Here is a 144,179-nt window from a genome sequence, read left to right on the forward strand (position 1 = left end):
TGCAAATACAGTACTGTTTGTGATACAAAAATAGTCCAGAAAAGGGAGTATATACATTTGACGTAAAAACTGTACATTGGAGGAGGTTGGTGGGGTTGGGTGGGTAGGGGAAACACTGTACAACTGTACAAGCAAAACTGTACATTGGAATATTGACAACCATACTAGGTAATTTACTGTACATTGGAGGGGGTTGGGGGGGGGGACACTGTACAAACAAGCAAAACTGTACATTGGAATATTGACAACTTTATTAACAGATTGCAGAATGGGTACAGTACAGTTCAATACATACAATTGTTAATGGGATGCAGACCAGAGAAAGACTTTTGTCTTGTTTACATCAGGGCCCCCCATTTTCAATTCATCATATCATGACATACACGACATACAGATAGACAGTACTGCTACATCTATACATTTATGACATACCAGATTTGCAAATACAGTACTGTTTGTGATACAAAAAGAGTCCAGAAAAGAGAGTATACATTTCAGATGCTAGGCTATAGCCTTGTCAGGCATGGATACAGATTATTTGCGCTAAACAAACAAAAAATGCGCTGTATATTTTACAAAGACAAAACATAACGGTATATAAACATGGGTTAACTAAACACACAATAACAGCAGAATCCCCCGTCTGACTGACAGCCCGAAGCACCCAGAAGTGAACAAAGCGACCCGGAAGCGCTGGACGGATTGGAACTAGCAGGCAGAAAGAACCTTTTATAATATAGCTATACTCGCAAGACAATATCTGCAATCGGGACATAAGGTATTTCTGCACGTCTTTCCATGTCTTTATACTAGTGCAATACTGTAATAAGCAATAGCCTCAAAATGCGTGCATTATGCACAAAATGCAATAGCTGTCCCTTGATTCGTCAAAAAGTTGCAGAATGTAAAAAAAAAAAAATACCAAAAGTGGAATTTTGGTAAAGATGGCACAACGTCTTTCAGGGGACCTGGCGGTGTCCGCTGGCTACGTTATGACCTTTACGCGTCGATTATGTTGTTTTATCAAAATATTTATCTCGCGTCTGCATCTCTTACCTATCGCCGTGCTATCCTTGCAAGGCATGGTTGTAGGAAGTGTCAGTTTTTTTAAGAGGTGGGGAGGCCGGGCTATTCAAACCTGCAATTCGCCGTAAACAATCGTTCATGCCTTGACATGATAAACACACCTTTGTGTTCGCGTCGCCCCCTCACTTCCTCACGATATCATGTTCATGTTCCTAATTTTGGCGTGTGCAGAATATGGCGTCCCGCCTTATAAAAATAAGGCTGCCATTTTTGTTTCTCTTTTGTCTGGAAATGTTTTAACTAAACTGTCTGAGAATGTCTGAGGCGCAGAGCGAGGCCGCAGCGCACAATAGTCATCATGACTACTGACCACCAGATGGTCAGACGCGGTCAAGATGCCGAAGTCAAAAGATGAAAAGTTTTCTAACGCCTTTTTTTGCAGCAGCAGCAGGGCGACCTGTTCTTATTTGGAATAATTCGTATCCACATAATAGATGGCTTAGTAGCATTAGTTATTTATATAGAGAATGTCTAGCTGTGCTAAATAGTTTAGATGACTATATAGATACATCTTCTTTATGAGTAGGATAACCAAAAATACAGTTAATCTATTCACTTCGATGAGGGTGACAGTTTGAACATGTGTGGTGGACTGGAAAGGTGCTGATGGCATCAATGAATGATGAAATGCAATTAATCAGACACTGCATGATTATCTGTAAACTCGCTGTAAACCTAGGCACTGGACATAATGATCCCACAAACGGCAAGGTACCCCAGGCAAAATGTTTTGATTTTGGTTGTCAATTCAGATTTTGTTTGTATATTAAGGTACATGGTTTCATGAAATTAATAATTTAAAAAGTTAATTTAAATGATTAGTACTGTCATCTTATATGTGTTTATATAGCAAATAGCATGATGTCAGTGGTAATTTCCTCCAAATTAGTTGATATGTTATTATACACTTTAAACCTTTTATAATTGGTCCTGGAGGCATCCACTAGATTTCACATACTGTTATATATTGAAAAAGAAGTATGCATGTACAAAATACAGGAACACAGTCTAACTCTGGGACAGGCTCATTATAAATAACTGGTTATCTTGTCATGTGTGACCAGAGATGGGTCTGACACTCATCACGCAGCATGGGAACTGCATAATGAACGATATGGTGAGCCTTTTGTAATTGCCAATGATACTTGGTATTTAATTGACTCACAGGTATGTTTTCAATAGTGGTAGTAATGTAATACAACATACTACATGGTGGCGAACAGATAATGGAAAGGGCTAGGGTTTTCTATTTTATACCACATAATTTGATTGGAGTAGGCTATCCTAGAACGCGGAAGGCCAGTAGGCCATCATCAATCTGGTATTTAGAATAAATCAATACAGATCAGAGGCCGGTCATCGGAGTGCTCCCTATTTCTATCGCTGCGCTGCCTTGAAATATCAGTAAAAAGCATATTACAGATCGTCTTACATGATACATCTGATTTTCTAGGTAATTTAGGCTAAATGAAGTTGTTGTGTTAAACGTGTTGCTAGATGAAGTTGTTGTGTTAAACGTGTTGCTAGATGAAGTTGTTGTGTTAAACATGTTGCTAGATGAAGTTGTTGTGTTAAACGTGTTGCTAGATGAAGTTGTTGTGTTAAACATGTTGCTACTAGATGAAGTTGTTGTGTTAAACATGTTGCTACTAGATGAAGTTGTTGTGTTAAACGTGTTGCTAGATGAAGTTGTTGTGTTAAAAGTGTTGCTAGATGATGTTGTTGTGTTAAACGTGTTGCTAGATGAAGTTGTTGTGTTAAACGTGTTGCTAGATGAAGTTGTTGTGTTAAACGTGTTGCTAGATGAAGTTGTTGTGTTAAACGTGTTCTAGATGAAGTTGTTGTGTTAAACGTGTTGCTGTTGTGTTAAACGTGTTGCTAGATGAAGTTGTTGTGTTAAACGTGTTGCTAGATGAAGTTGTTGTGTTAAACGTGTTGCTAGATGAAGTTGTTGTGTTAAACGTGTTGCTAGATGAAGTTGTTGTGTTAAACGTGTTGCTGTTGTGTTAAACGTGTTGCTAGATGAAGTTGTTGTGTTAAACGTGTTGCTAGATGAAGTTGTTGTGTTAAACGTGTTGCTACTGAAGTTGTTGTGTTAAACATGTTGCTAGATTAAGTTGTAGTGTTAAACATGTTGCTAGATGAAGTTGTTGTGTTAAACATGTTGCTAGATGAAGTTGTTGTGTTAAACATGTTGCTAGATGAAGTTGTTTGTGTTAAACGTGTTGCTAGATGAAGTTGTTGTGTTAAACGTGTTGCTACTAGATGAAGTTGTTGCGTTAAATGTGTTGCTAGATGAAGTTGTTGTGTTAAATGTGTTGCTAGATGAAGTTGGTGTGTTAAATGTGTTGCTACTAGATGAAGTTGTTGTGCTAAACATGTTGCTAGATTAAGTTGTTTGTGTTAAACATGTTGCTAGATGAAGTTGTGTTAAACGTGTTTCTAGATGAAGTTGTTGTGTTAAACATGTTGCTAGATGAAGTTGTTGTGTTAAAAGTGTTGCTACTAGATGAAGTTGTTGTGTTAAACATGTTGCTAGATTAAGTTGTTTGTGTTAAACATGTTGCTAGATGAAGTTGTTGTGTTAAACGTGTTGCTAGATGAAGTTGTTGTGTTAAAAGTGTTGCTACTAGATGAAGTTGTTGTGTTAAACATGTTGCTAGATGAAGTTGTTTGTGTTAAACATGTTGCTAGATGAAGTTGTTGCGTTAAATGTGTTGCTAGATGAAGTTGTTGTGTTAAACGTGTTGCTAGATGAAGTTGTGTTAAAAGTGTTGCTACTAGATGAAGTTGTTGTGTTAAACATGTTACTAGATGAAGTTGTTGTGTTAAACGTGTTGCTAGATGAAGTTGTTGTGTTAAAAGTGTTGCTACTAGATGAAGTTGTTGTGTTAAACATGTTGCTAGATGAAGTTGTTGTGTTAAACGTGTTGCTAGATGAAGTTGTTGTGTTAAAAGTGTTGCTACTAGATGAAGTTGTTGTGTTAAACATGTTGCTAGATTAAGTTGTTTGTGTTAAACATGTTGCTAGATGAAGTTGTTGTGTTAAACGTGTTGCTAGATGAAGTTGTTGTGTTAAACGTGTTGCTAGATGAAGTTGTTGTGTTAAACATGTTGCTAGATGAAGTTGTTGTGTTAAAAGTGTTGCTAGATGAAGTTGTTGTTAAACGTGTTGCTAGATGAAGTTGTTGTGTTAAAAGTGTTGCTAGATGAAGTTGTTGTGTTAAACGTGTTGCTACTAGATGAAGTTGTTGTGTTAAACATGTTACTAGATGAAGTTGTTGTGTTAAACGTGTTGCTAGATGAAGTTGTTTGTGTTAAACGTGTTGCTAGATGAAGTTGTGTTAAAAGTGTTGCTACTAGATGAAGTTGTTGTGTTAAACATGTTACTAGATGAAGTTGTTGTGTTAAACGTGTTGCTAGATGAAGTTGTTTGTGTTAAACGTGTAGCTAGATGAAGTTGTTTGTGTTAAATGTGTAGCTAGATGAAGTTGTTGTGTTAAACATGTTGCTAGATTAAGTTGTTGTGTTAAACGTGTAGCTAGATGAAGTTGTTGTGTTAAACGTGTAGCTAGATGAAGTTGTTTGTGTTAAACGTCTAGATGAAGTTGTTGTGTTAAAAGTGTTGCTAGATGAAGTTGTTTGTGTTAAACGTGTAGCTAGATGAAGTTGTTTGTGTTAAACGTCTAGATGAAGTTGTTGTGTTAAAAGTGTTGCTAGATGAAGTTGTTTGTGTTAAACGTGTTGCTAGATGAAGTTGTTTGTGTTAAACGTCTAGATGAAGTTGTTGTGTTAAAAGTGTTGCTAGATGAAGTTGTTTGTGTTAAAAGTGTTGCTAGATGAAGTTGTTTGTGTTAAAAGTGTTGCTAGATGAAGTTGTTTGTGTTAAACGTGTAGCTAGATGAAGTTGTTGTGTTAAAAGTGTTGCTAGATGAAGTTGTTTGTGTTAAAAGTGTTGCTAGATGAAGTTGTTTGTGTTAAAAGTGTTGCTAGATGAAGTTGTTTGTGTTAAAAGTGTTGCTAGATGAAGTTGTTTGTGTTAAACGTGTAGCTAGATGAAGTTGTTGTGTTAAAAGTGTTGCTAGATGAAGTTGTTTGTGTTAAAAGTGTTGCTAGATGAAGTTGTTTGTGTTAAACGTGTAGCTAGATGAAGTTGTTGTGTTAAACGTGTTGCATCAGGAGTTGCTGCTCGCTCAGTTGAACATGGATAGATACTGGTATGGAACCTCCAGTACGGTTCTAGTTTCATTGGACAATTATTTTGTTCGTGCGTAAAGTAAATCTTTTGTTTGTGTTGCACAGGCATATTTTTAGACATTGCACACCAACACCTTTTGGTGCTGCACAGGTGGGGCTCACGCTAAAAAGCAGTAAGCACACACAGATGATGCATGAAGATGTGACTAATTATGTAATTTGATCATCATTTTTTATTGTGTTTTTGTGGAGTTTTGTTTCTCTCAAGTGGAAAAATCATAATCTCATTTCCTCACGATTATGGTATGCGAATGCGAGGTATGTTTTACTTTTATTTGCGTCATATAGCAATGCATATTAGTGTTCCACTGTCTACAGGTGTACTTGTATTATTTATGTAGGCCTATGTGTTACATTGTGTATATACTTTTTGTACAATTCACCGGTATCTGAAGAACCATGGAGTTGTGTGTTACCTGGAGGGAGTGATAACTTGTATCTAATACTATGTATACGGCTATATGTAGTATCAGAGAATTTCCCCATACCAAGTGTTTCTTGTCAGAAATCAAAGTGAATTTGTGGCTCATAGAAGCATGTTAGATCTATCCCATAATATGTGTCCAACGAGTGGCTATTGGCCAATTGGTATTGGCGGATCAGGGCTTACAATTCTTTTTTCCCACAAACATCCCAGAATCGCCCCAAACTACAGATCTGAAGAACTGTCATAAATCCAAACATGTGTCTGTATATACTGTATGCATTAAGCCTTTTTATCTACTGTCCCAGGGTTATTCCTAAATCTGTTGTGTACTGTCCCAGACACAATTGTATCGTCCACAGTAGGGACGTAACGGTGTACCATTTTGAGGTATATAGCGGTATCAAGCAACCACGGTTCTGAACCATAAGTGACAGCGTAATTTGTGGCAGTGGCTCGGGAGGTAGAGCAGTTGTCTGGTAATCCAGAGGTTCCCGGTTCGATTCCCGCTCCTCCCGGGCACCGTGTTGAAGTGTCCTTGAGCAAGACACTTAACCCCTAATTGCTCCTGATAAGCAGGTTGGGATCTTGCATGGTTGCCTCCGCCGTCGGTGTGTGAATGTGTGAGTGAATGGGTCAAATGTGAGGAACAAATTGTAAAGCGCTTTGGATAAAAGCGCTATATAAATGCAGCCATTTACCATAAGCCTTTCCCATACATTTATGTTGCACGATGTGCATGCATGGCTACGCACGCCACTACATTCAAGGGTTACATTATGGTGACAGCCAGGGGAAGAAATTAAACATCACATTTCAAGTTGCTAACAATATTGAATTGCAATTTAACATACTGTATATATTTTGGTAGATAGATACCATACCATACTGTGACATTTCATACCGTTACATCCCCAGTCCACATGACATTGGGGAGGCCTTCATTTCAAGCATTGTTATCGGCAGTGAAGAAGTGGCATTAGTGCATCCCTAGTTACTTCATTATGTTAACATTTGAATATCACTAAAAAGAAAGGGTTTTGTTTGGTTTGTTTTTCTCTCAGGATGGCAGAGCCTCGATTCAACAACCCCTATTTCTGGCCTCCACCTCCCTCAATGCCAGGCCAGGTAAGACTGTGTTACTCGCAACACTTAAGCATGGAAACATTTCATCTTCCATTGCCATTTGTGTCCACGTGTGAATGTCTTTTCAGTCATTTGGTATCAATCCCTGGCGTGAATAGGGAATTCATATTATTTCCACAATTATTTTCATTAATGAAGAATTTGTTTTGACTTGTAGTTCTTTCTCATGGATGAAACCCTGAGACCTGTAATCTGTATCGATTAAGAGCTCATCATAACAGCTGTTGAACCACATTGGAGTTGCACTCAGTGCTCCTGACTTTGGATGCGTCTCGCGTCAGATGACATTCACACACGGCAACTGTTGAGCATGAACACATTAACCCTTTCAGCTGGATAACCTGGTGCTCATTAACAAGATCAAGGAGCAGCTGATGGCCGAGAAGATCCGACCCTTGCACCTGCCTCCCACTTCTGCCCCTTCCCAGCAGTCCCTGCTAATGCCATCTTCGCCCTCGGATGGCATCACGCAGCATGGCATGCCGATGCTCAAGCCCCAGCAGTTGCCCGGACACCACCCCCAGTCCCAGGGCTCTGGTCAGCCTGACATAGCCCTGCACGCCCGGCCTCCCTCCACCTCTGGGCCAGGTACCGGCTTGTCTGATGCCCACTCTTCTTACTATAAAGATAGACAAGGCTATGAAGGTTCTCACTATAAAAATAGACAAGGCTATGAAGGTTCTTACTATAAAAGATAGACAAGGCTATGAAGATTTCTCACTAGTACCCAGAAGTACCCAGATCTTTTAGTTAAGTAAAAATATCATTACAACAGTACTCCAGTAAAAGTATTTACTACTTCATAGTAAATGTTAGTGGTCGACCAACATTGTTCAGTGGCCAACTCTGATATTTAGAGAGCAGGGGGTTCAATGGCTGATACTATATTATGATTATTTTATGATTTTGCATCTCATAAAATACAACAATTGAATGATAACAAATCAGACACAAAATTTCTGAACTTAAATGAACATAAATATTATAAATTATAATATTCACTCGAAACACAGAAAGATGGAAACAAATATTTGGAAAAAACATGCACTGCATGCGTTTTCTTTAGTATATCTGCACATATTACTTTAAATCACTATAAAATGTACTCGAGTATCAAAAGTTATTATTGTATAGTTGCACTAGTTTTGTACCACTTTAAGTCTTGTATGCAAAACACCTTTTATTAGAAGTAACTAGATACATTTAGTGGTGTAAAAAACACCATTGTTTGGTGTAAAGAATTCAGCCACTAGATGTCACACGAGAGCACCAGCACATTATTCATCCAATCAGATGCATCCATTTCCATGTGGAGGAAATGGAAAGTAGGGAGGGGATACATGCACACAACACGTAAACAACAACATTAATTTTGGACCCGCCAAACTTTAAAAACAATTATAAATTCATTAATCAATAGTTTTTTGGGGGAAAAGCAATACTTTTATTCAACACATTTATAAAAGCTCTGTGGATGTATTATTATTATTATTATTATTATTATTATTATTATTATTATTATTATTATTATTATTATTATTATTATTATTATTATTATTATTATTATTATTATTATTATTATTATTATTTATATATTTCTTTTAATAAATTATTACATAAACTTGTAGAATTCTATAGCACCTTTTTTTTTGCCCTCACTTTATTTAGTACAGTACTTGAGAAAGTTACTTTCCACTCCTGATTTTAACTGCCATTACCTGATATATTTCCCAGAGTCAAATATGGACGACAAGTCAGCAGTCAAGGCCAAAGGACTGTGGGAAGACTGGCACATGAGACAGCTGGGAGAGCAACAAGGCAGAGTCAACCATCGCTCAGGTACAGCAGCTTATTCCTCTCTGCCTTCTGGGGGGAAATGGGAGACGATGGCCTTAGTCAAACTGTATAGTGAATCGTTTTTTAACATGCCAATGAAATGGAAAGTGGTATCACTCCACCGCAGAGACCTGGGTTCAATTCCTCGTCCTATGGAGCCTCTATACAGAACATATATATGGAGCCTCTATACAGAACCTATATACAGAACCTATATACGGAGCCTCTATACAGAACCTCTATATGGAGCCTCTATACAGAACCTATATGGAGCCTCTATACAGAACCTATATACAGAACCTATATATGGAGCCTCTATACAGAGAATTATACGCCTTCAGCGTGGCGTCCCCTACCCTCTGGAACACTCTCCCCCCTGAAATCCGCAACGCCCCAACCCTGTACACTTTCAAAACTGCTCTCAAAACACACCTCTTCACCAAGGCTTTTCCACATTAGTTCGTTTAGATTAGATTAGGTTCATTATCCCTTACCTGCCCTCATCCTCCCCTTTTTATTTATTTTTTCTATTGCCCCCTTTCCCCAGCCCTCTTGATTGTAAAGCGACCTTGGGTTTCATGAAAGGCGCTATAGAAATTTGATTTATTATTATTATTAATTATTATTATTATATATGGAGCCTCTATATGGAGCCTCTATACAGAACCTATATACAGAGCCTCTATACCAGGGGTGGCCAACCCGCGGCTCGCGAGCCGCATGCAGCTCTTTGCCCGCCAATGTTTTGTCATTCATTCCATAAGACGTAGAATAAACATTTACAGACTTCTTTTTTTAAATGGTTAATTTGCATGTTCTTGGTATCTGATTCTAGGGACATCTATGGATCTCAGGGAATGTATTCCCAGTGTCAGAAATATTGTGTATGTTACTAGGCTTGAGTAAATCTTTATGAACCAAAGGAGAATATCAATTCAATTATATATATTTTTTTTTTTATCTTTGACTGAATAACACAATGCTAAAATTGACCAGACCTGAAAAATCTAAGCAAATTAATAAAGGGAAGATGATTAAACAGAAGGTTTTGTAGATACAGTACTGAATTCTGCCATCCGGACACATGCAATTTGAAATATGATTATAGAATATCAGGCCTATAAATTACCTTATTATGGCCAAGTCACACATCTATGGATCGGGCCAAATCTCCCCTTTCCAATGGCAGAATTCAATCTGGATTTAGTATCACCAGGCGTGATTCACAAGTACAGTTACTTTTTTTATAATGTACATTTCTCAAATCTTTTATCAGATTGCAACGCCGTTTTTTGCTAGACGTTCACAAAAAGGTAGACAAACTAATTGTGTTCTGTATTATGGCAATCACGTTCAGGTTTGTGGGAGATAATCCCGAAAAATAAGAGAAATAAAAAAGTTAATCCAGAAGTCAGATGATTGACAGGGGCTGGCGTGAGCTGGGTAGGGTAGTTTTTCATTAAAAAATTCATCAAAAGCCCTGGGTCTCTTCCTTCAAAAGACTACACTCACTTTTGGCTGCGCCACTTCGTCCTGTCAATATGCGCCGGTTTCCGACTCAATGCCCTGAGATTTCTATAATCATATATTTCATTAATAACAGTTACAATCATTGGTAAACAAACGTAATGCTGAAAATATACACTTTGACTGCTGTTTTGACAGGGTTAGGGTCTTTACTCTTGGCTACATTTGAAAAGAAAACGCAACATTAATTCATACATTCTGTAGAGATGGATTTATGGCCTGATGTCATTTGCGGTCCAGTACCGGACCACTCGGGCCGCTCGGGCTTAAGAGGTGAGGCCCAAATAAAAAAGACATTAGCAACATCAGAGGCCAGAGGGTGGGACCTATAAACACATAAAGGGTGCCGTGACTGAAAAAAAGGTTGAGAAACGCTGGTATATGGTGTGGCTCTTTGTGGTACCAGTCATTTTTGTAGCTCTTAGTCTCTGACTGATTGGCCACCCCTGCTCTATACAGAGCATCTGCAAGCCACCAGATTCTTCACAATTACACCTGATCAGCTTACAGCCTCCAAACCGCCTGCCGGACTTAGCAACTTGGCTTTCACACCAAAAGCTGTTAGCTTTCCATTTCAAAATGAACCCCAGGTGTTATTTTAGTAATTTCGGGTGGATTAGGAATGTTTTCCATTTCAAAATGAACCTCAGGTGTGATTTCAGTCATTTCAGCTTGATTAGGAATGTTTTCCATTTCAAAATGAACCTCAGGTGTGATTTCAGTCATTTCAGTTTGATTAGGAATCTTTTCCAGGGACGCCATTCTTCATTCCCAACACTGCAGGTTTGACCCCAACATCCCGACCCGAGGGCCACATCACATCAGAGGCCCTGACCCCCACCACCCTGACCTCCAGTAGTCAGAACCGCCTAGGTGGAGCGCCTTGCCTCAACATCATCTCTGGGCTGGCCAGTGGCCCTGGCATGGAGCACATGAAAGCTGGGGGCCTGGCAGGACTCCTGGGACCCCCACCCAAGGCCCCCCGGGGCCGCAAGAAGATCAAGGCTGAGAACTCTGGTCCTCTGCTGGTGGTGCCATACCCCATCTTAGCTGACCAAGGCTGTATCACTATTGCCCCCAAAGAGGGCAAAACCTACAGGTCGGGACCCATGATGTTTTAACGACTTCTTTGTTCTTTGAGAAATTCTAGTAAATATCTGGTTAGCAGTCATTTAGACAGCAGAATTGCATACTTCGATATCACAATTTCATAATGATATGATCCCACTGAAAGACGATTAACAACACTATTTTGGTATTGAATCTTGAATCTTTGGCAATAGTTTTAAATAACACTCTGCTCTGGTACTGTGGCATTGTATGTATAGTACTGGTATAGAGACACTGAGTGAGGCATTTACAGAACTTGTCGACATATTGGCTTAAAGGAAAACTCCAACATTTTGGGAAATTAGCTTATTTGCCATCTACCCTGGAGTTAGACAAGAAGATACATACCTTTTTTCTTCTCTGTGCATGCAGTAGGAGTAGGAAGACGGGCACCGTTAGCCTAGCTTAGCATCAGTCACTGGAAGTAGGGTCCTCCATTAGCCTAGTTCCCAACGTCTTCCTACTCCTACTGCATGCACAGAGAAGAAAAAGGCATGTATCTTCTTGTCTAACTCCAGGGTAGATGGCAAATAAGCTAATTTCCCAAAATGTTGGTGTTTTCCTTTAACAGCACATCATTAAAGTGACAGTGTTTTGTTTTGCCACTAGATGTCGCACTACTGGATGCTTACATAGGGATTGAACTATGTTCAGATGAAATTGTCAAACTAGGCGTTGCAGGTCAAATATGACTTGAGATCCAGCAATTGCATGTTTTATTTCATGTGTAAAATCGCGTCAGAAACACATTTTACTGTAGGTTCAGCTTTAGGTAGAAAAAGAGAAGGTTTTACGAGGGAGCGAGCAGACATTTTCTTTTTGAAAACAGCAGAGAACCAGGGACTGTCCAACTAGCAGCATGCATTCCACTTGGGGGACATGGGAAGTAGGGAGGGGATACATGCACAGAACATACACATAATGTGCATACTGTGTCTCACCAGACCATTTGAGGCAAGAGAGTAACGTGTTGAAGCACCGATGGTCTTGGTTGTCAATGTTCCGTCTCTCCATCCATGCCCCAGATGTAAAGTGTGCCCGCTCACCTTCTTCACCAAGTCAGACATGCAGATGCACTCCAAGACCCACACAGAGGCCAAGCCACACAAGTGTCCCCACTGTTCCAAGTCGTTTGCCAATGCCTCCTACCTGGCCCAGCACCTGCGCATCCACCTGGGAATCAAACCCTACCACTGCTCCTACTGCGAGAACTCGTTCCGCCAGCTCTCACATCTGCAGCAGCACACCAGGTCAGTGTAGTCATGTAACAAGACACAAGGAGAACACGTTTCCCCATTTAGACCTAAAACGCCTGCTAATAATGCATTATATAGGCTGCATATACACACAAATGTGTTTCCCGGTTTCAATGGGTTAAGGGGAATGCCGCCCAGCCAGCAGTCTCGCATGTACTTCAAAAGTGACGGACAAAAGCAAAACGGTTCTCTTTACTGAAACAGACGATGACCGCAGCAATGATTGGTCGCATTTGGCACCTTTTTACTTAATTAATTTCCTTTTTTGTCGGACTGGTGTGATTTGCAAATGAAAAAAACTTCTTTCAAGATTTGTGTACATTGTCCGTCCCAGTATCTCAAGTCTCTAATTTAATCTGCTGCACAAGTTAAACTAAGTGTTCAAGTGTCTCTCTCCTCTGTCTCCAGCACGCAGTACAGACTACAGTAGATGACGACGCGTTTTTGAAACGGTCATATTTTAAGAAAAATAGGCCTCTACCCCTGTGTACAGTGCTTCAGCACATCAAGCAGTTTCAGAAGTACATGAAACTGAAAGATGGAATTCAGATCCTGAACCAGAACGAGCTAGTGAAGATACAGGGACAGCCAGTGAAACAAAAAAAGGTTTTATTACGATTATATATATTTTTCTAGCGGATAAATGTTTCCATGGATAAAGTACAACTAGACAATTAAATATACTGTACATATTGTAAGCAGTGCGGTGCAGACATGTGTTGGAGCTGAGGGCCTGTCCCCATGGTCGCAGGACAGAAGGACAGCTGAGGGACTGTCCCCTGGTTGCAGGACAGAAGGAACAGAGCTGAGGGACTGTCCCCTGGTGGCAGGACAGAAGGAACAGAGCTGAGGGACTGTCCCCTGGTTGCAGGACAGAGCTGAGGGACTGTCCCCTGGTTGCAGGACAGAAGGACAGAGCTGAGGGCCTGTCCCCCTGGTGGCAGGACAGAAGAACAGAGCTGAGGGACTGTCCCCTGGTGGCAGGACAGAAGGAACAGAGCTGAGGGACTGTCCCCTGGTTGCAGGACAGAAGGAACAGAGCTGAGGGACTGTCCCCTGGTTGCAGGACAGAGCTGAGGGACTGTCCCCTGGTGGCAGGACAGAAGGAACAGAGCTGAGGGACTGTCCCCTGGTTGCAGGACAGAGCTGAGGGACTGTCCCCTGGTTGCAGGACAGAGCTGAGGGACTGTCCCCTGGTTGCAGGACAGAAGGACAGAGCTGAGGGACTGTCCCCCTGGTTGCAGGACAGAGCTGAGGGACTGTCCCCCTGGTCGCAGGACAGAAGGACAGAGCTGAGGGACTGTCCCCTGGTTGCAGGACAGAAGGACAGAGCTGAGGGACTGTCCCCTGGTTGCAGGACAGAAGGACAGAGCTGAGGGACTGTCCCCTGGTTGCAGGACAGAATGACAGAGCTGAGGGACTGTCCCCTGGTTGCAGGACAGAAGGACAGAGCTGAGGGACTGTCCCCTGGTTGCAGGACAGAAGGAACAGAGCTGAGGGACTGTCCCCTGGTTGCAGGACAGAAGGACAGAGCTGAGGGACTGTCCCCCTGGTTGCAGGACAGAAGGAACAGAGCTGAGGGACTGTCCCCTGGTTGCAGGACAGAAGGACAGAGCTGAGGGACTGTCCCCTGGTTGCAGGACAGAAGGAACAGAGCTGAGGGACTGTCCCCTGGTTGCAGGACAGAAGGACAGAGCTGAGGGACTGTCCCCTGGTTGCAGGACAGAAGGAACAGAGCTGAGGGACTGTCCCCTGGTTGCAGGACAGAAGGAACAGCTGAGGGACTGTCCCCTGGTTGCAGGACAGAAGGAACAGCTGAGGGACTGTCCCCTGGTTGCAGGACAGAAGGACAGAGCTGAGGGACTGTCCCCTGGTTGCAGGACAGAAGGACAGAGCTGAGGGACTGTCCCCTGGTTGCAGGACAGAAGGACAGAGCTGAGGGACTGTCCCCTGGTTGCAGGACAGAAGGAACAGCTGAGGGACTGTCCCCTGGTTGCAGGACAGAAGGACAGAGCTGAGGGACTGTCCCCTGGTTGCAGGCTTTCAGAGGCAGGACAGAAGGAACTGAGCGAGCGAGTGAGTTACACATGTAATTTACGGGTTACAGTATATGATACAAGATGCATTCCATTTTTGAAACAAGCAAGTTAAAGTATAGATTTTAGAACCAGGAACCAGCATCGTTTTGAAGTATCCATTTTGGCATCTGGATGAATAAAAAAATAAAACGATACCCAACCTAAAGCCATAAAACCCAAATTAGGTATTAATTCTGGTTCAGATTTCGATCAATGCTAGAATATAAACCTAATTTGGGTGTAAGAGCTCACACAAACATTTTATGGCCTCATAAAGTCAGAGCTCCATTGTCTATGGAGCAGCCCCAGATTTTACATCCCAGTTGCCAATTGGAGGGTTCTCTCTCCGATTTCTAGCTTTAGAAGAGAGTGGTGCATGTTCACAAATACTGCCTGACACTGTCCTGGGGCAGAGGAAGAACATATGAATTCTTAAAATGGGTGGCATTCCCCTTTAACATCTGTTGATTTCAACTGCAATATTTTCCCCCGTCACTTCCAAGAGTCCAAAAATATTTAATTTATTCTTCCTTGAATGTTTCCACCCTACATTCTACCACAGAATCCACACTGGTGACAGGCCGTACAAGTGTGCCCATCCTGGATGTGAAAAGGCCTTCACCCAGCTCTCTAACCTCCAGGTTTGTGTCTCATAATTACTCTGGTTCAGTGTTCATCGCAACATCAAGTACTTAGGTTCTGTCCCAGACTAAAGCCATTCTTAGATGACTAATACAGGGTTCCCACTCTTCCTGAAAAAACCTGGAAATTCAGAGACTAGATTTCCAGTACCGATGTTGTACTGAAATGTTTATATTGTATTAGATTGTCTACTGTATGTAAACCTAGATGTATATTTAGTTTGAAACTCGACTGTTGGTAGGATAGCAGCACCGCCCAATTTGGGGCCTGTAGGCCAAGTTTGGCCCACACCTAATTAACTTAAAATAATACACTTAAATAAATAAATAAAAATAAACAAAAACATACCAGTGCTAAAGAGGCCAGATTACCCTATTGTTACCGTTAGCAGTGATGGGCGTAGCAGTCACCTGTAATGAACGGTCTTCATCATGAACCTTGCATCATTAACTCAATGGACGCCAAACCCGAGAAAAGTTGGGTTTCATCGTTATTTTTTTTATTCGATATTTCCATTCATTATCCATCCAGGGAGCTTGGTGTTATCATAGGGAATGAGTCTGAGATCCCAAAAGTGCAATACCGGCCGCATCCTACCAGGCGGCGGTATCGAGCACCCTTTGAAACTCTGTCTTGGGCTGTGCGTCGATTATATAGGTCCGGGTGGACTTTTGCATGTCGGGCAAGGGGAGCGGTTGTCCCGATCGGCTTGAGGAGCGTCAAATGCTCCAGATGGATGATGTATGGCGGATTATGTTTGCTACACGATCGACACCAATACTGGGACTCGCGATCAGATAATTGGAATATTCTTTTTGGGACAGATCCTAGTCAAGGTAAGGGCTATATGATATCAATCTTGCGTTGATCAAAGCATGCCTTCATTGCGATCCGAGCGTATGTGTGTAACCAGGGCAGTACAGTGCGACATATATATCGCACGTGCTACAGCAACAGCGGTCTGTGCGATGGATGGATTTACTTCAATAGCACTGGTGCGATAGGGATTCGGTTCATATAGATACTCTTATTTTGAAAATCCTGTAGCGGGTCTCATTTCTGCCCACGCGCAGCTCCAGCTAGGCTCCGAAAGCTAGCAACGTTCAGGTGCATATGATACTCTTATTTTGAAAAAACTCTTGTGACAACTCGACGAGTCATATCCGCCCTATCCGTGCTTCTGCAAGGAGCAGCGCGTTGGTCGGTTGGTGCGCACTGCTGCGTTAACACAGCAGTGCGCCTACACGTCCCGAAATAAGTCCGTGGTGTTTTTTTTTTCTCGCAACGGGTCAAATGCATCTACATGCTTTGCACCGTCGCCATTCCTTTATGCGCACATCGCCTGAAATTAACGTTTATGTACCATTACAATCACTACAACGTTAGCAAGCTAACAAGCTAATCCTGATCAGAGGCAGAGGTGCAGAGCCAGCAGACACAGTGTGGACTGGGGAAAGGGAAATGGGGGGGCACTCTCTCCCCTTCCCTGTGTGTGTGCGTGCATGCGTTTGGAAAGACGATGAAGTCACTAGTCAGGACTCAGGACAGGAGTATATTATAGTAAACTGAGGATGGACAGATAATGTTGATATTCAAATATAAACAAGTTTCGAGAGGAGTGGAAGTTTGAAGACAGACTAGACTACAATATGATGCGGGGGTGGTGAGTTGAAACAGTGTGTGTGAATGAATGAATGAAAACTTTATTTAACAGATTGCAGAATGGGTACAGTACAGTACGGCTCAATACACACAATTGTTAAGGGGATGCAGACCAGAGAAAGACGTTTGTCTTGTTTACATCAGGGTCCCCCATTGTGTGTGTGTGTCCCAACCGACCCCACTTCTATGTTTCAATAAATTATTTGCATTTAAAACTATTAACGCTGACTCATTCCTTCAGTCCACTCAAAATTATGCTAATATTCCTTATGTTGTTTATGATATTAATTGAAAATAGCATATGAGAGTATCATAGTAATAATAACACATGGCGATATACTAAATGACAGCCAAACATGGCACTGCAACTAAATAACACAAATACAATAGGCACATTTGTGACTGTTACAAATATAACACGTTTTATACTTGTGCTACAAGATTTTGGCCTGTGCTACAAAACTATCAACCTCTGTAGCACCAGTGCTATGTGCAAAAAAAGTTAACGTACAGCCCTGGTGTAACGCTAGTCCATAACGTATTCCGTTGGTGACGATCAAAGCATCGAAAAACTACCCCCCACCCTTTCATGCATTCATGATGGAACATAATACCTATCATATGCATTTGATTTTCTAATTGTAGCGTGTGTAGGGACGGAACGCCAATGCATTTAGTATAATACACGTTGGGGGCTATTACCAGCCTCCCATGAATTACCCTAAAACCATACTTATATTCACCACGGTATAAAACGGGAATGTATGGATGACATTTTTTCTTATTTTTCACATATTGAACGATAGATACTCGATGTCAAATGGGCAATAGTATTGTATCCATAGCTATAATATAGTTATAGCCCTGCAAACACTGCCACGTATTCCTATACTTTAGAACGCTGGCCTTTTAGCCACACATTACACAGCGCCCTCTGGCGCTGATCGAGTTAAAAGAGGAGGACTAAAACTGTGGTTGTGTTGATACTAGTGCTGTCCTGGATTGTCAAGAAAAATACCTGTAAAAGTCCTGGAAATATTTCTCAAAAAGAGTGGGAACCCTGTAATAGTCAGAGGAATTAGTCGACTCGTCGATTTGTTGATTTAATTATCTGTGAAATTGTGTTTCCCCACATGCAATCATGCAGAAGGACATCTTTAAATCAGCAGTTTTACCTCCATCTATAGTCATCTACAAAAAAACAACAATATTACTGTTTAACTCTTTCTCTGCCATGCATTAGCCTCATCCTGTAGCAGCTACCACCAGCGCTGTAAACGGTGGGAGTCGCTCACCTTGTTTGCAGGGCTATAACTATTTAAATAATATAGCTATATATGCAATACTATGGCCCATTTGACATCGAGTATCTATCGTTCAAGATGTGAAAAAGGAATATTTTTCCATCCATACATTGTCGTTTTATACCGTGGTGAATAAAAAAAGTATAGTTTTAGAGTGGTCTAGGCGGGTAATTCCTGGAAGGCTAGTATTAGGCCGTGACCAGTGATGCCACAGATTACTTGTAAAAGTAATCCGATTACTGATTACTGATTACTCATTTAAAAAGTAATCCAAGTTACTTTACTGATTACTTGATTATCAGAGTAACTTAGTTACTTTGAAAGTAACTAGGTTACGAAGTCGTCGTCGTTCCCCCAACAGTTTTTTTTAAACGCTTTATTGAAAGTGCATAAATTGTTTTTAACTTGTTTCTCTGCACATAACGTAAATTGTTAAACTAGTGCTTCAGCTTCTGTACCATCAAGTATGGTAAAGCAACAGTCTATGATGCTCACAGCATTAGAGCAGCCAGCCAGTGGTTTTACAAAACCAGTGTATCCATTCACATCTAACAAATGCAGGCTGAACTATTCAATTATATCAACTGTAACTATTAAATTGTTTTTATAAATGTCTCTCTATAAACATACAATCAGTCTCTCTTTAACATGTAAATTAACTGTAAATCTGGCAAATAAGAGCTTTTGCTCTGCCACCATCAAATATACATTAATCAATAGGGAAAGAAACAATCTCTCTCTTTTGCTGTTTGGCTGGCCTCCGAGTCCTCCTGTACCTAGTCGAAGCGTCGGCTAGTGTTGTGATTCCAGATGCTTTCAATGCAATTGGATGTGCTGTTTTTAGCGGTAGACAGTATTTTGACTGAGGCTACGTTTAGACGAGCGTTTTGGGGTGGAAGTCTGAACAGAAACCGCAAAAGTCTTCCTACGGTTTCACTTCGTTTAGACAAGCGTTTTGGGGTGGAAGTCTCAGACGAATGCAGACGAGCCCTGCTGTCACACGATTGGCGCATATGTCACATGACGTGCTGTGAAGACCCGCCCTACTCTGCCTCTGATTCGCAGACTGTGGATGGGGAATGTGATTGGGCCAAAGCAGAGTCACTCACAGACAGAGAGTCCAGTCACGCCGCGGGACACATTCTTGTGTAACCCTTTCACTGCCACACCACGTCACTCCCAAATAAGAAAAACAGCTCAACATGTATTTTTGACTGTCGAAAACGAAATAAAATACTGCATTCCGCCTGCATTATGAATTTATGATGAGATAGTAACGAAATAGTAACGCACAGCCACTTGGACAAGTAACTGCAATCAGATTACTGGCTTTTAAAGATTAACGCGTTAGATTACTATTTTCGGGGGAAGTAATCAGATTACAATAACGCGTTACTTAGTAACGCGTTACCGGCATCACTGGCCGTGACGCATATTATACTTAATCCATTGGCATTTCGTCCCTATACATGCTACAATTAAAAATTCAAATGCATATGATCGGTATATTATGTTCCATCATGCATGCATGAAAGGGGGGGAGGGGTCGTCTCTGATTAATTGATTGTCAATAACTGCATTCATTAGTACAACAGCATACGCGGATCAGGGCGTTGGCTATGAAAACAATGGACAACCAAGCTGGAATTGACATTAAATTGCTCTTACCTGTGGCCGATGAGACTCCAAAAAGAATATTCCAATTATTTGATTGCCATCTGCTAGATCGTATGTCCATTTGGCCCACATCATAACCCCCAAAAGCATAATGATTCTGGCGTCCCGAAGGCGATTCAATGCGATCGGGTGTATATCTTGATCCACGTTACAAGAATACTCCGCCCGGATGACTTTCAATGACGCACAGCCCCACACACAGAGACACAAAGGGAGTGCAACATCGGCCGCATACCACCAAGCGGCGGTATCGGACCTTTGCGATCTCAGACACATTGCCACACAGTCCCACAGCATACCTGGATTATTTATGAATGGAAATAGCGAATAAAAGAAATAACAATCATAATAACGAGTATACTCGTTGTTGGCGTCCAACGATTGGCGGGCTATAACGAGTATACTCGTCGATGGCGGGGAATGAGTTAATATTGCTGTATTATTTGTTTATATATCATACTGATATTTAGACTAGGTCCCCAAACTGAATTGAAGTGAATGAGGAGCCTGACACCTGGGAGGCAACCGGGACAGCAGTGGTCGCTAGTGGGACTGCTGCATTTTGACAAGTTCTACTAAAGTGAAATATCCCTTTTTAAATCTAGTGCGTACCAGATATGGGCTTATCATTTTTCAGGGAATACCGCATACAGCATGGGAAAAATAATTGACACAACATCACACAGACACACACTGCCCCTTTACTGCCATTATTTTATTTTACTGCCATTATTTATATTCACTAGGTTACCACTGCTGCTAGAAGTTCTCTTTTACCTCTATATTTATTTCACTCATTCATAAATTTTTTAGCGGTTTATATTGTATATACCGGTAGTCCTGTATAGTGTGTTTACATTGTGTCCTATGTTACTTTGTTTATAGTGTCCTATAGGTTACTTTGTTTATATTGTCGATCTTTTTATATACACCATGGGAATGGTCTGTATCTTGCACATTATGGGAAATGACAATAAAGTTGACTTTGATAATTAAACACTCATTGTTGTGAAGGGCCAGATTAAACTGAGAATTTACCTTTATTGTTTGATATACTTTGTATATTATTTATATATATACACGGAATATCCCTTTACCTGCGTTCAGACCAGAGTAATATTCGCTCTCCTATTGGACAGCGCCCCCAGGCGCCAGCGCGCAAGCCCCCAACGGCAAGTTCAAAGACAACTGCAGGCATGTCGGAACATGCCCGGAGTCAGCGTAGTAATACCAGACAAGGACTGAGGTTGGGACTAGATATTCACTTAAGTATAAATACGGCGCAGGTGTGAACAGCAGCAGTTCGGTAAAACAGTGAAGTGAGCAACCTTGCGTCTAAACAGAGCATTGAGAACCGCGTGCGAATAGAATGGTAAAAGTGTCAGAGTTTAATGAAGTAACGTTGAGTTCGACTTAATCTAATGTGAAGTAAATAGTCGTTCATTTATTGTATATCGTGCGGCTACAGTTCTTTCGTGTGTAGTATTACCCAGCGGTTCGTCGTGTCTTTAGCTAGTGTACTTAACCAGGCTGTGTGGCCTAAATACGTCGCCCACACCCGAGGAGTCCTAGGCGGAGAACCGTTGGACATGTACACAGGAGAATCGGCGTCGGCGATTGCAGAACCATTACTGGTTGGATTATATTGATTTGGAACGTGGTACCCGGAGAAGAGCATCGTTGATTTCCACTATCGTTTGGGATTCAACCTCGTGAGGATTACAACTCGGGTCGGCCTCGTGGACGGGGCTGGCTAGCTGTCATCAATGCTGTCGAGCATCTGGATTACAATTATTACTTTGCTGCTGATCAAGGGAGTTTACAAGGACCGACTCGTCTCTTTATTCCTCATTGAATCAGACGGAGTACCCGAACATTCCTCTACCCTCCAGGCCTTACACCCCCGGAGGGAACCCATTGTCTCCAGTCGGTACCAGTGTTGCCCTATATAGTTGCTACTATACGACAGGTGGTGTCAACTTAGACCCATCGTAGGATTCCTGCTATTCTTAGTGACTCATGCTATTGACTGACTTTACGTATATTCTTCGCCATACAAGCGCGACCCTAATTCTCATTCTGTAACCTAACGTTGCCTAATAATAATAAATTACCCTCAAATACTATTTCTTTGTCAATGCCGTATTCTTGTGGGTGTTCACCATCTATATTTGATGTACTGTCTGGCCAGTAATTAAAGTACATAACTAGCAGTGGTTTAATCTATCACAATCTTTAATACAGTCAGGGTTTTGTAACCCCTCAGTTACACTCATCGTCTAATATAGACCAAACCAACAGATGAATCGTCTGAAAGGAGGTAGCACTAACTATGCTAAGGGTTGTAATTGTACTGTTAGACAATAACAGGTGAAGGGCTTCTATGATACCAGGCATAAGTCATATATCTGAAATGTGTGTGAACTGCTCTTAACATCTCTTGTTTGTCTTGGTGCGTTTCTTTCCCGCCAGTCTCACCAGAGGCAGCACAATAAAGACAAGCCGTACAAATGTCCCAACTGCTACCGCGCCTACTCGGATTCAGCGTCACTGCAGATCCACTTGTCGGCGCACGCCATCAAAAACGCTAAAGCCTACTGCTGTAGTATGTGTGGCCGGGCATACACCTCAGTGAGTATAATAAAGCCTTTAGACAAATGACCATACACCTCAGTGAGTATAATAAAGCCTTTAGACAAATGACCATACACCTCAGTGAGTATAATAAAGCCTTTTGACAAATGACCATACACCTCAGTGAGTATAATAAAGCCTTTAGACAAATGACCATTCACCTCAGTGAGTATAATAAAGCCTTTAGACAAATGACAATACGCCTCAGTGACTATACTAAAAATCAAGCCTTTTAGACAAATTACCATATGTTTGTTTTGAAGAGATCGGAGTCAGAATTTATTAGGAATTTGTCTTGGTGACAAATGGCACAGACATGTCAACAACATATCTCAGTGTATGACAGACAAATGGTACAATTGTAGTCCCCTCTACATACTGTGCTGAGGGACAGCCCCATATACAGTGGATGGGGACAATATGCTTATTTCACGATTCGATCCAACAATATGGTCTAGCTTAATAAAAGTTAAATGACAACAAAGTATGACTGCAGAATTGTGTTTTTCTTTCTAGCAGTGGCTTGATTGAATACTTCACCAAAATAAAGTGCTCATTTATTTTTGCACATAATCTCACACACATCCAAAAACATTAGATTTGCACACATTAATTTAATTCGATTTTTTAAGTTTGAATATGGCCACCAGTGATGTAATCAACGACATTAAATCCTTGTTAGGTTAATTATAGCTCAGTGAAACAATAAAGTAGTAGTCCCTATAAGACATTAATCTTAATCTACATTATTTCATTGAACTATAACAACACAAAAGGATTTAATAAATGTTTATTTGTATTTTCTTATGTAAACTTTATTAAAAAATGTATAGAAAATGAAATATAAACACCCCCCTCCCCACTGCCCCAGCTCAACCACCTTCCCCACCCAAGACCCCGCCCTCAATCCCAGGACACCGACCTCCGCCACATCCCTAGGATAATAAAAAAGAAAGCATGAAATAAATCACAAATTAACAAAAATTATGTCGGTCATTGTCCTGTGATTTATCATAGATTTCTACTATAAATGTATTGTTTGTCTAGTTTTATGTTAAAAAAGGGAAAATAAAAAACATTTGTTCAAAAAAAAACAAATTAACAAACACTAAACACTACAGTATGAACAAACAAAGCAAAAACAAATAAGAAAAGAAACAACATTTTAAAAGGGAAGGTAGCTACAGCTCAGGCCCACATCACATCAGGGTATGTGCCTGGGTGATAAAGGGTCTCAAGTTTGCTCAAATTTGGCAAGAGATCTTACTTAATCCAACTGCTGTGTGTAGGTGGGGAGACATGCTTCCACTTATTATTCCAATATAATGTCTAGCTGAGTGTGAGGAGAAGACCACTACAGTTAGAAACTCCCAGGCAGAAGCCCAAAGACAGCTGTAATAGGATCCGGGTCAACGATTCTATCAAATATTTATTTGAATGTATTAGAAATGTGTGTCCAGAGAGCCGGACAGGACCGTCTGCTCACATCAGTTACAGGACTAATAGGGGTCTGCTTACATCAGTTACAGGACTAACAGGGGTCTGCTTACATCAGTTACAGGCAGTACTAACAGGGGTCTGCTTACATCAGTTACAGGACTAACAGGGGTCTGCTTACATCAGTTACAGGCAGGACTAACAGGGATCTGCTTACATCAGTTACAGGCAGTACTAACAGGGGTCTGCTTACATCAGTTACAGGACTAACAGGGGTCTGCTTACATCAGTTACAGGCAGTACTAACAGGGGTCTGCTTACATCAGTTACAGGACTAACAGGGATCTGCTTACATCAGTTACAGGACTAACAGGGGTCTGCTTACATCAGTTACAGGCAGGACTAACAGGGATCTGCTTACATCAGTTACAGGCAGTACTAACAGGGGTCTGCTTACATCAGTTACAGGACTAACAGGGGTCTGCTTACATCAGTTACAGGCAGTACTAACAGGGGTCTGCTTACATCAGTTACAGGACTAACAGGGGTCTGCTTACATCAGTTACAGGACTAACAGGGATCTGCTTACATCAGTTACAGGACTAACAGGGGTCTGCTTACATCAGTTACAGGACTAACAGGGGTCTGCTTACATCAGTTACAGGCAGGACTAACAGGGGTCTGCTTACATCAGTTACAGGCAGGACTAACAGGGGTCTGCTTACATCAGTTACAGGACTAACAGGGGTCTGCTTACATCAGTTACAGGACTAACAGGGGTCTGCTTACATCAGTTACAGGACTAACAGGGGTCTGCTTACATCAGTTACAGGACTAACGGGGGTCTGCTTACATCAGTTACAGGCAGGACTAACAGGGATCTGCTTACATCAGTTACAGGACTAACAGGGGTCTGTTTACATCAGTTACAGGCAGGACTAACAGGGGTCTGCTTACATCAGTTACAAGACCCCCCACATTTCATTGTATACTTGTATGCTGTGACAAATAAAACTCTTGTGACTTGACTTGACTACAGGCAGGACTAACAGGGGTCTGCTTACATCAGTTACAGGACTAACAGGGGTCTGCTTACATCAGTTACAGGACTAACAGGGGTCTGCTTACATCAGTTACAGGACTAACAGGGGTCTGCTTACATCAGTTACAGGACTAACAGGGGTCTGCTTACATCAGTTACAGGACTAACAGGGGTCTGCTTACATCAGTTACAGGCAGGACTAACAGGGATCTGCTTACATCAGTTACAGGCAGGACTAACGGGTCTGCTTACATCAGTTACAGGCAGGACTAACAGGGGTCTGCTTACATCAGTTACAGGACTAACAGGGGTCTGCTTACATCAGTTACAGGACTAACAGGGGTCTGCTTACATCAGTTACAGGACTAACAGGGGTCTGCTTACATCAGTTACAGGACTAACAGGGGTCTGCTTACATCCGTTACAGGCAGGACTAACAGGGGTCTGCTTACATCAGTTACAGGACTAACAGGGGTCTGCTTACATCAGTTACAGGACTAACAGGGGTCTGCTTACATCAGTTACAGGACTAACAGGGGTCTGCTTACATCAGTTACAGGCAGGACTAACGGCAGGAAAGAAAACTGACAATCTTGCATTTGTGTAGTCTGTGCAATGTAAATTTTTTTATTGAATGAGTGCATGGCTAGCGCATATCGATGAGGGTTGAACAACGTCTAATATTGCCTCCCACTGCTCATCTGAAAGGTCCCCTTCCAGATCAATTCTTAATTTCTTTGAAGATCCTGGTTGATGATGTTCAATATGATTTATTCTGAAAGTGACTAGGCAATATGACCGTCAAGGCCATGTCACTCAGTCTAATTGCCAAAGACAATTCTTCACAATAACAGATATCACAATCTGTGAAATGATGGTGGGGTTAAAACTGTCAAAATATTTAACACACACTATTCCAGATTTTTTTTGCAATTCCTTAAAGGAAAACTCCAACATTTTGGGAAATTAGCTTATTTGCCATCTACCCTGGAGTTAGACAAGAAGATACATACCTTTTTCTTCTCTGTGCATGCAGTAGGAGTAGGAAGACACGCACCATTAGCCTAGCTTAGCGTCAGTCACTGGAAGTAGGTTCCTCCATTAGCCTAGTTCCCAACGTCTTCCTACTCCTACTGCATGCACAGAGAAGAAGAAGGTATGTATCTTCTTGTCTAACTCCAGGGTAGATGGCAAATAAGCTAATTTCCCAAAATGTTGGAGTTTTCCTTTAACATTTAAAAACATGGGAATGATCAAACATGTTCTATAATATGCTTTCCCAGAAACCCTGTAGAACTTTGAAACCATTTTGTTGTGTTCCGTTTGCTCTCTTTCCAGGAAACCTACCTTATGAAGCACATGTCCAAACACACGGTGGTGGAGCACCTGGTGAGCCACCAGTCACCTCAGAGGACAGAGTCGCCCAGTATTCCCATACGCATCTCCCTCATCTGAGGTCCCCGGCCACACGGCACCAGGTTGGATACACAGCCAGGCTGGAGCTCAGGAGCCCCTCTGCACACGCGGCCATCTAGGCCTACATTAGCAAATGACACCTGACATAAGCATTCAGTGCTAGACACGGTATACAGAACCCCCCCCCCCTTGTTCCTGTTTTGACACGGGCGGTCTGTCGAAATGAGCACAGCGCATTTTTCTTTTGTGTGTGAATGTAATATTACAGCTAGATGATGTCCAGAGGATCAAATAGCTAAGAATGTCTTACGTCAGATTTAATAAGCACTTTGGTAGGCGTCATGTAAACTGCTGGATGCATTAGCCCTGAAATTCAATAGTGATCTTTTTCCTTCTTCTTCTTCTTTTTCTACTACTTCTTCCATGAAATGGGTTTCCAAAATGTGCCAGATGATATTTGCCCTTAAAAGGAATTGAGAAAGAAAGAAAAAACAACATGTTTTGTGGGTGTGTTCTGGAGACATCCAAAGATAATCTTAAAGCACTTTTAGGCCTTTCGTGGTTTTGGCTCAAATTAAATCCTGTTGGATGGAAATGCAGAGAGGCAGTAGTTGAGGCAGCTAAAGAGTATAGACTGTGTCGAAATTAAAGTTTTGTTTTTGTTCACTTTTTTTATTTTATTTGTAGATTTTTGCATAAGTATACGTTTACAGGGTCATAAAAAAACTAGATTTGGAGAAAGGCAATCGGAGCTTTGTGGATGACAATTCAATGTTATGATTGTATTAAAAGTAGGTTATTAATAATTACGTTGAGACGAACAATAAAGCAACGCTAAATGTAAAGATATAAATAAATGTTTTATTTCCCAAATGTTGGATAATGACCCCATTTTATATTCACCTCTAAGGCGTCTTTATGATAATGTTTCAATCTTGTCCGATGCAAAAAGGCATTATCGTCAGATGACATTCAGCATTTATCTTTTAAGCTGTTAATCTCACGCCCAGGTAACTAGTGCCATATGAACCTTATTCTGGTTTTTATTTTTTTTTAAATGTATTGTAATGTTTTAAGCTTTCACACTGTATTATAAAGCATAATGTTTATTTTATGTCCGTGTATTAGAAAAGGATTGCATTGCATTAAATACGTCCTCGTACATGAGTCGACTTCAACTCAAACTTTGCATCACGCTACAATTTCTGAAATAACTCAAATTGAAGATAATTCTTAAATCAAGTGAAAAGGTAAATCATTGGACCAAACATTTTAAATGTTAAAGCTACAGTAGGTAAGATTTAAAATGTGTTAGAATTTTGCTCCAGTACATATCTTAAACATACTGTACACTGACTCAGTGTACTGTAGCCAGCAGTGCAGATATATTCCATTCTAAAGTTTCACAGCCAGGCTCGCCCCTTCTAACCAATCAGAGGAGCTCAAAAGGATGACATTACATAAGAACAGAATGTAATGATCGAGTCTAAACGGTCCTCACTTTGTCGGGCCAGCAGAAGTGAATGTTAATTGAACGTAATAATGTGTGTGGTTGTGTCTACATGGTCCCCATTCCTTTTAGTCGTTCTCGTATAACTATTCCGACCCAATATATAGGTTTTTTTGTTTTCGTTTTACTCCATATAAAACCTATTAGCTAGCTTTACCCATTTGAAATTAATTGCAGTATGAGTCATATTCCATGGGCCTATATGACGAGTTAATGTGGAGGAGATGCTTCTGCTTCGATAAGTGTTTCTTTTGTATTATTATTCTTTTCATTGTACACAGTATTGTTTTTTGTATTTTTACTGTAACTTTAGCCTCTGGTTACTTGGGACGGTACTAGCAGGTGACCCTGTATTGTCCAGGGTACTCATGAAAGGTGCTAAGGCTAGACACGTATTTGAGATGGAAGTGAGAATAATGTAAAATACATATACAGTATATAGTATTGTTTTCAAAAAGAAAAAAAAGTCAGAAAAAAGAAACCTAGTACTCAAGCCACTGGCCTGAAAACAGACATTATATGCCAACAACAGACCCTGCCTCTTCGACTTTACTATGGGGAAATGTACATTGCTGTACTGTGACATGTTACTCATTTATAGTACAGTAGTACCTATTTTAATTTTTCATCAACTTTCTATTTGGGTTTTGTAAAGGTATGTTTATGTATGAACCTTACTGTAATGATTTTAGCCGACCCATATGTTATTAATATTAGTTATTTTTTTGTTTTTGTTTTGTTATTTACGTATAAGCCTTAACTGTTTAATCATTTGACAACCATTCTATTTCCATACTCTGTATTGTGTTCTGCAGTATTCAGTCTTGTAAAACTTTTTTTTCCTTCCGCATGGAGCATCCCAGCTGTAACCTGTATGATAACTGTTTAACCCATGTTCTCTATAAAAAAAAAAGTTATTGCGTAGATTTATTACACTTTTCCCTGTCTTGCATTGTGGTTTCATATGATGTTTCTAGACAACTAAATATGCACAGCCAAGACTGAGAAGTAAAACTAAGAATATCAATGTTTAAAGAAAAAAAACAATTTGTATCTTTACCTTGTTTAATAAACAGACTGTTATAAACTTACCATTGAGTGTCAGTATTTGACTTGTTTTCATTATGTAGACCTATAGGTATTTCAGCTTTCAGAGAATTTGATAAATGAACCTGACAAAGAAAAAAACAGAACATTTTGATTGTGACCTTTTATTTATGAAAATAACTGTTTACAAAACACGTATTTACAGAGTACATCAAGAATCAAGGGTCATTTTTCATGACGACATTTCAATTTTATGTGTACACAAATACAGGCTATTGTTGGATGGTATTCTCTCAGTATAGCAGCAAGACAAAGTTGAAATACTTAGTTTCAGGCACGTAGAAGACAAAATGGCCAATCGTTTCCACAGTGTACCACTGGATAAAAAAATTTGTCAGTTCTTAGTGAAAAAAAAAAAATCTCTTCTGATATTCTCTGTTCTGACTTCCACTAGGATACAATTCTTACTGCAAAAAACATAAGCAGTGTGTTAGGGCCCATGACATGCTTTGGAACTATACATTCATAGTATTCTATCTCAGACATCTTGGTCACAAACCGCAGGTGACTCTAATGATATAGCAGGTGATTGTCATTAAATCACAACTGTGGCCAATGAGCTGTGGCATTGGGCCATATTGTATGGCAAAAAAACACGAGAATACTATGATTGACTTACTAGAAAAGTTCCTTTCCTGGGCTTTCCTCTGTATTACCTGACATCCTGATCTAAAGAGTTCCTTACCTGGGCTTTCCTCTGTATTACCCAACATCCTGAGCTAAAGAGTTCCTTACCTGGGCTTTCCTCTGTATTACCTGACATCCTGATCTAGCTAAGCCACAAACAAGAGGTTTCACACTATATTTAGATGTGGCTGTAGCTGGGAAGTGATAAGGTGAAGCAAAGCCCCCTAAGCTACAGAATATCAAACCCATAGTCCAGTCGTATTACAATACATAATGTGGACCTGTAATATTACATCACTTGTACCACTTGGTATCAACATAATTTGTCAACGTAAACCTGAAGTTCTAACAACTTGATATAATTTAAAATGTAATTTGCCAACAAAAGCATAAACATATAATCTTTTCACAGAAAACAATTGAATTGCCAATTTTGGATTTAAGTGGGCCAAAATTAAGTTTAAGTGCTCATTTTATATCAGTCTATTTATCATTCAATTATCTATTTAAATGTCTATTTGACATTAGATACATTAAGATTTGTGTCCTCATCATGTGCCATTAGATCAGAAGTTTCTCAGAGTTCTCACTTGCTTTGTTCTTTAAACTGTGATATCTGGACAAATCCCAGGCAAGAACACAGATCAGTGCATTCACAAAAGATTGTACCACAACACAACTTGTGTTTCCTATCAAGCTCCCACTACAAAGGTCCTAGAAAATATTATATTGAAACTCAGGCTTTTCAGCAAATCCCATAATGTGTTCACTCTAATGCCTTTGGCGTCCCTTAGTGTTCACAGAGAAGGCAGCAGCTACAAGCCAGACCAGGGAGTGGCAGCATCCTATATTCCACTATCATCTACGTCTAGATATAAAACACAACAACAGTGTTGTTGCAGTGAAAATCCCCTTTTGAACAAGGGCTAATTCCATCATCATGTACTTGTTAACTTTCTTTCATCTGGGTCTTGTGTCCCAGACACCACTTCACAACTTAGCCACTTTAACGTGATCTGGGGCTTCTTGTTGCCAGATGTGAAACTCGACTATCTGAAACTATTTGCCAAATGGCTGAGTGGTCCAACTCAGTGGTCCCTTCTTACCAAGTCAGCGTTGGACAGCCACTTAGCACTGTGTAACCTAGTAACACCACTCAGAGAGCACAAGTTTATGTTGTCTGGCAAGAGTCACGTGTGGTTTTGGAATGTCTCAAATCTCATTTAAGCTAAATCCAATGGCAACAAATTACCACTTCCAAACATTCAAGTGTGGAGTGTCCACACTGGAGTGGCCCAGTATATGGTTCGAGATTGGACCTCACGCTTGATGCTAGCTGGACATTAAAAAAAACGTTTCAGTGGAAGTCGCAGCTGTCATCCTGTGGCAAACTCGAGCCCTGCCACACACACACACACACACACATACACACCATCACCTAGCCCTGTCCTACCTTGTCACTCCCCACACTGGGGCTCTCCTCTGGGTCTTTAGTGTCTAAGGAAACTACAGGAGAGGTGAGGTTCAGGTAACCCAGCTCTGAGAGCTGAGACTGGGGATTGGAGAAAGAAGCCTGAGTGCACTCCCCCGCATGCTGGCCCACCTTCACCCGAGTGCACTCCCCCGCACGCTGGCCCACCTTCACCCGACAGATGGCGTCCAGGAAGCCAAGCGGGTCACACACACCTGACGTCAGGCTGGTGGCAGACAAGAGAAGACATGCAGCAATCGGTGAGTAACGGCAGACAAAAGGCAATTCAGCAGTGGCCTGGCCCGCCCACTGCTGGAAGACTGCCACATTGCTACAAAACTTATAAAGCACATATAAAATGAATAAGCTCACTGCTTAGCCCAAAACAATAAAGTACAGGTCAGTCATCATATAATTAGTCCATATATTATGATAAAAGTATCTGAAACGGTGTGCATGGCACTCACTACCATGCAGTCCATTCCACTCAATGTTCTACGATAAAAAATACTATGCCTACTAAGAATGACATTAAGGGTTTGACAAAGGAGTCAAAATTGTGTGGAGGCAGTTTAACAACACACAAGGTCTATATCAACTACTAGGGAATCATTTCAGACAAAAGAAATGAGACCCTTTTAGAAATCCAAGCCGTCCTCCTACCTCAGGGTAGACGTATGCAGGATGCTGTCCCCGGGGACACTTTCAGACGGAAACATTTTCTTCACATCCTGCTGGGAAAACCAACAAGCCCCTTTTTATTAACAACAAACATCGAAAAAACTTTTCTCCTACTAAACTTAAAGGTATAAATCCAAATTAAATTTGTCTTGGTGGGTTGGGGGGCATACACTCCTTCCACAATTAATATAAAATAAAACTCGTTTACACAGTATTCAAATGAAATATATACAAAATAATTGCTATTTACTAGTAAGTAGTGAGAACGATGAGCATATATTGTTTGATAAGGTGAATTGAGTTTATTATTATTGTAACTGAGGGGTACAATTCCCTGACTGTATTGATAAGTATGGTATCATTAAACCACTACCGCTTTATGTACTTTAATTACTGGCCATACAGTACATGATATATAAATATGATGAACACTTCCCACAATGAATCGGTTCCACACAAAGGTGTAATCAAGTATTTATTGCAGCAAAAGGTACATAATATACTTCTCTGTATTTTACTTTGGATGCGCTTATAAGGCAAAGGAATGTGCGTAGGCAAATCAATAATGAATGTCCATTCTCTGGTTACGCAGGAGGTAATTATACAACCTGAATCTTAGGGAATTATATCTATGGTACACTAGTAATATATAGCGGGAGATACTGGAAGGGTCCCCCCGGTTGTAAGCCAGCAGGGGTAGAGGATCTGTCGGTAGTAGAGAGTCTGGTCAACGATGACTAAGGAGACTCCAAGTACAGGAGACGGTGCAATAGTCTCTTGATCCACAGACGAATACAGCTGTTCTCCGTAGACTGTAGCTCCACAGTGAAGAAAGCTAGCCGGCCTCAGGCTCTCTGAGGCGCAGACTCGACTGGTCTCCTCACAGGGTAAATCCAACACGTGTAGGCGTCGGCGATTCTCCGCTCCATAAATCACAGGACCAAAACAAATATAATCCAGCCGCAAAGGGCTATGTAGTCGTCGGGTAGATTAATCCAGTGTACATGTCCACACGGTTCTCGTCTAGGTCTCCTCGGGTGAAAGCGCCATGAAAGCAGCCCAGCCTGGATAAGCACTCTAGCTGGTACGAGGAAGCGTTGGTGATGCTGGTCACTGTAGAACTTTAGCCGCACGATACACTATACACAAATAGACTATTACTGACTTAATAGAAATATGTCGCACTCGACGGTATAGCGCCAAACTCTGACAATTCAGTTATTAATTCGCACGCGGTCTCAATGCTCTATTTGGGGCCAAACAGGCCATACTTCACCGCACGGAGTATCGTGGGTGAGGCTTCAACTTATTGGGTAACTCTACTTCTGTATTCACCTGCGCCATATTTATATGCACGGCGAACAATCTAGTGCCAACCTCATTTCTGTCTCGTATCCCTGGGCAAGGCCGGGCATGTACAGACATGTCTTGACGGTGGCTTTGAACCCGACTCTGGAGGCACGGCCCCGGCGCCTGTGGACCGCTGTCCAATAGGAGAATGAAATATTATGGTCTGTAATAGGCTAAAGGGATATTCCGTGTATATGTACAAGGAATATACAAGGGATATCAAACGATATACAAATACTATGCAATATATATCAATCAATAAATATATATATTCGGTTTAATCTGATCCTTTGTAACAGCCGCCTCCTAATTAGTCCCACCTAATTAGCTAAGCAGAGACAGATTAACCGCACTGTCCACTACTCAATGTCTGTTGTGAGGGGGTCGGGCAGTTCACAAAGTCATGGGGTCATGGTCGTCATCGATAGTATCGGGGAGCCTTGGCAGTTCTATTAGCCTCGCCACGGGTGTAGATCCGTCCTTGGACGAGCACTTCGGCTGCTCGGACCTTTCCGTCGGCACCGGTGATCACTTTGCTTACGCGGCCAGCCGGCCACACAGCTCGGGGTAGTGACTGGTCGATAATCATGACGACTGTTCCTTCTGTCAAATTGTCTCTCTCTTTCACCCATTTCTGGCGGGTCTGTAGAGACGGTAGATAGTGGAGTAGGAAGCTGTTCCAAAACTTGTCAGCCAATACTTGACTGTACCTCCACATTCTTCGGCCGTTCGCTTCTTCAGGCCTGTACATTGTCTGTGGTAGCGCGGGGTCCAGCCGCACCATCAAGAGTGTGTTGGGGGTGACTGGGTCGACATCTGCTACATCACTTGAGACGTAACCGAGGGGCTTTGAGTTCAATACTCCCTCGATCTCCGTGAGGACTGTCATTAGGACTTCTTCCGCCACGGTCTGGGCCCCAAGCACGGCGTACAGGGCTGTCTTTATTGAACGTACTTCTCGTTCCCAAGTTCCACCGAAGTGAGGTGCGTTCGGGGGATTAAACTGGAAGTCAATCTGGGATGGAGCGAGGTGGGTCTTAAGTTCTGGGCCCATAGCTTGGAAGCTCTCTCTCAGCTCTCTTTCTCCGCCTTTGAAGTTTGTCCCGTGATCAGACAATAATATAGACGGTTTGCCTTTCCGCGATGTGAATCTTCGGAAGGCCATAAGGAATGAGTCTGTGCTCATGGTTGGAAGGAGTTCTATATGCATCGCTCGGGTGGTCATGCATTTGAATACAATACCCCACCGCTTCTCGGTTCCTCTTCCTTTCTTTATATACAGCGGGCCGAAACAGTCCATACCGGTGGAGTGAAAAGGCTTGTCGCCGAGTCGGAGGCGACAGGGAGGTAGGTCAGCCATCCGGGGTATACTGGGCTGCCCTCGCCACTTACGACAGTCTAGACAGGTTCGCTGGAAGCGCCGCACTGCTTCTCTCCCTTGCAGTATCCAATAACGACGTCTGATCTCCGCGAAGACTCTCTCTGCCCCGGCGTGATGCACATCCTCGTCGTATTTCTTTATGATCAGCTCTGTGACCTTGTGTCGGCTGTTTAAGACTATCGGGTACTTGACGTCATCCGGTAAGTCTGGAGCTCTCCGCAGACGACCACCCACTCTGATGAGACCATGGGCGTCGCTCTCGGGGGCTAGGTGGAGCAGTCTGCTGTCTGATGGGACGGGCTTTGCTCCCTGTAGACAGTCTAGCTCATCGGGGAACGAGTCTCTCTGGGCTCGTTGTAGTAGAAGAAGTTCTGCTTCTTCGTAGTCAGCTGCTGTAATGTCAGTAGTGAGCTGAACCTCTGGGTGGTGCCACAGGAATGTCTTTAGCTGCGCACTCTCTAGGGTGAGGCAATCGTCTATGTCGGGGTCTGTGGAGACGAGTGTGTTCAATCCACAGAACATAGATTTCTTGTTTTCGGCCTCCTCTTTACTCGCTTCCCGTGGGGTGGGTGTAGGCCACTCTTCTTCCGGGAGCTTGAGGAACTCTGGCCCGTCACTGTATAGGTTGTGACGGGTGAGGTCATCCAGGGACATTCCCCGGGTGATGACGTCAGCTGGGTTGTGTTTTGTGTCCACATACCTCCAGCTTGCTACTTCTGTTAAATCTTGAATCTCTGTGACTCTGACTCCCACGAAGACCTTGTATCTGCACGAATCAGACCGGATCCATGTGAGTACTGTCGTGGAGTCTGACTACAAGATTGTTCTTTGCACCGGAATGGTGAGTTCACGTTGGATTAACGTGGCGAGTTGCGCTCCTGCTAGGGCTGCGCAGAGCTCTAGACGCGGGATAGATTGTTGCTTTCGTGGGGCTATTCTTGAGCGAGCCAGGATGAAAGCAGTATGTATTTCTCCTCCCTCCTCTCGGGCACGCAAGTAGGCCACCGAACCGTAGGCTACTTCGGAGGCGTCGCTGAAGACGTGCAGGTCCATCTGGCACGTCTCCGGCCTCACTGTGGGTGGGAAGTAGCTGCGGCGTATGTTGACACCTGGGAGTGAGCTGAGTTCCGTCTCCCACTCTCTCCATGTGGATGCAAGGTGTTCGGGTATGGGGTCGTCCCAGCCCTGGTCCTTGTCCCATAACGCTCTTACAATCATCTTTGCCCTGGTGGTGTAAGGTAGAATACATCCCAACGGGTCATATTGTCTGGCGAGTGTTCTGTATACACTCCGTCTGGTGGTCGGTAGTGCAGTCGACCTTCCCTGCTCCTTGGTCAGGGGTGTGTGTTTATAATGGAGCGAGTCTGTTTTGAAGCGCCAGACTAGTCCTAATGTCATTTCTTGGGCTTCTCCTGGGATGGTCGCCATCCAGGTCTCGCTGCTTGCTGCCTTGTCCTCGGGGGAGAGGCTGCGCAATACTTGCGGGTCGCTGCTGGCCCACTGCCTGAGATCAAAGCCGCCTTTGATCAGGGAGGCGCGGAGCTTGAGTAGAAGGGCCTCGGCTTCTTCTGGCGTCGAGACGCTTTGCAGACAGTTGTCCACGTAGAAACTATTTCCTACACTTTGTCGGACCTCTTCATCAGCTGCTGGGTCCTCTGCGACGTGTTTTTGCAGTGCAAACGTAGCACAGCATGGGCTGCATGTGGTTCCGAAAGGGAGGACTTCCCATTGATAGATGGCTGGTTGCTCATCCCCGATCCTCTCTCTTCATAGGAACCGCAGCAGGGGCTTGTCCTCCTCCACTAGTCTCACCTGCAGGAACATCCCTTTGATGTCGCCGCTGATGGCCACCTTGTCTTGGCGGAAACGTAGTAACACGCCTAGTAGAGAGGGGCCGAGTGTTGGGCCGGGCAAGAGCTCTTTATTCAGATTTTGTGATCCGATCTGGTAGCTGCAGTTGAACACAATACGATCCTTGCCGTTGTGGTGGACTTTGTGGTGCGGCACGTACCATGATTCGGTCGTCTGATCGGCCTCTTTAATGTCAATTTTCTTTATGTGTCCCGCTGTGATTAGCTTGTTAATCTCAGCGCGGTACACCGTCTCTTGAGCGGGGTCTCTGGCTAGGCGCCGCTCTGTGTTCAATAGATACCGCTCCGTCGCTTCTTTTGGGGCGTGGAAGGTAGGCATACCCTCTCGCCTCAGGAGTGGAGTTGCGTATCTCATCACTCCGTTGACTTTGACTCTCTTTTTCCCCTGCTCGAGGAGGGCTATAGCGTAAATGTCTTCCTTGGAACGAATGTCTTTCTTTTCGTTCTTAAAGGGCATTGTCTCTAGTGTCCATAGCCTCTCGACATGCTGTAGGAGGGTGGTGTCTTCTTCTATCACTCTGGAGTGGAGGCAGTTAGTGGCTGCTGTTCGGTTAAGAGACTTAGCGAGGGGGCCTTGTAGTGTCCATCCTAGGCGGGTCTCGACTGCTGCAGGACAGCCTCTGGGCCCTGTGTGGACCCGGTCAATCGGGACGATGAGGTCTGCATGGTCGGAGCCTATCAGCAGGGTCGGGGTGGCACCGTCTATGAGCGGTATAGGTAGTTGACGCAGGTGCACATATTTATCCATCAGCTTGGCGATGGGGTAGGTGTACTGCGACAGGCCTATTTCTTGGCTGGTGAAAACATTAGTAATCCTATACCGTCTCTCTGGCTGCCCGCTTGCTGCGATAGTGAAGGAGACATTCTCGCCCTTTATCGTCTTTAGATCTCTTCTTATTGTCCGAATCGTCATCTGGTTTTCGCTCCCCCGCAGCCCCAGCTGGGCCGCAGCGGACGCGAGGAGGAGGGTCTTCTCTGACCCGTCGTCAAGGACGGCGTAAGTGTCCATGACCTTATCTTGGTAACTCAGTGTTACGCGGACCACCTTTAAGAGCACCCGGGCGCCCCCGCTGCTGGCGGGGTCAATGTACATAACACTTGCCTTTGTGCTGCTTGAGGGTGCAGGCTTTCTTCTGTTACTGTCGTGTAGGACATCTAGGTGGGCTCCGTCACACCGACTACACCTCTTCTTTAAGCGGCAATCGGCTGCCATGTGACTGCGCGCACATCGGTAACAGCGTCGGTTGGACTTTATCCATTGACTCACCTCGTCGGCGGTCATCTTCTTGAACGTGTCACATTGTGACAACCAGTGTTCCTTTTCGCAGTACGGGCACACCATCTTCCACTTCTCTTTCATCGAGGGGGTACTGTGGTTCTTGCTGCTCGGTACTGATTCTGATTGGTGCATGACGGTCCAATCTTCGGCCATCATTTGCTCTCCTAGGTCCCTCTCTGGAGCTTGGGGTGCTCCGCATGAACGTATCCAACCGTAGGCTGTTGACTTCTCTCGCCAGGAAGTCGGCTAGGTCTAGGAGGGATGGCTCGGGACCGTTAGGATCACGGTGGTCTCTTTGCCGCCTGAAGCGCTCTTGTCGGGCGGGCGGAAGCTTCTCTAAAATCCTCTCGACATTAGAGTTTGCGTACAGTTCGTGCATACCCTTTTCTCTTTGCGCTCCCAGCATCCCTACCAGGGATTGTACCTTGATAGACAGGTCATCTAGTGAGCGATTGTCTGTGGCTGGGGGTAGGCGGTCAATATGCCTTATCTCTTGTATTACGTAGTCCCATATGCGTCCATATCTTTGGTCGAGTGCTGCTAGAGCCGCTGTGTATGGGGTAGTAGAGGTGGCATAGGCCAGCGCTATATTGTGCGCTCGGGGCACCTTGAGGTGCTTCAGTAGGATAGCATACTTGTACGGTTCATCAGCTACATCGGACATCATTGTCTCTAAGCACATTCGTAGCTCCGTGTACTGTGCTCTGTTCTCGTGGGTGAAGTCCGGAAACGTCGGTGTGCCAATGTATGATGCCATGGATGGCTGGCACATCGGTGAGCGTTGGAAGAGAGGCCTCCTAGGCGAGTCTCCTCTTACGCCTCTTGGTGGGCTGGTACCTGCTGGGTACCATGGCCCGCGTATCCAGGTGCTGTTCCTCGGGGCTGGTCGTGCGTCAAGCTCACCCGTGAATTGAGTCGGGGGTCTGTAGCGCAGAGCCGCGGGGGTAGAGCCTGGGCTGTACTGGACCTCCTGGTCCTGTGGAGTACTGTGCTGCTGTCGGGCTTGACTCTCCTCCTCTCCCTCTTCTTCTTCCTCTGGCAGGTCCTCTAGATCCTGTAGTCGTCTATTTAGCCTCTCCGCGGTGTAGACCGTTTCTTCCTTGTAGCTGGGTCTCACTTGGACCGGTCGGGGAAGGGGTTCGGAGGGGGGTATAGGCTCTCTCTGGTGGTCGGGCTCAGGGTCGCTTGATCGGGTAGGGGAGGGTGCCCTTGACCCTTGTCTTGACGAGGCCCTGGAACCCCGTGCGGAGGGAGGGGGTGTTGCCCTGGTGATCAGCTGCTCCATTATCTGCGCTTGTAATCGGTCGCGCTCGGCTTCGCGCTTGGTGAGAGCGAGGTCGCGCTCTGCTTCTCTTTGGGCACCGGCAGCGGCGCGCTGGGCTTCGGCGGCGGCGTGCTGGGCTTCGGCCCGGTCCCTTACCATATTCTCTTCCGTCTGAAGGCGTCTAATCTCTAGACGTATACGATCTTCGTCGCTCCGTTGCTGCGCTTGAAGGCGTTCTCTTTCCATGGAAGAATGTTCGCGCTCACTAAGCGTCTGTGCTTGGAGTCGATCGCGCTCTGTTGAGGCTGCTAGGCTGGCGAGGAATGCCTGTGCCAGCATCTTGTCCGCCTCGCTGGGGGAAGACACTGGTTGAGGTGATCCGCTCCTGGCAGTACTCGTTGGAGATCTGTTCTCCTGTGGCGAGTCCTGGAGATCCATCTCCGGGGTGCTCTCCTCTTCTTGTAGCGGGTAGAGTTCCATCCCTGGAGGGCTGTCTTTATCCTGGAGCTCTCCGGGGACTACTTGTTCGGTCTTGGCGGGGGGTAAAGTCATGTCGGGTCCCTCCTGGTCCCTACCGTGAGCTTGGTCAGTTACGTTAGAACCCACTAGGGCCTCTATTGGCGGGGTAGCCTGGTCGATAGGGTCGGACATAATTTTACTAACTACTTTTTCCGCGTTTACCGTCTGTAGAAAGCTAGGTAGTATATTGGCAACGTAATCCTCTAAGTACTGAGGTGTCTGCCGTCTACGCTGCGGGCGATCTACTTTAGGAGAACCGTTTTGTGGAGTGTTCATCATAGGCCATGTCAATATTAATACCACTATATTAATATTACGCTAGTTACCCTCCGGCTCGAATGACCAATTGTAACTGAGGGGTACAATTCCCTGACTGTATTGATAAGTATGGTATCATTAAACCACTACCGCTTTATGTACTTTAATTACTGGCCATACAGTACATGATATATAAATATGATGAACACTTCCCACAATGAATCGGTTCCACACAAAGGTGTAATCAAGTATTTATTGCAGCAAAAGGTACATAATATACTTCTCTGTATTTTACTTTGGATGCGCTTATAAGGCAAAGGAATGTGCGTAGGCAAATCAATAATGAATGTCCATTCTCTGGTTACGCAGGAGGTAATTATACAACCTGAATCTTAGGGAATTATATCTATGGTACACTAGTAATATATAGCGGGAGATACTGGAAGGGTCCCCCCGGTTGTAAGCCAGCAGGGGTAGAGGATCTGTCGGTAGTAGAGAGTCTGGTCAACGATGACTAAGGAGACTCCAAGTACAGGAGACGGTGCAATAGTCTCTTGATCCACAGACGAATACAGCTGTTCTCCGTAGACTGTAGCTCCACAGTGAAGAAAGCTAGCCGGCCTCAGGCTCTCTGAGGCGCAGACTCGACTGGTCTCCTCACAGGGTAAATCCAACACGTGTAGGCGTCTGCGATTCTCCGCTCCATAAATCACAGGACCAAAACAAATATAATCCAGCCGCAAAGGGCTATGTAGTCGTCGGGTAGATTAATCCAGTGTACATGTCCACACGGTTCTCGTCTAGGTCTCCTCGGGTGAAAGCGCCATGAAAGCAGCCCAGCCTGGATAAGCACTCTAGCTGGTACGAGGAAGCGTTGGTGATGCTGGTCACTGTAGAACTTTAGCCGCACGATACACTATACACAAATAGACTATTACTGACTTAATAGAAATATGTCGCACTCGACGGTATAGCGCCAAACTCTGACAATTCAGTTATTAATTCGCACGCGGTCTCAATGCTCTATTTGGGGCCAAACAGGCCATACTTCACCGCACGGAGTATCGTGGGTGAAGCTTCAACTTATTGGGTAACTCTACTTCTGTATTCACCTGCGCCATATTTATATGCACGGCGAACAATCTAGTGCCAACCTCATTTATGTCTCGTATCCCTGGGCAAGGCCGGGCATGTACAGACATGTCTTGACGGTGGCTTTGAACCTGACTCTGGAGGCACGGCCCCGGCGCCTGTGGACCGCTGTCCAATAGGAGAATGAAATATTATGGTCTGTAATAGGCTAAAGCAGGGATCGGCAATAGGCGGCCCGCGGGCCGAAATTGGCCCGCCAGCAATAATTTCTGGCCCGTCAGTTTATTTTGAGAATATGATATTTATTTTATTTTAATCTTTTTTTTTATTATTATTATATTTATATTATATTATATTAATATTATATATATATATATTCTTTTTATTATATGCATACTTTATGTTTTATCCATGTTGAGAGTGAATAACAGGTGAGTGCAATGTACTGTGCTATAGGCTTGCTCAAAGTGAGGTGGACAGCGCTGGTGCTGAAATGGGAAACACGCAAGTCCATGAAATAAAAACACCAGTTCAGTAAATCATTCAAGCTTTATCTTTACTCGAGTCATGACTGACGGCACCACACATGCATGTGAACAGTAATGCAATAAAAAACAATGGAAAAACAATGCAATTAACTTTAAAGAAAAAGAGTGCTTGAAGAAGCTCCTGAAATGACGGCGCCGCGCTATAGGTATTTGAATTAAATGAAAAATACAATTTGGCATTAAACAGTAATGCAATTAAACATCTTTAGGTAGCTTCTTGCAAAGAGGAAATACCAACTCAGGCGCCAGAAGAGGAAACTACGACTTCCAAGACACAAACAAAACGAGGAGTCATATTTAAAATACGGGTTTATCGCAAAACGTGTCTCTTGCGTGTTCACATGGCAACACGAGGCTGATTGATTGATTGATTGAAAACTTTATTAACCGATTGCAGAATGGGTTCAATGAAGCAAGCAACTGTGATCAAGTTGGGTGGACATGGGTGGGCATTCAACGCGAGTGGACATTTGACATATTTCAAACATTAGCATGGATTGAGGAGGAAGCAGAAACAATAATAAGCCCAGGTCTGCCTGCATTATGGTGAGTTGTACATTCGATGTATAATACACCCGCTGTGGTGCTTCAAATCAAATGCACCCTACTGATCTGTTGATGTGTTATAATAATAATAATAATAATAATAATAATAATAATAATAATAATAATAATAATAATAATAATAATAATAATAATAATAATACATTCGATGTATAATACACCCGCCGTCGGTGCTTCAAATCAAATGCACCCTTACTGATCTGTTCATGTGTTATACTAATAATAATACATTCGATTTATAATGCAAGCACCTGCATTAAAATCAAATGACTGATCTGTTCATGTGTTATGCACTGTGTGAGAGGCACTTTATAATAGAAAAAAGACAGTGCAAACATGTATATGTCGTTTATTTTGACAGAGTTAAACATTTTTCATTATCATTGGCCCGCCACACAATGGCTTGGGGAAAATTTGGCCCGTGGGCAAACCTAATTGCCGACCCCTGGGCTAAAGGGATATTCCGTGTATATGTACAAGGAATATACAAGGGATATCAAACGATATACAAATACTATGCAATATATATCAATCAATAAATATATATATTCGGTTTAATCTGATCCTTTGTAACAATTATTATTTATCTTTTTATAAAGGGGGGTGGGGCATGCCACTACCTCTAGGCTGTAGAAGGACTGGACGTTCCTCAGGGCACGCTCCAGGGAGCCGACTTGATTGGACAGCTTCAGGGTTCTTTCCTGTAGTTGCCTGTTCTCCACCTCTAAGAAGTTGACCCTGGAACACACGTAAAGAATATTACTTCAGATTTCTGGTGTTTTCCCCTTCAAGTAAAAAAAAATTAATACATCGAAATGATGTTGCAGCCCAATATGTGATGTCAGTAACTTTTTCCCTGTCAGATTTCTCCATTGACTTCCACAGTAAAATTAGGCAACATAATTTTTGCATCATGTTTTGTAAATCGCGACAGTGGCCTCAATTTTGCCTGTGCCCTCGCTCATAAAATAAAATGAATGGAATTCGACATTTCTATCTCAACTTATGGGCATTTGTTTCATTTGTCACGCTCCACATACACACGAACTGACCCTCCACTCTAGCTGAAATCTGTGATTTCAGTTATTCCATAAAAATTTTTTTATCGCTACAAAGGCCACAATTGTCGACTACATACTCGCCTACCATTCCTAATAATACATCAGATTTATATAGCGCTTTTCCTAATGCTCACTTTACAAAACAAACAATACAGTTTTATTAGATACAATAAAAAAATATAGATAAAAAGGTGAGAGAGGAAGGAGTTCATGGGTTGAAAGCAAATCATTGGTCAATTGCCCCCAAATATGACTTTATAAACCCAGAACTTTTCAATAATAATAATAATTATATGCGTGCGTTCTTCTTCTGAAATGGATTATATATTGCTGTTAGAACAGTTAGATGCTGGCTGCCCAGGTGTACGCATAGAATGCATATATCTCCTCTCCTCTCTTCTCTGCTCGTACAAGTTCTGAGCGCATTCGGGGTTTTAGCCACAGGGACCTTTCAGAGAGAGATGACAGGTGACAGATCCAGTATTTCCCAACCTACTGCGCGATTGGTTCTTGACAAGCGTCGTCAAGTCGTTCAGTATTGACAAAGCCTACTTTGCTGGAACGATTTATTACGCGGTATAAGTATAAGTATAAGTCTTTATTTGTCATCAGATTAACACACACACATGGGATGAGCGACCCACAGGAACACACACACACATGCACTGAGTCGCGAGATGTGTGTGTGTGTCATTTTGAGATTAGTCGCAAATCGATTCCTGTTGAATGGATCAGGACCAGCGATCAGATGCCGAAACTCTGCTGTTTTACTCATTCGCCTTATAAGGAGATGGCGGGCGTGTCTGTATGCAAATGCTTTTAGCGCGAACGCGCATTTGAATTTAAGAATGAGTGGGATTCATCATTCAACCGACCTGGGTAAGAACCAATTTCAACGTTAAGAACGGCTTGATGAATGTGGCAGTGGCTTTTCTTATTGTTCTCTTAACAGACAGGTAAGCAAGAATATAAGAAAAATAATAAGAGAGTATTGTTGAATGAGGCCCAATGTATGTTTCCATAGTTACGCAGATGACACACAATTGTACATCTCCGCTGAACCAAATAATCACAGCTATAAACTCCATTTCCGCCTGTCTCTTAGCAATAAACAAATGGATGACGAACAACTTCCTAAAATTAGATGAGGGCAAAACTGAAATCCTACTAGTCGGTCCTATAATAAAAAGAGAAATGTTACAGAGCAATATGGGGCAACTTACTCCTTGGATCAAACCCGAAGTTACAAGTCTTGGTGTTATAATAGACTCAGACCTAAGCTTTAAATCACCCATCAACAAGGTGACAAAAACATAATTTTTCCACCTTAGAAACATAGCTAAATCAAAAAGACGCTGAAAAACTGATCCATGCCTTTATCTCAAGCCGACTTGACTACTGTAATGCACTGGCCTCCCAAAACAAAACACAGAATAACGACTCCAACTCATTCAAAACTCGGCAGCTAGGCTACTAACTAGAACCAAGAGGAGAGACCACATCAGTCCAGTATTAGCTAACCTACACTGGCTTCCGGTAACATTTAGAATTGATTTCAAGGTCCTCCTCCTTATATGCAAAGCACTAAATGGAACAGGACCAAGCTACATTGCAAATTCTCTAGTCAACTATGTGCCTCCTAGAACATTGCGATCATCTACTACTGATCTATTGAAGGTTCCAAGCCACAGTCTAAGGAAAATCAGGGATGCAGCCTTTGCAAACTATGCACCAAAGTTATGGAACACACTACCTATGGACATTAGGGAAGCTAGATCTCTTAATGTTTTCAAAATAAGCTTAAACAAACTTACCTCTTCACCATAGCCATTTAATACACTCCGCTGTTGATTGTACTGTAGCACTATTTTACTCTGTCCATTCTATTGCATAATTTTACTATCTATTCTACTATTCTATTATTGCACTGTATTATTTTACTCTGTCTATTGCTTTTTATTACAGGTTCAAAACTGTCAGGTATTAAACTGTGTGGGTATCAAACAAGAGACTGTCAGGCTTTAAAACTGTGTAGGACCCAGGCCTAGAACTGCACCCTGAGAGAGGGAACTGCGCCCTGAGAGGGAGGTTTGCCCTGGGTGGGAGGTTCAAAGGGTCAAAGTGGGTATAAAACAGGAGGGATAACTGTCAAGTTTTAAACTGTGGATACCAAACAGAGAAGGTAAAGACGACTTTGAACTGTTGAACAGTAATCCAGATTTCTTTTTATTGCACTGTAAAATATATATTTTTTTTTATCTATTCTATTCTACAATTTTATTGCACTGCACTATTGCACTATTTTACTCTGTCTATTTTATCTTACTCTTTTTATTATTGTCTATTTAAAACTGAATCAAACCATAAACTGGTTTGGGAATAGCACTGCACAAGACCGTAGCAGACTACAAAGAGTGACACGTTCAGCCGAACGCACAATTGGAGGGGGGCTTCCCACCCTCCAGAACATTTACAACAAGCGGTGCAAGGGGAAGGCTAAGATAATTATTAAGGACTCGAGCCACCCGAACAACTGCCTCTTTGAACTGCTGCGGTCAGATACCGGAGTCTTAAGGCGAGCACAGAAAGACTCAGAAGAAGCTTCTATCCCCAGGCCATCAGGCTGCTAAACGAACAATAATCGCTAAACGAACAATAATCACTATGCAACAACCATCAAATGCACACAGCACACACACCCACACGCACACACTCACTCAAACAAACAACACACTGCAGCACCCACTCTCCACACTTTAGATCACACAAACACACTTACACTTTATATTTATTGATAAAGGATTTGCACTACAACTCGTACACCTACTGTGAATTGTACCTAAATTGCACCTCGTCCCATTTCTCCATTTCTGCCTTGCACTATATAGTATTGTATATTAGTACACTGCACAGTATTGTATATTGTATGGTAACTACGTCTATTCTGCATCGAACATTGTACATATGTCTAAACTGAACACTGTGACCTCTTTTTTTTTACTTCTAATTTTACTATGTTTTTATTTCATACTTATCTTGTCTTGCACAGTCTCTGGAGCGCAACAGTAAGAAGCATTTTGTACAAAAGTATTCTGTACTTCTGTATGACAACTATTAAAGAAACTTGAACTTGAAACTTGAAACTAAACACGGTGGCCTGTTGGGATGTTTGATCCTAATGTGAAAAACTGTGATTTTATATGTCTGCCCTTTATGTGCTCATTTTATGCCTGTCTTTTTTCTGTTGTGAAGCACTTTGAGCTGCAGTTTCTGTATGAAAGGTGCTATACAAATAAAGTTTATTATTATTATTATTATTATTACTTGGTTATGTGTATGATTCTTAACCCATTCAGCGCCGTTCACGCATATATACGTGTTTTTCCGCCAATCGAATAACACCAACCACGTATATATACGCCATATATATATCGAATAACGCCAACCACGAAATAGCGAATAAAAGAAATAACGTATATATACGTTATTGGATCGTTATTTCTTTTATTCGCTATTTCCATTCATAAATCACCCAGCAAGGCTGTGGTACTGTGTGGCAATGTGTCTGAGATCGCAAAGGTCCAATACTGCCGCCTGGTGGTATGCGGCCGAGGTATACCCGATTGCATAGAATCGCTTTCGGGATGCCAAAAGCGTCCCGAAATGATGCTGTGGGGGGTTATGGCGTGGGCCAAATGGACATACGACCTACCAGATGGCAATCAAATAATTGGAATATTCTTTTTGGAATCTCATCTCAAGAGCAATTTAACGTACATTTCAGCTTGGTTGTGCATTGTTTTCATAGCCATCGCCCTGATCAGCGTATGCTGTTGTACTAACGAATGCCGTTATTGACAATCAATTAATCAGAAACGACCCCCCCCCCCCTTTCATGCATGCATGATGGAACATAATATACCGATCATATGCATTTGAATTTTTTATTGTAGCGTGTATAGGGACGAAATACCAATGGATTAAGTATATTCCTTTTTCACATCCTTTTTTTTTATTATCTTTTTCCCCCTCCTTTTTCCGATTTTTCTCCCATCCCACCCTTCCTGGTTGTTGCATACTTTCCCCTACTGTTGGTCCGAGAGGCCGGAGACTGTCGCATGCTTTCCTCCGACGCATGTGCAGCCTGCCGGCAGCCAGCCTGGCCGCGCAGATTCTCACTGGGAGAGTGTAACGTGTGGGAGGCCGCACTACCTCTCTCCAGATCCTACCCTCGCTGAGCAGGCGCCCTGACCGAACTGTAGGGGTCGCTGTCCACAACGCCCAGGACCCATCCGCCAGCTTTCCCACCCTCTAATACTGCCAATTGTATTAGTGTGAACGGCCAGCCAAGCTGGTGACAACACCGGGAGCTGGATTCGAACACGTGAACCCAGCATCTCCGGAGTTGGTGACGAACGCAATCTCCGCTACGCCACCTGACCGCCCCCTTTTTCACATCTTGAACGATTTTATTATTATTATTCTTTTTTTTGTATTTCTGTTGGGGCCTCTTGGACCAGATCGACATTGCAAATAAGAAACCTGTTCTAAATGGTTTATCTGGCTAAATAAAGGAAAGAAAGAACCACACCTCTTTCTTAAGCCATGCCCCCATGTGCAGGCCACACCCCTTTTATATCTCAAGAAGCGCTTGTCATAGAGACTTATGGGAGGTGTCAATCAACTCAGTAGACTTCTACATGCATTGGTCTAGATCAGCGGTTCTCAAACTACGGGTCGCGAAACAAAGTGGGGTCGTGGGTAGGTGACAGTGCAATGGCAAAAAAAAAAGTATAATAATAATGTTCTGGCAAAATTTTTTGGCTAAATATGCCTCGTTTTATAAATGTGTATTGATAACATAGTGCTGTAATAAAAATGTCTAATAAATATGCATGATCAAGTTCAACAACGTGTGCTTTTATTTTGATATTCCTTAATTCCACATTGAAATTATGCGTTACATTAACTCTCTTTGAACTGGGGATATCAGTTGTCTTCCAGTGCTGAGTTAACTCCCGCTGCTTCCGCCTCGGAGTGGATCAGGACATAGCAATCGGGAGGAGATTTTATGCCTCAGACCTATTCTTTCCCGTATGGTAGCCATGCCCAATATACACAAGTAATTGTGATTGCAATGGGACGACTGGGATTTATTCATTTTAGAGTACCTTCTGACTGAGGTAAGGTCTATCTTAGGTAACCTGCTGGTATTTTTTTTTACCTAAAACATGCTTCTGTACCGATCACAGTGTCGTATTTTACTGGACCTAAAACATGCTTTTGGTAACGATCGCAGTTTCGAGTTAAAACGACCCCCCCCCCTCCCTTGATGATTTTGTGAAGACACATATGTATATGGTATATACCTTTGATTTGGAAGTATTTGGAGTTTCAGGCGAGCAACCCGAACGATTTGGGCATAATACATATAACGCGCCATATCTCGCAATCTATGTAAAAAGACTGGATTATTTTGGAAAGGGGCGATGTTTAGCATGGAATAGCGCACAAACTACAGTATGTGGAAATGAACTGGTTAGTCAGTGTTGAACTATGAACAATGCCTGTCAAATGAGCCATACTATTGTCTCCATAGCTATAATACAGAACACATGATGGGTCCGCAAACATCGCTAAAATGGTCAATAACGCTGGCACCATTGAGTAGAGATGGGAAAACAGGGTGGCGGTCAATGAGTTAAGTATGGGGTCGCCAAAAAAATTCCAAAATAAAATGGGGTCAAAAAGTTTATTAACCATGTCCCTATTCTGAAGCCAGACCCCACACACCCCCTTTCATATCTCATGAACCGTTTGTCGTAGAGACTTGTGGGTGGCGCCGTTGGACTCAGTTGGGATATCCTCCTTCATTGGTCAATATTTGCCTCGCTCCTTATGCTTAAGTCCAGTGGTGCAGTCCTAATATGGGAACTGGTAACACGCCACGCCACGCGCACGCGCGGGTACGTGCATGCGCACATAACTGATTTATACACACACACACGCACGCACACACACACGCACACACACACAAGCGCATATACGCAAGTGCAATCTTTCTATCATACAAGCTCTTCTTGCTCTCTATTTGTGTGAATGTGCGCGTGGAAAGCTGGCGCGCAGCACAGACGCTTGATTCAATATCATAAGCAGGTAGACCCCCATCACGAATTCCGAGCCACATTAGTATTCACCTCCACTGCCTGTGTCACACAGAATGAAGGGGGAGATGCATTCAGATAGCCAACACCGAGACACTTAGTCTACCTGCGCTTTTTGTTATGTAAAACGGTGGCCGGGTACTAGTCACAACGAATGGATACAGCGCATTTTTGTGTGCGCGTACACGCGAGTACACATCCGTGCGCGATCGCGCGTACTTCTGCCTCAGTGATCTGGTAACACGGCGTGTAACCGGGTGTGACCGCGACTGCACCACTGCTTAAGTCCCACCCACTTTTTGTTATCTTTTGAACCGTTTGTCCTAGATACTGGACCCTGCAGGGAGATCCGCTCCCATTGGTCGGTGGTGCACAGTGTTAGATATCGTGATTCAGCCTTTATCAGCCTTCATCTGCTCTTCCGTGAAGTCTCTGCGTTGTGTTTATTTGTTGGTTGTGAGGCAATCGTTCGGTGGAATTCTGTCCTCCCACCAGGGCTTGACATTAACTTTTCGGCTCACTAGCCACTGTGGCTAGTGGTTTTCCAAAGTCACTAGCCACTCAGCATTTTCACCAGCCAAAACTCCCAGAGTCACGCCCCCAACCAAAATGGGTTAGTAGTGTGGTGTGTGATAAGATAACATCTAATCCAATAACATCTGTCCCCACTCGAACATCCCACCCACCCAGACAGTCACACTTTACATTCTCTGTTCCTGTGTAGCTATTTGTGTAATGACAGTATAACAAGTATTGTACTTAGTCATTGTTGCAATGTACTTACTGCAGTGAATTGACTCATAGGAATAAGACCAGGGTTAGGATTAGGAATATAGTTAGGGTTATTGTTAATGTTAAGGAAGTGTAATGCGGTAAGTACACTGTGTAACAATGAGCATCTATTCAGTGTGTGTGTGGGGAGGGGGAGAGAGAGAGAGGGAGAGAGAAAGAGGGAGAGAGAGAGGGAGACAGAGAGAGAGAGAGACAGAGACAGAGACAGGCATCTGGGGCAGCTGTCCATGGTGCTGATCAACTAAGCGACGAACACGAGACCGCGCTGATAATGTGCAGCATATTGCAGTGCTCTCTTGACTGAAGAGGGTGGCCAGTACAGTACCGCGGGAATTTGTATAGTGTCCCGTGCCACTGACAACTAAGATACATACAGTCGGCTCAATTGACATCTCCGCTTGCGTCCCGGACTTCCGGGGAGGATTTCTGTTCGTCCCAAATACATATCGTCCCTCGAGCCCTTATGCTTCGTTCTTAGTTAAATGAATGTGGCTAGCTAGCTAACAGACACCGTAATATATTAGTTTAATAATACACGTTACATAATACATGTTAGTTTGTTTAATACTTACTCGCACATCCACAAATAGTCGGTGAAGGAAGGGTCTGCCTTTCTTCCCGATTGCGTGAACGTTGCGGAACATTGTAATGTTAGCTAACTGTTTTGCTAGTGTAAACTATGGATGAGTCGGTCGCACTAACCAGTTGAGCTAACAGGTCCTCCTAGTCTAATGTGAGCTATTAACGTTAACAGCATTCAGCTGTCAGCTGAGGCAACACGACGCACGCGACAGGGCGAAGTGCATGGGCCAATGGAATGAGCACACCGTGCCCACCCAGTCCTCGTGGGAGTTGTAGTATTATGTAGTACCACCTGGATTGACCTAATTATTGCAGATGCCTTTTGTAGACTACAATGTTTTTTTTTTCCATAGAAAACGGAGTTACACGCCACTGCCGAATTCTACCCGCATTTGGCGGGTGGCGGATGTTAATGTCAAGACCGTTAATGCATCCGGACAAATTTTACTGGAGTCGTCGTCTCTTTATCAGAAAGGATGTTTATTTCCATAAACATAGCATCTCATACAGAATGAAAGATTCTATTCTAGATTCTATCTCTGTCGATCGCTTTGGTGGTTCTGCGGCCTGTCCTGTTAGCCGAAGCCTGTCTGTTAGCTGCTAGCTATCTCTCTACCTTGTGGTCTTTCCCCTCCCACTCCAGCCCTCATTCAGAGGGCTGGAGCTCAGCTGCTTCGATGTGGTCCGTCTCACTATCCAAACTCTTCTGCTCCCTAACGGAAGAACTAACAGCTATAAAGTCTCCGTCTATTGCGTTGTTGTGGCTATCTCATCCCCCTAGCAACGGCTTCTGACCCATATATACGCTGCTACTGCCCTCCCGGCTATCTGACCTGGGCTCCTATCTTGTCACTATAGCAACCGCTCTTGCCCGTATCTCCCTGCTACAGAGAAATGTCTCTTAGAGTTTAACACACACACAGGTATCTCTATATAGATATTTACATACATGCATGTTATAACCATATGAAAACCAGTGACATCCTTAAACAGGCATCACCCACACTTACGGAATTGTCTTTGAACCCTCAGGGACTGAACAACTGTGTTTGAGTATTCTGATGGAGAGTCCACTGTACACCTAAAATCCCATTAAGTCTCAAATGTATTGAGGAGCATTGATCTAAAATGGCGCCACAACGACCGGCTGCCTATCTGTGCGCTCCGTCGAGACTGTGCTTACTTTTGTTAATATTTATAGTTTTAAGAGTTTTGTTTGTACTAACTGTAGGTGCATTTAATGTGTATGACCGTCAGTCACTCATAGACATTGGATTACGGGAAATTTACCAACTGGATTACTCTTTGGATCAGCTCTCCGAACCACAACAATGGCCTGTTGAGATCTTATGAACATCAGGACCATACCTCGACCCACGGAACAAAGGATCCAGGCGACGCGGACGGAGAGCGGGTGTCCGTAACAGACTGAGAGCCAGGCGACACCGAACGCCACTACCCAGTATATTGCTAGCCAATGTACAATCAATAGACAATAAACTGGACGACATCAGAGCAAGGATTCAATTCCAAAGAGACGTTAGAGATTGTAATGTTCTCTGCTTCATCGAGACGTGGTTGATGCCGGACGTTCCAGACCACGCCATCCAACCGGCCGAACACTTCTTCATCCACCGCAAGGATCGTACAGCAGAATCCGGCAAGCAGCGGGGAGGTGGAATAGCCTTCATGTTGAACAACAATTGGAGACATTGCTGGACTTTGTTCGTACTTTGGTGGAAGAAACAATCCCCACTACCACAATTAGAGTTTACCCAAATCAAAAGCCCTGGGTAGACAAATCATTCCGTGAAGCTCTGAAAGCGCGCACCACAGCATACAACGCCGGGCTCGTGGCAGGCAACATGAATGACCACAAGGTGGCAAGATACAACGTAAGGAGGACAGTAATAGAAGCAAAACGGCGCTACAGGAATAAAATTTAACTTCAGTTTGAACAGGCTGACTCCAGAGCTATGTGTCAGGGCCTCAAAACGATGACAGATTACAAAGGCACCTCCCTCAAACTGAACAGTGACATCTCCTTAGCAAATGATCTCAATACCTTCTATGCGAGGTTTGAGGCTGGGAATAACAACACCAGCCTACAAGCCACGGCAATGGGGGGGGGGGTCTGCTGATGGAGACTCAGTGTTCAGGCTAACAGAGCATGAGGTGAGGAGGACCTTTAAAAAAGTGAATATCAGGAAGGCAGCAGGACCGGACGGCATCCCCGGCTGCGTCCTAAAAGTCTGTGCCGACCAACTGGCCCCGGTATTCACTGACATATTTAACCTGTCCTTAGAACAGGCCGTCATCCCCACCTGCCTGAAGAAGTCCACTATCATCCCTGTACCTAAAAAATCCAAGCCTGCTTGCCTCAACGACTACCGCCCTGTAGCTCTCACCTCCATAGCCATGAAGTGCTTTGAGAAGCTAGTAAAGGGCTACATCTGCTCCTCCCTCCCCATCAACCTGGACCCCCTGCAATTTGCATACCGTCCCAACAGGTCCACGGAGGACGCCATAGCCCATGTGCTGCACACAGCAGCATCACACCTGAACAAGAGGCAGGGGAACTATGTGAGAATGCTATTCATCGACTACAGCTCAGCATTCAATACCCTAGTCCCCTCCAAACTCATAGCCAAGCTCAGGGACCTGGGCTTGAACTATGACCTCTGCCAGTGGGTCTTAGACTTCCTGACGGGCAGACCCCAGGTGGTGAGAGCAGGCAACTGCACCTCCTCATCCATCACCCTCAACATAGGGGCCCCCCAGGGCTGTGTTCTGAGTCCCCTCCTCTACTCCCTGTACACACATGACTGTGTGGCACAGCGGAACAACAACACAATCATCAAATTTGCTGAATACACAGTAGTGGTGGGCCTGATCTCTGCAAACGACGAGAGGGCCTACCTGGAAGAGGTCAAGGTCCTGGCGGGATGGTGCCAGGAGAACAGCCTCTCCCTGAACGTCAGCAAAACAAAGGAGATGATTGTGGACTTTAGGAGGTCGGGGGCCAGGGACTACAGCCCCCTCAGCATCGACGGGGCACCGGTTGAGAGAGTGAACAGTTTTAAGTACCTCGGAGTCCACATATCCGAGGACTTGACATGGACCACACACATTGACAGTGTTGTGAAGAAGGCACGACAACGCCTCTACTTCCTCAGGCGCCTAAGGAAGTTCCAAGTCAGTCAGAAGATCCTTAAGAACTTCTACTCATGTACAATAGAGAGCATCCTGACTGGCAATATCATCTCCTAGTTTGGGAATAGCACCGCACAAGACCGAAGCAGACTACAGAGAGTGGCACGCTCAGCCGAACGCACAATTGGAGGGGGGCTTCCCACTCTCCAGAACATTTACAACAAGCGGTGCAGGGGTTAAGGCTAAGAGAATTATCAAGGAATCCAGCCACCCAAACAACTGCCTCTTTGAACTGCTGCGGTCAGGCAAGCGATACCGGAGTCTCATGGCAAGCACAGAAAGACTCAGAAGAAGCTTCTATCACCAGGCCATCAGGTTGCTCAACGAACACTAACACTATGCAACAACCATCAAATGCACTCACAACACACACATCCACACACTCACTTTAAACAAACAACACACTGCAGCACCCACTCTCCACACTTTAGAACACCTAAACACACTTTATATTTATTGGTAAAGGATTTGCACTACAACCCATACCTCAGTACACCTTACTGTAAATTGTACCTAAATTGTACCTCATCCCATCTCTGCTTTGCACTACATAGTATTGTATATTAGTATTGCATAGTATATTGTATGGTAACTCAGTTACTTCTATTCTGCATCGAACATTGTACATATGTATATACTGAACACTGTGTCTACGTACGTGACTTCTATTTTTACTTCTATTTTTACATGCTATACTATTTTATTTCATACTTATCTCTTGTCTAGCACAGTCTCTGGAGCGTAACAGAAAGAAGCATTTTGTATAAAAGTATTCTGTACTTCTGTATGACAACTATTAAAGAAACTTGAACTTGGTCTCTACTTCGCTAACAGGAAAGACTAAATAATTTCACAAATTACCACTTAAAGGGGCTTATTGAGAGTATGGGAGCAATGGCCACCTGTGCTGGATTAGTAGTGGAGGTCTAGAGGAGAAGGGGAGGTGAGCTCTCAGTACCTGTGCTGGTTTAGTAGTGGAGGTCTAGAGGAGAAGGGGAGGTGAGCTCTCAGTACCTGTGCTGGAAGGTAGAGGCGGTCCTCATCCCAGTACTGCCTATCTCCTCCGCCTCGCTCATCTTCCTCAGCAGCTCCCTCCTCTCCAACAGCAGCTTCTCGTTCTCCTGCGTCACCGTACGGATCCACTCCTTCTCCTGGTGGGGCGGAGTAGAGGAGTGGAGCAGAAGAGAGGAGTGTAAATGGGAGACAGAGAGAGAGATGTACTGTAGCATCAGAACCCCTGCTATTTAAACTTCTACCCCTTTCTACATTATAACCTCCTTAATTTATAACAGTGATTCTATAATGTGTAACATTTATAACAGACTGCTCGGGTGGTTGGGGTGGGACACGCGGGCATTGAAATGTGGACTGCGGTGGCCGAGTTGGTCAAAGGCTCCATGTAGCGGCGGAGTGGGGGTAGGGTGTTGGTCCTGGGGAATCCGGCGGTCTTGGGGGGCGGGGGGGGGGGGGGGTATTTTTGTCTAATGGCCTTTGTGTTTGTAGTGTTTTTTGTTTTTATTTAGTATATTTGTATTCTGTATTTATTAGTTAAGTTTAGATCTGTATTAATTATTTCTTATTGTTTTGTCATTATTATTATTATTATTATTATTATTATTATTATTATTATTATTATTATTATTATTATTATTATTATTATTATTATTATTATTATTATTAGTGTTGATATTATGTTGTTTGTTGTTGTTAAAAAAAATATATATATTTTTTAAATGGATACAAAATTTACATTTATAACAGAGTGAGTCTATAATGTAGAACATTTATAATAGTGATTCTACAAACAACCGGTTATCTGGTAGGTTTACTGAGCAGCATGTTTGCTTTTATTAGACAACGCTGTGTCTCACACGCATATTCAGTTAGCATTTGAGTGGATCCCTAGGTGGCCTCTGACCTTGTGTGAGAGGCTGGAGGCCAGCACCAGGTCGTCCTCCAGTTTCTGGATGGTGCGGTCTCTCTGGGAGGTGGCCTTCAAGAAGATATGCTTGGCGTGACGCATCTTGGTCTTGTGCTGCGACTGCTTCTCATTGTACTTCCTGTGTGCAGAGGAGGGAGGGGTGTGCGTGGCAGGGGTGTTCACTCAATCCAACAATGTTTCCATTCAGATTTGATCATTACATATTAGTTTTACTTAGTTAATTAAATAGATATGCATACATTTTTATTCCAGTTTTAGATCAATGACATTTGATTCACCTTCAATATTCTTTACACATTAACTGTGGGGAGAGTGTGTGTGTGTGTGTGTGTGTGTGTGTGTCTGACCTGATGTGTGTGTCCAGCTGGAGCAGGACTTGCTGTAGTTCTCCCTGAAGTCTGTCACACTCCTGTTGACTGGTGCCCAGCTCCTCTCGCAGTCTGTGGCTCAACCTCTGGCCGTCACTCTGCTGTTAAAAACAACAACACACGCACAGACACACAGTCTAGATCAATTATGGATGCATTTTCCTCCACTTGCTGACCCTACGCATGAAATGGAAAAGAGCTGACTTCCAAACATGGCTCTGATGAAAGGGAAATAATATAAGTTGAAATGTGGGGGGGTTGTGCGTTGCCAAACAAAATCTCAAACGTCAGTAAATTATAGTGTTTGAGATCATAAAAACAACGATACAACAATGACACATCGCTGTACTTGATGTAAGTTACTGGGAATGTTGGCTGACAAATCTCAGGCCTGCTCTTCTGTAATGAAGATAAACTGATACGCTTAAGATGCTCACACACTGTATACACTGTGCCTTGGGAAATGACTGAGCAACCAAGCTGAGAGATATCCATCAAAGTGTTGCACTCCTGAGTGCAGGATGAGTCACTACTAATTCATGTTTACACAAAGAGAAAGTTTGTTTCCTCAACTATACTGTATGTAGCCTACAAGAAGAGTTGTCCGTATTTCAGCTCCTTGAAGAATGTTTTGGCTCGGCACTAAAACTCAGTAGTTGATCTTCATTAGATCTTTAAATGTATCACTCTCCTTAGATCAGAGGGTCTCAAAACGTTGAAAGGACATTTCCATGGGAACTGTCAATTATTGACCTAGCTGCAAAGGTAATTTTTACCTAAAAGGTTGTTTATAAACCTATCCCTTACCTTAACCCTCACCATAACCACTTTTACCTCTGAAAAATGTAATGTACAAAATGTCCTTCCCGGCTATGGGATGTTGACTTGACACCATCAACCGTTTGTAAATGGGAGGGCAACTTCCCCATAGCCTATATACTTATCAAGTAGTATGAATTACAATCATCAAAGACTTGGGGGTAGTAACAGGGCCACATGATCTAAGTACTTAACTGCCATTAGGAGGGGTGGAGAGATTCCTATTATTTAGGCAAAGATTCGTTGCATCATACTGTTGAATCTAGAGGGTGCATGTATGGTTGTAACTAACTGTAACTGTCCTCTACTGCTCCCATGACTGCGTATATATCTGTGTCCACTGGAGGGCACTATAGGCGGAGCTTCTACAGTCTACGCCAGGTTGGGAGTATATAAGACTTGGCTCCCTCCTATTTTTTCTTCTTCCCACAAATGCCTCTCCCGGAGGCGTGAATATTTTAGGCAACCAACTTGTGTTTAGCGTTTCTCTGATTGGCCACTACTCCCATGTGACCGCGGCAGCGCGAGAGAGCTGCAGCGCGGAAATATGCTGTCTATTGCCTCGCGCTGCATCGCGGAAATAGGCTGTCTATTGCCATTCTCTAAGACAAACTCTAACCTTAACCAGCTCCTTAACAGCGCCTAAACTTAACCCTTCTAACCTTAAGCAACTCCGAAACTATGCCTAACCTTAACCTTAACCAACTCCGAAACAATGCTTAAAGTTAACATGCCTAAACTTAACCGGCGAAAGAATGCACATTAAAAAATATTGCCATTCTCTAAGACAAACTCTAACCTTAACCAGCTCCTTAACAGCGCCTAAACTTAACCCTTCTAACCTTAAGCAACTCCGAAACTATGCCTAACCTTAACCTTAACCAACTCCGAAACAATGCTTAAAGTTAACATGCCTAAACTTAACCGGCGAAAGAATGCACGTAAAAAAAAATAAAAAATGATGGGAATCGAACTTGTTACCAACGGACCGCAGGATCGACAGCAATGCAGCGCTGCCAGTTGAGCTAGTTGTAGATCTTAAAAGAGGGAGGATTACTGCTACATAATGCTGCCGCGACAGAGCTCCGCGGCAGGTCGCCGCGGGGGCGTGGCTGGACGCAAGTTGGGCGTGGCTAGACACAAGTTGGTTGCCTTTAATATTTAGGCCTCCCGGAGAGGAGCACACATGAGCTGTTGTGGTATGAGTCAATGTGAATAAAACGCTGCCAGCAGAGCAAGGCCACAGATGGAAACCATGACTCATGTACATATTATTGTCGCCCCATAGCCATTTCTGTTAACACATAAATTTTTTTATTGTATGGTTTGATTAGATCGATATCATTACTTTAAAAAAATATAATACTTATACAAATGTGACTCACAGCATTACAAATCTACCCCATCAATTTGATAAACGAAAGAAATTTCAATTAATTTCTATATTGCTGATTAACAATTCTACAGATGGATGCAGTCCATAGCGACTCACCTCCTCTCTGGCCTTTCCGTGCTCCGCCTCCAGGACGGCCAGCCGCGTGTCAAGCTGCTGAGCGCGGTGGCTGAGCTCAGAGTTGGTTCTGGCCAGGGACGCCTCCTTCAGCCTCAGGGAGCGCACCTGCTGCTGAAGCTCCTCCTCACGCTGCTCCAGAAGCTTCCTGGGAAGGATTGATTGATTGAAAACTTTATTAACAGATTGCAGAATGGGTACAATACAGTACGGCTCAATACAAACAACTGCTACTAGGATGCAGACCAGAAAAAGTCATTTGTCTTGTTTACATCAGGGTCCTCAATTTTCAACACAAGGAGGTGTGGAGATGTGAGACAAGCGAGAGAGAATGGGTTCAACAATCAAGTTATACACTGCGGGTTTCAACAAGTTACATTTAAGACTTTTTAAGACTATTTTGAATAGAATTTAATACCTATTTCACAGCCATACTGGCAGAAAAGTATGAAGGAAAGTGACCATGAAAGAAGTAATTCCATATGAATTGTTGGGGGGAACTGGCTATTACTGTACTGCTTACTTTGCAGCCTGGACCTTTCCCCCAAACACATTTAAACAAGATACAGAGAAGTATCGCAACAGAAGATCGCAACATAGAAGTAACTCCCTAATTCAATACACTTTTAAGACTTATCAAAATCACATTTAAGACATTTTTAAGGCCTAAAATATGGATTATTAAATGTATGACTTGTTAAGACCCTGTGGGAACCCTGTATACAGTAGTGTGGATATGGGTGAATTGTCCAGTTATAAGCAATACAGATCCTACGGTTTATCTTTTTAGTATTTCATTTTAATTATTTATTTTAAACTTTTATTTACCCAGCGTAGATTTGCTGAACCGTATTCTCTATTTCCCACCAGGGAGCTGCCCAGTGCAACCACAGTGTTCTGCTGTTAGTGCTGGGGAGCGCCACTGGAGTGGTCGAGGCCTTGAGGGCACTATTATCAAGCTATCATCATGTGGTTTCAAACTTGTTACAATTTGACAAATTGAGAACTTGAGAATCACACACTCTCACATAGTGAACAAAACAGAACATCATTTGTACAACTTCAAAGGCTGTGTGCGTGTGCGTGTGTGTATGTGTGTGAGACCTGGTGATGTGCTCCTCTTGCTGCTGTGCTCGTAGGGCTGACAGGGTGTCAGACAGGTCCCTGCTGTCTCTCTCCAGGCGGCTGCTCTCCCCGGCCCGCGCCTCCTCCACTCTCAGCTGGTGCTGAGCCGCCTTCAGCTGCTGCTGCAGCTCCAACACCTAGCAGGAGTACAATGTCCAGACTTCAGTCATATAAACCCGGAGGACGTGGCTTTTCCACCAATATCTCAAGGAGTTCCACAATAAAAACACAAAAGAAGCCTACATCTAGTATTCAGGGTTCCCACTCTTTTTGAGAAATCATTTTCCAGAACTTTTCCAGGAGTTTTGACAATCCAGGACAGCTCACAAATAATGGTCATATAACACAACCACAGTTTTAGTCCTCCTTTTTCAATGACGCAGAGTTTGTGATGAAGTGTCTCACGTTCATTACAGGTGAGTGCTACACCCATCACTGCTAACTGTACAACAAGGTCCTCTTTTTGTTAGCAACAACTCCTGTTTGCCAACAATTGTAAATGACGTATACGTAATTGAATGTACTTTTTAGCTGCATAAAATTTAAGTTTTGTAGTCATTACGGTTAGGATTTTGCAGCACTTCAAAAATAAGAGGAGAATAAGCATGAGCATGTCAAATGCCATGGTGGGACAAAACAAAGGGGAGCATGGGCCACAAATTGGGGAGCGCTGCTATAATCCTACCAACAGTCAAACAAAATACACACCTAGGTTTAAAATACAATTATTTTTTGATTGATTGATTGATTGATTGATTGAAAAACTTTATTTTGACACAATCGTAGAAAAAAAAAAAAAAAAAAAAAAAAAAACAATAACAGTGTCAACACGCTGGTCAAAAATGGATAAAACACAATAAAGCCAAGGCTTGTTTCCATTGTGGTCCATACATGGAACATAAAAGGCACAAAAACATGAATGGACATGTACACTAGACAGGACACCCTAAAAATAAGCACAATAACACCTAACCTGAAAACTCATACAGTCAACTAATGTTAACTATGGTCGCCAAAAACGCCTTACCACGTCATTCCCCGCCATGCTCATTCTGCCAAAGACGCCGTACCACGTCTTTGATATCAATATTTCAAAAATCTGTGATCGAAATCATATTTCTCCCCCGGAGATTTGAGATCTACTGTTGATCCCCTCTCAACTCTCCAACGGTTCAAGAGCGCCATCTGGTGGCCGATCGGCGGATCGCCCAGAGCGGAAACAGGAAATGAAAGCTGGTGCTCATTCCAATTCGGTCCGATCACTCGGTAATAGTCCCAGGACTCGAGCTAGACACAACGGATAGCAATCAGTTACCAATAACTCGATAAACAACATGATTTGGACGTATATACTATTATACAACCTGGAAATGGATCGCATATTTCTACATCCCATAATAGGAATATTTCTGCTCCACGCTCATCGCCCAACACTATGAGGAAGCTACGGTAAGATTCAGCGTTATTTTTTAACGTGTTCGATATAAACTGCTCTGATGATCATATCACCCACACTAGATGAATCATCTAACGTTGGCCACGGAATTATAAACGCCCCCCCCTCCCCCCATCCGGTCAACATCAGATGATCAGTAGTAACTTCTAGAAGCACGTCCATTTGAAATTTTTTATCTCGCGCAGATTGCTATCAAACTGTATACAATCATCAATATAATGCATTTAGGTCTATAAATCACGTTCTGGAGAAAGCTGCAGAAAACGATAAAAACATACTTATACTTTAGACCGTATTTTAGTATGAATATGTGAATGAAAAAGTATAACGTTGCTACACCCTGAACAATAGATACTTGATGTTGAATGGGCCATAGTAATGTCAATTTAGTAATACAATTAAAAAAGTTATAGCCCTGCAAAGAAGGGGAACTTCTCCATAGACAAATAGAGCTGGCGTGGGATGGTTTATTCTGAATATAAGCCTGGCGACCAAAGTGTTAAAAGAAAATCTGCAAACCCTTAAAAGCAACTCATGATAAAGAGAGATAAAAGCCAAGTTATGATAAAAGAGATAAAAACCATATTAAGACCAATTTGAGCCATGTTTTTAGGGCGGATTTAAATCCAAGAGGGAAGTTCAGGAGTTTTATGAATGTTGGCAGGGCATTCCACATTACAGTAGCTGAGTAAAAAATTCATCTTTCCCCATGCATGTCCTGACTCTCGGCGGGACCAGGTCTGTGGGGCTTCCTCTTGTGGCGTGTTTGTGGACATCTCCTATTTTATTAAAATAATTTACTAGGTACTTGGGGACCGTTTCTTTCAGTACTTTAAAACCCAGTAGCTTTCCTCAACCCTAAGCCATCCCAGACTGCTAAAGTGGGCTGACGTTAGGTGAGTCCTAAAGTGAAGGTTGTGCAGGAGTCTCCCTAGTCTCTCTCAGTTTGTTTTGGGAGGTCTGGGCCCTCATGTATCAACCTGACTTACGCACAGATATGTGCTTAAGCCGTGCGTACGACCATTCCTAAGCAAAGTGTGGGATTTATCTATTTGAACTTGTGCTTGACTTTGTGCGTATATTTAAGCACAGGTCAGACCATGCTTAGCTGACGCCCTGTGGTAGAATATGGGGACTGCAGACGGACGGCATAGATCAGTTGCATGCATTAGTTTCAACGCGGAAATAAACTTGACTGACGTGTTCTGTATGACCCCCGTAATTCATTATAGTTCATTGTGAAATAGCGATATTAGTGTCAAACCCTAAATAGCATGTGGAATAGGTCTTTCTCTCCGAATGAATGCAGGTTTATATATAGCGTTATCGGGTGCACTGACTGCGCTCGCAGGAACTGTTTTCAGAGATAGCATCAGATAGGGATGAATGAATGAATGAATGAATGAGGGGCAGTCTAATTGCAGAGAGAACATAATATTAACTAGAGTCCACTACCCGAGACACCTCCTTCATTTGTACCGCAATTTGGGACCCAAATTGGAGCTATAAGCTTAAAAGCTTTTCCGTGCTTATTTGAGAAGGTCCAGCTGCAGAGCCGGAGAGACAGACAGCAGAGAGACAGACAGACAGACAGACAGATAGACACTGTTCCACAGTGTGTGTGTGTGTGTGTGTGTGACCACTAGTCTCCTAGTAGAGACCCCCCCCCCCCCCCCTCTGGACCACCTCCCAGTAGAGACAAGTTTTCTGAAATTTATGTTTATATATGCAAATGAGGCACTTCCCCATTAAATATGTGGACATTTATGGATGCAATAAGGCAAAATGAAGTAAAATAAACAACTAAATGTGTGTTATTGACGTTTTATTGTCACTAGTTTCATAGAAGACATGTTTAGGAAGCAAAATATAACAAAATCTCAAAATCAACAAAAAAAGTATATTTGCCTATTCATTCACCTGCAGTGTCTCGCCTTATTCCTCATCTTCGTCTTCTTCCTAGAGAAGTCTCTACTAGGAGGTGGTCCAGAGGGGGGGGGGGGGGGGGCTGAGTCTCTACTATTAGACTAGTAGTCACACACACGCACGCACACACACACACACACACACACACTGTGGAACAGTGTCTGTCTGTCTGTCTGTCTCTCTGCTCAGTCTGCTGTCTGTCTCTCTGCTGTCTCTCTCAAAATAGTATAAGTGCTATCTTGGCCCTGAGAGTTGCTCTCCGGCTCTGCAGCTGGACCCTTCTCAAATCAGCACGAAAAAAGCTATAAGCTTATAAAACGATTTAATATGCTAAACTTCGTTTTAAATTCTTTAATTCACTTTTGTTTATTTCATAAAGATTTTCCCGACATAATGCTACCTGCCCCGACCAGATCCGTGACTCTGTTGCGATACAGATGAATTATCTACTCAGAAAGCTTATAAAACGATTTAATATGCTAAACTTTGTTTTTAAATTCTTTAATTCACTTTTGTTTATTTCATAAAGATTTTCCCGACATAATGCTACCTGCCCCGACCAGATCCGTGACTCTGTTGCGATACAGATGAATTATCTACTCAGAATAGTATTATAAAGTGGCTATCTTTTATGCTGTAGATCACTGCTGGTATGTGCGTGCAGAACCTTTATTTCAGCGGGGACTGTAGTATTTATTTGACGTTACTGTACAATATATGTGTATTAAAAGACGGAGCTGTCTTTTATTGTATTATAATAATTATTAATATTAAAAATAAATTAAGAAAGGCATTCTTATTCCAGCATGCATTAATGACACTAACGGGCAACGGCAAAACAGTGGATAATGGTCTTTATTAGTGTTTGCGGTGTCCAGGCAGCAATGGTCTTTTAGGAAGTTAATAGATATAATATCCGACAGTGTACAACACCCTTGGCTTAGTCCACTTTTCCACATTTCATGGGGGTGGTCCATTACCGTATATATGGTTAATCGGGGCGGTTCTGGTATGCAAATACGTGAAAGTGTGCACGAGCCTCGGCGTAGGACCAAGGTGATATTTATCATGACAGGTGTGCGTAGGACCTGTGTACGCACATGTGATGAATCCCGTTTTTTTTGTGCATGCACACATTCTAAGATCTGTGCTTAAGTATGGAAATAGAACATTTTCTACGTCACGTTGATGAATGAGGGCCCTGGAGCTTTGTCTTCATTTGTTTGGATATGTTGCTGTACCATGAAGTGCAAGCATAGTCGAAGTGACATTGGATGAGGGCTCCAGCTAGGGTCCTCAGAGCGTTCCTATTTATGAATGAGGAAATTCTAAATAAAAATTTGGTTTTTTGATTGACCTTAGTAATCACTTTTTGTGCCATTTTTTCATTAGAAAGTTTGTTATTTAAAATAAAGCCCAGGTAGGTGACCTCCTCTTTATCCTCAATAATGTTTTCACCTACTCTAATTTTAAAAACCCTGGGATTTCATTAGGTTGGCGTTTGACCCAAAGTGTATGGCCTCTGTTTTTCCCAGATGTAGAGACAATGTATTGTCACTGAGCCAAGAGCAGATATTTTTCATTTCACTGCTCAGGACACTTTCCACTTTAGACTTATCCCTGTCAGAGACCAGGAGTGCAGAGTCGTCAGCAAACAGGAACAAGTTGCAATCACATGCCGATTTCATATCATTGATATATATTTAAAACAGTTGAGGCCCCAAAATGCTTCCCTGGGGGACCCCACATGTCACTGGAAGGGACGAGGACAAGGTGCCATTGATGTCTACCACCTGTTCTCTTCCCTCCAGGTAGGACTTGACCCATTTGGCTGACTTGCTATCAAAGCCTATCGCTCTAAACTTTTCTAGTAGGATGGAGTGGTTGACCGTGTCAAACGCCTTTTGCAGGTCCAACATGACCATCCCGCTGTAGTTCCCCTTGTCCATCTCACGTTTTATATAATCGGTCAGGTACAGTAAACAGGTGTCAGTGGAGTGTGATTTTCTGAAACCTGATTGGAACTGGTACAGCAGTCTATGTTCAGTCAGGTAGTTGTCTATCTGCTCATATACCAGCCTCTCAATTACCTTTGATATGGAACAAAGGATAGAAACGGGGCGGTAGTTACCTGGATCCAGTTTGCTTCCTTTTTTAAATAGAGGGGTTACCCTAGCAAGCTTGAGTTCTTGCGGGATGTGACCCTGGTTGATGGAGAGGTTGGTGATATGGGCTACAATGGGAGCTATGATTGAAGCAGAGTCTCTGAGAAATCTGGTGGGAATGTTGTCATGGCCTGTGGCTTTTGTTAAATTAAACATTTCCAGGACAACATTGATTTTTTTTTTCCAGGATATTTGGTCATTTTAGTAAATTTGTCTGGGTTTTCCATGACTGGAAATCTAGTCTCTGAATTTCCAGGTTTTCCAGGACAAGGGGGAACCCTGGTATTAACACTGTCTGTTAACACTTTCAGCGCCAGCCGTTTTAGCCATCCTTGTACTCATTGTGCCACCGCTGTAAAATATAGGGATTTTTACTGTGCGTTGCAGTGTTTGCAGGGCTATATCTATATTCTAATATAATCTAATTCTAACAATACTATGGCTCATTTGACAGTAACTATCCCTCGTTCAACATGTGAAAAAGAATAAATCTTTTCATGTATTCGTTCGCGTGTTATACCGTAGTTTCAGAGTGATCCTGGCTAATTCCTGGTAACTGTTACGAAGCGATATGTGAATTTTGCTAAAAGCGTTCACGTTGCTCGCCTGGATACGCTACTATTTCCAAATCAAAGGTATATTATAGGTATTACGTTTTTTGATGCTTTGCAAAGCGGCATTCGTTTTGAATACTACATACGTTGATCGGCCGGATCGATATGAAATCATTGTAGGATCAAGGTGGAATTGACGTCAGATAGTCCTTAACTTTGATCAGGGTTATTCCAAAAAGAATATTCCAATTGTCTGATTGCGATTTCCAGTATTGATGTCAATCGGGTCCCTGACATAAAGTGGCACAAGATATGCCTCAAATGTGATGAACTCGTTTCGAAGTGATCGGATGAAGTGATTTACTTGGCTTGGTCTAAATTCTCCACCCAGATGAAATTAGATGTGACACACAGTGTGAAATAAGGTTTCAAAGGGTGGGCGATACTGCCACCTAGCAGGATGCGGCCGGTATTGCACTCTGGGGATCTCAGAATGATTTCCTATCAAGTTCAAGTTCTTTAATAGTTGTCATACAGAAGTACAGAATACTTTCATACAAAATGCTTCTTACTGTTACGCTCCAGAGACTGTGCTAGACAAGATAGTATCAAATAACATAATAACATAATATAGCATGAATTTAGAAGAAGAATGAGGTCACAGTTGTTCGGTATAGACATATGTACAATGTTCTGAGTTACCATATAATATACAATACACAATACTATGCAGTGTACTAATGTACAGTACTATCTAGTGCAAAGCAGAAGTGGGATGAGGTACAATTTTAGGTACAATTTACAGTAAGGTGTACGAGTTGTAGTGCAATCCTTCATCCATAAATATAAAGTGTGGGGAGTGGGTGCTACAGTGTGTTTGTTTAAAGTGGGTGTGTGCTATAAAGTGTGTGTAGTGGGTGCTACAGTGTGTTTGTTTAAAGTGAGTGTGTGCGTGTGGATGTGTGTGCTATGTGTGTTTGGTGGTTGTTGTTGTGTAGTGTTCATTCATTGTTCGTTTAGCAGCCTGATGGCCTGGGGATAGAAGCTACTTCTGAGTCTTTCTGTGCTCGCCTTGAGACTCCTGTGTCGCTTGCCTGACGGCAGCAGTTCAAAGAGGCAGTTGTTCGGGTGGCTCGAGTCCTTAATAATTCTCTTAGCCTTCCCCTTGCAACGCTTGTTGTAAATGTTCTGGAGAGTGGGGAGCCCCCCTCCAATTGTGCGTTCGGCTGAACGTGTCACTCTTTGTAGTCTGCTTTGGTCTTTTGCAGTGCTATTCCCAAACCAGGAGGTGATGTTGCCGGTCAAGATGCTCTCTATTGTACATGAGTAGAAGTTCTTAAGGATCTTCTGGCTGACTTGGAACTTCCTTAGGCGCCTGAGGAAGTAGAGGCGTTGTCGTGCCTTCTTCACCACACTGTTAATGTGTATGGTCCATTTCAAGTCCTCGGATATGTGGGCTCCGAGGTACTTGAAGCTGTTGACTCTCTCAACCGGTGCCCCGTCGATGCTGAGGGGGCTGTAGTCCTTGACCCCCGTGGTAACACAGAGGTCCGTGACACTGCATAGAATAAAAAAAATCGAATAAAAGAAAAAACTATGAAAACCCGAGAGATCAGGGAGGCTAGGTGGCGCAATGGGCAAGGCGCTCGCCACCAACGCAGGAGATGCTGGGTTCGAGCCAAGCTCTCGCGTTGCTACCAGCTTGGCTGGTCGTTCATACTAATACAATTGGCAGTATTAGGGGGTGGGAAGCTGGTGGGTGGGGATCGGACGTTGTGGACAGCGACTCCTACAGGTCAGTTGGTGCGCCTGCGCAGTAGAATCAGGAAGCGACGGGGGCGGCGTGTCCCTCCCACGCAGACCCTCACCGCTGAGATCGCGCTGTGCAGGTGAAAAGATGCGACGGCTGCCTCCTCGAGTACCGGAGGGGACACGTGATGCAAGGCTTCATCCATATTGCAACCGGCTTGTGGGAGGCATGGCCTAACAACGTTCGAGACAGGGGAGGGTAGAATTGGACAATACGAAATTGGGGAAGGGAGAACATTTTAAAAATGGGGAGAAAAAGTAGATAAAAAAAAAAAAGAAAACCCGAGAGATCTCGGATTTTGGCACTCGACCACTGGCGAGATAACCCGAGAAATCTCGGGGCTGGCGCCCAATGTGTTGATACAGAATAAAATAAAATAAAATATACCTGTATGAAGGACTGCAGCCACAGAACCAGGAGTAGGATCAGGAGGACAACAGAAAGAAGCAGGGAATAATAGATAGGAGCACCTACGGGAGGCTGCAATTCAAAACTGGCCCCCGTAAATGTCCAACCCCCCCTCCCTATGTACATTTCCCTCCCCCTCGTATGTATATATTTACTGTTAGGATCTGTTTAACAGTACTGTATATTTGCATATCTTGTATGTCACAAATGTAACAGTACTGTATATCTGTATGTCATGTGTTACAAAGGATCAGATTAAACCGAATATATATATTTATTGATTGATGTATATTGTGTGGTATTTGTATGTCGTTTTGATGTCCCTTGTGTGTTCCTTGTGCATGTACACGGAATGTCCCTTTAGCCTAGTACAGACCATGGTATTTCGTTCTCCTGTTGGGACAGCGGTCCACAGGCGCCGGGGCCATGCCTCCAGAGTCGGGTTCGGGGCCACCGTCGGGACATGTCTGTACATGCCCGGCCTTGCCCAAGAATACGAGACAGAAATGAGGTTGGCACTAGATTGTTCGCCGTGCATATAAATATGGTGCAGGTGAATACAGAAGCACTTAGTCAGAAGTCTTAGGAACTAAAGTTGAAGCCTCACCCACGATACTCCGTGCGGTGAAGTATGGCCTGTTTGGCCCCAAATAGAGCATTGAGACCGCGTGCGAATTAATAACTGAAGTGTCAGAGTTTGGCGCTATACCGTCGAGTGCGACATATTTCTATTAAGTCAGTAATAGTCTATTTGTGTATAGTGTATCGTGCAGCTAAAGTTCTACAGTGACCAGCATCACCAACGCTTCCTCGTACCAGCTAGAGTGCTTATCCAGGCTGGGCTGCTTTCATGGCGCTTTCACCCGAGGAGACCTAGACGAGGATCGTGTGGACATGTACACTGGATTAATCTACCCGACGACTGCATAGCCATTTACGGCTGGATTATATTTGTTTTGGTCCTGTGATTTATGGAGCGGAGAATCGCCGACGCCTACACGTGTGTGGGATTTACCCTGTGAGGAGCCACGTCGAGTCTGCGCCTCAGAGAGCCTGAGGCAGGCTAGCTTTCTTCACTGTGGAGCTACAGTCTACGGAGAACAGCTGTATTCGTCTGTGGATCAAGAGACTATTGCACCGTCTCCTGTACTTGGAGTCTCCTTAGTCATCGTTGACCAGACTCGCTACTACCGACAGATCCTCTACCCCTGCTGGCTTACAACCGGGGGGACCCTTCAGTATCTCCCGCTATATATCACCAGTGCACCATAGATATAATTCCCTAAGATTCAGGTCGTATAATTACCTCCTGCGTAACCAGAGAATGGACATTCATTATTGATTTGCCTACGCACATTCCTTTGCCTTACAAGTGCATTCAAAGTATAATAGAGAAGTATATTATGTACCTTTTGCTGCAATAAATACTTAATTATAACTTTGTGTGGAACCGATTTATTGTGGGAAGTGTTCATCATATATCATGTACTGTATGGCCAGTAATTAAAGTACATAAAGCGGTAGTGGTTTAATGATACCATACTTATCAATACAGTCAGGGAATTGTACCCCTCAGTTACATCATGTATGTCATGATTAGATTAGTTGATTAGATTAGATTCTTATATCTGTATGTTGTGTATGTCATAAATGTCATTATGAATTGAAAATGGGGGACCCTGATGTAAACAAGACGAAAGTCTTTCTCTGGTCTGCATCCCCTTAACAATTGTGTGTATTGAGCTGTACTGTACCCATTCTGCAATCTGTTAATAAAAATGTTCAATCAATCAATCAAGCAACCTTTCAGATGGTTGGGACACACAACTCCCATTGATTTACAATAAATACTCCATCTTGGCTGCCACTGGTGCCCCCACGGTTGAAAAATGCACGCTAAAGTGCCCTTTTGAGTGGCGAAAAATTAGAGGGTGTGCCTATGGTGCTTTTCCAATGGTCTAAACTTGACCATGTGCCCCACGGACGGTTAAATAATGTCATGCAAAAGTGCCCTTTTGAGTGGAAAAAAATTTGAGGATGTGCCCTATTGGTGCCCCTCTAATGGTTAAACATGACCATGTGCCCCCACAGTTGAAAACATTGCGCTAAAGTGCCCTTTTGAGTGGCAAAAATGAGAGGACGTGCCCATTGGTGCCCTTCCAATGGTCTAAACTTGACCATGTGCCCCAACGGTTAAATGTGTGAGGTAGGTAATACATCAAGTTGCAAAGATTGAGTTTGTTTTACCAATTATGCATTACTAAATACTAATGTATGTACACTGCAAGCGTTTTTATTGATGGCAGTATGTTTTAGCCTAGGCTACTGTAGGCTAGCTGTATTACTACTGTAGCTAGCTAACTAAACAGGTACCTTGCTTAGCTGATTCTATGCTAACCTGTGTTCTCAATTTAGAAATAAAGTGTACAAATTATTTTAAGACTATTTGCACAAAATATACCCATAGCACTTTAAAGTTCAGTGTGAATGGCTTTTTAAAGCTAACTTAAGAGTGGTAGTAAACTTAAAAGTGGGTTTAGCATTGGCCTATATTCTATGATTACAGAATGTCAATGAGAGAAAGAAATCGGAATAATATTAAAAAGCAGCTGAAAAATGCTGCGAGAGGCAGCTTCTCTTTGAAAAATTGGGTCCAAAGCAACAATAGTAAGGAAGGAGATAAGGATACAGGTATGTATTTGTAAGTCCTCACTACTAGCTACATGTACAAGCTTGTCGCACAGAGCCATAGTTTGGATTATAACTGAGAATCTGGTGCTAACATGGTCAATAATGCTTATTTTGGACAGAAAAATGTGTCTTAAACATTTAAATTGACCAACCATAGGTCCTTTTTACTCCAATCAAGGCAAGAGGGCTAGTGGTGGTAGTGCTATATGACATATTCATTTATAATACAATTATAACATTGTAGGCTACAGTATGAATATTATATACTGTTATACAGTACAATTATATTACTATTATAAAACAAATATTATTTGCTCCACCTTAGATAAAGAGAGTACAGACAATGAAGATGGAGATATTCAAGAGGGAAATGATATCAGGAAGCGAGATGGTAAAGAAGTGGAGGAAAGAGAGAATGCAGATGATTCTATGGAGAGAAATTATGAAGAAGTGGAGGCAAGAGAAAATGCAGATGATTCTATGGAGAGAAATTATGAAGAAGTTGAGGAAAGAGATAATGCAGATGATGCTATGGAAAGAAATGATGATGAAGATGGTCATGGAGATGCTAAAGAAAGCGAGGATGAAAATGATGATAGGGAGAGAAATTATTCAAATGACACAACAACAAATAACTTGAATGCTCTCCTGTTGCCATTAAAATATCCCACTGATCCAGCCAGTATCCAGGCAGGTACAATATATTAAGTTTAATGGAGAGAATGGGGAAGATAGAGAGGGGGGAGGGAGAGAGAGAGGGAGAGATAGAGGAGAGAAGGAGAGGACAGGATGAGAGAAGGAGAGGAGAGGACATGAGGAGAGAAGGAGAGGACAGGAGGAGAGAAGGAGAGGACAGGAGGAGAGAAGGGGAGTACAGGGGGAGAGAAGGGGAGTATAGGAGGACAGAAGGAGAGGGCAGGAGAGAAGGGGAGGAGAGAAGGACAGTTAGGAGAGAGAAAGGAAGAAGCTCAACGGCACTCAAATTAACTTGAACTGTTAAACTGTTTTATATCCTGTAAAATATATGTTGTAAATAGCTTTTAAAGAATAGGTTCACTATTTTTCAACCCAGACCATATTAAAATGCTGTTTCCCCAAATATTTATATTCCTCACTGATATCTTTAGCATTGAGAAATGTACCACTGCAGCAATGGTTTAGGCCTTCAAACACCATGATAATCTACTTTTCGAACACCATGATAAATCTAAGTTTCAAACACTATGATAAATCCACTTTTCAAACACCATGATAATTTACTTTTCAAACACCATGACAATGAGGTGAAATAAACATTTGAAAGGTGTATTGTTCCCTGTGTGTTTTTATCATAGAGGTGTGGTTATACTATTAATCTGGATTGTCTATGTTATTCTAATGTTAATCTTAATCAAGGATGAAGACTATTTCACCATACATGACGCATCATAGGTTTTTGCTCACTGATGGGGTCCCATGTTGTGAAGTAGATGCCCTTTTTTTCTTCTTGTTCAAACAGCCTGAGTCCGCCATGGCTGCCCTGTCGTCACTTGTTGGCCAAATTGAAAAGCCGGAACTCCTTATAATTATAAACACAACCTTTACATCAACCATACCCTTAGAGATGAAAAAGGTTTTTGAAGATAAACTGTATTGATATTTTTTCTTTGCAGCTTGGTCGACAATTGAGTATTTTTTGTATTTGTATTATCTAAAGATGGTAAGTTAGAGTGTTGTGTTCATTCATAGTTAACGACAGTAGAGGTTGAGTACTTTATTATCTAAAGATGGTAAGTTAGTGTTGTCTTCATTCATAGTTAAAGACAGAGGTTGAGTACTTTATTATCTAAAGATGGTAAGTTAGTGTTGTCTTCACTCATAGTTAAAGTCAAGGTTGAGTAGTTTCTTGTGATATATCACATTCACACTGCAAGTGATTTACCTGTAGATTAACTACCTAACTGCAAATATATGGGCTGTGCAAAAAAATTCTAAACCGACTTATATGGTTCTTCAGTGCAAGGGTTCAATTGAGAACCCTGCTGACCTTCTTGTCCGCAGCGATGAGGCGCGCCCTCTCTGCCTGCAGCTCCTCCTGCAGGCTGCTGGTGGTGTTGCGACTGGTGGTGCTGCGGGCCAGTTCCAGCTCCTGCTCCCTCAGCCGCAGCTGCTGGCGCTCACACTCCAGCACCTGGCCCTGGACGCTCTGCTCAGCCTGGACCAGCTTGGTCTGGGTCTGCTTCACCTCTGCACACAGCTAGAGGAGCCACAGGACACCAGGAAGCACGAGCACAAAACACACATCATGCATTATTATCCAAGTTCAATATCAGGGATAATATGTATAAACTATTGTCGTGTATAAATGTGTATAATCAATTGTCCCTAAGAACTATTTGAATATGAATAGGCTGAAATTAGGCAAATTCAAATTAAATTCAAATATGAATGATATGATTTACATATTACCACATCGATGCAAGTGTAAAATGCTTACAATTAGCAAGTTCATTGTGTGTTGTATTTGCTATTTTGGGTAGTACCAATAGGAAATGATCATTATGCATTGTTTTGTAAAACCCATTTATTGGCTTGTGTAACTGAGGGGTTACAAACCCCTGACTGTATTAAAGATTGTGATAGATTAAACCACTGCTAGTTATGTACTTTAATTACTGGCCAGACAGTACATCAAATATAGATGGTGAACACTCACAAGAACACGGCATTGACAAAGAAATAGTATTTGAGGGTATTTTATTATTACCGTAATTCCTCTAATAGTAACCGGTATTCAATTAAAAACCGGGTCTCTATTAATGACCGGGTGCGCTGTTGAGCTAAGCAATTATAAGCCGGCATCCTAATACAAGCCGGGTTTCATGTATATTAGAGGAATTACGGTATTTCCCTCAACGGATTTACCATAGGCAATATATTTTGTTATTGTTGTTATATGCTGGCCTGGCTGTGCAGTAAATACCATATAATGGTATGGTGTTAATGTTTACCAAGAGAGTAAGCCTACCTCAGAATTGTATAAAACGAAGTTATTATTATTATTATACCAGTATTGTGATTGCACTATTTTACTTTATTTAACTTTTTTTGACCACCTGTAATTGCACTGTTTACTACCGTATTTCATATAGTACTTGGTTTCAATAAATTAACCCAGTACATTTTACTGGGTTCAAACTGACACAAAATGTTGATTTATTCATTATGATCTGTTTGAACATTTGAAATATAGGCCTCTCTCTTATACATGCCTCCTCCTAATACAAGCCTGGTATCAGCTACAGTTGAAACAAATACAAGCCGGGGTTACTATTAGAGGAATTACGGTATGCAACATTAGGTTACAGAATGAGAATTAGGGTCGCGCTTGTATGGCGAAGAATATGCGTAAAGTCAGTCAATAGCATGAGTCACTAGGAATAGCAGGAATCCTACGATGGGTCTAAGTTGACACCACCTGTCGTATAATAGCAACTATAGAAGGCAACGCTGGTACCGCCTGGAGACAATGGGTTCCCTCCGGGGTGTAAGGCCTGGAGGGTAGAGGAATGTTCGGATACTCAGTCTGATTCAATGAAGAATAAAGAGACTCCATGTACAGGAGTCGGTCCTTGTAAATCCCACGATCAGCAGCAAAGCAATAGTTGTAATCCAAATGCTCGATAGCACTGATGACAGCTAGCCAGCCTCTGTCCATGAGGCCAGCCCGAGTTGTAATCCTCACGAGGTTGAATCCCAAACGATAGTGGAAATCAACGAGGCTCTTCTCTGGGTAACGCGTTCCAAATCAATATAATCCAACCGGTAATGGTTCTGCAATCGCCGACGTTGGTTCTCCTGTGTACATGTCCAACGGTCCTCCGACTAGGCCTCCTCGGGTGTGGGCGACGTATTTAGGCCACACACCCTGGCTAAGGTACACTAGCTAAAACACGACGAACCGCTGGGTAATGCTACACACGAACGAACTGTGGCCGCACGATATACAATAAATGAACGACTATTTACTTCACATTAGATTAAGTCGAACTTGACGTTACTGCATTAAACTCCGACACTTTACTATTCTATTCGCACATGGCTCTCAACGCTCTGTTAGACGTACGGTTGCTCACTTCACTGTTACCGAGCACAGACAGACTTTAGACGAACTGCTGCTGTGCGCACCTGCGCCGTATATATACTTAAGTGGTTATCTAGTCCCAAACCGCAGTCTTTGTCTGGTATCAATACGCTGTCTCCGGGCATGTTCTGACATGCCTGAACTTGTCTTTGAACCTGACGTTGGGGGCTTGCGAACTGGCGCCTAGGGGCGCTGTCCAATAAGGAGAGCGAATATTACTCTGGTTTGAACGCAGGTAAAGGGATATTCCGTGTATATATAACTAATATACAAAGTATATCAAACAATAAGGGTAGATTCTCAGTTTTAATCTGGCCCTTCACAACAGCTTGTACAGCCACATTTCCAAAATCATGAAAAAGGGAGAAGAACCAGTGATGTATTTTTTCAGTTCACCTCATATCAATAATGTTATTGTAATGTAATAATGTATTTATTTACATTCAACTGGGAGTTTAGTATTCAAATTCAAATTGTGAAATTAATTCCGACAGCCCTAGTATAAACAAACTACACCAAGGCTCACGCAGGCTCCTCTTACAGGCAGAACAGAGGTTGTTTAGTACAGATCAGAATGTTCTTCACAGAGACCTTGAGTTTCTCCTGGTCCAGCAGGTTGTTGTGTCTCTTCAGGTCCAGGCTCTTCTCCCTCTCGTAGCGCAGCTCCCTCTCTGCTGAGGTGAACAGGCTCTGGACTCGCTGGAGGTCCTGCTTCAGCTGCTTGGCCTCCTCTGCCTTCTGGCCCAGCACTGAGTCCTGGGACTGGACAGAGACATGGCAGACGAGATTTGTGGAGTGGAAGATAATGAAGGGAAGGCACAGACCAAGATGTTTACAGTGTTTCCAATACTCACCACAATATCAGACAGGCCTGGCCCACCACAAATAGATGTTCCAAACTGATACAATAACACATAACAACACTAACCCTAACAATGTTGCTTGCCTTGTCTGCACACAGTCCTATACACTGTCCTACTACCCTGACCTGCTGCTACCACCACCAGTATCATAACACCTGTGGAAAACACTGATGTAGAACCTGGAACTGAAATACTGGATGTGAAGGAAATAATATGACTTTGTTTGAATTAGATGGAATTGTGAGGCCAATTGAGGCAGTAGACGGGTAATGTAAATACTGAATGAATGTAAATACTGAATTTAGTAATATTCAGGACATGTGAAGCACGGTTCTCTCTGAGATCTTGTAACAGGGTAGTTCAGGGTTCTTTTGGTGATATCAAATGACACCTTTGTTCAAGTGATCGAATATAGACTCGCCGATTGGAAATGTGGAGGTGTAGTGTATTTATAAGGTCAGTGCGTTTGCCAGCGTTACTCTCTCTAGGCGGCCCCCTGCTGAGGGTAGGGGTGCGGCCCCCTGCTGAGGGTAGGGGTGCGGCCCCCTGCTGAGGGTAGGGGTGCGGCCCCCTGCTGAGGGTAGGGGTGCAGACCTTGGAGTGTGCCTGGGCTTCCTGGACCTGAGCCTGCAGGGCCAGTTGGTGCTGGGAGGCCAGCAACCTCTCCTCCTCCAGAGTGGCCTGGAGACGACTCAACTCCCGCTTCAAACACGACAGCTAGGAATACAACACACACATATATCAAATACTGACCTTGCATGTTGTACATGGCTATTAGCTAAGCAAGACATTATTAATTGTATCCACTGGTGACAGTAGGATTTGGCTGCAGGCTAGTTTAATTGCTGTATATCAGACAAAGTTGTGGGAGAAGCAAAGGATACTCCAAACTCAGCAGATGCTTATAGGCTTTATGCATCTATACAAGCTGCTTAGTACCTTCTATGCATCTATACATGCTACTTAGTACTTTCTATGCAGCTATACATGCTGTTTAGTAGTCTCTATGCATCTATACATGCTGCGCTTAGTAGTATTTATGCATCTATACAAGCTGCTTAGTAGCCTCTATGCATCTATACATGCTGCTTACAGTGCTTAGTACCATCTATTTTTTATTTATTTAAACAGGTAAAATCGCATAGAGACCGAGGTCTCATTTACAAGTGTGACCTGTTCAGACAGCATCTATACATGCTGCTTAGTAGCCTCTATGCATCTATAAATGCTTGAAATCACGATTTGAAGCACTGACAATGCTTAGTAGCCTCTATGTATCTACACAGCCTTGTAGTCACGATTTGGAGCACTCAAGTTTCAAGTTCAAGTTTCTTTATTAGTTGTCATACAGAAGTACAGAATACTTTTATATAAAATGCTTCTTTCTGTTTTGCTCCAGAGATTGTGCTAGATAAAAATAGATAAGTATAAAATAAGTATAGTAAGTATAAAATAGAAGTCAAGTACGTAGACAAAAGTGTTCAATATATACATATATACAATGTACAATTCAGAGTAGAAAAGTAACTGAGTTACAATACAATATACTATATACAGTACAATGCAGAAATGGGATGAGGTACAATTTAGGTACAATTTACAGTAAGGTGTAATGAGGTATGAGTTGTAGTGCAAATTCTTTACCAATAAATAAATATAAAGTGTGTTTAGGTGTCTAAAGTGGGTAAAGTGGGTGCTGCAGTGAGTTGTTTGTTTAAAGTGAGTGTGTGCGTGTGGGATGTGTGTGCTGTGAGTGCATTTGATGGTTGTTATATAGTGTTATTGTCATTTAGCACTCAAGATGCTCAATAGCCTCAATGCATCTACACAGCCTTGAAATCCCGATTTTGATCATTCAAGATACTTAGTAGCCTCTATGCATCTATACAGGCTTGAAATCACGATTTGGAGCACTCAAGATGCTTAGTAGCCTCTATGCATCATAAGCTTGAAATCACAATTTGGAGCACAGAAGATGCTTAGTAGCCTCTATGCATCATAAGCTTGAAATAACGATTTGGAGCACTCAAGACGCTGCTATACACACACATGTAGAAATTTCACTGGAGGGATCACGGTCAACCCTGAAGCAGGTAGAGATTTGTTGCCTTGCTCAAGGACAATGACATGGATAGGTACATTGGCCGTCGCAGGGGATCAAATCCATGACCTCCTAGTTACCACCAGCCCACCCTGCCGCCCACCACCCTATCATGCAGTCATACCAAGACATGTGTATGAGCCCCTTTTAAAATCAACCACCCTCCACACGCAATAGTTGTCCACCTACCTGATCAAAGCCTTCGTCCTGAGGCCTTCCGACAGGACTGGGACAAGAGTCTCTCTGAGCCGTGTGCATCTCCGATTGCCGTCTGCTCCAGGCCGTCTCCTGCTGCTGCAGCCGCTCCCTGAGACTCTTCACTTCCAGGCCCAGCCTCTCCCTCTCCCCCTCGGCTGCCAGCTTCTCCTGGACCCTGGAGCTCAGCTCAGCCTGGAGCTCGCTGCTCTGGAGCCGTTCAGCAGCCATCTCATCCCTGGAACACAGAGGCACATGAGGATAGGACACACAGACACATTCAGTATTATGGTATAAATGCATCTGAAAGAAAGACAACAACCTTCCTGTTATTTTAAAGGCACAAAGGGTAATAGCCTTTATGGCGTCCCCTGCTGTTGACCCCTAATTATAGGATTATAATTAATTTTTACTCAGAAATGTATTGTTTGAGTCTTTGATACAATCGAGTAGCAACAGTATGTTACAGCTACAAAAATACTAGAATCTGCACTGTTAAACTTGCTCCCACTGTATTTATTACGATCAACGTTTCGATCAAAGGATCCAGAGTGGATGTACAGTACATGCTCTACTTTTCAAGTAGTATGTTACAGCTAAACATGACTTTTCACATTCATTTTGAAGCTGTTTGTTTACAGAGTAAAACGGGCCTGTATTTGCAGTTATGATGATCTAATAAAGATCTTCTGTAAATAAACTGAATAATATTGTCCTGACATTAACCCTGGTTTACTTTTGGCAGTATTATGAAAACAGGAAACAGCCGCACTGTTAGCCTAGCTTAGCGTCATTCACTGGAAGTAGGTGTGCCAGTGTAGCCTAGTTCCCAACAGTCACGAAATACACTCTAAATACAACTCCAAAACTTTACTGTAAACATGTTGTATAGGAGTGTATTTTATGACTGTTGGGAACTAGGCTACACTCAGGGCCGCCTCAGGGGGTGTGCGAGCAGTGCGGTCGCACAGGGCCTCGCGGGAAGGGGGGCCCCGCAAAAAAAAAAAAAAAAAAAAAAAAAAATATTATTATTATTATTATTTTTTTTTTTTGCGAGGCCCCCCTTCCCGCGAGGCCCTTTTTCATCACAGACCTAAAATCTAGTTTTGCTTATATGCTTATATATTTCACATTAGACACGTTTGTAGAATGTGTCTGACTTGTTCCTGGGTCTGCAGTGACATACTATTGGTTTCAACGAAGGGAGCTCTGGTGCTCTGCAGCAGACATACTGTAACTGCAGGAGTGTCATAGTTTAAGTCCTTTTACGCTGCAGGGTGATGTCATAGTAGAACCAGTTAGAACAGGCTAGAACGTTCTGGAACATTGTGAGGTCATAGCGATGATGTCATAGTAGACCCGCCCTCAGGTTATAAATAGAGAGCCACTACGAGGCTCTGCCCCTTTTCACTCCTCCACGAACATCAGACAAGACACATAGTCACCAGAGCTCTTAACTTTCCTCTCATATTGCATGCAGTCAACAAGGTACGTTTGGGGCCGTAATGCGCTTGTAGTTAAGTTCAGTGGGTTAACAACCAACCTTGCAAAGACCGATAATATGTATGTATGTCATTATGGTTTGATCAGTGATTTATTGTATTTCATGTATGTTTTCACAGTTTTACGGTTCGGAATAAAGATGTTCTCTTCGAACGGAAATAAAGCCAATCAGTAAACATCAAAGACGAGTTGCGTCATCACTGCAAGAGGGGCAGTTACACATACTATTGGTTTCAACGAAGGGAGCGGAGTGGTTACTTACTTGTGTAGTACGCCGGCGTGAGTCAGCTGCGTTTGACTATTTCGCGCGTGCAGCTTTTGACTATTATGCTTAGTTATGCCAGCCAACTCGAAGAGGTCGTCATTATCAGTCGGTCGGTCACCAAGGAACGTTGACGAAAGGCGGGACAAATGGCCGGAGCCTTGTCATGATGCAGTCGGGATATAGCCATGATGATGTCGGCTAGTAGCTAGCTTAGCTAAAGGCTATCTAGCGTTAGCTAACCTAGAGACATGCAGCCAAGATGAAGAGGATGGTCGTTTGGCAGATGAACTTCGTCAACTCCACGCGGTTGTCTCCATCCTCTTGGACGTTTGGTGAGTTTTTAACCTATTCTATTAACTATTCTATTCCCGCCGTGGACATCGCTCTCTCTCTCTCTCTGGAGCTAAACTGGCCGACTAGCTGTTGTAGATTGTAGTACTACTAGTAGCTAACGGTGTGTGCCTGGTGTCAGCACCTGTATCTGTATGTAGCCGCATAGCTTGCTTCTGCGTTAGCTAATGGTTAGCGATAGCCTGGTTGAGCTAACTGTTAGCCAGTTAGCTGTTTAGCTTCGACGTTACCTGCCGGCTGCGCTCGGCTGGGAACGTTCGTTTGATGCTATCAGTTAGCCTTGAGTTAGCTGTTAGCTTGTGCTACGACCATTGACATTAGCCGTGAGAATAGCAGGGGGTTCTGGCACTCTGACTACGACATCATCTTTGACAGAAGATGTAGTCGGGCCTGCACCATGACAAGGCTCTGGCCATAGCTTATTTTGGTCCCGACAGCGAGAGGCCTTTCGTCAACGTGGAGACCTGTGTTGCGGCCTTTCGCCCTGCGTTCCTTGGTGCAGGTAAGATTAATGAAAATGTCATGACATTACCCCACTCTTCCTTCCTTCCCCTCCCGAATGTTTTGTTAATAACGATGTTTTTTTCCAGGCAAAACATATGTTACTTCACAACATTTGGAGATACGACATGTGCTGTGTGTGAATTCATTTGTTCGTTTGTGTAGCTTGGGTAGTGTTGGGCCGTTGGCCAAAGCTGTGTGTGGCCTGGTGTCAGTAGCCTACCTGGCTAGCCTTTAGCTGTCGGCCATTGGCTCCTTGCTGCTTTGTTTTCTCTTGGTATAGACCCTCTTCTCTTTGGATTTAAGTGTTGATCTTTGTCCTTTTGGATCTATGTATATTCATGTTGCCTTTGTGAAGTTATCTTTTCCTTCTGTTTTGTTCTTTCATTAAAAGTTGAATATCCTTTAGGGGGTCATCTTTGCTTATCTCTCTCATACATGCTCTCTCTCTAACACACATGCTCTCTCTCTCTCTCTCTCTCTCTTTCTAACACACACAGTCTGCCTATGGCGGCCTTTCTCGATGGCTAGGCTGTGCTCGCTGAGTCTGTACCTAGTCAAGGATCTTCAGTCACAGTGCTCAGGTATTCTGCCACTGTGTACTCTCTGTTTAGGGCCAAATAGCATTTCAATTTCTTTCCAATGTGTCTCTCTCTGTACACTGTATATTGACTGTAGAACGGGAGCTCTCTCTCGCTCTCTCTCTTGCTATATGTTGACTGTATCATGCCCAGCCTCGGGCAGCGCTATTATTTACGAATATGTTGACTGTATGAAAAAAAAAAAAAAAAAATCTCGCACAGGGCCTCGCATTTCTCCCAGGCGGCCCTGGCTACACTGGCACACCTACTTCCAGTGAATGGCGCTAAGCTAGGCTAAATCTCGCACAGGGCCTCGCATTTCTCCCAGGCGGCCCTGGCTACACTGGCACACCTACTTCCAGTGAATGGCGCTAAGCTAGGCTAATGGTGTGGCTGTTCCCTAAGGCCTAAGCCTAATGCATGCACAGAGAAGAAAAGGGTATGTAATCTGCTTGTCTAACTCCAGGGTAGATGGCAAATAAGCGAATTTCCCCAAAAGTTGCCGTGTTCCTTTAACTATGCAAAGAGCTCAAAACAAGAGCCGGCACTCATCACCCAGTTGACTGTAGGACCGATGCCGACCTCAGGGTGCTGTGCTCCATCTGGAGACCGGCAAGTTCTGTGGTGAGACGCTCTGCCTTCTCTCTGAGCTGCTCCACCTGCAGCCTGGTCTCCCTCAGGTCCTCGTGGGCCCAGCCGCTCTCCCTGTGGCGCTCCACCTCACTCTGCAGCCGGCTCTGGGATCGCTCAAACTGGGCCACCTGAAATCAGGGGTGTAAAGTACTTGAGTAATTGTACTTTGTTACAATACTTAAGTACTGTTTTGGGGGATTTGTACTTTACTCAAGTATTATTAGGTTTGTATACTTGTACTTTTACTCAATTACATTTCAGAGAAAAACTACATACTTTTTACTCCTTAAATTTTAAATGAAGACCTACAAAGTACACATGTCGCAGGTCCAACAATTTTAATTAGTATATTTGTTTCTTTGGCCGAACTAACGATAGCGTTATTAATCCTGCGGCCGCGCTTTATTTAAATACAGCCAATCAAATCCCCATCAATGGAAAATTAACCCGCCCATACCCATGCTGATTGGTCCTTGTACAAGACTAGAAAGCGGGGATCTTTGATTAAAGACCTGCTATCAGAAGAATAGACAGTCCGAAAAAAAGTTTTTACTTTTACTTTTTAGTACTCAAGTACATTTAAAAGTAGAAACTTTTTTACTTTTACTCAAGTGTGTTTTTAGCTAGATACTCTGACTTTTACTTGAGTACGATTTTGAGACAGTACCCATACTTTCACTTAAGTATAATTTCTGGGTACTTTTTACACCCCTGCCTGAAATGCAGACAAAAGATGGATAGAGATGCCAACCCTTTCAAGTCTCAATTTAGAAAAGTGATGATAAAGACCGGATGTTGTACAGTCACATTGCTGTGTGTCCAAATTGGGCCTGAACTTAGGCCCATATGATTCTCCCTTGAATGGAATAATTTAAAAAGGTGTCAGTTTCTTTTCTCCCCACTCTCTCTTACAATCTCTTTACATTGCTCATAGAATGCATCCAGACTATGTATATAAATCAGATCACAATGTGGACAGTCTGCCAGAGAGAGAGAGAGAGAAAGAAAGAAACAAGCTTAATACACATATTGGGCCTGAGGGGATTCATACAGACTCTAGTGAGGGAAACAAAAACAAAAGAACACCTGGGCTTCATCTGTCAATATTATTGTGCTCCACTTCAGACATGTGAAAAAGACATGAAAACCTTCACATAAATAACTAGAATGGAACTAGTGACTAGAGACGCAACACCTGCGCTACGGCACACGACATCCTGTAAACCCGCCTTGCAGAGAGATGCAGTATCACCAGGAAATCAATGCAGAGGTAAGATAAATAAACTATATTGAGTTCTATTATATGTCGACAATCTATTGTCTTCGTTATTCGTCATACAGGGCGCTAGTTAGCCATCCTGTCCACCTATGTTATTCATGAAGTCTTATGGGTCAGACTGGCTCTTCCACAGGATATAAAGCAATCACTAATTAATCCAACTGACCTTTTCCTCCAGAATGGCTTTTTCTCCTCTGACCTGCGTGAGGCTCTTGATGAGAGTTTTCCCTTGCTGGCATTCTGTCTGGAGACCGTTTACCTCCATCCTCAACTTCTTCAGCTCCCTCTCACCTATCTGCAAAGCCTGCAGGACATGGAGAACCAGGGAATCACCACAGACCACACAACGTAACCTAATAACTAGGGATGTTCGATATTGGCTTTTTTACCGATATCCGATATAACGATATTGTCCAACTCTTAATTTCTGATACCGATATCAACCGATACCGATATATGCAGGGTTTCCCCCCCCAAAAACACAACATTATGCATACTTTTCACAATAAATAAAATAAGAATTTGTTCTTACTTGCTTGCCTGGGTAAATGAAGGTTAAATAAATGTAAAAAAAAAAAAAAAAAAAAAAAGATTTAAACGGATACCGATAATTTTCGATATTACCGGTACATTTTAATGCCAATATTGGCCGATAATATCGGTAGGCCGATAATATCGAACATCCCTACTAATAACTATAACTACTTGTATTATATAAAACGACATCATAGATGGTATGATTGTCATGATACCACCATTTTAGCCTACAGTACTGTACTGTACTATATATGTGACCAGGTATGGACTTCAGGGTCATGTTGAGGGATCTTAATTTTTTTTTTTTTACATATTATGAAAGTACAGATTCATACCTTCAAAATAAGCCATCACTTGAACATTTTGGTGGGATACTTTGCAAGCTACTTCCTATGATTCATGGTGATTATCACAAAACGTATTCAGAGATAATAACCTTCAAGAGACGAGCAGGCTATTCTGTGACAATAGTGAAACAACTACAACACTACCCAGAAGTCATTGTAATCCATGGCCCGCCTCTTTCTAGGGCAATTAACACCTGGCAGCTTTCCAGTCTGAGGCTCTTTGTTATTACAATGAGTCTGGTGACTGGTAGTGGTAGTGAAAGGGACCCTGATAATAAACAAGAGATTAATCAAGTTTCAAGATTTTATTAGCATTTAAAATAACACGATATAAAAATAGACATGCTAAAGTCAATGTTCAATGTTCTGATGGCCTCTCCAGAAGCATTTAGATGTAAATACATGTAGTGTGGTAGTGAAAGGGTTAACCTTCTGTAGTGTGGTAGTGAAAGGTTAACCTTCTGTAGTGTGGTAGTGAAAGGGTTAACCTTCTGTAGTGTGGTAGTGAAAGGTTAACCTTCTGTTGTGTGGTAGTGAAAGGGTTAACCTTCTGTAGTGTGGTAGTGAAAGGTTAACCGTCTGTTGTGTGGTAGTGAAAGGGTTAACCTTCTGTAGTGTGGTAGTGAAAGGTTAACCTTCTGTAGTGTGGTAGTGAAAGGTTAACCTTCTGTGGTGTTGTAGTGAAAGGTTAACCTTCTGTAGTGTGGTAGTGAAAGGGTTAACCTTCTGTAGTGTGGTAGTGAAAGGTTAACCTTCTGTAGTGTGGTAGTGAAAGGGTTAACCTTCTGTAGTGTGGTAGTGAAAGGTTAACCTTCTGTAGTGTGGTAGTGAAAGGTTAACCTTCTGTGGTGTTGTAGTGAAAGGTTAACCTTCTGTAGTGTGGTAGTGAAAGGTTAACCTTCTGTAGTGTGGTAGTGAAAGGTTAACCTTCTGTGGTGTTGTAGTGAAAGGTTAACCTTCTGTTGTGTGGTAGTGAAAGGGTTAACCTTCTGTAGTGTGGTAGTGAAAGGTTAACCTTCTGTAGTGTGGTAGTGAAAGGTTAACCTTCTGTAGTGTGGTAGTGAAAGGGTTAACCTTCTGTAGTGTGGTAGTGAAAGGTTAACCTTCTGTAGTGTTGTAGTGAAAGGTTAACCTTCTGTAGTGTGGTAGTGAAAGGTTAACCTTCTGTAGTGTGGTAGTGAAAGGTTAACCTTCTGTAGTGTGGTAGTGAAAGGTTAACCTTCTGTAGTGTGGTAGTGAAAGGTTAACCTTCTGTGGTGTTGTAGTGAAAGGTTAACCTTCTGTTGTGTGGTAGTGAAAGGGTTAACCTTCTGTAGTGTGGTAGTGAAAGGTTAACCTTCTGTAGTGTGGTAGTGAAAGGGTTAACCTTCTGTAGTGTGGTAGTGAAAGGTTAACCTTCTGTAGTGTGGTAGTGACGGATAAAAAAACGGATAAATAGTTTTTTTTACCATATTTCTACACATTTCGCTGCCACATTACAAATTATGAAATCTCGACGAAATACCTCTGAATACCTCTGAAAAAAAAATTAAAGATTCAATGACTAATTCGGCCAGAAACGGCTTTGAGGCGAAGCGTTACTAAGCGCTTCTGTGTGTGGCAGTGAAAGGGTTACAACATCTCTCTTGCGTGCTGCAACAGCAGCAGCTCTTCAGCGTTCAGATTTTTATTCTGCACAAAGAAATCCGCGGTACTAAGCGCTTCTGTGTGTGGCAGTGAAAGGGTTACAACATCTCTCTTGCGTGCTGCAACAGCAGCAGCTCTTCAGCGTTCAGATTTTTATTCTGCACAAAGAAATCCGCGGTACTAAGCGCTTCTGTGTGTGGCAGTGAAAGGGTTACAACATCTCTCTTGCGTGCTGCAACAGCAGCAGCTCTTCAGCGTTCAGATTTTTATTCTGCACAAAGAAATCCGCGGTACTAAGCGCTTCTGTGTGTGGCAGTGAAAGGGTTACAACATCTCTCTTGCGTGCTGCAACAGCAGCAGCTCTTCAGCGTTCAGATTTTTATTCTGCACAAAGAAATCCGCGGTACTAAGCGCTTCTGTGTGTGGCAGTGAAAGGGTTACAACATCTCTCCAGCAGTCCAGCCTCGCGCTGCAGCTGCTGAGCACCAAGCCGCGCGATTGTACCATTTGTAACGTCGACACATCCAAGCTTTCAACAGTGTTATTTAGATGTATTTACCCATTAGGTTGGAAAAAATGCACCCTAACGAAATTCGTTCGCTCATAAAATTCTAACTGTGTTTTAATGGTTTTTAATTAAGTTAAAACATACGTTTTATAAGGGTCAAGGCCTATTTTTTTTTAATCTTTTTTTTAGACACTGCGTTACGTTGCTTATAACTTATAACATTAAGATAGTGTATTAATAGTGTGTTATTCTCTCTCTGAGAAAGGAAAGCTAAATAATGATGTCTGTGTGTTAACACCTATTAAGTACAGTACTTGGCCCCTGTGGACAGGCCCAAGCCCGCTCGTGTAGTTTTTTATCCTCAATTGAAAGAAAAATTTTGGAACTATTATAGCAATAATTACCTCATTTACAAGTTGTATTTAAGTTTGCAACTAAGGGCAAATAATGGAACAGATTAATGACAATTCAAATATGTAAAAAAAATCAACATTTCGATTTTTGGGATTTTCTGGACAGCAAGACATTAAGTCATTTCAGAGCACCTCCCCCTTTGCGGATCAAATCGGGTTTGGTCACGGCGAGTATGGTAGTATATGGAAGTATTATGGTAGTATTAGGGGTGGGGGAAAAAATCGATACGTAGTAGTATCGCGATACTTTGCGTGGCGATACTGTGTCGATACTGGGACGCCAAGTATCGATATTTAATTATTCATAAACAATTTAAAAAAAAATATTATAAAAAAAGAAATGTATAAGGAAGTTGCATTGTTCATTTCAATACCTGTAATAGTACAGTAGTCCACACACACATGTGCATTCAGTTAAGTTGGAATATGACTGTAATACAAACAGTTCAGTTTGTCAGGTACATGCAACACAGATTACAGTGTTTACATCTGTCTGCTTGAGAAAATACCATGTTCTGCAATAAAAATTATTGAAGTGAGATGAACAGACTGAACTTTATTTTATTAGATAAAACATGTTGACAGTTTTACTTTGTAGTTGAAAAAAGGTAATAAATAAAATTTGATAAAAAGAATTATATATATAAAAAAAATTCGCAATACTCAGCGTATCGCGATATATTTAGTATCGCGATACTATCTTATCGTGACGCAAGTATCGCGATAGTATCGTATCGTGAGGTCTCTGGCGATTCCCACCCCCAGGTAGTATAGTAGTATATGGTAGTATGGTCTTACCTCCTTGTCTTTCTTCAGAGCAGTCTGAGCGGTGTTGAGGTCCACCTCCAGCTGTTTCCTCCAGTCCTTCTCCTCCGTGAGACGAGCCTCCAGCAGGGCCACTCTCTCCTGGCTGCTGCCCCGCAACTGTTGAACCACAACACGTCCAGGTGACCAGAGTACTTGTTTTTCATATTCTTCACCCTATAACATTCTGAGGTGAGTATTTGCAGACCTGCTGTAAGTAGGAGTTGGTCTCTTTGCCTCCATCTCCGTCCTTCAGGAACTGCTCATGGATGCCCTGCTTCTTATGATCTGCCTCCAGGCTTTTGATCTGCAGTAACACATCATTAGGAAGACATTAGAGACCCATGTGTTTCCCAGACGTATTCATCCTGTAATAAATCCTGGAATTATAGTCTAGGTCCTAGGATTTAGGTCTAGGACAAGGATGAATGTATGTATGGGTAAACGGCTTTCATTGATTTCTCAAGCCACAATGTGACTTGATTTTTTTTTTTTGATTTGAAGTCTTTATTTCGAACATGCAATGAATACAACAAACAATAACAAAAAAGAAAAAAACAACTCAATCTGCATGTTCGAAAAGGGGTAGGAAGAAGTATACACTTATTTAATCCTACCCCTTTTCCACTACTCAAATGAGTGTACTATTTTAAACATAAAAAAAAAGAAAAAAAAAAATATATATATATATGCAAAACAAAAACTATATATGTATAAAATAAAATAAAATAGAAAACAAAATAAAAATGTAAACACCCGTGAATATCAAGTCCCTTCTTCATCCCTGTACCTTGTGAACATAATTTCCTTATACATCAGTTTGAATTGTCTCATGTTTGGACATTGCTTTAGCACCGCATTTAGACTGTTCCACAGTTTCACTCCACATATTGAGATGCAGTGTTTTCTCATGGTAGTGCGTACCTTTAGCACCTTTAAATTGTGTTCTCCCCTCAGATTATAACCCCCCTCCCTATCAAAGAACAATTCTTGAATGTTTCTTGGAAGTGCATGACTTTTTGCTTTATACATTAATTGTGCCGTTTTAAATTCCACAAGATCATTTAACTTCAATGTCTTTGACTCCAGAAACAATATGTTAGTGTGATCACGATAACCTGCAATGTGAACTATCCTTATGGCCCTTTTTTGGAGTATAAAAAGTGGTTGTAGTGTAGACTTATAATTGTTTCCCCAGACTTCAGCACAGTAAAGCACAATATGGTAAAACTAGTGAACTTGAGTCTTTGCTTTTTTTTTATTTATGATATCTATAATATTATTACTATTTCCTCTGCCTGTTTTGAGGATCTGAACCAGCAACCTTCCGGTCACAAACCCACTTCTCTAACAATAGGCTACCACCGCCCGAAAATCAATCAATCAGCACCCTTCATACAAATGTGCATAGTGAGGCCTGCTCCTCACCCTTCTGTGCAATCCCTCCAGCTCCCCGTCGTGCCGCTGCCTCTCCTCCTTAGTGGCGTTCTGCGCCTCCCCCACCAGGGCCTCCAGCTCCTCGTTCCTCTCCACCAGCTCCTCCTGCTCCCCGCGCTGCCTCTGGAGGCGCCTCTGTAACTCCCGTAACTGCACCAGTCCGTCCTCCAGCGCCTCACGACACCTGGACCCAGAGACAGACTTCTCTAAGCCCCAAACGGATGGCATATGGAGCATTGCATCCATTGTGAACTGAAAATGGCCTTTTCCGGTGTGTTGCATTGTTTTTACAGAATGACGGGTTGTTGCAACATTGAGAACATGTTAAATACTGTATGTGCATTGTGCCTTTTCTGCAGTTCAGCTGTGACAAGAACCCTCACTCGTAATTCTTCTCTTTTCGACCTAAAGTTAAACCTAAAATATGTTTCGGACAACAATTTTAACAACAAGATTGCTATACATTTACATTTAGTTATTTAGCTGACGCTTTCATCCAAAGCGATTTACAAGTTCTGTACGACAAGGCAGCAGGAAGGGTACAACTCTTTCAGCTGAGTAACAATGTTCATCAAACAGTGTTGAAACTTGGGTTCTGCAGTGTGCATAGTAGTAGAGACATATTAGTAGTAGGTAGTAATATAGACAAGGACGATTAATTAGTGGAAGAGTGCATGATATAGAAGACAGTAAGAAGGTTAGGTATTATTATATATTTGTTTCATTCCTTCATTTCAGATGTTGATTGAAGAAGTGTGTTTTTAGTCGACGGCGAAAGATTGGTCGTGTTTCGGCTGTCTTAACTGTGGTGGGAAGTTTGTTCCACCATTGTGGAGCAAGGACAGAGAATAGGCGGCTTCTCTTTGATGACCCTCTCGGAGCTCGGATAGGAGTGGGTCTGAGGCGGCGAGAATATGTAGAGGGGAGGGGTCTTGAGGGAGTGTAGTTGGAGACCATTGACCGGAGGTAGGTGGGAGCTGTTCCCTTCGCTGTGCGATATGCCAGGTCGAGGACCTTGAAGCGGATTTGTGAGGCGATGCAGCTCTCTAAGGAGTGGGGTAACATGGGCTGACTTTGGTAGGCTGGAGATCAGGCGGCCGCTGCGTTCTGAATGAGTTGAAGTGGCTTGGTGGCGGTGCTCTCCACTGTGATGGAAAAGTCGGTCAACGGGGAGGATTTGGCAGGCAGGTGAAGCAACTCTGTTTTGCTTAGGTTCAGTTTGAGGGGGTTGGTCGTCATCCAGGCCGAGATGTAGGCAGGCCAAGATCAGCTGAGAGACATGGATATCTGAGACGTGATAATGTTACACAGAGATTTGGTGTAGAGGGAGAAGAGGGGGGGTCCAAGGACCGAGCCCTGGGGGACACCGGTCTGAAGGGGGCGGGGGCCGACAGGCTCTTCTCCATGATACTTGGTAGGAACAGTCGTCAACATGCCAGCACAAAGCCTACCACTCCCATTCCTGCGAGAGATGCAAGTGGGATCTGATGGTTTACTGTGTCGAAGGCTGCCGACAGGTCCAGGAGAATCAGGACGCAGAAGGAGAGACAATTCGCTCTTGCTAGGTGAAGAGCCTCTGTGACTGCTATGAGGGCCGTCTCTGTGGAGTGACCAGTCCTGAAGCCCGACTGATTAGGGTCTAGGAGGTCATTCTGTAATAGATAATCAGTGATACAGCATGTTCAAGTGATTTAGAAAGGAAGGCAAGCAGAGAGACAGGGCTTTCTTAACTGTTATGTATGGCAGTGGGGTTCATGGTTGTTTTTTTATGAGCGGTGTGACTCTGGCTTGTTTTAGGGAGGTGGGAACCACCCCTGAGTTAAGGGAGGAGTTGATGGTTGCAGTTACAAATGGGAGGATGTCTGGTGCTATGGTCTGGAGGAGTGGGGAGTGTATCGGGTCCAGCTGGCATGTAGTGGGACGGTTCGACGTTACCAGTGCCAACGCTTCGGCATCTCATGGGAGAGAAAGATGACTGGGAGATTAAAAGATGAGGCTCTTCATTCAGCATTTGGAATGGATGGGGGTTGGGAGAAGCAGCTGCGGATGTTCTCCATTTTCTCCTCAAAGAATACTGCAAAGTCTTCAGCAGAGAGAGAGGAGGGGGGGTGGAGGGGGAGTGAGGAGGGAGATGTGATGGTGATGTGCAGTTTGCGGAGGTTCTTAGCCGAGGCCTCGATCTTATGGTGAAAAAAAGAAACAAGTAGTAATGTTTTTGGAGAAGGCAAACAAGAGGTTGTGATAGGTAGTGATGTTACCAGTGAGGCTATGCTATTGGTGGATATTTTATATTTGATCTGCAACATCTAGTCTGAAAGTTTGATCTTCATTCGACGGTACAGTCTTGTGCACTACTGCTAGATGTGCGGCTCACTCATTACAGGCACAGAAACAGCCCGTTGAGAAGGGGTATAGAAGCTGTTTTTGAATGGGTTTTTTTCCTCAGCAAAAAACTTCAAAGACATGTTTAGGGGACCTGAAAGACCTATATTAACTTGTTGAAAAGGACCAAAATATGTCCCTTTTAATTCTCCTAATATACTTTTTACGGTAACAGAACCTGCATCAGTAACTGATTATCATTATTTCCATTTATCGTACGTTGCAGCAGGGGGTGTGGCTACTGTATACCGTTTATGGATGTGATCTTTGTCTTCAACTGACAAGGCAGTCAGGTTGTTCTGGGGATCACCTCCATCTCCCTTCTGCTTTAGGTCCTCTTCCTTCATCAGAACTGCTCCGTCAGGGTCACTCTTTGCCACCTGGGGAAGTAGAGGCTGAAAATTAGGCTGAATGAGTTGTTTATATACACATTATTCCAGATACCAACTAATAAAAGGGCTTAATGGGGAGAAGTCTTTTATATATACATCTTCCATGTCTTGATCACAAATATCCCTATATACGTGAGCAAAAAGAACATTCAGAATATTACCATGGAAATAGAAATGAAAGGTGCTATAGATAACATTCAGCCACTAGAGCACCAGCATGTAATTTACCCAATCAGGTGCATTCCAGGTGGGGAAATGGGAGGTAGAGAGGGGATACATGCACACAACATGTAAACAAGAACATTCATTTTTATTTTATTTTTTAATTATAAATTCATTAACCAATCATTGTCTGGCGGGAAAAGCAATAATTTTATTCTGCACCTTTCTAAAATCTCAGTGGATATTATCTGTGGATTTATTATTATTTTGTAAATGATTATTCTACATACAAATGTTATCTATAGCACCTTTAAAACAGACTGCAAAAACCCAAGAGTAAACAGAATAAAAGGGGTTTACATCTCTCAGTATCATGGCTAATATTGGCATATCCCAGTTATCCTTTTCAGGTTTCTTAAAGTAGGGGTAAACAGGATATTCTGTACAACATCAGAATAATATTGTGCGTATTTATCACTTCAGTGTCACCATAACAATGTTAAGACATAGTTTGTGAATATTTATAGTAGATTCTAACCATCTCCAGGAGATGTTTCTTCTCAGAGTCCAAGGATCGTACTCTCTCTCGGAGAACTCTGATCTCCCCGTCCAGCCTCTCGTTCTGCTCTCTGGCCCTCTGCAGCTCCACCATATCTGGAGAAAGACAACAGCACAGGCACTGCTAAATTAAAAACCTGATTGTTTTACCTTACACAAACAAAGAAGTGTGCTTTTGTACATTCTTGACAGGGTTGATTAAGACTATTTGAACATGCGCTCAGAAGGCACATTATTGAGGGATCAAACATGTCGTTCTCACCACAGTGTTTCAGTTTGTCCACCTCTCTCCTCAGGTTCTCCACCTCTTGGCCCGTTCGCTCCAGCTCAGGTCCTGAGATTGGAATACGTCATAGAAAAGCATCAGACATTTGATGAGTTTTGGATACACCCGACATCTGGTGACAGTGTTTTGATACATTTAGATTTGATACAATGTAGTATTACTACTGAATGGCTGGCTAACACTACAGTAGCTAAGCTACAAAGCTGCTTTACGTTTAACCATGTAGTCCGGTTGTTCTGCATCACAGAGCAGCCATCGGAATAACAGACACAGCTGTAGCTCTTTGTGTGTTTGAGGTAAACCACAAGCATGTGTCGAGGGATCTGGGTAAATGTATTCAGACGTTGTGCAAAGTGCAAACCCAACTGAACTGAAGAACATAGCAGCCGTGGTTTCATTAATGTGAAAGAACAATGTGGTCTACTATTATCCAAGAAGGAAAAGGTGTCCCAGGGACCTATAATAATAGGAAGTGTGCTGAATTTGACAGAAATAAAGGCAAAATATGCAAATAGGCATGTTCCGTTACAACAAAATATGTAAGGCCACAAGGTTATGCATTTAGTTTTCCATTTTTGTAAGAAATGCATTATCTGTGTCACTTGAACAGATATATTGGTAAAATGCTAATACAGTATATCAGCCAATAATATCAGATAATTCATGTATATGTCTAGCCCTAGTAGGAACTGACTCTTTAAATATTTTACATTTAGTCATTTGTTTTTGCTGACACTTATATCCTAAGTGACTTACAAATTGTGTACAACAAGTCAGCAAGAGGGGTACACCTCTGGCAGCTAAGGGTACATGGTATTGTTTGTCTAGCAGTGTCAAACCTGAGTGCTACACTGCAGTGCATAGTTGTATAGACATCAGTGGCGAATATTCATGGAAGCCAAGGGAAGCCAAGCTTCCCCAAAAATATGAACAGTAAAAAAAATAAAAAATCTAAATAAAAAATTTAAATTTTTTTATAGTTTACAATAATAAAAAAAATCATTATTTTTCATCTGTGTTATAATCATTTTCTCCCTAACACTGTCACTGTCTGTGGCCCATACTCACTGACTCAGTCTGCAGTCTTCTGCCAGCCTGGAGGCTCACGAGGTAAAGCTGGGAAGGAGGTCAGGACGCTAGGCAGTTTTTTTTGGTTTGCAAACATAGGCTACGGAAAAAAAATCACGCACCCAGCTTGGTTAGAACTAGGTAGCGTGATTTTTTTCCGTATGTGTGTGTGCGAGGACGCTTCGCGTCTGGCCATAAGTGGCCAATCAAATCACGTTAAAAGCAAACGTGACCAAACGGCTTCGCCTTTGGAATATGCAATGAAGCATTAGCACTTTATTAGCAACTTATTTTTCGCCGGCGGGACATTTACTGAGGACCAGCACAGCACACCACTGTGGATATTATGATTTAACAAATCTATCTGTCCAGGAGGAGGACCACATTATTGGCCAAGTAAGCAGCCTAAGCAGTTTCTAACTAACGTTATCAGGCTAGCTTGGATGCTAACTACTAACGTTATCAGGCTAGCTTGGATGCTAACTACTAACATTATCAGGCTAGCTTGGATGCTAACTAACGTAACCAAGCTAGCTTGGTTGTAGCCCCTTTCGTGACTGCGATGCAAGCCAGTCACTTATTCCTCCGTAGTAGCCAGGTTAATTTGCACCACCAAGTACTGCTTAAAAGCTAGCGGTGGGTCCAAAATATATCAGATATAAATTTCAAGCGTTCCATTAGGGTTTCACACACACAAGCGGCAGGGTTTGAAAGTTCGGCGTTGCTAGTAAACATTTTAAATCATTTTTATAAACGAGTAAAAAAAATCACTGAGCTATCACTAAAATGGCTGCTTCCGCATTTTACAGTAGGAGCGCTGTGATTGCTGGGCGCACCAGACACGTGACAATCACAGCACGTAAGTTTCACCACGGACATATGTACCTGTGATGTTTGTTTGGTTTATTTAATTCTTTTTGAGGCGTGCTGTCCTATAAATGCCAAGTAATAGTTGTTTCATGGACCAAGACCACAACAGTCTCCTCTCCTATAGCGTCAAATGTTTTATCTGCTGACAAAGCACAATACCTGTTGGTTTTTAGTTCACTCATTGTTCAGGGAAACACATTGTTAATGACATTGACGGATTGTGAATCAAATTATATTTATTTGGAAAAATAAATATAGTCACTTTATTTGAAGAGTCCAAACTGTTCTCTTGGCTTTGTTTTGTTCATAGTAGTAACGCCGCAGAGCCATACTGTACATGTTGACTGCTTGGTTTGACTGGCCGCCGAGCCATACTGTACATGGTGACTGCTTGGTTTGACTGTCCGCCGAGCCATACTGTACATGGTGACTGCTTGGCTTAAATATTTAAAAAAATATAATAATAAAAAAAAATTAAAAGAAAGTTTTAATAACTTTTTTTTGGCATCCTCTGTTATTTTACCCACGCGACGCCACTGATAGACATATCAGCATAGTGGGTAGTAGTATAGGTATAGTACATAGTAGGGGTGTAACGATGCATCGAAATGCATCGATCCTAATGTGACGATTCAACTGCATCGATTTGAAAATGTTAGAATCGATTATAATCGAAATAAATAAAAAATTAAAATTAAAATGTTGTGTGTATTGTTTTTATTTACCTATAGTCCATTCATGCTGAGTGAATCAGTTCCCCCAGCCACATTTGTGTATACATTTTTTTTGGGGGAATTAACCAATAGAAAATGACTGGGCATGGGGGCGCGGGACTTGTTGAGGTAAGGTCCAATTTTTTTTTTTTACATATTGTGAAAGTACAGATTCATACCTTAAAAATAAGCCATCACTTGAACATTTTGGTGGGATATTTTTCAAGCTACATCCTATGAATCATGGAGATATCAGTAAACGCATTCAGAGATGAATGGTCTTCGAACTTGTGGAGAGGTTCACACCTGTGATTTAATCAACTACAACCCTACCCAGAATGCATTGTATTCCATGGCCCCCCTCTCTCTGGGGACATTAACACCTTGCATCAGGCTCTTTTGTTATGGCAATGACTCTGTCTTGTGGCAAGTTGTTGTGGCAGTTGAAGTATTTGCCTTGTAAGTCTAAAAGCTAAATGACTAAATGTAAATGTATTATAAGGAAAGGTTAACCTTCTGTAGTGTGGTAGTGAAAGGGTTAACCGTCTGTAGTGTGGTAGTGAAAGGTTTGTTGGAAGCCTCACATAAGCCATGTAATGTTGGGGGTCAAGGTATTGGCTGAAGGAAAGGCTACATCAATAAGCATTTAGATGTTTAGATTTAAAGGTTAACCTTCTGTAGTGTGGCAGTGAAAGGGTTAACCTTATGTAGCTGTGAGAGAATTGTTGAATAGATACACAAATGTTCTAGAATGTTTGATTATGACATCATACTGTGACATCACAAATGTTTTCGGGCATTCATAACATTATTTTCTACGATGAATTGAAAATGGGGGATCCTGATGTAAACAAGATGAAAGTCTTTCTCTGGTCTGCATCCCCTTAACAATTGTGTGTATTGAGCTGTACTGTATTGTACCACCCATTCTGCAATCTGTTAATAAAGTTTTCAATCAATCAATCAAGTTAACCTTCTGTAGTGTGGCAGTGAAAGGGTTAACCTTCTGTAGTGTGGTAGTGAAAGGTTAACCTTCTGTAGTGTGGCAGTGAAAGGGTTAACCTTCTGTAGTGTGGCAGTGAAAGGGTTAACCTTCTGTAGTGTGGTAGTGAAAGGTTAACCTTCTGTTAACTCACTAAACCTCACAAACACCAGCAAGGAAAGGCTGCATCAAAATAACTGTTTTGTTTCGTAGCTGCGTTTCTGCCACTCTTCACAAGCAAAGAGACTGTTTCCATTCCGTGAAAACCCGCCCTACTCTGCTCTGATTCGCAGACTGTGGGTGGGGGGGGAGAAACGCTGAATGTGATTGGATCAGAGTAGCCAGACAGACAGGCAGAGCAGCCAGCCGGACAGTGGAGCACTGAGAGAGAGGAAACAGCCAATAGTATGCAGCTGCAGCAATTCAGAACCCAGCGGGCTGAGGACCCGGCGGGCTGAGGACCCGGCGGGTTGAGGACCCTCGCTTCCATTGGCTGATTTGCTGAGGACCCTCGCTTCCATTGGCTGATTTGATTTGGGTCACGTGACCGTCCCACCCAATGGCTGAATTGGAGTGTTGCACTGCGGGCATTGGCTGATTTGGGAATCAGACTCCTGGTGGTGGAGGGGTGCGGCTACGACGCGCTGACGAAGAGCGGGCTTCCGGTCACCGCACGTCTCGTCCTCTACAGGGGGGGAGGGGGGTGGATACTGGGGGGGAGGGGGGTGTACGCATTAAACCCATGTCGATTCGCCATATGATTGGCTTATTAAACTGTTATTAGGCTTTTATGTAGCCTATAAAATCAGACTCCTGGTGGTGGAGGGGGGCGGCTACGACGCGCTGACGAAGAGCAGGCTTCCGGTCACCGCACGTCTCGTCCAGTCGTCCTCTACAGGGGGGGAGGGGGGTGGATACTGGGGGGGAGGGGGGTGTACGCATTAAACCCATGTCGATTCGCCATATGATTGGCTTATTAAACTGTTCTTAGGCTTTTTTTTTTTTTTGCAATAAATTCACTCGAATGAAATTCGTTCGCTCATCAAATTCGTGACATTCTAAATGTGTTTTAATGTTGTTTAATTTAATGACAATACACCCGCGCGGACTCGCGTTTTTTTAATCTTTTTTTATATGGACAGGACACTGCGTTTGTTGCGTTGCTATAACTTATAACATTAAGATAAAGTGTATAAACATTGTTCTTCTCCCTGCTAAGAAAGGAGAGCGTTTGGCTGTGTGTGTTTCAACACCTCTTAAGTACCTGTTAAGCTGACAGACCCACACCGTAAATACCCTCGCCTGTAGTTTTTCCACAGTATTGAGAGACAATACTGTCGAACTATATAACAATAATTACCTCATTTACAAGTTGTATTTAAGTTTGCAAATAAGGGCAAATAAGGAAACACATTATTGACATTTCAAAGATGTAAAAAAAAAAACAGATTTCGATTTTTTCGATTTTCTGAAGAGCAAGACAATTGTTCCTTTTCTGGCACTTGTTTCTCACCGGATCAAATCGGGTTTGGTCACGTCGAGTCACATGTATCTAATCGAATTGAATTGAATCGTGGTCAAATGAAGAGATTTCATGATGCATTGAATCGTTGGCTGAAGAATCGTAATCGAATTTAATCGTTGTGAGGTCGCATCGTTACACCCCTAGTAGATAGTAGTATAGACATATCAGCATTGTGGGTAGTAGTATAGGTATAGACATAGTAGCATAGTAGGTTAGTAAAATGGTTTGATGAGATTGTCACAAACATGTCATTGCAGCTCCCTCTGTACAGAAGGAAGATGTTTGTTAGCAGTTTGTAGAGACTCATATGAAGGACGGGGGAATTGCTAGAGACCATTTTCTTTGTATCAGATAATTTTTCCCTGCGATCGCAGCATGTGTCTGTGTGTGTGTGGGCCGTGTCCCGTTGGTTGCGATTTAAAAGATTATCTGTTTTTTGCATCAATCAATCAATCAGATTTATTTATATAGCACATTTCACATGACGCGTGTCAACCAAAGTGCTGTACAGAGGGTAGATACACAAGATACATATAGACAACAATCACACTCTGCATCACACGTTTTATGGGAGGGCACACAGGCAAACACATAGAAAAACAGGGCTTGAGTCAGTGAACGGGAAAGGCTAGTAGGTAGAAGTGGGTTTTGAGCATCGATTTGAAGGCATCTATCGAGGGGGCGAGCCTAATGGAGGTGGGGATGCTGTTCCACAGTTCAGGGGCTGCGATAGCAAAGGCACGGCCCCCCCTGAGCTTGAGGTTAGACCTCCGGACTGTCAGGAGCCTCTGATCGGCTGACCTGAGGGACCTGGTGTTGGAATAGGGGGATAGGAGGTCTGAGATGTAGGAGGGGGTGTGACCATTAAGGGCTTTAAAAACAAATAGGAGAACCTTAAAATCTATCCTGTAGCGTACTGGGAGACAATGAAGGGAGGCAAGGACAGGGGTGATGTGGTCTCTCTTGCGGGTTCCGGTCAACAGTCTGGCAGCAGCGTTTTGTACCAGTTGTAAGCGGGACAGGGAAGACTGGTTAATGCCTATATAGAGGGAGTTGCAGTAGTCTAATCTAGATGAAATGAAGGCGTGGATGACTCTCTGAGGGTCTGCAGGGGAGAGAAGGGCTTTGAGTTTGGCAATGGTGCGTAGTTGGAAAAAACATGCCTTTACCACTGAGTTCACTTGTCTGTCAAATTTAAATTGTGGATCAAAAATGACACCTAGGTTCTTGACATACGGCTTGACCAGGGAGGACAGGTTGCCAAGGCTGTTGGTAAGGGTGGTGACAGCGTCTGGGGGACCGAAGAGGATTATTTCGGATTTGTTTTGATTTAGTTGTAGAGAGTTTTGTGCCATCCAACATTTAACATCATCCAGGCAGGATATGAGACTGTTAAGTAGAGACTGGTTGTTGGGTTTCAGGGAAACATAAAGCTGTGTGTCGTCAGCATAACAGTGAAAAGAGATGTTGTGCTTCTGAATGATTGGACCAAGGGGTAGCATGTAAAGGGAGAACAGGATCGGGCCAAGGATGGACCCTTGTGGGACCCCACAGGAGAGGGAGGTTGAGGGGGAGGAGCAGTTGGCGATGTTGACAGCAAAACTTCTATTTGTGAGATAGGAGGAGAACCATGCTAGTGCAGTGTCACTGACACCAACCCCATGTTGGAGACGATCTAATAAAATGGTGTGATCAACAGTGTCGAAAGCTGCACTGAGGTCAAGCAGCATTAAAATAGAGCAGTCACGGTTGTCAGCGGCGAGGAGTAGGTCATTTGACACTTTAAGGAGGGCTGATTCTGTGCTATGGCCAGTCCTGAACCCTGCTCAATCTTGAGTATAAATAAAGGCCTTCGGTCAGGGAGCAGATGCTGGATAGTTACTCTTTACATCTCTCACTGTGGCTCCTGCAGACCTCTCACTATTTACAGTACATCTCCTCTGTTCTATATAGAGACAGCTCTAAATAATAAGAATATAATTTCTTCAGAATTAAAAGCATTATGGAGCATGATTGCCACAAAATGAGCAGGCATTCATAGTGAATCTGCTTTGTGTAAAGGAAACGAGTGTAGATTGTTTTAAATAAAACTCTGAATTTGGGTTTGTGATCATTATTAGTTCAAACACACAGAGAATAACATATCCTCAGCAGCAGTCTAAGAGGGGAGACTAGGGAAGAACATATCCTCAGCAGCAGTCTAAGAGGGGAGACTAGGGAAGAACATATCCTGAGCAGCAGTCTAAGAGGGGAGACTAGGGAAGAACATATCCTGAGCAGCAGTCTAAGAGGGGAGACTAGGGAAGAACATATCCTGAGCAGCAGTCTAAGAGGGGAGACTAGGGAAGAACATAACCTGAGCAGCAGTCTAAGAGGGGAGACTAGGGAAGAACATATCCTGAGCAGCAGTCTAAGAGGGGAGACTAGGGAAGAACATATCCTGAGCAGCAGTCTAAGAGGGGAGACTAGGGAAGAACATAACCTGAGCAGCAGTCTAAGAGGGGAGACTAGGGAAGAACATATCTTGAGCAGCAGTCTAAGAGGGGAGACTAGGGAAGAACATATCCTGAGCAGCAGTCTAAGAGGGGAGACTAGGGAAGAACATATCCTCAGCAGCAGTCTAAGAGGGGAGACTAGGGAAGAACATATCCTCAGCAGCAGTCTAAGAGGGGAGACTAGGGAAGAACATATCCTGAGCAGCAGTCTAAGAGGGGAGACTAGGGAAGAACATAACCTGAGCAGCAGTCTAAGAGGGGAGACTAGGGAAGAACATATCCTGAGCAGCAGTCTAAGAGGGGAGACTAGGGAAGAACATATCCTGAGCAGCAGTCTAAGAGGGGAGACTAGGGAAGAACATAACCTGAGCAGCAGTCTAAGAGGGGAGACTAGGGAAGAACATATCTTGAGCAGCAGTCTAAGAGGGGAGACTAGGGAAGAACATAACCTGAGCAGCAGTCTAAGAGGGGAGACTAGGGAAGAACATATCTTGAGCAGCAGTCTAAGAGGGGAGACTAGGGAAGAACATAACCTGAGCAGCAGTCTAAGAGGGGAGACTAGGGAAGAACATAACCTGAGCAGCAGTCTAAGAGGGGAGACTAGGGAAGAACATATCCTGAGCAGCAGTGTAAGAGGGGAGACTAGGGAAGAACATATCCTGAGCAGCAGTCTAAGAGGGGAGACTAGGGAAGAACATATCCTGAGCAGCAGTCTAAGAGGGGAGACTAGGGAAGAACATATCCTGAGCAGCAGTGTAAGAGGGGAGACTAGGGAAGAACATAACCTGAGCAGCAGTCTAAGAGGGGAGACTAGGGAAGAACATAACCTGAGCAGCAGTCTAAGAGGGGAGACTAGGGAAGAACATATCCTGAGCAGCAGTGTAAGAGGGGAGACTAGGGAAGAACATATCCTGAGCAGCAGTCTAAGAGGGGAGACTAGGGAAGAACATATCCTGAGCAGCAGTCTAAGAGGGGAGACTAGGGAAGAACATATCATGAGCAGCAGTCTAAGAGGGGAGACTAGGGAAGAACATAACCTGAGCAGCAGTCTAAGAGGGGAGACTAGGGAAGAACATATCCCGAGCAGCAGTCTAAGAGGGGAGACTAGGGAAGAACATATCCTCAGCAGCAGTCTAAGAGGGGAGACTAGTGAAGAACATATCATGAGCAGCAGTCTAAGAGGGGAGACTAGGGAAGAACATAACCTGAGCAGCAGTCTAAGAGGGGAGACTAGGGAAGAACATAACCTGAGCAGCAGTCTAAGAGGGGAGACTAGGGAAGAACATAACCTGAGCAGCAGTTTAAGAGGGGAGACTAGGGAAGAACATATCCTGAGCAGCAGTGTAAGAGGGGAGACTAGGGAAGAATATATCCTCAGCAGCAGTCTAAGAGGGGAGACTAGGGACAGCAGCACTGTGGACATAAAAATAGAATCTGTAATGCCGTCAAACAGCGACCTCTATACCCTCTCGTCTCTTGGTATTGTGCTTTGTATACATGTTTTGTTATGGTCTGATGGTCTCAACGCAAAAATACACAATGAACTGACCTGATGGCAGGTTGCAGGGAGCTCTCAATGGTCCTGATTGCAAAGGATATGTGTGGACAGCACTGGTCATGATGTTAGCATTTTCCAAAAGCTCAGTTCTAGCTCCATTTCACCCGTCCACACGTATACAGGCAAGACTGAGGTTTTTTTGTTTTTTTTCACCCTGGACGGCATTTTTGAACAGCTCAGTTTTCAGTGACCTAAAACTCTTCTTTCTGCTGTTTTCGCGTGGACAGGAGGCCAAAATGCAGAGAAAATACTATGTTTTCAGAAATATCTGTATATGTGTGGACAGGGCCTAAGGTGGGTGTCTCACCTTTGTGTGGTCATGGCACAAGCCAGAGTTAAGATTGTGTTCTCAGGGCAATAATTGATATTGCGAGTTTGTGGGTCCGTTCTCTGTATTTTGTTAAAAAAAGTTCACCTTGTCCAGTCTTATTCGGCAGCGTGGCTACATGAGTAGAGCTCCGGACTCATGATCGGAAGATCACCTGTTCGAGCCCCGGTCAAGGCTGCTGTCGGAAAGTGGTGTTGTTGTCCAGCAGGGGGCACTCTGTCCTCTGGACTTGTCAGTAACAATTCCCCTGAATTCGGTCATTAAAGAACCCAGGAGGCCTATCGTAAAGAGTAGGGGGCTCCCCAACGTTCCTGGCCAAATTCCCAATCAGGTCTCTGACATCAAGGCCACCTAATCATCCCTTCCCCTTAATTGGCTGATATCAATCCCTGTCTCCCGAGCCGTTCAGCCATTGTGTAGTGTGATGTGTGCCGGGTGCCAGTGTATGGTAGCCATTGAGCCTGCGTAGCCCAAGGTTGGGTGCTACCAGTGGTGGTGAAGGAGGCAATTTCCACCCTACATTGTAAAGCGCTTTGAGTGTCTAGAAAAGCGCTATATAAATGCAGTCATTATTATTATTATTATGAAGCTGGCAAAAGAGTGACCAGAGAGTGGATTAGCCATGGACTACAATGTATCAAAGCAACACAAGAGAACAAAGGTTTAATGCCAAGCAATCAGATGATGATGGGTGTTTCCAGCATGAAAGGTTGTTCAGTTTATAAAGCATTGTATGCACTTGCACATTACCATTACATTTTCAATTCTGTGCCCAGTTTCCGGGTCAGTACAGTGTTCTGGAACATACCGCTGAATCCTTGGTGGTTCTTCCTGGCAGCGTCCAGCTCACTGGTGAGTCTCCGGATGTCCTGGTGGGCCATGGACAGCCTCCTGGACGCCTCCTCCAGGTCCTGCTCCAGCTGCTGGCGCTCCCCTCGCTCCCTGGTGATCTTCTCACTGTGGACCTGAAGAGACAAGAGTCAGTTCACTGGGTTTAACAGTAACAGCAGTAGAAGAGACTGGTGTTGAGTGACACAGATCAGGTAACATGCTGTTGCAGGGAACATGCGTGACTGAAATCTGTCATTTACCACTACTTCGATTTGCCATCATTTTGGGCCTGAGAGGGAAAGGGGGAGAGGGAGCAAAAGAGGGAGGGGCAATAAAAGGACAAGACACCATATTCCCACATGGCAGTATTAGGACACACCTGAGAGAACCACTGTGGAGTGACAAGCATGCTGCTGCCAGAAACATGCATACACAGCTCCTCGGTTTGCAGTTTGTTTGACAGTAGCACATTCCTAGACGTGTTAGTGAGACTGCTGGCTTGAGAAACACAGAAAGAAAAACACCACAGTGGTCAAGCTAACATCAAAGGAAACTCGTGTAGCTCTGAAAGAAGACAGTGACATTATTCCAAATCTGGGGTTAGTTGGTGGTTTCTAGCTGTAGTACCGTGGGGAACCTACAGGGGCACTAGTGTTGTTCTGAGCAGACCTGCGCAGCCCAAACAGCTTTCTCCATGGACTCTGAGTTGGACCCTGCTGAGGAGAGAGACCAGTGGATGTGGATTCACACAACTGTCAAACAACTGCCTGCTAGCAAAATTTGTGCAAGTCCCGCCTCCCTTAGTTACTGTTGCTATGCCCAGCAAACTTTCAAGATGAACTTTACTACAGTAGGCCTCAGCGAAATACCACAAGATGTGAAAATAACATTCCCCTCTAGACACTCATGATAGTGTAAGTCTGTATAACAAGTTCCACAACAACACCTTTCAGTTTCAACCATTATTTTACTTTATTTTACTTCATCTTCAAGCACATGTCACATCAGACTGCTTTCCGTTCCTTTGTCAAGTAAAACCTCTTTCAGAGTGGTGTCAGAACACTGATGTCGGAGGAGGTAGTTCCTAAAGACAATAAAGACTGGTGGATTGTGTGCCAATCATTATTTTGCAAATTAGTTTGTCCGAGGGAAGCAACAGTTGTGATTGGAGGATCAAGAAAAGAGGGAGGGGTTTGAGATAGGTAAATTGTTGCACCTATGAGTCTCAGCAGGAATCAACAAATTTTCCCTTTCCTTTACAAACTCTCACCTTGGTCATGTTAACTCTCTAGGGGTGTAACGGTACACAGAAGCCACGGTTCGGTACGTACCTCGGTATTGGGGTCACGGTTCGGTACGAGTTCGGTACAACAGAAAAAATATATTTATAATAATTATATAATTTTTTTTTTTTTTTTTATATATTATATTTATGATAATAATAATAATAATTATTAAATAGAATAATTTTCTATAGGCTTGCCGTGGTAGTCAGTGATACTGGTGTCATTCTGTGTTCAGGCATTCACTTGCCTACTGCCCCTTTAACAACTTATCCTTGCGCATCCTTAAGTTTCACTTCCAGAGAGAATTAACTTCACGACGAGACTGATACTAGAGAACAGATGACATGTTACTTACAACAATGGCAGAGGATTATTTGGATTTAAACACAATGGAGCTCAGATGATCTGTCCGGAAAAGTTTTTATTTTTTTTTTGATTGTGGGGAGAATGTTGATGTGTTTGTTGGCGCGTGTGTGTGTGTGTTGGTGACGCTTGTGTGTGTCTTTCCATTGGTTTCATTTGGTTAACGTTATTAAGCGAACAAGAAAACGACCCTGCAGCTGTTCCAATGTAAATGTGCCTTTCTCGTGCACCTTCGCCCGCTCTGAAGTCGGAGAGGGAGGGATGCGGAGCGTTTTGCGCGCGCTCCCGACTGCGTGTGTGGGGTGCTCCGTGTCCCTCTCTCTCCCTCTCTGTCTCTCTCGCTCGTCACAGTCTGTATCCCGACTGTGACGGTGTGCCGCGCGCTGTTCTCGCATGTGCGACTGGTGTGTTTGTGCTAGGGCTGCAACTAACGATTATTTTGGTAGTCGACTAATCTGTCGATTATTTTTTCGATTAGTCGACTAATCTAACGATTATTTCTGTCACACCCTCCACCTCTGCTTCCTGTGGGCGTGGCTCCTTTTCCGGGCTCTTAGCAGACTTCCTAGCTTAACATAACAGACTGACAGTAAGTTTGGGGGAACTAATGGGATAACTGGGGTTGCAACAAAAGTGCAACTAGGGCTAAAAACACAATGAAATAAAATAATTATAATAATAATAAATAATATATCCTTCTTAGCAGACTTCTTAGCTTAACATCCCAGGGAACTAATGGGATAACTGGGGATGTTGTTTGCTCCTGACAAGAGTCTCAAAGTCTGGGGTGATGGTAGACAAAGCAACTCTGAGGTCATGCTCAATGTCCAATCTGTTCCTCTGCTTTGTCTTCAGCTGGACCAGAGCTGAGAAGCCACTTTCACAAAGATAGGTAGTGCAATTTTTTTATTTAAAATCTTTTTCTTTTTTTTAATACAACGCATCGACGCAAAAATTCGGCATCGACGAGTTTTTATGATCGACGTCGTCGATTATGTCGACTAATCGTTGCAGCCCTAGTTTGCGCTGAGGCGTATTCGTCGCATGACGCGCGTACCGCACCGTGATGGCCGTACCGTAAATTTGCGGGACGAATACACGTACCGTTACACCCCTATCTCACCTTGATCATGTTAACTCCTCTCACCTTGGTCATGTTAACTCCTCTCACCTTGGTCATGTTAACTCCTCTCACCTTGGTCAGGTTAACTCTCACCTTGGTCATGTTAACTCCTCTCACCTTGGTCAGGTTAACTCTCACCTTGGTCATGTTAACTCCTCTCACCTTGGTCATGTTAACTCTTCACCTTGGTCATGTTAACTCTCACCTTGGTCATGTTAACTCCTCACCTTGGTCATGTTAACTCCTTGGTCATGTTAACTCCTCTCACCTTGGTCATGTTAACTCCTCTCACCTTGGTCATGTTAACTCCTCTCAACTTGGTCATGTTAACGCCTCTCACCTTGGTCATGTTAACTCCTCACCTTGGTCATGTTAACTCCTCTCACCTTGGTCATGTTAACGCCTCTCACCTTGGTCATGTTAACTCCTCTCACCTTGATCATGTTAACTCTCACCATGGTCATGTTAACTCCTCACCTTGGTCATGTTAACTCCTCACCTTGGTCATGTTAACTCATCTCACCTTGGTCATGTTAACTCCTCTCACCTTGGTCATGTTAACTCCTCTCACCTTGGTCATGTTAACTCTCACCATGGTCATGTTAACTCCTCACCTTGGTCATGTTAACTCCTCACCTTGGTCATGTTAACTCCTCTCACCTTGGTCATGTTAACTCTCACCATGGTCATGTTAACTCCTCACCTTGGTCATGTTAACTCCTCACCTTGGTCATATTAACTCCTCTCACCTTGGTCATGTTAACTCCTCTCACCTTGGTCATGTTAACTCCTCTAACCTTGGTCATGTTAACTCTCACCATGGTCATGTTAACTCCTCACCTTGGTCATGTTAACTCCTCACCTTGGTCATGTTAACTCCTCACCTTGGTCATGTTAACTCCTCACCTTGGTCATGTTAACTCCTCACCTTGGTCATGTTAACTCCTCACCTTAGTCATGTTAACTCCTCTCACCTTGGTCATGTTAACTCCTCTCACCTTGGTCATGTTAACTCTCACCATGGTCATGTTAACTCCTCTCACCTTGGTCATGTTAACTCCTCTCACCTTGGTCATGTTAACTCTCACCATGGTCATGTTAACTCCTCTCACCTTGGTCATGTTAACTCCTCACCTTGGTCACGTTAACTCCTCTCACCTTGGTCATGTTAACTCCTCTCACCTTGGTCATGTTAACTCCTCTCACCTTGGTCACGTTAACTCCTCTCACCTTGGTCATGTTAACTCCTCTCACCTTGGTCATGTTAACTCCTCTCACCTTGGTCATGTTAACTCCTCACCTTAGTCATGTTAACTCCTCTCACCTTGGTCACGTTAACTCCTCTCACCTTGGTCATGTTAACTCCTCACCTTAGTCATGTTAACTCCTCTCACCTTGGTCATGTTAACTCCTCTCACCTTGGTCATGTTAACTCTCACCATGGTCATGTTAACTCCTCTCACCTTAGTCATGTTAACTCCTCTCACCTTGGTCATATTAACTCCTCTCACCTTGGTCATATTAACTCCTCTCACCTTGGTCATATTAACTCTCACCTTGGTCATGTTAACTCCTCTCACCTTGGTCATGTTAACTCCTCTCACCTTGGTCATGTTAACTCCTCTCACCTTGGTCATGTTAACTCCTCTCACCTTGGTCACGTTAACTCCTCTCACCTTGGTCATGTTAACTCCTCTCAACTTGGTCATGTTAACTCCTCAACTTGGTCATGTTAACTCCTCACCTTGGTCATGTTAACTCCTCTCACCTTGGTCACGTTAACTCCTCTCAACTTGGTCATGTTAACTCCTCACCTTGGTCACGTTAACTCCTCTCACCTTGGTCATGTTAACTCCTCTCACCTTGGTCATGTTAACTCCTCACCTTAGTCATATTAACTCTCACCTTGGTCATGTTAACTCCTCTCACCTTGGTCATGTTAACTCCGCTCACCTTGGTCATATTAACTCTCACCTTGGTCATGTTAACTCTCACCTTGGTCATGTTAACTCCTCTCACCTTGGTCATGTTAACTCTCACCTTGGTCATGTTAACTCCTCTGACCTTGGTCATATTAACTCTCACCTTGGTCATGTTAACTCCTCTGACCTTGGTCATGTTAACTCTCACCTTGGTCATGTTAACTCTCACCTTGGTCATGTTAACTCCTCTCACCTTGGTCATGTTATCTCTGGTATTCTGCATGCTCTCTCTCTGCTGTCGAAGCCCATCCTCCATGGTGTGGCGGGTATGCTCCAGCTCATCCTGTTAAAAAGGACAGAAAAGGTCCATCTCTCCAGATCTCACCTAATAATTAAATGTACTGGTTATTCATCATCTGGCCTCATTGCTCACTCCAAAAACAAAACAAATACTGAATAGTTATGGGACAATAAGGCCATATACCACCATGATATTAGTATCTAAATAAGTAGTGGTGGAAGAGATCTACCCTACTGTTGCACTTGTTGTAAATCACTCTGAATAAGTGTAAATGTAAATAAACTGTATTGGAAATGGAAATATGACAGGGATCAAAACTGGATCTCACACCGACTGCTGTGAAACATTCTAGAGAAACACGGTTACGTATGTATGCCTTCAATCTCCACTCAGATTTTAAATCAAGCATCATGTGAGGAATCCACAGGAACTCCCTCGTCCCTCTCTCTCCCAGCAATGTGTGGCGCCTCGCCACTGGTTGGTAAATGGTTGGTGTGGATGGGCCATTTGTGTGACATCATGCTGTGAGCTTTATTAACCCCCCCAATCCCTCGTCTTCCGCTGTGATCGATTGGCCACCGCCATGTAGTGACCTGTGACTCGCGAAACACCGCTCTGTTTTTTTCTGGCAACCCCATGCAGTAACACCTGCTGGAGCCCAACACAACTACCACCATTCAGAAGAAGCAACTACCCTCATTCAAAAGAAGCAACCACCTCCATTCAAAAGAAACAACTACCCCCATTCAAAAGAAGCAACCACCTCCATTCAAAAGAAGCAACTACTCCCATTCAAAAGAAACAACTACCCCCATTCAAAAGAAGAAACTACCTCCATTCAAAAGAAGCAACCACCTCCATTCAAAAGAAGCAACTACTCCCATTCAAAAGAAACAACTACCACCATTCAGAAGAAGCAACTACCTCCATTCAAGAGAAGAAACGACCTCCATTCAAAAGAAGGGGAACTGTTTTTCCCCCCAAATTGTCTTGATTAAATGTGAATGAGACCATAAGCCGGTAGGTCAGTCAGTGGCGTTACCTGGAGGTGGACCTCCCTGAGGTTACCAGTGATGCTCTGGGTGTCCAGCCTCCTCTCAATGGCCTCCAGCCTCTCCAGCAAAGTGGCTCTCTCCACCAGCAGGTAGGCCACCTGTTCACTGGGGCTGGTCAGACCCATCTCCCCCAGCCCCTCCTGGGCCAGCATCTCCAACATCTCCTTTCTCTGGTTCTCTGGAGCACAGGGAGAGGTTCCATTCACATTCAGCTCAATCAAATACAGATACAATTGGTTGATGATGAGACTGAGAGTACATTTTATAACTGATTGAATAGGACAATTTTCAATGTTTCAATACGGGAACGTTTTGATTATATTTAAAAGGCTTTGCCATTGTTAAAAGAAATAAGTGGAATTTCGAATATAGTGTTCTTCCCCCTTCCTACTGTATAAGAAAGAATTAAAAACGCATTGCAACGAGAACAGAGGTTATTTGTTGAATTTATGTGTATTACAAAACCCTTGCAATAAATGTGTCTTAAATGAATGAAAAGCATACATGCTCTGGATATACAGGTAGCATATATCGTGTGGATGATATGACTTGTATTCTGCTTATATAACTTCGAAATTCCACTTATTTCGTTTTATAATGTCAAAGCCTTTTAAATATAAATCAAAACGTTCCCGTATTTCTGCAATCTATGCGCAAAATAATAACGAGTTGAGTTCTAACAAATAACGTATTACATGCTGGGTAGGCTGATAGAGTAAACTGTAAATGAAATAGCCTATAACATTATAAACAAGGATAGGCTATAATAGCAGGGTCTTCCCAACCTTTATTCCCCAGAGCCCCACGATTCCTGGGAGACATATAGGAATATGATATGATATAAGGTATACTGGTCCGTCAGCGAGGAGATAGACCACAGAGGATAGCCATTAAATGCCATTTGAGAATATAGGCTATTAATGCAAAACGATGGCCTATAGCCTATACATATTATTTAATGTTTTCATAAGCGTAAAGATACAGCTAGATTAACGATCAAGTTAGTTTACTGTGCAGGCTTCGCAGGGCTGTGCCATGTGCCCCCCCCCCCCCCCCGGTAAGAGAAACCCAATGGAAAAACATGCACAACAACAGATCGCTAACGCTGTCACATCCGTGGCGAAGACGGGCAGGAGCACTTGGATGGTCCCCGGGCGTGGCTCACGCCACAGCCCTCGTCTGCTCCCGGCTTCCCTTGGGGGGAAGGACGACGTGCGTGTGTGTTCCGGTGTGTGTGTGTTAAAAACTAACCACTGTGTGTGCCACTAAAACATTGAGTGTCGTTGCATGCCGAATAAAGACCTCTGCGACAGGTCCTGCATTATTATATTATTATTATATTATTTAGTGGGTACAACTTTGTCTAATGCCTTGTCTCCATTAGCCAGGGTTTAGCCATCATGTGTGTCGGTCTGGCACACAGTGAGCGTCCCCATTGTCTTTAGAACCTGGCCAGAACTGGCTGGACCCTGACTGAGACAGTCACCTTTCACAACCTGGCCAGAACTGGCTGGACCCTGGCTGAGACAGTCACCTTTCACAACCTGGCCAGAACTGGTAGGACCCTGGCTGAGACAGTCACCTTTCACAACCTGACCAGAAATGGCCAAAGCCGGCTGGGACTGTTGTATCATCATAATTTAGCTTGTGTAGCACAGGCCTAGCCACCGGAGAGTTTACAAGAAACGCAATGGAGACACAACCCCAACTAAACCATACCATGCTAGACCGTGGCTAGCCCCAGCCAGTCTGGACATAGCTAATGGAGACAAGGCATAATTGTCAAGCTGTCTTTATACCTCAATACTACTGACAAAGAGCAACCTGTGAATAGGCAATACATAAGACAATTGATACCCCTCACTACTTTTAAGGACTCTATCGCAGAGTTGTTTACACACACCTGCAACCGTCACCCAGCCTTTTAACCGGCATGTAAATTGTCTGTTTTGCTTCATGTCATAGATACCTTGTAATTTTATTTGGTTGTTTTATGCATGTTTTAATTATTTCCCTTACCTCTGTGATGTATGTATACTTTGTGTCCAATAGTGTTATCTGGATTGTTCTTTTTGGTATATTTATTTATAATTTTTTTCTATTCTAGTGATGTATTTACATATTTGTTTCCCTTTTTCGCTGTTACCCTTCGAGGGGCCCTTTTGTCCTCTCACCAGGCCATCATTGTAAATAAGAAGTTGTTCTAAATTGACCTGCCTGGTCAAATAAAGGTTAAATAAAAAGATTTATAAAAAAAAGAATGACATGCAGTTGAACTGTAGTATTACAAGAATTACAGCATTAATAGTAGTACTAGTACTAAAGGTGCTATTTGTAAGATCTCCAATGGTTTGGAATGAGGATGATGTGGACTCAACTCAACCACATAAACATTTTGTGAGATAAATAGGTAATGGTTGAGTTTAAATGGTCCTCATTGAAGTCAAACCATTAAAGAAAAACATGCGTATTTCACTAACCTTTTTATGTGTTTGAGTCTACATGGTCCTCATTCCAAACTATTTGTTATCTTAGAATAGCACCCGACACCAACGGTGTGCAATGGCTGTATAACAAAGACATCTTTAGTGTCTGAAACTTTTATGAGCACGGTGTGCACGGTGTATGTCCAAAAACATCCTACTTAGGGGCCATGCAGGAGAGCAGACTGGGCTGTAACATAATGCTGCCGTTGTCTAGTTTACCTTGCTGGAGTCTGGTCTGCTGGAGCTCCATCCGCAGCTGCTCGTTGTCCCTCTCGTACTCTGCCGTCAGAGACTCTCGCTCCTCCAGCAGCCCGCGGATGTGCTCCACGTAGCTCTCCACCTAGCGACAGACACAGACACATGAGTACAGAGAGGGGCCTCCATTGTGGCTAACGCCAACGCTTCACGGAGCACGATACGTGGCAAGTAGGGCTGCTCGATTATGGAATAAATCATAGTCACGATAATTTTGTATTGATATTGAAATCATGATTATTAAACACTGCATTTACAACACAAGACGACATGAGAGCAACACGGCATGCGGCACAATAATAGTTTGATCTCGATTATCTTGTTTTCATGATAGTGAGAAGCCTAAATCGTAATTGATATTGAAACTCGATTAATCACCCAGCCCTTATGGGAAGACACAGAAGCAGGTTGGGCGCAGCTGGGCACTTTTTTTCCTTTATACCAGCTACACCTGTTGTTGTTGTTTTTTACCAGCTGCACCTGCTGTTGTTGTTTTTTATCAGCTGCACCAATTTTTTATTTATTTTTTACCAGCTAGACCTGTTGTTGTTGTTGTTGTTGTTGTTTACCAGCTACACCTGTTGCAAACACATGTGAATGAGCCGAGTTGTTCAGAGCAAGGGACAGGGCGACACCTTTCAACCACCAGTTCATATGTTGTTGAACACATGTCAGAGCTCATCAAATTTGAATGTTTCAATATCCTAACAATGATGCAGTCTCTTGGGTTTTGTACTATTTTCAAAGCTTGGTTGTAGGGTGTATAATTAATTGAGGATACAAAGGACTCACATATCACTCATTCATATTATTCACACCTTCAATCATATTCGTATATGTACATTTATATTGACTGATAATCTGTTTATGTATACCAGGCTAGACTAGGATTTAAGAGTAATGTATATTTGTAGAGGGTATACTTGAGTTGGCTATTTATATTTGTATTGTACCTAGGGTAGACTTAAGATAGTCAGTATATTAAGGGTGGGCTGTACATAGTATATATATGTCTCACCTGTTCACACACACAGATCCAATTGCAGATGAGATATTTTTATATAGATTTTTTTCTTATATAGTTTATATCCTATTCTTTATTCTTATATTACATTTGTATTGTATTCCTATTATCCTGCATGTACCTCTCCTCCCCTCCTGTTGCTACTATGACACCCTCATTTCCCAACAGGGATAAATAAAGGTCTACCGGTATGTTATATTATCTTATCTTAAATGAAAGAAAGTCAATGATGGAAGAAGCGTGGCCGTAGCTCCCATTGACTGCCAAAAACGAGTATACTCGTTATTATGATACTAAACAGTCCCCCGGACCTTGTGTGTGATCCTGGTAACCCTGAGATAATTACAATTTAATAAGAACCTCTTTTTTCGGTGCAAAAATGTCACCCTTGTCTTATCTTTTTTGATCACCTTCAGGGCCATTGTTTTCCCTGAGTGTGTTTGGTCGATGTCTGCACCTAGGTATTTAACACAGTCTCTAGACTCGACACTGAAGCCATTACAGCTGATCTCAAGTCGGGAGCATTCCTTTAATTTATGTTTTGAGCTTTTTTCAGTTTTCAGTTTTTTTCCCCCAGCTGTTTTCAGTTTTTCCAAGGTGAATCGATAATCTGTTGTCAACTAACCATTTGTGGAGGCTTTTCAGCTCCCTACTGAGACCGGCTTGAATTTCTACTGTGTCGTCTCCAGACACCAGAAGTGCTGAGTCATCAGCATACAGTAGTCTGCAAGAGCAATGGAGCGAGGATGCTGCCTTGCGGCACCCCACGTTTTATTTCATTATATGAAGATGCGACACCATTTATGTTCACAACCTGGGTCCTCCCAGTCAGGTACTTTGGAGCTACATTCCAAACAGTCTAGTGTTGTTATTTAGTTGCAGTGCCATGTTTGGTCACTAAGTGGCGCTCCATTGTTTGTACCTGATGTAGCTACAGGTTTCATTTGATTTAACCTGAGCCAGTATATATAGTTTTATAGTATAGTACATAGTCGATAGCAGTGTAGACATCATAGTATGTCTACATAACAGTGTATACATATACTATAATGTACACTGTATTGTAAACATTGGACATATTGCACAATCAAGGTTATAATTGCACATTACATGTTACAACTGTTGAAAAATAAATATTCATTTTGAATTGAATCCTCTCATTCTACAGAAGTCTAATGTGTTATTGTTATGTAGCGCCCCCCCCATGGTGGTTTTGTGAATAGAACAATTGTATGTATGGTCATGTTACCTTTGACCTGGAAATATATAGGTGTCAGACGAGCAACAAGCACGAACTGCGCATGCTGCGCACAAAACACGCAATATCTCGCGTTCTAGAAAATGAGCATGGAATTTATTGATACGGGACGCTTTTTAGCCTGGGATTGCACAGGAACGGAAGTACTGTATGTAGAAATAAACGGTTTGTTCCCTGTTGGAGTATAAATATTGGCTTTCAAATGAGCCATAGTATTGTCTCCATAGCTATAATATTAGAATATACGATGGGTCTCTGCAAACATCGTCAAAATGGTCTGAAACACTGGCGCCAGGGAGTACAGATGGGAAAACAGCGTGGCAGTCAATGAGTTAACACTTTAACTGCCAGAAGACGAGTTTAGGCGTCCTTCCCCGCCATGCTCAAGTTGCCGAAGACGCCGTAACTCGTCTTTGATATCAATATTTCAAAAATCTGTGATCGGATTCATATTTCCCATCCGCTGGCCTGAGACCCACCAAAAAGCCCCACTGAACCCTCTAGCGGTTCAAGAGCGCCATCTGGTGGCCGATCGGCGCAATCGCCAAACAGGAAGTTACTTGGACGATGTGCTGTTCACCCATAATACTTCCGGGCACTCTGTATAGGTTCCGGCACTCTAGCTCGTCACAATACATAGCGATCCGTTGCCAATAACTCGATAAACAACATGATTTGGACGTATATACTATTATACAAGCTGGAAATGGACCGGATATTTTTACATCCCATAATGGAAAACTGTCTACCCCACGCTGATCGCCCAACGGCCCGCGGAGACTGGGGTGAGTTTTAGCGTGTAATATTTCCGTGTTCGACACTAACTGCTATGATGAACATTTGACCCACATTAGATGAATGGTATAACGCTGCCCACGGAATTATAAACGCCCCCTCGCCCATCCGGTCAACATCAGATGACGTGTAGTAACTTCCAGAAGTCCGTCCAGTTGGATTTTTTTATATCGCGCCGATTGCTATCAAACTGTATTTGATCATCAATATAATGCATTTGGGGCTATAAATCACGTTCTGGAGAAAGCTGCAGAAAGAGATGAAAACATACTTATACTTTAGATCATATTTTAGTATGAATATGTGAATGAAAAAGTTTAACGTTCATACACCCTGAACAATACATATAGGACATTGAATGGGCCCTAATAATGGCAATTTAGCAATAGAATTAAAAAAGTTATAGCCCTGCAAAGAAGGGGAACTTCTCCATAGACAAATAGAGCTGGCAACCTATGGTATATCATGAATTTAGCCTTAGGCAATCAAAGTGTTAAGCACGAGGAGGGAGCAGCACACATTGTGAAGTATGAATATACCAGGGGTGTAAAGTACTTGAGTAATTGTACTTCGTTACAATACTTAAGTACTGTTTTGGGGGATTTTGTACTTTACTCGAGTATTATTAGGTTTGTATACTTTGTACTTTTACTCCATTACATTTCAGAGAAAAAAAAACATACTTTTTACTCCTCCTTACATTTAAAATGCAGGCCTACAAAGTACAAAGTACAAATCTCACAGGTCCAACCATTTTAATTAGTATATTTTAATTGTTTATCTGGCCGAACTAACGTTAACGTTATTAATCCTGCGACCACAGGTAAACAGCCAATCAAATCCCCATCAATGGAAAATGAACCCGCCCATACCCATGCTGATTGGTCCTTGTGCAAGACTAGAAAGCGGGGATCTTTGATTAAACACCTGCTATCAGAAGAATAGACAGTCAGATCCGCATTATTCTGTGGTTAATATTGTGATATTATTCAGGGTACTCCAGTATTCTGTCTTTAATATTGTGATATTATTCAGGGTACTCCAGTATTCTGTCTTTAATATTGTGATATTATTCAGGGTACTCCAGTATTCTGCCTTTAATATTGTGATATTATTCAGGATAATCCAGTATGCTGTGGTTAATATTGTGATATTATTCAGGATACACCATTCTGTTTTTAATATTGTGATATTATGCATGTTGTGATGTGAATGCCGTCCATGTTAGTTTACCTTCAATGGAGAAGTGCATTAAATAATTTTTATGCAAAAAAAGTGTCCTCTGTTCTTTCATTTCAGCATTGTCTATCGCAGAACACATTCCATTGTGGGCAGAGTGTATGCTTGGTTTCATTCCAGCCTTGCCTAAACACCAGCTGATGATTTCACTAATTGGCTCACCTCTCCAACTAACTCACCTGGTGCAATGTATAGTTAAAATGAAAACTTGGCCCATGATGGAATGAGTTTGAGACCCCTGGTCTATCCCTTTAAAAAAATTACTTTTACTTTTTAGTACTTAAGTACATTTAAAAGTAGGACGTTTTTTACTTTCACTCAAGTGTGTTTTTAGCCAGATACTTTTACTTGAGTCAGATTTTGAGACGGTACGCATACTTTCACTTAAGTATAATTTCTGGGTACTTTTTACACCCCATATACCTCATTAAGCATGAGGCAGCAGCAGCACACATTGTGAAGTATGAATATACCTCATTAAGCACGAGGCAGCAGCAGAACACATTGTGAAGTATGAATATACCTCATTAGCCATTCTTTAGAGACAGGGATCAAATAGCAGATCCCCGCCTGCCGTCTGTAACCGGCTAGTCCATGTCCATTTAGACTATGTCTTAGGGAACTACTACCAGTTTTGTCTTTTAGTTATTTTGGTGAGCCGTTTCTGTTGTGGTCATGGCTTCTCTGAAGGATGTTCTTCCTTGAGACGGTGCTGAACAAGAACTTTTGCTAACCTGGCTAAATGTCTTTATTGACAAGTGAATTGTGAAAAACAGACTTGAAATACAAGTGTTTTCCATGCATACATAGATTTATTTGTGGCGGCCCGCCACAATATCAGACAAACTCACCACAAATAGATTTATATATATATATATATATATATATATATATATATATATATATATATATAGGCATATATAGTCTGTTCCACTGTGTATCCAACGCACCCCAGCAAGCCACCACCACTAATAACCTAAGAACCTAACGCACCCCAGCCAGTCACCACCACTAATAACCTACAGTAAGAACCTATCACACCACAGTCAGCCACCACCACTAATAAACTAAGAACCTAATGCACCCCAATCAGCCACCACCACCACTCATAACCTAACGCACCAGTGGTTACATCAACCTCGTAGGTGAATGCAGGCCCATGTCTCACCTCCTTCATCTCGTTGGCCTGCTGGGTGCGGACGTTCTGCAGCTCGAGGCCAACCGAGCTCCGCTCTCCCTCACTGTGGACCAGCTGGCGCCAAAGGTGGCACTGGCTCTCCTCTGCACTGGCCCCGGGAGCCAGGCCATCTTCCTGGAGCCGCACAGCGACCTGGTCCAGCTCCGTCCGCACCTGGAGGTTCAAGGACGACAGGGTTTTTACCAGGATTTTAGAAAGGCTGTTGGGGGCATCATTAGTGGTAGGGTGGTAGTTTATTAATATGTACTGTTGGACTGTAATAATTCCATGTACGTAAAAAAAAAAATATTAGAAATGTAGAATGTAGTTTGAACTTGCAAATTCCATACAAGAAATTAAAAAAATTAAAAAAGAATTATAAAAATAAAGAGGCAATTAGAACCCATTCAATAGGTTCTCTATGGAGGAGATATATTGAAGGAATTTCCTTTATTTGTCAGAAACACCCAAGATTTTAGACAGGGAAAACCCTGGAAGAGGCATCAAACAGGTGTCCCATCAGTATATTTAGTGTGAAATGCAATTCACTACTTTTGCATGCATTACTGTGTATGTAGCAGACTGTGCATTTGGATATATGTACCATGATATTGTCATTCTTTCGTCCATATAGCACTTGGCGTATGGTGGCAGCAAACTGCAGTGTGATTAAAAGGGCTCAACATCAAGTTTGACAGTAGAGTGGTAATCGGATCCCTCGTGTGACACATGGAAGAGGGGCACAAGCTCAGAAGGGCCTGCTGCCAACGCTAAACACTTGTTGTCGAATTCAATACGGTAATTTGCAGGCCCTGTAACTCGAGTGGGCCCCTCACTCAACGACTAGACTACTACTACTTGGGTGAGGTCACAGCACCAGCATGCTCGCAGTCAGCTCTCACATGCCTGAGAAACCATGCAGAGTTGTCTACAGTATGTTGTTACGCTACTAGACTGTAGGCCATTGTTGTTTCTCCAGCGTTCATTGAGCAGCTATGGCCCCCCACTAGGGTTAGTTAGACTGATACATTGGTTATTAAGAATGGGATATCGGCCCGTTTGATCTGATGGATTTTTTTTTAATGTATTAATTTAATTATTCACTAATGTTTTTTTAAATAACCAGTATTGTTTGTTTGTTTGTTTGTTTGTTTACTCAGTTTATTTGATCAGGGACAGTGCATATCAATAAACAGTTATACATTTATAAATGAATACAAATTTAAAACTGTAAATATGCCAACATTAGCAGGCTTGCTAGTTTTCAGTTGTCCCTGGGCTAGATGTTTAGAAATAAACAGAAAAATACATTAAAGGACATCAAAGGACATTAAAGCTAATATAAACACTATTTAAAACATATTCTGTACATTCACTCAGTCACTAGGCATTCATGGCATGCATCTAAAAAAATAAAAAAAAATAAAAAAACAGTGTACCGACTTGTATGTTACCTATATCCCGTCGGTCAATTAGCCATCTCTAGCAGGCAAATTTTCTAAGCTAGTGCGAAGATAGTGGTATTATATGAAACTACTGTATCAGCCAGGTATCAGCCAGATACCAGCCATTATAGCCATATCATGGTAGCTCTCCAGCAAAGTGGGTAGATATTGCTCCAAAGTTAAACTAGCTTTTGATGAGAGTAAAATGGGCAGGGCCATTTTCAAACGGGTTCCTTGACCTCTCACCTCTAGATATCTGAATGTGAATGGGCTTATTGGAACCACACAAGTCTCTTCTTTACAGCCATGCTTATTTTATGCTAGTCCTATGCAGAATTACACCCAAACCATGCAGTTACTTTTGCATGGAGTAAAAATAGGTTGTTTTAGCCTCTTTTTTTTTCAAGTAATATATGTATACTATATACACCATAGTATATAATTATATGTATAATATAATACACTTTGTTCAACAGTAATACATCACGCCTCCAGTACATATCTTTGTCACAGCTTTCCAAATTTGAGGGATCCAAATATCGGTATCTGCCCCAAAAATCCAGTATCGGTCATGCTCGAGTTTTATTTAAAGTTAATAAAAGTTAAAGTTATTTGTAATATGGTGTATTTTCCTCTCTTTTCCCCAACATAAATATTATATAATACATATTTTCAAGTTTAAAGATATTAAATATCTGCACAAATGATTAGCCATCGCAACTTGCAAAAGTGCAAAAACGTTTTGGAGCTGCAACTCTAGACCTAGAAAGGGAATATGGACTCATCCCTGCATCACTACTACAAACATTTCTGGGCTAATAAACGCTGTATGATCATGTTGATGAACTTGGGAGAATAACAAGCTAGGTTACTCACAAACAATTCAAACCTTTAATTTCCAATTAATGGTTTTGTTGTCTCTGAGCTGTTCGTGAAACTGGCTGACATTATGGATAACAAAGGAAACTCACACTGGGTCATTACCTCTTCATGGTCCATGGTCATGCACTACGACCCAGGAAGTTGCATCTGTGATGAATTGATGAACTTTTCTCCCAACAGCAAAAGCAACAACAATACCATGTAGCAGTGCAGCCTATGTGGTGTCAAGCAGGTGGAATATGGGTCTCCAATCCATGTCATAGATGAGTTAAGTCCAAAAGGCTCAGAGCTCCTGGTCCTCTTCGTCCATGTCTACTTCTCTGTGGGTTCCCTGTGAATAATGACTGGGGCTGTGCAGTGCAGGCAAGTTGGGACCTGTAAATTACAGACAAGCTACTTTCTAAGATTAGAATAGCAGCCTTGGCTGAGCAGCACTGGCACATCCCATAGAAGATGGTGTGCTAAACTGCACCACCTGTAGCTATGCAAAGCTTCAACCCGATTAGCAATGTCACTGATGCTAGACTGTAGAAGGTCAATGTCCATCACTCACTATAGTGGCATTGCAATGCATTTTAAAATGTCTGTTTCAATCAATTGCATTCATTGAAATGTTTGCCAAGAACGACATGCATTCCAGCAAGATAGGTAGACAATATCCCTTAATTTAGTTGCTAACTGTTCCCAAAATGTCTGAGGAGGAGGAGCAAGTTAAGCTTTTTCTAGCACAACAGACACTCACTTGCATCTGACTTGCATTCCTTTATACCAAGCTAGCAGAGTGGTCATAGAAACGTGGCTAGCTGGTCAGAAAACTATTCATGGGATTCCTGACGTTAGCCGTATAGCATAATGACCGGGCTACTTGGCCAGCGGTAACTACGACAGTGAATGAACGTCCTCCTCCCAAAGTTGTTGTAGCTCGCTAACATTGGTTAGCCTGCTCCGTTACTACTAGCCAGTTCGATGCAGCACCCGCTGGTCGCAGGATGACAGCGAGTAGATCAACGTCTAGGCATTTTCTTTTGACGTGAACTTGCTCCTTTGCAGAGACGAAATGTGGTTAATGCAAGTTTTACCAACCTTTCAATAACAGCTAGAAATTACATCTACCAGGTAGAGGACAGGCGTGGTTGGGGTGAATTGGCTTCTAAAGCACCAAGGCAACGGACGATACCATCTCATCTGATGCAAGGGGATGCACGGGAAAATCTATCTGGGAGGGGGGGGGGGTTGTAGTGTGATATATCAGGATTCTTTAGCAAAAAAATACGTTTAAATATAATATCTAAAAGTTGTCCGTTTCGCATGATTATTATAGTTTTGTATTTCTATTTCGTTTTTATAAATGTTAGTTTTACATGCAGTTTAGTTTCAGTTAGTTTTCCAGAGTGGGCTTGCTATAGTTTCAGGATATTTATTTTTGAATGTTTAGTTTTATTTTATTTTGTATTCGTTTTTTGTTTATTGTAATATTTGTCAGGGGTGAGATTGACATGTTCAGACTTCAGAGTAGGTGTTGTGTAATACAAACATATATCAGACATCCCTGTTCAGTCTGTTCTTCGCACATCTCTAGAACCGTTCATCCGATCGAATTAAAACTTGGCAGGTGTCTTTCTGAGGACCCAAGACAGTGCGGTGTCAGTAATATTATGCAACCAAGAGGGGAAACCTAACAAAATGTCTATCTAGTTAAAAACATGAAATATCGACATGTCATAGGATTATTGTAGCACCATGTGTATATAGAGCAAGGTATATGACAAACAATATACTGTCAATGAATATCTCCAGGTTAGACACCACAGGAGGAGGAAAAGTAGCATTTATGGCAAAAATGGTTTAGAACTAAAATGACGATGGGGCAAGTTAGTCGTTAGCAAGCTACTGTGTTAGCTATGTTTTAACAATCTAGCTAAGAAACTTGCAAACATAATACTGTAGGTTATAGCTTTCTGATTTATCTAATGTTTACCATGACTTGCTGCACACGTTGACATAGGATATTGAGTGTCGGGGTCCCTGAACCTTTCACTAATTGATCATATCAACCACAGTGGTTAGGCTATTGCCCCACAGCAAGATGGGCCTGGGTTCAAACCCCATGCAGGGGGCCTTTCTATGTGGAGTTTGTATGTTCTAACCATGTTTGAGCGTGTTTCCTCCCACACCAAAATACAGTACATGCATGCTAGGTGTCCTACCATTGCCCAAGGTACTGTCCAACTGGGCCAACTGGAGTTGGTCCCCAGGCGCCACACTGTGTGGCTTCCCACTGCTCCTAAATAGTTAACATGGGTCAAATGCAGAGGACAAATTTCCCCAAGGGGATTAATAAACGTTCAATTTAACTTAATTTACTCCAATTTAATTTGTTGCAGTCTTATTGCATTTTATTTATTTCTATCTTTGGTGATTTTCTTTTCTTTCTTTCTTTTTTTTTGGTATGGAATATGACTGGTGGTATTTCAGATATCAGAGTATATTTCCCCATGTATATAACAGTATATTTCCCCATGTATATAACAGTGTTATGTCAGATAGTATATTTCCCCATGTACTGTATATAACAGTGCATGGTATGTCAGATATCAGAGTATATTTCCCCCATGTATATAACAGTGGTATGTCAGATATCAGAGTATATTTCCCCATGTATATAACAGTGGTATGTCAGATATCAGAGTATATTTCCCCCATGTATATAAGAGTGTATATGTTCCCCATGTATATAACAGTGTATATTTCCCCATGTATATAACAGTATATTTCGCCATGTATATAACAGTATCATCAAGAATCTACCCTCTTGGTCTTCTAGATATTAATGATCTGGTGAATTTTGTATTCATTAGAATTCCAACACCAAAAAAGTTCCGTTCCGTCCTCTTCATCACTCTTACACTGTACTATCGATTGTGGCCATCTTCTGTAGCTTGTCACTTCTGATAGCAGGTGTTTAATAAAGATCCCCGCTTTCTAGTCTTGCACAAGGACCAATCAGCATGGGTATGGGCGGGTTAATTTTCCATTGATGGGGATTTGATTGGCTGTTTTTAAATAAAGAGCGGCCAGAGAAACAAATATACTAATTAAAATAGTTGGACCTGCGAGATTTGTAATTTATACTTTGTAGGTCTACATTTTAAATGTAAGGAGTAAAAAGTATTGTAACAAAGTACAATTACTCAAGTACTTTACACCCCTGGCTATAAGCAGAACACAAACACAGCTTCGCAAACATAGTGCAGCGACCAAGGAAACGACTAGAAAGTCCGGCATTCTAAAGGTAAATTAACCAAACAGCGTGGCACAGAAAGTGTTAAGAATGTTTTACAAATCATTTGTTGAACATGAACAAATAAATGGAGGTATAGTAGTTTTTTCATATCCATTTTTCAAAACATCTACAAATGTGTTACTACACATTAAATAACATTATTTAATGATGAACAAATCGAGTACAAACAATGTTGATAAGGAGTTATAAATAATGTATAAACTATTTGTAAATGTTATACAAATATAGTTATAAATGATTTAATAATAATTTACGAATGTATATAAATGGTTTGTTCATGATTAGTTCATTATTTACAAATACCTTATAAATGTCTTCTAACACGGCGGTCGGGTGGCGTAGCGGAGATTGCGCTCGTCACCAATGCAAGAGGCTGCGGTCTCGACTCCCGGAGTCAGCATTGCCCTGCAGCTTGGGCCGGTCGTCATACTAACTCGTTTGGCTGAGTTAGGGGGAGGGAAGTCGTGAGTGGTAATCTGGCGTTGTGGTCAGGTCTGGGCGCCTGCTCAGCGAAAGGCAGGAAATGGTGAAGGCAGCGTGACCTCCCACGCGTTACGCTTCACCAATGAGAGTCCTCGCTGCCAGGTGAAAAAATAGCCACTGCATGGCTGTCTCCACATGTGTCAGAGGAAGCATGTGGTAGGCTTCAGGGTTCCCTTGTACTGACCAGTAGGGGGAACATGCGCACAACAACCAGGTAGGGGAGGAGGGGAATTGGCATAACGACTAAATTGGGATGGGGAGAAAAATAGAAAAATCAGGCGGAGAAAAAGAGGATACAAAAAAAAAGTCTTATAACAGAGTGTTAGTGTCATTCGCATGGTCAGGATTCAGGAAGGTGCTGAACTCTATTCTTCATCAGCAACATCTGGATGATGAAGGATTACAAACACTCCTGTGCGAAGTGGAAGCCATATTGAATTGACCGTCCCATTACGAAAACCTCAGAGGATCCAAATGATCTCGAACCATTGACTCAATCACATTCTCTTGTTGAAAGGCAAACCTTCCCTACCACCAGGGCTTTTCAACAAAAATGACTCCTACTCCAAACGTCGATGGAGGCAAGTTCAATTCCTCGCCAATCTCTTTTGGCACCGATGGATTCGGGAGTATGTACCACTGTTGCAGGAGAGACAACGGTGGCCAAAGGACAAGAGGAACTTTGTCGCATGAGACGTCGTCATGGTAACGGACTCTAATGCGCCTTGTGGATCCTGGATGTTGAGCAACGTACTGCAAACCTTTGCTGACAGACATGGACTTGTGCGGTCTGTGAAAGTCCGGACCAAGTACAACGTCCTGGAGCGACCGATCACAAAGATCTGTCTTCTATTGGAAGCTGAATAGACTGAAACCCATTTTCTATTAGTGGGGTTACCAACCCTATTGGATTACATGAACATTATGAACTACATGAACTATGAACATTATGAGTTGAATACTGATGTGGATTATCTATTTAGCTACAATTATTTGCATGTGTTGAATTGTTATGTTTTTATTAGGGCTGGGACTTTATCGCATTCATTTCGATTAATTAACTACAGAAAGAATTAAAAGTTAAAAAAGTTGATGCATTTAATCGCATGATGATTTTTATTTATTGTGTAAGAATGTTACCTTTCAAAGCCTCAAAGGAGACCAGACTCATGCATGTGCTGTAAATATAAAGTAAATAAATCGCAAATTACCTTTTTTCATAGTCTGGTTTGTTCATAAAAAAAAAAAAAATAAGAGAAATTGAGATCAATCAAGATCTTTTTTTTTAATTGTCAACTGTTCTGGAATGTACTTGTGTTTTACTTTTACCTCGAAAATGATTGAGTTTACAAAAGGTCCTTTGCGCTATATATATATTATTCCTAAAATTGCTGCACTTTGTTAAAAATTGCATTGATCTGTTGGTCTGTGTAGTAGCTAATACAGGATTTTGCTGCTTAAACGTATGTATAATGTATATTCATTGATTCACTCGTATACCTAAATTAATTTGAATTGAACATTTTTGCTTTTCGCATCAAATATTGATATGCGATTAAAATGTGATTAATTTCTATTAATTAACTATAAAGTCTAGAATTAATTCGATAAAAAAATTTAATCAAGTCCCACCCCTAGTTTTTATACAGTAGCAATTAGGGGCTCGGCGTGTTGTAGCCAATTTGATGATTTTACCATGGTTACTTTATTGTATGAAGGTGCTGTGTTATTGTGAAGGTGTTATGAGATTATTGACTAATTAGCTGGGCAGTGGGCATAGGCGGGGCTCAGATGATCTCGGGCACAGCCTATTTGTATGTGTCACCAGGTGCACAGCGGGAGGGAATTGGGAAATGCCACAGGGGAGCCACACAGTTTTTCAATTGTGCATGTTTTGTTTGTTTTCAGTTGTTTTGAGTTCTTTTCTGGTTTATTTCGCAACACAAGTTTATTTGTTTAAGTTACAGTTTAAACACGCAGTTTATGTTATGCTTTATCCATCCTGCAAGCAAAAATAAAAGCTTTAAATGCACTCAACGAGACGACCTGATCTACTGTCAACAGCATCACGCGTTGGAAAGAGCTTCATTCCATATCCCTCACTGGCATCTTTTTGTTATTCGGTTGCCCTTACAGTTATTATAAATTGTTACCCATTTCTTACATGGGTGTTGCTGTCATCCAGGTGGGGAGAGGGTGGAATGTAGTGCTGAGGAGATGGCATCCTCTGTGGTTCTCACGGTAGGCAAATTGGTGTTTAGGGTGAAAGATGGTTTTGAAGCACGCGGAAACAACTGCCTGGGCTAGTAACAGATTTGAAGAAGCATACATACATACTGTATATACAGTACCTTACTAGTGTAGGCATCATGCTAGTCTCCAATGGTGAACTCCTTACCTTATTATTATTATTATTGTTTTATTATTATTATTATTATTATTATTATTATTATTATTATTATTATTATTATTATTATTATTATTATTATTATTATTATTATTATTATTATTATTATTATTATTATTGTTGTTGTGAAGGGCCAGATTAAAGCTGAGAATCTACATTTATTGTTTTATATACATTGTATATTATTTATATATACACGGTATATCCCTTTAAGCCTGCGTTCGAATCATAGTAATATTCGCTCTCCTTATTGGATAACGCCCTTAGGCGCCAGACCGCAAGCCCCCAAAGTCAGGTTCAAAGACGAGCCCGGGCATGTCGTAACATGCCCGGAGACAGCGTATTGATTCCAGACAAGAACTGAGGTTTGGGACTAGATAATCACTTAAGTATATATACGGCGCAGGTGCGCACAGCAGTAGTGTTCGGTAACAGTGAAGTGAACAGCAGTGCGTCTAACAGAGCGTTGAGAACCACGTGCGAATTGAATAGTAAAGTGTCAGAGTTTAATGCAGTAACGTCAAGTTCGACTTAGTTTAATGTGAAGTAAATAGTCGTTCATTTATTGTATATCGTGCCAACCACAGTTCGTTCGTGTGTAGCATTACCCAGCGGTTCGTTCGTGTTAGCTAGTGGACCTTAGCCAGTGCGCGTGGACTAAATACCTTAGTACCAGCACACGAGGAGGCCTAGTCGGAGAACCTGCTGGACATGTGCACAGGAGAACCAGCGGCGGCGATTGCAGAACCATTACTGGTTGGATTATATTGATTGTGGAACGTGTTACCCGGAGAAGAGCATCGTTAATCTCCACTGTCGTTTGGGATTTAACCTCGTGAGGATTTACATTCGGGCTGGCCTCATGGACCGAGGCTAGCTGGCTATCATCGTTTGCTATCGAGCATTGGATTACAGTTATTGCTTTTGTTGCTGATCGTTGGATTTACAAGGACTGGCTTCTGTACGTGAATCCCCTTATTCTTCATTGAATCAGACTGAGTATCCGAACATTCCTCTATCCTCCAGACCTTACAACCCTGGGAGGAACCCAGTGTCTCCAGGCGGTACCAGCGTTGCCTTCTATAATTGCTATTATACGCCAGGTGGCGTCAGCCTAGTACCCATCGTAGGAATCATTCTATTCCCAGTGACTTATGCTACTGACTGACTTTATGCATATTCTTCGCCATACAAGCGCAACCCTAATTCTCATTCTGTAACCTAATGTTGCATAATAATAAAATACCCTCAAATACTATTTCTTTGTCAATGCCGTGTTATTATGAGTGTCCACCATATATATTCGATGTACTGTCTGGCCAGTAATTAAAGTACTATACCTAGCAGTGGTTTAATCTATCACAATCTTTAATACAGTCAGGGTTTTGTAACCCCTCAGTTACAATTATTATTATTATTATTATTATTATTATTATTATTATTATTATTATTATTATTATTATTATTATTATTATTATTATTATTATTATTATTATTATTATTATTATTATTATTATTATTATTATTATTATTATTATTATTATTATTATTATTAATAATATTATACTTATAATAATACTTTTTCTCTTTTTTTCTTTATCTTCCCTCAATGATAATAATAATAATACATTAAAATATGAATACTGATAATAATAAGCATTTATAAGATACAATTATTAAATAGATTAGGGAGTGGAGCATCACTCGATGACATCACAAATTCAAGTCTTGATGCTCTGATTTCCAGCTTAGGGAGACGTATGTTATAGATATTGACTTATAACTGCAAGATCATTAGAAGAGCATAATGTACGTTCTCTATCTAGGGTGGATTTAACTTATTTGACTATAGCCTACATTTTGCCTGTATTCACTTAAATCATTGACGAGTTTGATTAAAAGATTAAAAAAATATATATAATGTAGCCCTTGTTTTTTTATTATTTTAATCTCTTGTCTTTAATATGAATGCTTTGAATAAGCCTGAATTTCCCCAAGGGGATCAATAAAGGGATATCCTATCTTATCTTATATAGTGCATCTTTAACTGTGTTGTTGTTTTTTATGTTGTTTTAATATCTTATTATAGTAAACGTAGTCTACAATAGTTTTTCCTCTTCTCTTAGCATCTTTCTAATTAAGCTAAGATAGGGTATACATATGTAGGCCTATCCTCTGTCCAGCTATGATAAACACCATGTGTGACCATGGAGTCACTTTGAATATTCCTCATTATCTTCCTCAGCAGCAGCTTATAGCTTGCTGTAAACTATATTTAAGCTGTCTTGATTAATAATAATTTTCATATTTATCCAGTCCAGAATCATAAAGTGAATGGGTGAGGAATTATAGTGCCGTGGTACGATCATTATAGGCACCACAGGGTACTCCAAACTAGGAATGTTTATAGTAGGAGCCTTTTCATGTGGTCAAGTTTGCCGTTCCACTGCCCATGGGTGGGTCTGGTTTGAGTCATTTCTAGATGGTGATTTTGCACCGAGGGGAGTGTGAGGGAGAGCAAAAGGGAGCTCTGTTCGACTAAAAGGAAATGGACGTTTAGAGTTTCTTTTTTTAAAACCTCTACATTCCTCCTCTTGGAAACTTGGGATGGAGTGAGTGAAAAAAAGAAAGGGGGAGTGGCAAGAGAGAGAGAGAGAGAGAGAGAGAGAGAGAGGACCACCTAGAGGAACAGAACAGAACAGTGAAGTTCGGAGGCTACTGCATTCAGAACGACAAGAACCCATACAAGGTGAGTGGAGATTTACTTTGATCAAATATCTTTGAATATGAAGTTGGTCTTGAATCAAAACAACCATGGCTAGCTACTTATCCACTATTGTACAACTACTGTCAAAACAGACACCCCATCAAGGCTCTGTTGCATCACACTTCATAACCATTGACTGACATCATCATTGTGTTGTAAAGAGCTAAATGGTTGCAGCTTAAGAGGTTAATGAATGGTTTGTTCATCAGTTCCAATAGGTACTTAATCGTTATCATTGTGCCCCGCTATAATTAAGTGTTACCCTTTTCTTAGTATTAGGGTCACCACATGTTTTGTTTTCTTGGTGTCAAAGTGAGATAAGTTACACAGTGAGAGGAAATGTGCTTAGGTATGTTATATGTACGTACATACAGTGTGTGTATTTATGTATGCATGTACATGTATGTATTTTACACATGATTTCAGAACCATTTGGTTTAATTTTAAACATATATCACTGAATTGCCAGCCTTTCCATTCACTTCTGTGTGATGGAAGTAATAATGTAATGAGATAATTTGGCAATCATCCTGACTCCTACGCCCATCCAGTTGGACCTCTCCTACAGATGAACTGATAACATGTAGACAGTTTCATCCTGACTCTGTTTTTTTTTTTCCCCTCCTGTTGTGGACTGAAATCATTGCTACTACAGAGGCCTTCCTCCACACAGGAGTCTCTTTAATGGCCAATGGTGCAACTACTACTTTGGTGTTTGCTATTTCAAACAGCTACATAAGATCACATTCAGCCTTGAATCCCCTCCCAGTTTAGAAGCAGGGCAGCTTAAATGAAAACAGGTGTGTAAGAAGTTGTTTACTCTTAAAAAGAACTAACCACGATGGAGAAGTTTATTGAGGTTAATTGGGTAAATATTTTGATTTCGACAGGCCTCGCCCTTTCCTTATTCACATACAGGTTGGCTGTACTACAGCAACATACACACACACACACACCAGTCAAAGGGTAGTTTTAGAAAGAGGTCCTTGGCACTCTGTTTTGGAGTGTGGGCTTATGTAACAGAGAATTCTGTGTTCAGCTGCTCACATTTTCCATTTGTGTTTTATGGCAAAACAGGAAGACTTTCAGTGTGACTCTAATAACCAGACTGAATGAGGAAGAACACAAGTACCGTTTGAACCAACGGTGCCTTTTCAGACCATGCCCATGCTTATGTTGTACAACATAACAACAAAACATTTTCTAAACCTCTTTTGACAGGGAACTTGAAATGGCGTACTTGCTGATGTTCGTGACCCTTTTGCATCTCATTACGCTGGCTATGCTCTTCATTGCCACCATGGAGAAAGTAGGAATTCAGGAATTAATCAGTATCTCATTCAGTTTTAGCATATTCGTTCTATTGATATTTCATACTTACAGTCCAGTTAGTTTACAAGCTCTTTATCTGAATCTTTGTTTGTTTGTTGCCCTCTCTCCCTCTCTTTCTCTCTATCTCTCTCTTCCTCCACCCCCCTCTCTCTCTCCAGTCATGGTGGGTTTGGGATGGGATGGAGAACTCAGACCTGTGGTACAACTGTAGGTTCGACAACGATACAGGAACCTGGCTGTGCGCTTCCTCCAAAGAGACGGGTAAGCAGCTTCATTTTCAGGCATATACTGCTGTACACATGTCTCATTCCCTGACAGTTTGGGAGGAATCGGATCTGTGATCTACCACGTGTCCCGTTACCTCCCCCCTCCCTCAGAGTGGCTCCAGGCCGTCCAGGTCCTGATGGTCCTCTCCGTGGTCTTCTCCTCCGTCTCCTTCCTGGTCTTCTTGGGACAGCTCTTCACCATGTCCAAGGGTGGACTCTTCTACTTCACTGGCCTGTGTCAAGTCTTTGCAGGTAGCAAGAAGGGAGTGAGAGAACGTGTCTGTGGACGCTTTCATCTTGACAACAATAAACAAACATCGACCAGCATTCTAGAACGGACTGATATTATCTATTGATATTAGCAAAACACTGCAACAGGAAATTAAATGTAGTCCCAAGCTGTTTGCTAGCAGCACATCAAACACTCTACTGAAACCATCTATATGCCAGGGATTCCCAACCATTTCTGACAGATGACCCCATTTTGAGGTCAGGCAACTCCCGTGACCACCACGAAAGTGTTGTGCTTATATAGTACACATTACAAATTCTACTAATTACACCCCACACTGAGAGCATATAAACAATGTTTCATTCCTCAGAGTGAAAGAAGAAATCCTGCTGCTGTTGTGAGCTGGTCAGTAACAGCTGTGTATAGAGGCTAGTAAAGACTGCATTTGCTTTCAGGGTGAATTCTGGCATCCAATATTTTATTACAGTAATTTCTCTGCATCTGATATTATTACAGTAATTTCTCTCTAGGGGGCGCCGTTTTCCACATGGGGTTCTGACCCCCAAAGGAGATAAAAACCTGCAACAGGCACATAACAGCCTTCCATGAGAGTGCTGACCAGGGTGGTTGATAAATCTGAAACATGGCAACCACCTTCACTGTTTCAACAGCTGAACTGAGCTTTTGAACAATGCTAGATTAGGCTACCTGCCAATGTGGCTGGTGTAGCAGACAAAGGTAACAGCCAAAGTCAATATTTATCAGGATTTTGCTTGTGACTGATGTGAATTTAAATATTTATTTTTTAGCGTTTATCGCTTTTTACTACTGGGCAGTCCAGTAGAGCGAGAGAGAGGAGGAACAGGAGACAGAGTGGGGGGAAGACATTCAGCAAATAACAACGGGTCTGGGAATCGAACCTGGCTCGGCCGTGCCGCGACTCAGCGTGTTATGTGGTTCGCCATTGGGGCGCCCCTGATGTGAATTTGACCACCATCCTCTGCTTCCCATGTGTGTGTGTCTATATTATATATATTGTTGTGGAATATTCAAATGAGCCAAACAGTGAAGCTGTATAAATTCAGATCGAGTCAATTTGTATAAATATAGAACATAGTTTATTTATGTTTCCATGGCCATAGAAAAAGATCAGTTTATCATCAGAGACACACAAGCGTCTGAACAGAAAGTGACAAAGAGGTCTGGTCAGACTTACCATTAACTCATTTAGCACCATAAACTGTCCCCATCTCTGCCGCTTCACGCCAGCTTAAAATGGTCATTTCCGCGGTGTGTTTCACGATGTTTGCAGAGCTGTGTGTGTGTTCTGTATTATAGCTGTGGAGACAATGGTGCGGCTCATTTGACAGACACTACTTGTAGTCCAACATGGAAAAAATAGTTTGTTTCTACACACTGTAGTTTATTACACGCTAAACATCGCGCATTTCCAAGATAATCCAGTCTTTTTCCATCGATCGCGAGATAAAATGCGTTATATTCAATAAGCCCAAACCGTTCTGGTTGATCCCCTGAAACCCCAAATACTCCCAAATCAAAGGTATATACCATGTACACATGTGCCTTTACAAAAAGGGGGGGGGGGGGGGGGGGGGGGGGTAGTCTTACCCCGAAAATAAGATTGTTACAAAACGCTTGGTTTATGTCCGGTAAAGTAATACACTGTGATCGTTACATAAACATGTTTCAGCTTCGGTAAAATAGACATAGGGGGTCCTTACCTTAGCCAGAAGGTAATCCAAAAAGAATAATTCCAATGATCTGATCGGCGATCGCAATTACTCGTTTATATGTAATTACACGTGTTTACAGGACACTATAGGTTTTGAGGCGAGCAGATCTGCTAGCGATTGCTTTGGAAGAGCTCCTCCCTCTCAGAGCGAGTCTTGATAGTCCGGTTCATTCATTGACTCTCCTGACCCATTTCTTTCTGAGTTAAAAAGGTAGGCGATACTGCCACCTGGTGATATTCAATCGGCATTGCAATTCCAATGTAGCCAAACGAGCCAGGGACACATAGAATGATCCGGATGATGGCTTAGAACGGGGATCAGAGGAAAACGATCAAAGGATCTAAAAATGTAATATTACGTGTTTGGCGCTCAAGCGTTGGCGAGGAAACACGTAATATTACGTGTTTGGCGCTAAATGAGTTAAGTACAAAGTTGACATGGCGTCAAAAGATGACAAATTAATAACAAAGATGAGAAGAATTAAAACAAAGAATGGGTCTATGGCTTTGTTATGTCTTCAAGAACTGGAGAAACTGGAGAATAGGCCAAATGTCATATCTCCTAACCTTGGTCGTTGTTAAGAGACACTGTTAAGACTGTCGCCTAAGAAACAAAACAGTTGTGATGGGAGTTTTTCTAGTAAGGCTGCCATAATATAATATCTCCACAGGGGGATTATTACAAACATTTACATCTGTCAAAGGTAACCTGCTCCCTCTTGGGGTGAGTTTTTTTTTCTATGTGGATGTTATGTTTGTAACCAGCATGACACCGATGTCATAAAACGTCAATATTCACCATCCTGACCGCCTTTGTCATTTTTAGGTTTGACGGCGCTCACGGCGGCTCTAATTTACACACTGCACAACAAGGAAATCCTCCAGGACTCCAGAGAACTGACCTCAGGTCACTTCGGCTACTGCTTCATCCTGGCCTGGGTGTGCGTGCCGCTATTGCTGTGCAGTGGGACCATATATATCCACCTACGCAAGAAAGAGTGACCGGGAGGAAGGAAGACTGCAGCAATAGCCTGCTAAAAACTACCACCATGCCTGCTGTTTTTATAAGAATTGGACACAGGGTTGGTGATATTCTTGGCATAGTAGCAGCTGCCTGCATCTGGGATTCATTTGACTCCCTAAGCCTCTCCTATTAATGCTGCCATTGATTATTATATCACCATTGTTATTATTAGGCTTTGGCCTGTGTGCTTGTGTTTTTGCAACATAACTGATATGAACAACAAAACCAGCAATAGGCCGCCTCTTTTAGCAGCATTTGAAAGTGCATTCTATTTTTACACACATATTTATTTGTGTTGACCAATGGTGCCAAATGCCAGAGGAGTTTTATGTTGTTTTCAAATATACTGTAGTTAAGCCTGCTGTGGCACTTGATTTGCTTTGAATTATCTCTAGCCAGCAGGAAATGTATTTATTGGTACCTAAAGCTGGTGTAGAGTAGCTATGCATCTAGTAGTCACTCCATCGGGAGCATGCCTATATAGTTCCCACACAGCCCAATGGTCCCACAGCCCTATGTTACCACATTTCTAAGATTTCTTTCCCACTCAAAATTAGGCCCTATGTTCCCAGAGCCCAATGGTCCCACAGCCCTATGTTCCCACATTTCTAAGATTTTCTTTTCACTCAAAATTAGGCCCTATGTTCCCACAGCCCTATGCACATTTCCCTTGTTCATATACATTTTTATCTGATTTTATCCCCCTTTCTTTGGTAGCCAATTACACCCAACCTATTATCCAATTGTCCTCTGGTAGTAGATGGGTTCGTCCGGGAACATAGGGCTGTGGGACCATTGGGCTGTGGGAACATAGCTGGCCTAATTTTGTGAAAAAAACTTATAAATGTGGGAACATACTGTAGGGCTGTGGGACCATTGGGCTGTGCGAACATATAGGGCTGACCCCACTCCATCTCACAAAGAAAATTATTCTAAATTGTCCTAGCCTAGGCTGTCTTCCTCTTCTAAGGACAGATATACCCTATACCCAGCCCAAAGAAAATATTTCTTATGTTGGCCTAATAATATAGACCTCCATATTACTGTATAACACATTATTTACAAATATAAATTAATAGATAGATAGATAGATAGATAGATAGATAGATAGATAGATAGATAGATAGATAGATAGATAGATAGATAGATAGATAGATAGATAGATAGATAGATAGATAGATAGATAGATAGATAGATAGATAGATAGATAATCATCTCAAGAGAGAAGGCGAATTCCCATAAATGCAGAGTAACTGTTAAAATCACCTTATGAACTGTGGTGTCAAATCCACACCAGAGGAGGACCCCACAACAGGTCAAAGTTCGTCTCCATAGCGAGGTACTGTGTTCGAAATGTGTTAGAGCAGACAGTTGATCGGCTCAGTTGTTGAATAGCAGACAGTTGATCGGCTCAGTTGTTGAATAACTTACAGTACACGGTCTCTTGACAGACCAGTTTGAGTCAATGGCGGGTAGAATTAAAGGTACAGGGGTGAAATCCGCGATGAACCCCCTTGCAAACCCAAAGGGTGCGGACAAGTTGTGCGAACTTTGTCAAAGACCAGAGCACCTGCAATGCACAGACTGTCGGGTCACTGAACTATTGGTAAGTATGTTCTGGTTGTAGCTAACGTTAGCTAAACAAACAACACACCTTTCAAGAATATGATAGAGGCTCTCTTATAATGTATTCCTATCCTATTATTGTATCCCTGACTAAATAAAGTGACTTGTTGAGACGTCGCTCGTTTGAACGCTAGGGGGCGCTGTGCTCAAGGTTTTACAGCAGAAGCACAGAACCTCATGCGATAATGTGGTTAGTGAGGAGCAAGTAACAGCTGGAAATCAAGTTACCCTGAAGGATATTTGTTAGCACATGTGACTGTCTGGACTTAAGATGTGGTCAACAAAAGGTTTAGCAAATGTGCGGTACCATACCGAAGCATAGCCTGTATCAGACTCCAAAAGAAAGCTTCACTTGTAAACGTTTGAGACAAGGCAATATGTCATTTTTTTAAAACTGTCCTCGTTTTATGTACAGCACGGGGTAAAATACATGTAGTCAGGAGTAGCATTTGGCAGTAGCCTCTCCCCATTAGACATCAAAGGGACGAGCAACTATTATTTGGATGATCGAGCCATTGAAGCCAAGAAGTGATTAGAGCTGCTTCCACCCGTTGTCTCTCTCTTTCTCAGCCTTTAGAATGCATTTCATGTGACGAACATTTGCGTGAATCAATGGAACATTGTACACGGCCTCAAGTATGTCACAAAACAAGAGAGGGTGGATAAAATAGCCGAACCACTGGGAGCAGCTGTTTGTTTCAACAGGGTAAATCTGCAGAGCCGAGTAGGGTAAATCTGCAGTGCCGCAGCTCCCAATGTCTGGGCGGGGCCTGTACTGTGCGTGGGCGGGGCGTCGGGGCCTGTACTGTGCGTGGGCGGGGCATCGGGGCCTGTACTTTGCGGTGCACTACTGCGCATGCGGATGAGGGGGGGGGGGGGCTCTCTCTCTCCCTCGCTACGTGTTACTGGTGCAACATTTATGACATACACAATATACGGATATACAGATATAAGAATCTAATCTACTCATCTAATCTAATCATGACATTTATGCAGTGTTGGGACTAACGCGTTACAAAGTAACGCGTTACAGAAACGAAGTTACTTTTTGCCGCAACTAGTACTCTAACGCATTACTTTTGAAATTCAGTAACGCTACTTACGTTACTGAATGGTTTGTCACTGCGTTATTTGCGTTATATACGGCGTAGATTGATAGCGAGCGGTAGTGATTATTATTATTATCCTCATCCCCACCCGCGTAGAATGATACGAGGCGAGTCTGGCCACTGGCCAATCAGAAGTGCGCAAGAAATGCGGCTACGGAAAGAAATAGACCCTCTCTATTGTAAACAAAACAAACGCTCGCTATGAATCGACATAAAAAGAACGCAGTAACAAACTAACAAACCATTTAGCAACTACTTGGAGAGATAATTAATATACAACATGGAAACGAGATAAAGAACATGTTTGAGGCGCTGCTGGAGTCAACTGGACTAACGTAACGTTACTACATCTCAACCACCGCAGACTTTGGTGAGTCAGTGCAATGTGTTCACTGAAACTCAAGTTGATCAACGGATTTTGACTGTACATAATACTAATCAAACAATATAAATATAGTCCTTTCATGCACAATTGATATCCTAACTATTCTAACGTTGCAATGCTTTGATTGATATCTTAAACAACGTTGCAACTTGCAAGATGGTGAATGAATGAATGAAAACTTTATTTAACAGATTGCAGAATGGGTACAATACAGTACGGCTCAATACATACAATTGTTAAGGGGATGCAGACCTGAGAAAGACGTTTGTCTTGTTTCCATCAGGGTCCCCCATTTTCAATTCATATAGACATTTATGACATACACAACATACATGACATTTATGGCATAGGGACATATAGGTATTTAGTACTGATACATTTGTGACATAAACGGTATTCAAATATACAGTACTGTTACCCCTAGCTTTGGGTAGGGCATTCCACATTGTTGTGGCATAATTGCGAAACGTTAGTCCCTTGTTTGAGCCGAATCTGGGTTTTACATGATTTGTTGAGCTTCCTCTGGTGTAGTGGTTGTGGTATTCACTGACCTTTGGGAAGTATTTTGACATGTACATGGGTACCCCGGTCGTATAGTGTATCTTGTAGACCAGGCCCATTGCAAGTTGCTGTACTCTGTCGTCTACTCTAAGCCATCCTAGGTTGTCAAAGTGGGCAGGGGTGAGGTGGGTTCTGGGGTTCAGGTCAAGTAGTAGTCTGACCAGTTTGTTTTGTGATGTTTGTAATTTTGTTTTAAGCGCCTTTGAGGTGCTTTGGTACCATGAGGTGCAAGCATAGTCGTAGTACCCTTGAATTATAATGGTTATAATGAAACGCTCCGGCGACATCAAGGCTGTTCCTTCAACCGGCGCACTTCTTATTATATGACTCGGGACAACATTTGTTTGTGTCAGATTTGTGTTTGTATCTAGACCACATTGCTTAGCAGAGTTCGGTGATGTGAATGGAAACTGTCAAGTTGATCAACCGATTTTGAGTATCTGGGGCATGGGACTCGGGAGCAATCTTTTTTTTTTATCTTTTTTTTTAAATAACTAAATAGTTACTTTTCACAGTAACTCATTACTTTTGGGTGTAAGTAACTAGTACAGTAACGAAGTTACTTTGAAATGAAGTAACTAGTAAAGTAACTGAGTTACTATTTTTCAGTAACTAGCACAACACTGCATTTATGACACATGACATGACATACAGTACTGTTACATTTGTGATTGATTGATTGACAATTTTATTAACAGATTGCAGAATGGGTACAATACAGTACAGCTCAATACACACAATTGTTAAGGGTATGCAGACCAGAGAAAGACTTTCATCTTGTTTACATCAGGGTCCCCCATTTTCAATTCATCATAACATATATGACATACAGATAGACAGTACTGTTACACAGGGAACAAAATAAGTACCTGCCCAGTAGGGCTGGGCGATATGGAAAAAAATCATATCGCGATAACGATATGATAATGTTATCATATTTCTCGATATCGATAATTATAATTTTTTTTTTTTTTTTTAAACAACAGATGTATGTTTATTTTGCAGCAATTCTTTGTTGTTGCCGCCATCTTTAGTGTTACATCCCCTCACACTCCAGTTCTCAGGCTGCAGCTGGTTTAAAAGCGAAAGTAAACCGGCTTCTCTGCTGGCTGTGGCTCCATGGGAGTTGAACAGTTCTGGCTCTGCTAGTTTATTTTCGATCTTTTGGCGCTTTTTTTTTATTTTTTTTATTTTTTTTTAAACTTAAATTTTTATTTAACATTTATAGACATACAACACAACATATACAATAACATCAACAACACTATTAAACAGACATAAACAATAGAGAAAACATTTAATACTCAAAAACAAAATAAAAAATACTGACTTGAGCAGAAATTCCACAAACATAAATAATAAAATGGAAAAACATAAAACAGTTGTCATACCCTAAACAAAAATTAAAATAAAAAATCTAACTAAAGCAGCATTTTGTGACATGGGTTCAGAGACCCTCCTTGAACCTCTTTCCTCCTTTACCCTTCGCCCTCTTGTGTTGCATTTGGTTCTTCCTCTGTGATGTCGTTTTCGTTCCCCTTGTAATCCTCCCACTTTCCCCATCTTTCTCCAAATTTCTCTTCCTGTAACCTCAGCATGTGTGTTATCCTCTCCATATCCTGTATCTCCCCTACTATTCCTACCCATTGTGCTATTGTCGGTGGGTCTTCTTTGTACCACAGTCTTGTTATTGCTTTTCTGGCCGCTATCAACATTATGTTTATTAAATATTTGTCCCCCCCTTGTATTCCCTCGTGTGTCAGGTCTCCTAAGTAAAGCACCAGTCCCGTTTGTGGTAGCCCGTATCCTAATATTCTGTTCATTGCCTCCCCTATCTCCTCCCAATACCCCTTCAGCTTCTGACATCCCCAGAATATGTGCGTGTGATTTGCCCCCTCCTTCCCACACATCCTCCAGCATGCTCTTTGTGTTGGTGCATATTTTCCCTTCAGCTCTGGGGTTATAAAGAATCTGATTATGTTTTTCCATCCAAACTCTTTCCATATCCTCGATCCTGTTGTTGAATGTTGCACCTCGCATATGTTACCCCATTCCTTCCCTGTTATTCCTATCACTAGTTCTCTCTCCCATTTCTCCCTTATGTAATCGGTTGTGTGTCCCTTGCTGGTCATTATAGCCCGGTACAGTGCTGATATTACCCTTCCTTTCCCTCCTTCGTATGCCCTTACTATCATCCTAATTATTCCATTCTGTTCTTCATTCTTGTCCCCTCTTATTTCTTTATTATAGTAATCTCTAATCTGTAGATATCTGAAGTGGTCCCTGTTTTCTAGTCCAAATTTCTCCTTTAATTTTTGTAATGTTTGCATTTCCCCCTTCTCTATCAATTTGCATATCGCTGTTGCCCCCCCCCTCTCCCACCTTCTGAATCCATGGTCCAACCTCCCTGGTTTGAATCTCTTGTCATGTGCTATCCATCTCAGAACCCCTGTCTGCTTCTCCAATTTGTGTGTTTTTACTACTCTGTTCCATATGGTCAAGGTGCATTTGGTGATTGGATCTAACAGTCCCTCTTTCTCTTTGAATAGTTCCCTATCTCCCACCAGAGCTTGTACCTTGTATCCCTCCCCTTCTTTTTCAATGTCTTTCCATCTTGCCTCATACTTGTCGTTACACCAGCATGTCACTGCTCTCAGTTGTGCTGCATAATAGTAATCTTGTAGGCTGGGTACTGCCATCCCTCCCTCTTCCTTTGGTAGTTGTAGTGTTTTATATCTGACCCGTGGTCTTCTCCCCGCCCATATGAACCTCGATATCAGTCTGTCCCACTCCCTGAATTGATTCTGTGGTATTTGTATCGGTAGTGACTGGAACAGGTACAGTAACCTTGATAGTATGTTCATTTTAATTACCTCTATTCTTGAATTGAAGTCCAAGGGCATTACTGTCCATCTCTCTAAGTCTCTCTTGATGTTCTGATTTATCTGTGTATAGTTCGCCTCAAACAGTTTCCCCACCCCTCTCGTGATGTTCACCCCTAAGTATTTAATCTTGTCCACGTCCCATCTTATCCCGTACTGTTCCCTAATTTCCGTTGTTGGGGTATAGTTCCATGCTAAGGTCTGTGTCTTTGTCACATTTAGTTTGTATCCTGAGTAGTGGCCATATTCCTTCAGTAGATCCATCAGTGCCGGGAAGCTCTTGTCTGGTTGTCTCATGTATACTATCACGTCATCCGCAAATAGGCCTAGTTTATATTCCGTTCCCTTTATCCTTACTCCCTTGATGTCCTCGGTCTGTCTGATCAGTTGTGCCAGTGGTTCTATGAAAACGGCGAAGAGCGTTGGTGAGAGACAATATCCCTGTCTGGTAGCCCTCTCTAATCTGATTCTATCCGTCAGGCTGCCATTCACCTTAACCCTCGCTGTCGGTTCTTGATATAGTGCCTTGATCATCTTCATTGCCCTCCCATTCAGTCCGAACCTCATCAATGTTCTGTATAAAAATGTCCAGCTCACACTGTCGAATGCTTTTTATGCATCCAGGCTAATCAGTACCGCGCTACCACCTTGTTTTTGTATCTCCTCTACTATGTGTAATGTCTTTCTCACGTTGTCCTGTGTCTGTCTCCCTTTAATAAATCCTGTTTGATCTTCATCTATAATGTCTGGCATAAACGTCTCAAATCTCTTTGATATTATCGATGTATACATCTTGTAATCCACATTGAGTATGGACACGGGTCTGAAACTACTACATAATTCTCTATCCTTCCCTTCCTTCGGTATCGTGGTGATTATGGCTTCCTTCCACGAGGGGGGGCATTTTGCCCTCTTCCATCGTGTGTCTGAACGCCGCCCCTAACATGGGTGCTAATTCTGTTCTAAATGTCTTGTAGAATTCCGATGGGAATCCGTCGCTCCCCGGAGATTTGTTGTTTTTAGCTCTACTAATTGCCTCTTCCAGTTCTCGTTCCGTAATTATTTTATTTAATTCTTCATTCTGTTCTTTCCCTATCGATGGTAACTCTAGCTTCTCCAGATATGCTTCTATTTCCTCTTCTCCCGCTGCTTTTCTTTTGGCACTTTTTTGGTGGACAAACTCGTGACTCGTGACTGGAGTCTAGTTCTGCTAGCACACATAGCCTACTGTGTACAGACGGTTTCAAACTGTATTTTAAATTAGAAAGCAAACAAAATAAATGGACAAGAGAAAAATAAATCTCAATTTGGTCAGTATTGTCATTTGGACAAGCAAAGCCATTACTTTAAGTTGCAGGCAAGAAAGACAAGTCTATCCACTGTCCAGGGGAGGAAACTAACTTTTTGGCTTACCAGCCAACTGGCGAGTATCTGATTTTTTTTACCAGCCAAACAGATTTTTTACCAGACAAAAAAAATCGCTAATTGTGATAATTACTTCTTTGTATGTCTTCGTCTAAATAGATTTTCAATCATAGTAAAATAATCACACCGTGTCTCTACTCTTTAAAATATTTATTAGCATAAAACATTAATCTCTACTCTCCACAATATTAGCATAAAACATATTAACATGAAAGAGGTATCTATTCTGGACTGGGTTGGGCTGAACTGGGCAGTGAAAGATGCTGGGTTGGACTGGGTTGGGCAGTGAAAGAAAAAAACCGAAGTATGTTGTGAAGTGTATAGATAGATGTGAAATGTATAGATGTAGCAGTAGTCTATCTGTATGTCATATGTTATGATGAATTGAAAATGGGGGACCCTGATGTAAACAAGACGAAAGTCTTTCTCTGGGCTGCATCCCCTTAACTCTTGTGTGTATTGAGCCGTACTGTATTGTACCCATTCTGCAATCTGTTAATAAAGTTTTCAATCAATCAATCAAGTTAACTTTGAACCTCGGTTGTCAAGCCTCGTCAATGTTGTGTATGCATCTGGGTAGGCACACTGTGCCTTTAAGACAGCACAGTGGTCTTACGACAGTGCTGTGAAGTACCGTCAAGTGTTGTGGTAACGTCAGTTGGGTTGGTGTGCTGTTGTGCACAGTGCACTGGTTGAGCTTAGCTAGCCCCTTTCGTGACTGCGATGTGCAAGCCAGGGGCTTTTGAGCATGAAATAAAATGTCTAACCTTACGTCGTAGTCCGGTGCTTTTTTGGAAACATTATAGTCATAACAGATACAACTAGCTGGCTGCTTTGAGCACACGGGGCTAACGTTAAAACGCTAACTAGAAGCTAACCACTGTAGTTCCAGTAGACTAACATTACACCTCTGTGATTTAAATGTGTCCTTAGTAACTTATACTCGAGGGTTGTGCTAGGGTTGGATGCAGTTCCCCGTTGGTCAGTCTGTCTGTTTTCCATCTTCTGCTGTGTTTAACGTTATCCGTTTGAGAGTGCTCCTGATGGCTAGCCTAGTAACGCAGGACTTTTATCATTATATGTCCGCGGGTTGGCCAGTACTGCGCGAACTTTTATTAAACATTATATGTCCGCGGGTGGTCTTGTGCAGTGCTCTCGTGGCACTGTCAACTAAAGCGAGCACTCAGAAGACGCGCACCGTTTGCCAGTGCAGTGATTGCAGAATGTTTTTTTTTTTTTTGTATACTCGCCAGACTGGCGAGTGGTCTTCATGAATCACTCGCCAAACGTAAAAAATACTCGCATTTGGCGAGTAAAGTGGCCTAATTTCCTCCCCTGCCACTGTCTCTTTAAAACTGCCCTGTTGCAGGTCACAAAAAAAAAAAAGAGTATTAAAAAAAAAAACGATTTTTCAATATTTTTTTTCCGATATTCGATATCGATTATTAAAATATATCGCGATATTTATCGTTATCGTTATATCGCCCAGCCCTACCGCCCAGCGCCATTGGCTTGTAGATTTAATGTTTGGCGGCTAGATATTAAGGTCTGCCCGCCACCTGGCGGCTAACAAAATCCACTGCATGGGTCGGCTGTGCTCGGCGTCAATATGATGCGGGAGTGGTGAGTTGAAACTGTGTGCAGGGCCGCCTGGGAGAAATGCGAGGCCCTGTGCGAGATTTAAACGCGAGGCCCCCCCCCTAAAAGGTAAAAAAATATATATATATATAATCTTTTTTTTCTTTTCCATACAGTCAACATATTCTTAAATAATAGCGCTGCCCAAGGCTAGTCATGATACAGTCAACATATAGCAAGAGAGAGAGCGAGAGAGAGCTCCCGTTCTACAGTCAATATACAGTGTTATCGCTGCACAGACCCGGTAATGCCCCTGACCCTCCACCAGAGCAAGGCCAGAGAGAGAGAGAGAGAGAGAGAGACACATTGGAAAGAAACAACCCAAAACCAGAGCAAATTGAAATGCTATTTGGCCCTAAACAGAGAGTACACAGTGGCAGAATACCTGAGCACTGTGACTGACCCAATACTAAGAAGATCCTTGACTAGGTACAGACTCAGCGAGCACAGCCTAGCCATCGAGAAAGGCCGCCATAGGCAGACCTGGCTCCCAAGCGAAGACAGACCCACTGCACACAAGATGAGGTGGAAACCGAGCTCCACTTCTTAACAACCTGCCCACTATACCAAGACATACTTCCCACAAATTGCAAACACCCAAAGAGACTTTGAAAACATCGACAATAACTCAAAACTCCCATACCTACTGGGAGAAATACAAGAATGTGAAATAAAGCCCATTTGAATTGAAGAGAGAGAGATAGATAGAGCATGTCTGTGTGTGTTAGAAAGAGAGAGATAGAGAGAGAGCATGTCTGTTTGTGTGTGTGTTAGAGAGAGAGCATGTATGTGTGTTAGAAAGAGAGAGAAATATATAGATAGAGAGCATGTCATTTTGTGTGTTAGAGAGAGATATAGAGCATGTCTGTGTGTGTTAGAAAGAGAGAGAGAGAGAGCATGTGTGTTTGTGTGTTAGAGAGAGAGCATGTCTGTGTGTGTGTGTGTGTTAGAGAGAGAGCATGTATGAGAGAGATAAGCAAAGATGAGCCCCTAAAGGATATTCAACTTTTAATGGAAGAACAAAACAGAAGGAAAAGATAACTTCACAAAGGCAACATGAATATACATAGATCCAAAAGGACAAAGATCAACCCTTAAATCCAAAGAGAAGAGGGTCTATACCAGAGAAAACAAAGTAGCAAGGAGTCAATGGCCGACATCAGCTAAATAGGCTAACTGCAAATAGAGTAGCCAGGTACTGACACCAGGCCACACACCGTTAGCTACTACAACAGCTAGCCGGCCCGTTTGGCTCAATATAACGTTAGATAGCCGGCCCGCTTTGGCTCAATATAACATTAGCTACAACAGCTAGCCGGCCCGTTTGGCTCCCGAGAGAGAGAGATATATCCACGGCGGGAATAGAATAGAGTGCATTAAAAACTCACCAAACGTCCAAGAGGATGGAGACAACCGCGTGGAGTTGACGAAGTTCATCTGCCGAATGACCGTCCTCTTCATCTTGGCATAACAATGCTGCACGCGCTCTCTCTAGGTTAGCTAACGCTAGTTAGC

General features: G+C 42.5%; 3 protein-coding genes across 4 annotated transcripts; 2 read left to right on the forward strand and 1 right to left on the reverse strand.

Moving 5' to 3' along the window:
* The first annotated feature begins 679 nt into the window (after positions 1-679).
* znf362b (zinc finger protein 362b) lies at positions 680-29,123 on the forward strand. Of its 2 annotated transcripts, none has more exons than XM_084332762.1 (9): positions 680-778; positions 6,832-6,895; positions 7,246-7,501; positions 8,648-8,752; positions 11,030-11,375; positions 12,412-12,636; positions 15,283-15,361; positions 22,478-22,636; positions 26,457-29,123. In XM_084332762.1, the coding sequence occupies exons 2-9, from the start codon at positions 6,833-6,835 to the stop codon at positions 26,571-26,573; spliced, it is 1,350 nt and encodes a 449-aa protein (XP_084188888.1). In that variant the 5' UTR covers positions 680-778; position 6,832; the 3' UTR covers positions 26,574-29,123. The 2 variants fall into 2 exon arrangements, with proteins under 2 accessions (XP_084188888.1, XP_084188889.1); XM_084332763.1 differs by having other exon boundaries at positions 11,060-11,375.
* A 147-nt stretch (positions 29,124-29,270) lies between these two features.
* ccdc30 (coiled-coil domain containing 30) lies at positions 29,271-119,643 on the reverse strand. The gene is made up of 27 exons (XM_084332985.1): positions 119,573-119,643; positions 117,135-117,317; positions 111,615-111,735; positions 108,897-109,087; positions 107,807-107,896; positions 103,501-103,575; positions 102,837-102,993; positions 92,466-92,537; positions 92,184-92,299; positions 91,341-91,471; positions 88,701-88,893; positions 87,481-87,579; positions 87,267-87,392; positions 83,204-83,341; positions 81,708-81,886; positions 77,919-78,162; positions 76,223-76,345; positions 75,357-75,527; positions 72,669-72,878; positions 59,612-59,769; positions 58,490-58,655; positions 56,158-56,279; positions 55,787-55,928; positions 54,883-55,019; positions 42,677-42,794; positions 31,913-31,983; positions 29,271-31,475 (listed from the first exon to the last, which is right to left on the reverse strand). The coding sequence occupies exons 1-27, from the start codon at positions 119,591-119,593 to the stop codon at positions 31,217-31,219; spliced, it is 3,813 nt and encodes a 1,270-aa protein (XP_084189111.1). The 5' UTR covers positions 119,594-119,643; the 3' UTR covers positions 29,271-31,216.
* An 8,554-nt stretch (positions 119,644-128,197) lies between these two features.
* On the forward strand, positions 128,198-133,398 carry emp3b (epithelial membrane protein 3b (MAM blood group)). The gene is made up of 5 exons (XM_084333775.1): positions 128,198-128,413; positions 129,653-129,740; positions 129,922-130,024; positions 130,141-130,281; positions 132,841-133,398. Exons 2-5 carry the CDS (start codon positions 129,663-129,665, stop codon positions 133,014-133,016), a joined length of 498 nt encoding a protein of 165 aa, XP_084189901.1. The 5' UTR covers positions 128,198-128,413; positions 129,653-129,662; the 3' UTR covers positions 133,017-133,398.
* The last annotated feature ends 10,781 nt before the right edge of the window (positions 133,399-144,179 follow it).

The sequence above is a fragment of the Notolepis coatsorum genome, assembly GCF_963971535.1.
Source record: "Notolepis coatsorum genome assembly, chromosome: 17".
NCBI lineage: Eukaryota > Metazoa > Chordata > Actinopteri > Aulopiformes > Paralepididae > Notolepis > Notolepis coatsorum.

What these genes read in the sequence shown, in the direction of transcription:
- znf362b (XM_084332762.1), top strand. Translation starts at nt 6,833, where the DNA reads ATGGCAGAGCCTCGATTCAACAACCCCTATTTCTGGCCTCCACCTCCC. An exon ending in AAAGAGGGCAAAACCTACAG is followed by an intron (nt 11,376 to 12,411) that starts GTCGGGACCCAT and finishes TCCATGCCCCAG; the next exon opens with ATGTAAAGTGTGCCCGCTCA. An exon ending in CCCAGCTCTCTAACCTCCAG is followed by an intron (nt 15,362 to 22,477) that starts GTTTGTGTCTCA and finishes CTTTCCCGCCAG; the next exon opens with TCTCACCAGAGGCAGCACAA.
- ccdc30 (XM_084332985.1), bottom strand. Translation starts at nt 119,593, where the DNA reads ATGACCATGGACCATGAAGAG. An exon ending in TCAGGGAGGTCCACCTCCAG is followed by an intron (nt 107,897 to 108,896) that starts GTAACGCCACTG and finishes CCTTTTTAACAG; the next exon opens with GATGAGCTGGAGCATACCCG. An exon ending in GAACCACCAAGGATTCAGCG is followed by an intron (nt 92,538 to 102,836) that starts GTATGTTCCAGA and finishes TTCCAATCTCAG; the next exon opens with GACCTGAGCTGGAGCGAACG.
- emp3b (XM_084333775.1), top strand. Translation starts at nt 129,663, where the DNA reads ATGGCGTACTTGCTGATGTTCGTGACCCTTTTGCATCTCATTACGCTG. An exon ending in CGCTTCCTCCAAAGAGACGG is followed by an intron (nt 130,025 to 130,140) that starts GTAAGCAGCTTC and finishes CCCCTCCCTCAG; the next exon opens with AGTGGCTCCAGGCCGTCCAG. An exon ending in CCTGTGTCAAGTCTTTGCAG is followed by an intron (nt 130,282 to 132,840) that starts GTAGCAAGAAGG and finishes TGTCATTTTTAG; the next exon opens with GTTTGACGGCGCTCACGGCG.